The sequence below is a fragment of the Tamandua tetradactyla genome, chromosome 1, assembly GCF_023851605.1.
Source record: "Tamandua tetradactyla isolate mTamTet1 chromosome 1, mTamTet1.pri, whole genome shotgun sequence".
In the NCBI taxonomy this organism is placed as follows: domain Eukaryota; kingdom Metazoa; phylum Chordata; class Mammalia; order Pilosa; family Myrmecophagidae; genus Tamandua; species Tamandua tetradactyla.
The window spans coordinates 162793430-162937608 of record NC_135327.1 but is presented as its reverse complement, the minus strand read 5'-3'; the positions used below and the strand labels follow the sequence as shown (position 1 = coordinate 162937608).

General features: G+C 37.7%; 1 long non-coding RNA gene and 2 pseudogenes across 1 annotated transcript; 1 reads left to right on the top strand and 2 right to left on the bottom strand.

Moving 5' to 3' along the window:
• Positions 1–48822: 48822 nt before the first annotated feature.
• LOC143681579 (thiopurine S-methyltransferase-like) lies at positions 48823–49531 on the bottom strand (annotated as a pseudogene).
• Positions 49532–68148: 18617 nt separating this feature from the next.
• LOC143687132 (uncharacterized) lies at positions 68149–142892 on the bottom strand. The gene is made up of 4 exons (XR_013177438.1): positions 142793–142892; positions 127065–127098; positions 69018–69159; positions 68149–68377 (listed from the first exon to the last, which is right to left on the bottom strand). It is a non-coding gene; the product is annotated as an uncharacterized LOC143687132 (long non-coding RNA).
• Positions 70379–72018, top strand: LOC143687128 (5' exonuclease Apollo pseudogene; annotated as a pseudogene).
• Positions 142893–144179: the final 1287 nt, after the last annotated feature.

The following is a 144179-nucleotide window of genomic DNA, read 5'->3' as shown; positions in this document are numbered from 1 at the left end:
AGGCCCTCATTCTTATTCTGGGCTCCCTGTGTTTGGGTTAAATGATCTATCCAGACAGGTTGAGTTAGATTGTGTGCTAAAGAAAATTTAGATTCTGGACAAAATAAACCTTATATAATGCCCTAGGTGTTCTTTAGGATCGGCAGGAATGGTTTTGGTTGGGGTTTGGCAAACTATGATAGGTAGCTACGTCTAACTGCAGCTTGAAGTGGCCTCCAGAGTAGCCTCTCAACTCTATTTGAACTCCCTCAGCCACTGATACCTGATTTGTTACACTTCTTTTTCTCCTTTTGGTCAGAATGACATTCTTAATTCCATGGTGCCAGGGCCAGGCTCATCCCTGGAAGTCATCTCCCATGCCACTAGAGAGACTTTCACCTCTGGATGTCATGCATGTCCCATGTAGGGAGAGGGCAATGATTTCATTTGCAGAGTTGACTTTAGAGAAAAAGGGGCCATATCTGAGCAACAAAAGCAGTTCTCTGGATGTAACTGTTAGGTATACCTATAAATAGGCTAAGCTTCTCTGCTACATATATAAGAGTCATAAGAGCAAGCTTCAAGATCTAGGGCTTGGCCTATTGATTTTGGTGTCCCTAATGTTTGACACAGTATTCCTGGATTTCGCTGGAGGTAAAGTTCAATACTTCTATATATTTCTATATTCTCTAGCTTCCATGCATCTCTAGGTCTCCTATATTTTGTATTATAAGACTCTGATTTTACCTTTACCATAGCCATAAAAGTGGAATTATATAGTATTTACCCTTTTGTGTCTGGCTTATTGTACTCAGCATTATGTCCTCAAGGCTCATCCATCTTATCCTGTGCTTCAGGATGTCATTTCATCTTAGTGGTGCATAATATTCCATCGTGTGTGTGTGTGTGTACCACATTTTGTTAATCCACTAATCTGTTGATGGGCATGTGGATTGTTTCCATCTTTTGCGATTGTGAATAATACTGCTATGAATACTGGTATGCAAATGCTTGTTTCTGTCACTGCTTTCAGTTCTTCTGGGTATATACAGAGTAGTGGTATTGCCGGGTCATAAGGCAACTCGATATTTAGTTTTCTAAGGAACTGCCAGACTGGCTTCCATAGTGGCTGTACATTCCTACTAGCAGTGCATGTGTCCCAATTTCTCCACATCCTCTCCAACATTTGTAGTTTTCTGTTTGTTTAATAGCAGCTATTCTTATAGGTCTGAGGTGGTATCTCATTGTAGTCTTGATTTTCATTTCCTTTCTAGCTTATGAAAATGAACATCTCTTCATGTGCTTTATAGCCACCTGTATTTCCTCTTCAGAAAAATGCCTATTCATATCTTTAGCCCATTGTATAATTGGGTTGTTTGTTCTTTTGTTGTTGAGTTGTATGATTTCTTTATTTATACAGCTGTTCTAATTTACTAACTGTTGGAATGCAATATAACAGAAATGAAATGGCTTTTTAAAAAGGGGAATTAAATAAATCACAAGTTTACAGTTCTAAGGTCATGAAAATGTCTCAATTAAAGCAAGTCTATAGAAATGTCCAAACTAAGGCATCCAGCTAAAGATACTTTGATTCAAGAAGGCCGAAGAAGTTCAGGGTTTCTCTCTCAAGTGGGAGGGCACATGACAAACATAGCATCGTCCACTCGCTTCCTCTTGAGGCCTCCTGAAGCTCCCCCAGGGGCATTCTCCTCATCTCCAAAGGTTGCTGGCTGATGGTTCTGCTGCATGGCTCTAGTCATTCTGTCATCCTTCTCTGCTCTCTAGAACCTCCAAAGGTCACTGGCTGGTGGACTCTGTGATTCTCTCGGCCTTTTGGCTCTGCTCGGCTCTCCTGTGGCTTTCTCATCATTCTCAAAAGGCACTCTCTCCAAAAATGTCTCCTGTTTTATAGGATTCCAGTAAAAGTAACGAGACTCACGTAGGATGGGTGGAGACACATCTCCACCTAATCAAGTTTAATACCCACACTTGACTGAGTCACACCTCCATGGAGATAAGCTAATTAAAGTTTCCAACATTCATACCGAATAGGGATTAGAAGAAACTGTTGCTTCCACAGGTTCATTAGGATTAAAACATGGCTGTTCTAGGGTACATAAACCTTTTCAACTGGCACAAAAGGATACCAAATCTTTTTTCAATGTATGATTTCCAAACATTTTCTCCCAATAAGTAGATGGCCTCCTCATCTTTTTAGGTCTTCTGTTCTAGTTTGCTAGCTGCTGGAATGCAACACACCAGAGACGGATTGGCTTTTAGTAAAGGGGGATTTATTTTGTGAGTTCTTCAGAGGAAAGGCAGCTAACTTTCAACTGAGGTTCTTTCTTATGGGAAAGCACAGGATGGTCTCTGCTGGCCTTCTCTTCAAGCCTCTGGGTTCCAACAACTTTCCCCAGGGTGATTTCTTTCTGCATCTCCAAAGGCCTGGGCTGAGCTGCAAGTGCTGAGATGAGGAATGCCCAGCTGCTTGGGCTGTGCTACATTGAGCTCTCTCAGTTAAGCATCAGCCAATTAAGTCAAACGTTATTCATTGCAGCAGGCACGCCTCCTAGCTGACTCCAGATGTAATCAGCAACAGATGAGGTTCCCGTACCATTGGCTCATGTCCACAGCAACAGAACTAGGTGCCTTCACCTGGCCAAGTTGACAACTGAATCTAACTACCACACCTAATATTGTGAAATTGTAACCCATGTCAAAGCCTGAAATATGTTCTACAACTAATTGTGGTGCTATGCTTTGAAATTTATAGCTTTTTTGTATATATGTTATTTTTCACACAAAAAAGAAGGAAACAATGTCAATTGTGATGATAAAAAAATATTTAAGTCCTCTAGCCTCCTACATCCTGGGGCAGTTAGAAGGAAAGATATGAGGGGATCGTATGGTAACCCATGACAAACTCTGGGATCTGTCTTGTAACCACTTGTTGAAGAGTACTTTGAAAAGTGTTGCTTTTTATTTCTTTGCTTTGTGTGTATGTTTTGTTTTGTTTTTTGCACGGCCAGGCACCAGGAATTGAGCCCAGGCCTACAGTATGGCAGACAAGAACTCGGCCTGCTGAGCCCCATGGCCTACCCTATATATGTTATACTACACAATAAAAAAAAGTTAAAAAAAAATTCATTCCTAGATACTTAATTCCTTTAGTTGCTGTTTTGAATGGATTTTTTTCCTTACTTGGTTCCTCAGTTAGGTCGTTGCATGTGTATATAAAAACTATTGATTTTTGCACGTTAATTTTATAATCCCTCCACCTTGCTGAATTTGAGCTAATAAGCTCAAGTAACTTTGTTTTAGGTTTCTCAGGATTTTCTAAGTATAGTATCATGTCATCTGCAAATAACGAAAGCTTTTACTGTTCCCTTTCCAATTTGTATGCCTTTTATTTCTTTTTCAAACTTGATTGCTCTAGCTAGAACTCCTAGTACAATGTTGAATAATAGTGGTGACAGAAGGCATCCTTGTCTCATTCCTGATCTTAGGGGGAAAGTTTTCAGTCTCTCTCCATTGAGTACGAAGCCGGCTAAGGGTATTTCATATATACCCTTTATCATGTTGAGGAAATTACTGTGATTCCTACCTTTTGAAGTGTTTTCATCAGAAAAGGATGTTGAGTTTTGTCAAATGCTTTTTCAGCATCAATCGCGTTGATCATGTGATTTTTCCCTTTTGACTTGTTAATGTGCTGTATTACATTAATTGATTTTATCATGTTGAGTTATCCTTGCATTCGTGGTATAAACCCCACTTGGTCATGGTGTATAATTCTTTTAATGTGTTGTTGGATTTGATTTGCTAGTGTTTTGTTGACATTTTTTGCTTCTATGTTCATTAGGCGGATTGGCCTGCAGTTTTCCTTTCTTATAGCATCTTTACCTGGTTTTGATATTAAAGTGATGTTTGTTTAATAAAGTGAGTTAAGGAGTGTTCCTTTTTCCTCATTTTTTTTGGAAAAATTTGAGCAGGATTGATGTCAGTTCTTTTCGGAATATTTGGTAAAATTATCCTGTGAAGCATTTGGTCCTGGGCTTTTCTTTGTAGGAAGATTTTTATGACTGATTGAATCTCTTTACTTGTGATTGGCTGTTGACCTCTTCTATTTCTTCTTGAGTCAGTGTAGCTTGTTTGCGTGTTTCCAGGAATTTGTCCATTTTAACTAGGTTGTCTAGTTTGTTGGCATATAGTTGATCATAGTATCCTCTTGTGATTTTTCTTTTTTATTTCTTCAGGGTCTGAGTAATGACCCCCTTGTCACTATTGATTTTGTTTATTTGTATCCTCTCTTTTTTTCTTCATCAGCCTTGCTAGTGGTCTATTGATTTTATTGATTTTCTCATAGAACCAACTTTTGGTTTTATTTATTCTTTCTATTGTTCTTTTCTTCCCCCATTCATTTAACTTGGCTTTAATCTTTATTTCTCTTCTCCTATTTGCTTTGTGGTTAGTTTGCTGTTGTTTCTGTAGTTCCTCCAGGTAAGCAGTTAGGTCTTCAATTTTGGGGCTTTCATCTTTTTTAATATAGGCATTTAGGGCAATACATTTTCCTCTCAGCACAGCCTTTGACACATCCCAAAAGCTCTGATATGTTGTGCTCATTTTCATCATCTTCATATATTTGCAGAGTTCTTCAGCAATTTCTTCTTTGACCCCTTGGTTATTTAAGAGTGCATTATTTAATCTCCATATGTATGTGAAAGTTCTGGTTCTTTGGAGGTCATTGATTTCCAGCTTCATTCCAATGAGATCAGAGAAAGTGCTTGGAATAATTTCAATGTTTTTAAATTTATAAAGACCTGTTTTATGCTCCAGCATATGATCTGTCCTGGAGATCTTCTCTGAGCACTAGAGAAGAATGTATATCCTGGTGTTTGGGGGTATAATGACCTATATATGTCTGTTAGGTCTAATTCATTTATTAAATTGTTTAAGTTTTCTATTTCCCTGCTGATCCTCTGTTTGTTCTATCTTTAGAGGAGAGTGGTGTATTGAAGTCTCCTACTATTATTGTTGAAACATTAATCACTCCCTTCAGTTTTGCGAATGTTTGTCTCATGTACTTTGGAGCTCCTTGATTGGGAGCATATCGTTGTTTGTTTGTTTTTTTTTTTTTTTTGCATGGGCAGGCATTGGAATCAAACCTGAGTCTCCAGCATGGCAGGCGAGAACTCTGCCTGCTGAGCCACTGTGGCCCACCCAGGAGCATATACGTTTATGATTGCTATTTTTTCTTGGTGACTTGTCTCTTTTATTAATATATTATGTCCTTCTTTGTCTTTTTTTATTTTATTTATATTTTGGGGGGGGTACATGGTCTGGGAATCGAACCCCTGTCTCCCGCATGGAAGGCTGGCATCTAACCACTGAATTACCCATGAACCCTTCTTTGTTGTTTATGATGTCTTTACATTTAAAGTCTATTTTGCGTGATATTAGTATAGCTACTCCTGTCTTTTTTTTGGTTTTACAGCTTGCATGGAACATTTTTTTTCATCCTTTTACTTTCAGTCTATTTGTATCCTTGTTTCTTGTAAGCAGCTGTTCTAATATACTAGCCGCCAGAATGCAATATACCAGAAATGGAACAGCTTTTAAAAGGGGGAATTTAATAAGTTATAACTTTACAGATCTAAGGCTGTGAAATTGTCCAAATTAACACAAGTCTGTAGGAACGTCCAATCTGTATAATGATATAGCTTTCACAATGTGACTGTGTGATTGTGAAAACCTTGTGTCTGATACTCATTTTATCTATGGTCTGGACAGATGAGTAGAAAATATGGATTAAAAATAAATAAATAATAGGGGGAATAAATGTTAAATTGAGTAGACTGAAATACCCTAGTGATCAATGAAAGGAAATGGTAAGGGGTTTAGAAAAAAATAAGGGGAACAAAGGTTAAAATATATTTGGTAAATAGAAATACTAGTGGTCAATGAGAGGAAGGGGTAAGGGGTATGGTATGTATGGGTTTTTTTTTTTTTACTTCTTTTTCTGAAGTGATGCAAATGTTCTAAGAAATAATCATGGTGATGAATATACAACTATGTGATGATATTGTCAGCCATTGATTGTACACCAAATATGGAATGTTCATATATTAAGAATGTTTGTCTTTGTATGTTGTTTTGCCTTGTCAATAAAAATATAAAAAAAAAAATTTAAAGCCACTGGGGGAAAAAAAAAGAAAGAAAGAAATCTCCAATCTAAGGCATCCAGGGAAAGACACCTTGGTTCAAGAAGGGCAATAACATTCAGTGTTTCTCTCTAGCTGGAAGGGCACATGGCAAACGTGGTGTCTGCTAGCTTTCTCTCCAGGGTCTTGCTTCATGAAGCTCCCTGGAAGGCATTTTCCTTCTTCATCTCCAAAGGTCGCTGGCTTGTGTACTCTGTGGTTCTCTTGTCATTTTGTTATGGTTCTGTGGCTCTCTTCTCATTCTCAAAAAAGGAAACTCTCTCTGAAATTTCTCTTTTATAGGATTCCAGTAAACTAATCAAGACCATGTAGAATGGGTGGAGACACATCTCCATCTAATCAAGTTTAGTGCCCATAACTGATTGACTCATATCACTGTGGAGATCACCTAATCAAGTTTTCAGCCTATAGTATTGAACAGGGATTAGAAGAAACCATTGTTTCCACAAGATTGATCAGGATCAAAACATGACTTTTCTAGGGCACATAAATCCTTTCAAACTTGCACAGCAGCATTCAGTTGGATTATATTGCTTAATCCATTCTGCCATTTGAATCTTTTAATTGGTAAATTTGGTCTGTTAACATTCAAAGTTATTGCTGTAAAGGCATTTCTTGAATCCATCATCTTACCCTTTGGATTTTATCTGTCATATCTATATGTTTTTTTCCCTCTTTCTCTTTTTATTCTTTAACTTATCCTTACTGATACTCATCAATCCTGTGCCCTCCTCCAAACATCCCTATCTTGTATTTATTTCAGTTGGCAGATGTTCCTTTAGGATTTCTTGTAGGACTGGCCTCTTGTTGACAAATTCTCTCAGCATTTGTTGTCTGTGAAAATTTTAATCTCTGCCTCACTTTTGAAGGACAATTTGGCTGGGCACAGAATTCTTGGCTAGAAGTCTTTCTCTTTTAGGTTCTTAAATATATCATGCCACTGCCTTCTTGTCTCCATCATGCCAATTGAGTAGTCTGAACTCAGTCTTATCTGATTTCCCTTGTATGTAGAAGATTGTTTTTCTCTTGCCACTTTAAGGATTTTCTGCTTCTGTTTAATATTTGATAGATTGATTAGTATGAGTCCTGTGGTAGTCCTATTTGTAGTTTTTTGGGCTTCTTTGATTTGAGTATTTATGTCTTTTATAAGGGTTGGGAAGTTTTTCCCATTCCTCAACTAATCTTCCTAGCCCTTTACTCTTCTCTTCTCCTTCTGGGGACACTGATGATTCTTATATTTGTGCACTTTGTTTTACCCGTCATTTCCCTGAGATCCAATTCAAAATTTTCCCATCTTTTTTGTTCTTTGGTCTTTTGGGTGTTTGAAATCAGTTGTCCTGTCCTCTTGTTTGCTTATTCTTTCCTCTGCCTCTTCAAATCTACTGTTGTGTTTCTAGCATATTTTTTATTTGGTCTACAGCATCTTTAATCTCTGTGATATCTGCTATTTTTCTGTTAACTCTTTCAAATTCCTCTTTATGCTCTTCTAGTATCTTCTTGATCTCTTTTATGTCATTAGCCATCCAACTTATTTTATTTAGTAGAGTTACATGAACATCTTTAATTAGTTGTTCCAATATCTGTGTCTCCTTTGGTGTTTTAATTTGGTCATTAGGCTGGACTATGTCTACATCTTCATATGCTTAGTGATCTTATGTTGCCTTTGCAGCTTGTAAATATCTTGATAGGGTTACTTTGGAAGTTGATTTCTGTTCTAGCTTGCCAGTTACCAGAATGCAATATACCAGAAACAGAATAGCTTTTAATAAGGGGAGGTTATTAAGTTGAAATTTACCATTCTAAAGCCATGAAAATTTCCCAATTAAAGCAAGGCTATAGAGATGTTTAAGCTAAGCAACCAAGGAAAGATGCCCTGGTTCAAGAAGGCCAATTATTTCAGGGTTTCTCTCTCAACTGGAAAGGCACATGGCAAACATGGCAATGACATCTGCTAGCTTTCTCCCCAGGATTCTTGTTTCATGAAGCTCCCACAGGGGCATTTTCCTTCTTCATCTCCAAAGGTCTCTGGCTGTGTGGGCTCTTGTGGTTCTCATAGCTCTCTTCTCTCAATGCTCTGTCCCTCTAATGGCTTTCTCATTGTTCTAAAGCTTTCTCCAAAATACTTCCTCTTTTAAAGGATTCCAGCAAACTAATCAAGACCCACCTGGAATGGGTGGATCACATCTTCCTCTAATCAAAGGTTAATACCCACAACTGGGTGAGTCATATCTCCATGGAGATAATCTAATCAAGTTTCCAACCTATAGCCCTGAATAGGGATTAAAAGATCACAAAATGGATCAGGATTAAAACATGGCTTTTCTAGGGTACATAATCTTTTCAAACCAGCACAGTTTCCTTCAGTAGTTAAAAGCTTTGCATTTGCAGCATGGGTGTTCTAGTTTGCTAGCTGCCAGAATGCAATCTATCAAAAACAGAATGGCCTTTAAAATGGGAAATTTAATAAGTTGCTAGTTTACAGTTCTGAGGCCAAGAAACTGTCCCAGTTAAAACAAGTCTATAGAAATGTCCAATCAAAAGCATGTGGGGAAAGACGCCTTGGTTCAAGAAGGTCAATGAAGTTCAGGGTTTCTCTCTCAAATAAGAAGGCATATGACAAACACAGTCAGGGTTTCTCTCTTGGTTGGAAGGGCACATGGTGAACACGGGGTCATCTGCTAGCTTTCTCTCCTGGCTTCCTGTTTCATGAAGCTCCCTGGGAGGCATCTTCCTTTTTCATCTCCAAAGGTCGCTGGCTGGTGGACTTTCTGCTTCTTGTGGCTATGCCATTCTTCTCTGCTCTCTGTGAATCTCTCTTTCTATAAAATGTCTCCTCTTTTATAGGATTCCAGTAAACTAATCAAGACCCACCCAAATGGATGGAGACACGTCTCCACCTAATCCAGTTTAACAACCACTCTTGATTGAGTCACATCTCCAGGGAGATGATATAACTACAGTTTCAAACATACAGTACTGAACAGGGATTAGAAGAAACGGCTGTCTTTACAAAATGGAATTAAGATTAAAACATGGCTTTTCTAGGGGACTTACATCCTTTCAAACCAGCACAATGGGTATGAAGCAGGATGTGGGGCATGGGGTGAGCACAACAGTGTGGTGACAGGTTGCAGTGCAGGTGTAGTCACGGGTTGGGGAGAGTATGCTGATGTCTGTGAGCATGGGGTTTAGGACACAAGGTTGGTGTGGTCCTGGGGCCATGGGGGCGGGTGCAGCTCATACAGGCCTTGGATCCCAGAAGGAGGGTGTGGCATGGGGGGCACAGAAGTAGGGCACAGCATGAGGTGGGTGGGAGTGCTGTGCAGATGCCCAGGATTTGGTGTGCAGGCAGGATGTAGGTGGGCACGTGGAGCATGGAGCTCTGAGTATCAGGGTATGGGATATGGGGCACAGTGGTTCAGGTACAGGGAGGGCAGGTTGTGGGTGTGTCCTTCTGCACAGGGAGGCATCAGGAGGACTCGGATGTGAATGCGCAAGTGTGCAGGGACAGGGCACAAGTCACGGAGGTTGCAGGATGTGGTTCAGGGATGGGTGATGTCGGGTGGGTGGGGCCCTGGCATGTGCTCAGAGCTCAGGGGCAATGGGGTGGTGTTGTTCCTGCCTGGGCTAGGGGCAGGTGTGGTCATGATGCACAGGTCAGAGCTTGCCCAGAGCTGCAGGGAGTGGCAGGGGTGCACACATGCATGTGTGCTGTTCTGGGAGGGACCGGATGCTGATGTATGCATGTGCAGAGCAAGGGGGGGGGGGGGCAGGGAAATGGGATATTGACTGACTGCATGGGCTGAGGGCAAATGCGGCCCGGATATGAGGGTGAGCACTTATAGCCACACAGGTGACTGCCTGCAGGGGCCAGGAAGGGAGAGGTGTGGCTGTGCTGGTCTTGGGAGGGGCAGAACGAGACTATGTGCTTGCTTGGGAGAGGTGAATTGGTCTGTGGCAGGGGTGTGGGGCAGAGATGTGAAGGGGGTGAGGCAGGGGTGCTTGGAGCACAGTGTGGGGGCAGGTAACAGGTCAGGTGCGTGGAGTGTTGGGGGGAGCTGGGTGTCATTGGGTGGGAGCAGGATGCGTGAATGTAGTGCATTCAAGGAAGACAGCCTGGCTTACTTCTGAGTCCCCATCTCCCTGTCTGAGCACTCCTGAGGACTCTGGGCCTCCATTTAGAATGGGCACTTTAGGCTGTTTGCACTAGCTGGATGATCTCTGGTTCTCTGGATCTCAATTCTTCAGCTTTTGCAACCAGGGCTTCCCTATGTGGTGTAGAAGCCCCTCCCAGGTAATTTACAGCCTGGAATTGTTGTTCCAGTCACTTCTGTTACTTCTCTAGCTGTTCCTTGGGGCAGGGTTGAACTCGACCTATCCTATTCTGCCATCTTCCAGAGATCTACCTCTTTTATGGATTTTTATGTCTTCCTTTAAATAATATTGAGTTTTATCAAAGCACGCATATAATTTGTAGGTGAATCAGCTTGATCTTGTTGAGACTTGGGTTTAGGTTTTCCTAGGGTAATCTACAGTAGGTCTAGTAAGATGGGATCTCAATGCTTGGGATATTCAGAAAGTTCTCTTCCCTCTTTCTGATTAGGTCTCCAATATCACAGCACTGTGAAAAATCTGAAGTCTGTTTAGCTCAGAGTCCATCAGTAATTACTTTCTACCAGCTTCATGGAGTCTTAATACTTGACCAAAGGCAAAGAAACTTCATGTATATTTCTGGAACCCCTTTCTCTGCAGAACTCATTCTTCCCTAGTATCCTGTCATACCATTTCTAGCCACTTTATCAGCTCTACATTCTGGTATTTGTTTCTTCCATCCAGTGAGGTGGTTTTTCTGTTTGGATTCACTTCCCTGTGCCTTGATTTAAAAACACACACACATTTTTTGTTGTTGTTGTGAAATATAACACAAAAAAGCAATAAAGGGGCGGGCCGCGGTGGCTCAGCGGGCAAGAGTGCTTGCCTGCTATGCCAGAGGACCCCGGTTCGATTCCCGGCCCCAGCCCATGTAAGAAACAAACAAACAAACAAAATATAATAAAACAAGAAAATGTTTAAAGATGTTTCCGTTTCTTCCTCCCTTCCTTCCTTCCTTCTCTCTGTCTTTCCTTCCCTTCCTCCCTCTCTCTTTAAAAAAAAAAAAAGCAATAAATTTCAAAGCACATTGTAACAAGTAGTTATAGAACAGATTTCAGAGTTTGGTATGGGTTATAATTCCACAATTTTAGGCTTTACTTCCAGCTTTTCTAAGAGACTGGAGACTAAAAAAAATATCAACATAATGATTCAGCAATCATACTGTTTGTTAAACCCTACCTTCTTTGTATAATTCCACCATCACCTTTGATCTTTATCCCACTCTTTAGGGATATTTGGGCTATACCCATTCTAACTTTTTCATGTTGGACGGGGTTGCCAATAATATGGTTTGGTGGGATAGAACTAGTTGATGTTCTAAAGAGGCTGGTCCCTCTGTATTTCAGGACTTATCCCCATCTGGAGGGTGTAAATTTTTGGTATGTTACCGTAGTGCATGGAACCTTTGAAGAATCTTATACAATGTCCTAGGTGTTCTATACAATTGACTGGAATGGTTTTGTTGAGGTTTGGCAAGTTATGGTATGTAGCAATGTCTAACTGAAGCTTGCACTAAGAGTAGGTAGGTTTCTTCTAAAGCACTTGGTGTAAACCATGGGAACAATAGACAGAAAGAGCTGTATGTTTTTTTTTGTGTGTGTGTTTATTTGTTTGTTTTAACTCAGGAAGGGGTCTGTGACAAGGCAGGCAATTGGGTGCCTTTTTGCCTGAACAAACAGTAAACGATTTTTAAATTGTGCTTTAAATTCTAATTTTGAAGGATATTTAATTCTTCATTTTTATTATCTTCCCTGTCTTGTTTAGCTATTATTCAATGCTAGAACAGTGTCTAACACATAACAAGAGTTCAACCATTATTAATTTTTAACATGAGTACATGATTATGCATGAGTGTAAGTGTTAATGAGAAGGGATGAGGCCAAGTAGATTTGGGAAGGAAACTATTAAAGAACACTTAATGATAATATAATATTTGTATATTATTTTCTATTTTATAGGTTTTATGTATATGGTCTTATTTGATTCTCTTCAAAATATTGTGAGTTAGGAACACCAAAATTTTTCAGTGTAGTTCTACAGATGATTTGAGGCCTTCATAAGTGAAGAAATTTGCTCTAGGTCACTCAGCTAGTAAAAGGCCAAAACAGAACAAATGGTCTAGTCTTCTGACTCTAAGTCTTGGGCACTTAAACTATTCTGGTTAAGAAAATTTTACAATCAACAAGATCTGAGAGCAAATGTCCTGGGACACTGTTGTGATTTGAAGCTATATACTCCCAGAAAAACATGTCCTTTAATTTAATCCATTTCTGTGATTGTGAACCCATTGTGAGTAGGATATTTTGATGAGGTTACTTCAGTTAAGGTGTGACTCAGCCCAATCAGGATGGGTCTTAATCCTATTACTGGAGTCCTTTATAAGTGAAATGAAACCCAGAAAGAAAGAAAAAGCCACAGAAGAAAGAGATGAAATTTAACACAGCACAGAAAAGAGCATAGAGGCTGCCATGTGCCTTGCCATATGACAAGTTAAGGACCAAGGATAGCCAGCAGCTAGCCCGAGAATGCCACAGTCTTCAGAGAGAAAGCATCACCTTGATGATGTCTTGACTTGGACCTTCTTTTAGCCTCAAAATTATGAGTGAATAAATTCCCATTGTTTCCATTGTTTAAGCTAACTGATTTCATGGTATATGCTTAAGCAACCCAGGAAACTAAAACAGACATTAAAGAATAGGGCTTGCCAGAGCCAAAGCCAGAACCTGGAATAACTCAACTTTATAAATAATTATTAATCAATGATGATTGATTCTTTTCATCATCATCCCAACAACTGGTGATGAATTTACATTCTTGAAAGTCACAATTTAATTAGCTATGAGGAGGAACTTATAGATTCAAAACAATGACTCTACATTAACCCAATCAGGAAACTTTTGACATCTCCATTGCTGAAGGTAAATGATAGAATACCATAAAAATTTGGTGGGTTGGGTATTCTTTAGCTTTGAGACAATTTAGTCTTTTGATTCATATGTTCAATGTATTTAATGTGACATATAAAAAGTTAGAAAAAGTTGTCTTATGAAAAGAAAGGTGGATCAGAAGTCAGAACTTTCCTTAGATTCAAAGTAATTGGGAGGTACCAGATAGTGCTGCATGCCATTAAATAATCCATGGTGCATCTTTATACATATTTATACAATAACATACATATATACTTCCATTCAATTAAGCATATATACCTTATAGATGTTTAATGATTTAAAATACATATGAGAATTCAAATAAATTTCACATACGTAATTGGTTATTTCAGGCTTCATCCCAGAACCTATAGGAATTTGGAAATGAAAGCTTGGAAGAAAAATTTGGGAAGTGATATGAATGCTAATTGTGTGTCTACCATGAGCCAAACCTTCTACTAAATCCTGTGTCAATCATGGTGGACAAAATTGACATTGTCCAGACTTTGATGGATCTTGGTCATAATACATACATATTTATATATATAATAAGAAATAGCTAATAATTATAAGTGTGAAAAATGCTGTGAAAGAGATGTAAGAGTTTATTAAAGGAGGGAGAAGGGGTAGATATCTGGTAAAGCTTCATTCTCCAATCACTTCTTCAAGGTAGTGATTTTAATGAAAGTATTTTTATGGCTTTCTGTATCTTCCTTATCTACAAGCCAGTTTATTTCAACAGGAGACTTGAACTTTGGGGAAGAAAGTTCAATATGATTCTAAAACAAAGAGACTTTCATTCCTTTTGAGTCACAGAACCGACCTTTAGAATCTGTGGAGAGACAATCTTAAAATCTAGAATTTGTGAAGAGACAAACGTTTTTTCTTAATTTCAAAAGCCACACTGGTCATCCTGAATATTTTATGGGAGTTTCAGGTGTTAGTACCAAACATTTAAAAATGCAAATATCAAGATTTCTATAATATTCTCTGGTGTGGCCTATGCCAAAGAGAGGTAGATCTTGGAGAATGACACTTAAATTATGAAAACTTAATCAGGTGGTGATTCAAATTATTGTTGATGTCCCAGATTTTGTCTCTTTCCTGGAGCAGATGAAACTATGACTGCAAGATCATTGGTAGAATGTGTATTGTGCTACTTTGAAACTATTATGTATCCCAGAAAGGCCATGTTCTTTTAATCCTAATCCAATTGTGCTGGGACAGACCTATTGCAGGGTGGGATCTTTAGATTAGGTTATTTCCATGGACATATGACATACCCAATTGTAGGTAGGACATTTGGGTTAGACGGAGGTGTGACACTGCCCATTCTAGGTGGGTCTTAATTCAATTACCAGAGTCCACACAAGGAAACATTTTGAAAGAAAACTCAGACACAGATGTCTGAGGATGCAGAAGGAGATGAGAGTGATGTTGGAACCCAGAAACCAGGAGAGAAGAAATCTCCCACCCTGTGGTGAAACCCAAAGTTTTTCCCCATAGTAGCTAAGTGAGGACACACAGATGCTTAGAGAGGAAGCCAATGAAATCAGAAGTTGGAAGCAATGGAACTGGGAACAAAGACCAGCAGAGGCCAGCCATGTGCCTTCCCAACATGTGACAGACATCATCCTTTCTTTGGAGTCAAGGTATCTGTCTCTGGATGCCTTAGTTTGGACCTTTTTTTAAGGCCTTAGAACTGTAAACCTAAAACTTAATAATTCTCTTTATAAAGCTGATCCATTTCTGGTATATTGCTTTCTGGCAGCATTAGCAAAACAAAACATGTCCATACAAATGCTTCCTATATTGTAATATATTTCCTATATATTTTTAGCGATTTTATATCTATATAAATATATATTTAGCTATTTTATATATTTTAAAGCTAATTTGTAACTGACAAATTTTAATTTAAAAAGTTATTCCACATTTTGGAATCTTTAAAATAGAGCTAAATCAGAGATTAGAGAAAAATTCCTAGTCTTACATATTTATTGCAATAATCTAGAAAGAGTGAAAAGAAATGAATTTAACATTTAACTCAAGAAGTCAGAAAAAGAACCAAAAATATAATTCAGGGAAACAGAAGGAAATAATTTTAGAAAAGGTAATACCTAATAAATGGAATAACAGAGTAACTAATAAACAAGACCATGTTGGTTCTTTAGGAAAATGAAAAATCATTTTATTTATTATGATATTATGAAAAATATTATCACATTAAATGATATTGAAGAAATTGGATAATCACTAAGAAAAATAAATTTGGACCCATACTTTCATATCTTAACCAAGGTATATTATAAAATGATAAAAGATTTATATGAAAAATTTGTCATAGGAGAATTTGTGGAAAAAAGCTTAATACTTAATGAGGAAATCTTTATAAGTATAACAAGAAATCCAGAATCTATAAAAATGTTGATAAATTTGACATTTAAAAAAATATCATGTTTAAAATAAACTTTAAGCCAAGACAAAAGAAAAATGACAAAATGGAAAAAAATGTTTACAACTTATTAAACAGAGGACAAATATTCTTAATATGTGAAGGATGTCTTACACATTTATAATAAAATGACATCCCTCTCAATGTTTATTCACAGAAATACTTCACCAAAAAATAAATTTAAATGTTCCTTAACATGAGAAAAGGTCCAAACCAACTCATATTAAGAGAATCATAGATTAAAACCTCAATGAAACATTTTCATCTATTTGATTAGCAAATATGAATATATTGATAGCACACTCTATTGGTGAAGTTTTGTGGAAATAGTCACCCTCATCTATTACTGGTAGTGTTTTAAATTGGTATAACATCTATGGAGAACAATTTGACAATATCATTAAAATATAGTTATAATATACAACTATAAGTTGCATATTTCCTTTGAAACCACAATTTTACCCCTAGGAATTTATCCTACATGTGTGAAATACTTACCATATAATATTTTCTAGCATAATTTATAGTAGCAAAGACTAGAAACAACTATACATCCATCACTAGGGTTTCATTAAAATTATTGTACCACATTCATACAACAAAATACAATGCAACCATAGAAAAATGGGAAAGTGCTTCATGATTGTGAATGGACTTATTTCCATGATATTTTTACAAAATTAAGTAAAAAAAAAAATAAGATTTTAAAGCAGTGTGTGCAGTATTCTGTGTGAGAAAAAATGTGTTCCACTTGTATACACATGTAATAACTCTGGAAGGATATATAGGAAACTGGTCATTTTTATTGTCCAATCAGAGAACTGGCTGACTGAAAGGGTCAGAAGTAGGGGTAGTGGGGCAGGAGGAAAAATTTTACTGGATACCTTTTTGAATCTTTGAATTATGAACCAAGTGAATGTGTGATATAATCAAATACTTTTTTTCCCAATCAAATACTTTAAAAATAATTTATCAAGTATTTCAGAGATCAAAGTAGCTAGAGTAGTAAGGTCGAAATTGGAACCGAAGGTAGTAGACAGGTTTAAGTGAACTTTTTGAGTTGAAATTGACCCAACTTGAGGGCACATTAGTTTTCACTTGTTGCTTTAAGAAGTGTTTGAAGAAAAGGGTGAGCTTAGGCAAGATGAAGAAAACAAATTCAGGACAACACAGGGTTGGAAATGAAAATAAAAATCCAAAGAGCAGTTTTGGAGGCTCCTATGTTTCCAGCCAAGCTAGTTATTTCAGGTGGCATCAAGATAGCCATTGTCGTTGAGAGAGCGGCATTGGGGAGCAAAGATACAAATAAATTAATCACGTGTAAAAGCTACGTCTAGGAAAGAACTTTGGATATGGTTACAGGGACCAGGAAAAATCTGGAAGCAAACAGACAAGATGCCTATTAGCATTTGAATAATTACATTGTCAAAGAACAAGTGAACCTGGGCTACAAAAATAATAACCCTTGGTTGCCCAATCTGCATGACCAAAAAATTGACTGAGAAAGCCATGTCTCTCTAGGATGGCACATTCTAACATACTTCACAACTGGCATGAAAGGTAAGGACTGAAAAATAAAAAAATAAAACTCCAGAGGACAGTGCCAGGGGAAGCAGAAAACAGTGGAGCGGGACGTTCTTTCCAGAGGGCAGATCCAGGATCTAATAAAGGACTTTCCTCCACTGCAAGAGCATGGCGTTTCACAATAACTTCTCAGTCAATTCTGTCACTATTGTGTATTTCTCATTCTTCTTACCTTTCAATGTGGGTTTTAATTCACGGTTAACCAATTCTTGCTTTACTTTCATATTATGTGTGTGTGTGGCAGGAATGGGATAGCTGTGGTTGAATATATAACATTTCTTTTACTTCATAGATTTCTAAACTATGAGAGGTGCCATCGGATATGCTGGAGAAGATGGAACTTCACCCAGACACCTCAGCTTTGAGACAGATGTCAAAATTGGATATAACTCTGGGTTGTTTCAGTGGGGAGGTTGTTGTATGTGTTCTATGTATGGGAAGAAAGGTACAAATAGATACTTGGTGATCAGAAGAGTAGTTTGTAAAAGACATTACTAGCTGTAAAATAAAACGGATGTTCTTTTCTTCATCTTGGTCACAGAAAGATCTTCATAAATGAAGGTAAGCTGGATCTATGGGTGGTTCAGTGCTAGAATGCTCACCTCCCATGCAGGAGACCTGGGTTCAATTACCAGACCATGCAAAAAAAATGAAGGTAGACAAAGACATTTTTATACTTACAAAAAGTGAGTTCACTAACAACTGATCTGCACTAAAGAAAATACTAAGGATGTGTGCTTATCTGAAACTATTAAGTATCGCAGAAGCCCTGTTCTTCTAATCCAATCTTGTGGGGACAGGCCTATTTTTTAAGTGGGGCCTTTTAATTGGGTTCTGTGCTGGTTTGAAAGGATTATACACCCTAAAAAAAAAAAAGCCATGTTTTAATCATGGTCCATTTTGTGGAGGTAGCAGTTTCTTTTAATTCCTATTCAGCACTTTAGGTTGGAACTTGATTAGATTATCTCCATGGATGTGACACTCCCAGTTGTGGGTAATATACCTCTGATTAGAAGGTGATGTGACTCCACCCATCCATTCCAGGTGGGTCTTGTTTAGTTTACTAGAATTCTTTAAAAAAAGAAACATTTTGGAAAAAACTTGATAGTCACATGAACCATGAGAGTCCAAGCAGCCAGAGGCCTTTTGAGATGAAGAAGGAATATACCCCCAGGGGAGCTTCATGAAACAAGAAACCTGGAGAGAAAGCTAGCAGATGTCACTATGTTCACCATGTGCCTTTCCAGTTAAGAGAGAAACCCTGAACATCATTGGCCTTCTTGAACCAAGGTATCTTTCCCTGGAAGCCTTAGATTGAACATTTCTATAGCCTTTAATTTGGACATTTTCATGGCTTTAGAACTGTAAATTTGCAACTTAATAAATTTCCCCCTAAAAAGACATTCTGTTCCTGATATATCACATTCCAGCAGCTTGCAAACTACAACAGGTTGTTTCCATGAAGATGTGACTCTACCCATTCAAGGTGGGACTTAATATTTTTACTGGAGTCCTGTATGAAGACAATAAAAGGCAAAAAACACTAAGAGAGCTCAGAGTTGACACAGAGGGCAGAGAGATAACATCAAGAAACACAGATATTTGGTGATGCTAAGCTAAGAGAAACTTTGAATAACTGTATAGTGTATAGGTATGTAATATACCACCTCTTGCTGGAGAATTTTTATCAATTTAATTAATCTTTCCACAGAAACAACTTTTGACTTAAAATTTTCCCCATAAGATTTTTACTTTTATTATTATTGTTTTCTTCTAATAGTCATATTATTTTCTTTGAGGTTACTTTGCTTCTCTTTTTCTAGCTTCTTGTGATGTAGCTTATTTCTTTGATTTTCAGCCTTCTGGATTTCTAATATGTGATTTTTTTAGCACTATATATTTGTCTCTAAGTACAGCTTTCACTGTATTCAACAAGTTTTTTTTGTATCCTATTTATTATTTAGTTCAGAATACTTTTTTTTTTTTTTTTTTTTTTTTTTAAAGGAAAGACAGAGAGAAGGAAGGAAGGATAGAAGGAAGGAAGGAAGGAAGAAAGGGAAACATCTTTAAACATTTTCTTGTTTTATTGTATTCTGTTTCTCCGTTTTTTGTTACATGGGCTGGGGCCGGGAATCGAACCGAGGTCCTCCGGCATAGCAGGCAAGCACTTTGCCCGCTGAGCCACCGCGGCCCGCCCCATAGTTCAGAATACTTTTTGATAACTTTTGTACTGTTTTGTAATGTTTTCTTTGACCCATGCATTTGATTTTTATTTCTTAATTTTCAAGATATTCTTGCTATCAGCATTACCATTTTTCACTTAATTCCACACATTAATTAATTCTGTCATGGTTTCATTAGTTTGAAATTTATTAAGCTATGTCCCAGCATATTTTCACTCTTGACAAGAATATGTATTCTGTACTTTTTTTTTTTTTTTAACATGGGCAGGCACCAGGAATCGAACCTGGGTCCTCTGGCATGGCAGGCAAGCATTCTTGCCTGCTGAGCCACCGTGGCCTGCCCTCTGTATTTTTTTAATGGAGTGTTTTATGTATGTCTATCAGGTTGAGTTTTTAAATAGTATTGCTTATAAATTTCCCTATTTTTATTCATTTTTTCTTATTTCTATCCATTAATTACTGAGTAATATGTGTTAAAATCTCCTACTTTGCTTTTGATTTGTCATTTTCTTTTTGTTCTGTTGATTTCTAATTTGTTTATTTTGAGGCTATTTAATATCATCCTAGTGTATTGACACTTTTTCATTTACAAATATCTCTACTTTTTCTAGAAGCATTACTGGAATAAAGTTGGTTATTTCTTAAAATCTACTTCTGATATTACTTTATCAACTTTCTCATGTTTGGGGTTTGCCTGATAGATTTTTGTGTCTTTTTGCCTTCAATATTGCTGAGTTTTTAATTTGAAATGTGTCAAGTAAAATAGAGGTGTTCTTTTGAAATCCTAATAATCTTTTCCTTTTAAGTGAAGCATTTATATCTTTACTTGTAATATAATCACTGATCCTTCAACATTTTAAATCTTTCAATCTACTCTTTGCTTTCTATTTGTCTACCTCTTCCATGTTCCTTTTTTCTTTCCTTTCTTGCCTTTTTACAGATAAAGTTTTTTTTTTTAAAAAAATTAGAGTTTTTAAACTGTATTAGCTTGTTAGCTACACTGTTCATTTAGTATTTGGCCTAGAGATTATAGGCATGCTTTATTTTATTCTAAAATGCAAGATAAGCTTTTTATCACTTTTCAGATAACACAATGATTTCAGTACATTTAAAATTCATTTGTTCTTCTCTGTATTATGTGCTATTGCTGTATATACAGATGTTAATTCTCTACATAGTTAAAACACATGATACACTATTTTTTTTACAATCAATATTCATTTAGATTTATCCATATATGTCTCCACCCCCCCTCTTTTTGCTCTTTGTTTTTTCATGAATCTCCAAGTTTCTATCTGGAAGGGTTTTCTTCTTTCTGTAAAACCCCTTCTGGCATTTCCTTTAGTGTTTGTTTGCTGGTGGTGATTTCTTTCTGTTTCTGTTGTTTTTTCTGAAAGTGTATTTTCTATTTGGAAGGATTTTTTTTTCTTTTCTGAAGGATATTTTTGAATTTTAGGTTGACACATTTTATTTCATCTCTATGAAGCTATATTTCTCTTAAGAAGACAACTTATTGTTTCTGTTCAGATAACTTGCCTTTTCTATTTGACTGCTTTTGAGATTTCCCTTGTTTTGGTTATCAGTTAATTTTGGTATTATATTATTATATTCATAGGTGAAGGTTTGTTCATTTGCATATGTATGTGTTTGTATATATTCTGATTGTGATTCAGAGTTCTTCTGTCAGTGTGGGAAAATTCTCAGCCACTATACTTCAAATATTGCTTCTGCCCCTTTTTTCCTGCTCTCCTTCTGAGACTACAATTGCACCTATGGTATATATATATATATATATATATATACCATTTCCCATGTATTTCTATGTTCTTTTTCTTTATATTTCCATCTTATTTACCTCCCATGCTTCATTGCATTTATTTCTGAATGATAATCTGTTTTTAACCCATCTTTTTTTCATGTATTTCTTTTATTGTAAAAAAATAAGATACATACAAAAAAGCAATAAATTTCAAAGTACACAACAGTTAGTTATAGAACAGATTTCAGAGTTTGGTATGGGTTATAGTTGCACAATTTTATGTTTTTCTTCTGGCTGCTGCAAGGCACAGGACGCTAGAAGAAATATCAATATAACGATTCAGGGGTCATACTCATTTGTTAAATTCTATCATCTCTTTTCTAACTCCATCTTCCCCTTTGATCTTTTTTTAATTACTCCTTTTTATTATTATAGGTTCACATTATCATCATATAGCCATGCTTTTATCATCACAGTTGACTTTTTTTCTTTTTTGTGCAAAATAACATATATACTAAAAAGCAATAAATTTCAAAGCACATGGCAATAATTAGTTGTAGAAAAGATTTCGGAGTTTGGTATGGGTTGGAATTCCATAATCTTAGGTTTTTACTTATAGCTGCTCTAAAATATTGGAGACTAAAAGAAATATCAATATAGTGACCCCACAATCATACTCATTTGTTAAATCCTAATCTGTGGCTGTAAACTTACCAGAGACATTATATATCAGGAATTCTATTCACTCAATGTTTGAGTGCCTTAATTTTTAATTTATGCTTTAAATAAAATGAGTGAACTCCGTAGGGATGGATCACTGAAAAAAAAAACAAAAAACAAACCTATCTTCTCTGGATTACTCCACCACCACCTTTGATCTTTCTCTCACTCTTTAGGGGTATTTTGGGCTATGCCTATTCTAATTCTTTCACATTGGAGGGGCCGTTGATAATATGGGATAGGGGGATGGAACGAGTTGATGTTCTGGAGAGGCTGCCCCCCCTGCATTTCAGGACTTAATCTGGTCCAGGGACCCATGTGGAGGTTGTACTTTACCCATCTTTTGAGTTATTCATTTCAGCTTTTCTTTTTCACTTCTTGACTATTTAATTTTTCATTTCCAATTCTGTGCTGAAATTCCATTTGGCACTATGGCTGCCTTTCCACTGCACAGGACCCCTATACCACTGCACCAGAGACATGGACCTGGTTTACTGGGAGTGGTGACCCTGCAGTATGAGGAGAGACTGGGGGTTGTTGGTCTTTGATTTTCTCAGCTTGCCCCTCTGGCATGGAATCTTTGCCCTACATGTGAGCTGGAGTGGCCAAGCCCCGGTATTCTTGGTCTGCTGCACCTGGGGTAGAGCTTCTAGCCTATAGGTGGGGCCTGCATGGAGGATGGTAGACCTGGTTCTCTCATCCAGGGCATAGAGTTTCTACCACATAGCTTTAGGGTAGGGGATGAGAAACACTGGTAGCTTGTACCTCTCGTGTGAAACTGTGGCCCCAGAAATGGAATGGGGGATAGAAGGAGCCCCATCTTGGCTGTACCTGCCTGGAGTACAGCAGTCAGGATAGAGCTCCTGTAACACAGAAAGTATGGGTATTTGGTTAAGGAGTTGGTCATGGCTCAAAGGGCACAGACTCTCATGGTTATTACCAAGATTAATTAAGCATGATGGCAAATATGATAATACACCATGCCTGTGTTAATTTGAAGCTGTTATGTACCCCAGAAAAGGCCATGTTCTTTTAATCCATTCCTGTAGGTGCAGACCCATTGTGGGTCGGACCTTGTGATTATCTTACTTCAATTGAGTTGTCCCAAGGTGGGTCTCAATCTCCTTACTGGAGTTCTTTGTAAGTGAATAAAGGACACATAGAAAAAGTTCAAGAGATTTCAGAGCAGTCCCAGAGAAGCCGAGGGATAAAACTGAGAGAAGCTCATAGAGAAAACCCTGGAAAAGCTTAGAGAGGACCCACAGACGCTCAGAGAGGAAGCCACAGGAACTAGAAGCTGAAAGCAACAAAACATGGGAGCAAACGATCAGCAGAAAGCAGCCATATGCCTTCCTATTTGACTGAGGTGTCCCGGATAACTTCAGAGAAGATTTCATCCTGTTGATGCCATAATTTGGACATTTTCATGGCCTTAAATTGTAAGTTAATAAACTCTAATTGTTAAAGCCAACATATTTTTGGTATATGTGCATTTTGGCAGTTTTAGCAAACCAAAACAATGCCCTTTCCTATCTCAGGCATTTGCCCATGTCATTTATTCTCATTGGGACAATCGTTCCTCCTTGCAGGGACCCTCTATCTTCACCTTCTTATATTCTACTCTTTGAATCTCAGATTAAATATCAACTCTGAGGAAAGAAGTTTTTCTTGACTCATTTTTTTGACTGTGCCAGCATCTCCTTTATAGCTTCATAGCTTCTTATAATTTTCCTTCACAACACAGAGTATATGATGAGTTTCTGTAATGATTTGTTTAACTTCTCTCTACCCCATTCCACTATAAGCTTCTGATAACTAGGATGATGTCTATTTTAATACCTATCACTGGGCATACAATAAAAACTTTGGAATTAGCAAGAGAAAAAATTCATTCTGTGTTGGTTATATTAGCCTATATCACATGGTTACATGCTGCTGAACTGCTTTTCAGAAATATTTCCACTCCTCTCATCAGCACTGTGTGTAAAAATCTCTGCATCTTATCATGTATCATCCTCATAAATGTAGGGACTAATATGATTGATGAAAAAATGCTTTTATTTGATTATTAGTGTGCTTGAATTGTTTTTTTTTTGCATTTTTAATCATTTATGTATTTTTATTGTTTGTGTATTGCTTAATCTTTTCTTAAGTTTTCTTTTTAATAAAACTTCCAGCTTTTTGCTGCTGCTGGCCACTTGCTGATCTTTCCTAAGTTTTGAGGACTGCCTCTGCCTCTGCCTCTGCCTCTGACCTCCTTCTACAGTCAACTGTGATCTGCAATCTTCCCCAACAGTTCTCTTAATCAGTCTTGTTTAGGATTGATTCTCTCCTGGGTTAGTGAGGAATCAAATTGGTTGCAACACATTCTTCTCTGTCAAGATCTCTTTTGTGTTCATGCTCCTCTCCATATGCCTGTCCCCAATTGGTTTCCTGCAACTTTCAATTCCTGTCAGTCCCCTACTTTCTAGATATTTGCATGGCTTTGTGGTATGCTCTTTGATTTCAGTTAGTGTCTGGATTCTGCTCATGTCTTCCCTGAGCTCCAGCCTCTTGTGAGTTCTTTTTTTTCTCCAGTCTTCTTACTTTGTGTCCCTTGATTAGCTTCTGCAGACAAAATACTTGACAATAGCATTAGGAGGTATCTGGTGGCATTTGGCCTTAGTACCAGAGCAGAGAAAGCAATGATATACCATTGTGGAGTGACTCAATGAATTAGACAAATGTGTCATAAAATTGAAAATCTTGGGAAAGTATATTTAAGGGTAATATTTGTATAGCATTAGTCTTGCTGCCTAGCTAATAAAATCAATACCCTCAATTCGATCAAAATGGTCTTGTACAAGCCAGTAGGCAGAAATTCCTAGCATGAATATGGAGGAGAGTTTTTGGCTCTTCCTTATCCCCTCATTTATTTCCCTACAATTGTCAGTATGAATTAGTTGCCATAGTTGAGATCAGTGATCTGAAACTGCCCAATTTATCTTTTGAGAGTGTGTAAATAGTTCTGTATTAATGGATTAAACTCCCCAATCAAAAGACAGAGAAAAATTAGGTATGACATATAACAATCAAAAAGCAAAATGATACTGCCCTTACAGTAATAGCACTAAATGTTAATGGATTAAAATCCCCAATCAAAAGACATAGAATGGATTAAAAACAGGACCCACCTATATGCTGTCCTCAGGGGACACATTTTAGACTGAAGGATAAACGTAGGTTGAAAGTGAAAGGTTGGGAAAAGATATTTCATGCAAACAACAATCAGAAAAGAGCAGGAGTAGCTATACTAATATCCAACAAATTAGGTTTCAAATGTAAAACAATTAAAAGAGACAAAGAAGGACACTATGTATTAATAAAAGGAACAACTCAACAAGAAGACATAACAATCATAAATATTTATACACCAAGCCAGAGTGTTCCAAAATACATGAGGCAAACACTGAAAACACTGACAAGAGAAATAGACACATTTACCATAATAGTTGGAGACTTCAATTCCCAACTTTCATCAATGGAAAGAACATCTAGACAGAGGATCAATAAAGAAGCAGAGAATTTGAATAATACAATAAATGAACTAGACTTAATAGACATTTATAGAACATTATACCCCACAACAGCAGGATACACCTTTTTCTCAAGTGCTCATGGATCATTCTCAAGGATAGATCATATGATGGGTCACAAAGCAAGTCTCAATAAATTTAAAAAGATTGAAATCATACAAAACACTTTCTCAGACTGTAAAGGAATGTAGTTGGAAATCGATAACAGGCAAAGGGCCAGAAGAGTCACAAATGTATGGAGGCTCAACAGCACACTCCTAAACAATCAGTGGGTCAAGGAAGAATTTACAAGAGAAATCAGTAAATATCTCGAGGCAAATGAAAATGAAAACACAGCATATCAAAACCTATGGGACGCTTCAAAGGCAGTGCTAAGAGGGAAATTTATTGCCCTAAATGCCTATATCAAAAAAAAGAGCAAAAATTGAGGAATTAACTGTTCACTTGGAAGAACTAGAGAAAGAACAGCAAATTAACCCCAGAGCAAGCAAAAGGAAAGAAATAATGAAGATTAGAGTGGAAATAAATGAAACTGAGAACATGAAAACAATTGAGAAAATCAACAAAACCAGAAGGTTGGTTCTATGAGAAAATCGATAACATTGATGGACCCTTAGCGAGGATGACAAAAAAAAAAAAAAAAAAGAAGAAGAAGAAGGGGAAGGATGTAAAAACTAAAATCAGAAATGGAAGAGAAGACATAACCACTGACCCCTCAGAAATATAGGAATTAATGAGAGGTTACTATGAACAACTTTATGTCAATAAACTAGACAATGTAGGTGAAATGGTCAACTTCCTACAAAGGCATGAATAACCAACATTGACTTGAGAAGAAATAGATGGCCTCAACAAACCAATCACAAGTAAAGAAATTGAATTAGTCATTAGGAAGCTCCCAAGAACGAAAACTCCAAGACCAGATGACTTTACATATGAATTCTACCAAACATTCAAGAATTAGTACCAATCCTACTCATACTCTTCAAAAAAATTGAAGAGAGAAGGCTACTTAACTCATTCTATGAAGCCAACATCACCCTACAAAGCAAGACAAAGAAAGACACTACAAGCAAAGAAAATTACAAAACAATCTCTCTAATGAATATAGATACAAAAACCCTCAACAAAATTCTTGCAAATTTAATCCTGTAGCACATGAAAAAAATTATACATCATGACCAAGTAGTACTTATCCCAGGTATGCAAGAATGATCCAACATAAGAAAATCAATTAATGTAATACACCATATCAACAAGTCAAAGCAGAAAAACCACACGATCATCTCATTTGATGCAGAAAAGGCATTTGACAAAATTCAACATCCTTTCTTGTTGAAAACACTTCAAAGGAGAGGAATAGAACGGAACGTCCTCAAAATGATAAAGGGAATATATGAAAAATCTGCAGCTAACATCATCCTCAATGGGGAAAAACTGAAAACTTGCCCTCTAAGATCATGAACAAGACAAGGAGGGCCAAAAAAATAGAAATACAACACATCAAAATTGGAAAGGAAGAAGTAAAACTCTCACTGTTTGCAGATGATATGATACTATATGTCTAACCCCCTGAAAAATACTCAGCAAAACTACTAGAATTAATAAATGACTACAGCAAAGTGGTGGGTTACAAGATCAACACTCAAAAATCTGTAGTGTTTCTATGCACAAGTAATGAACAATCTGAGGGGGAAATCAAGAAAAATATTCCATTCACAATTGCAACCAAAAGAATAAAATATTTAGGAATAAATTTAACAAAAGACCTATACAAAGAAAACTACAAGAAATTGCTAAAGGAAATCACAGAAGAACTAACTAAATGGAAGGGCATAGCATGTTCATGGATTGGAAGACTTGATAAAGTTAAGATGTCAGTTCTACCTAAATTGATTTATAGATTCAATGCAATACCAATTAAAATCCCAAAAACTTACTTCTCAGAAATAGAAAAATGAATAACCAAATTTATCTGGAAGGGCAGGGTGCCCCGAATAGCTAAAAATATCTTTATTTAGAAAGAAAAATGAAGTCAGAGGACTCACACTACCTGACGTTAAGGCATATTACAAAACTACAGTGGTCAAAACAGCATGGTACTGGTGTAAAGATACATTTGCTGACCAATGGAGTGAATAGAGTGTTCAAATACATTCTCTCTCATCTATGGACAATTGATCTTTGATAAGGCAGTCAAGCCAACTCACCTGGGACAGAACGGTCTCTTCAATAAATGGTGCCTAGAAAACTGGATGTCCACATGCAAAAGAATGAAAGAAGATCCATATCTCACACCCTATGCAAAAATTAACTTAAAATGGATCAAAGACATAAACATTAGATCTAAGACCATATAGCTTTTAGAAGAAAATGTAGGGAAATATCTTATAAATCTTATAATAGGAGCCAGTTTCCTAGATCTTACACCCAAAGCACGAGCATTGAAGAAAGAAAGAAAGAAATGGAAACTTCTAAAAATTAAACACTTTTGTGTAGCAAAGAATTTTGTCAAGAAAGTAAAAAGATAGCCTTCAGAATGGGAGACAATATTTGGAAACGATATATCAGATTTATGTATATCAGAATATATAAAGAGATTGTTCAACTCAACAACAAAAAGACCAACAACCCAATTACAAAATGGGCAAAAGACATGAACAGACACTTCTCAGAAGAGGAAATGCAAATGTCCAAGAGGCACATGAAAAGATGCTCAACTTCCCTGAGCATTAGGGAAATGCAAATGAAAACCACAATGAGACATCATCCCACACCCACCAGAATGGCCATTTCAATAAAACAGAAAATAACAAGTGCTGGAGAAGATGTGGAGAAGAGGCACACTTATCCACTCTTGTTGGGAATGTAAAATGGTACAACCACTGTGGAAAGCAGTTTGGTTGTTCCTCAGGAAGCTAAGTAGAGAATTGTCACATGATCCTGCAATACCATTGCTAGATATCTACTCAGAGGACATGAGGGCAAGGACACAAATGGACATTTGCATGCCATTGTTTACAATTGCCAAGAGATGGAAACAGCCCAAATGTCCATCAACAGAGGAATGGCTAAACAAGGTGTGGTATATACATATGATGGAATATTATGCAGTCGTAAGACAGAATAAAGTTATGAAATATATAACAACATGAGTGGACCTTGAGGACATTATCCTCAGTGAGAATGGCCAGAAACAAAAGAACAAATACTGTATGTTATCATTGATATGAACTAACATTAATGAATGAACTAGGAGAATTTCAGTTAAGAACAGAGGTCATCAGGAGATAGAAATAGGGTAGATATTGGGTAATTGGAGCTGAAGTGATATAGATTGTGCAACAGGACTGATTGTAAAAATTCAAAAATGGATAGCACAATACTACCCAACTATAATACAATAATGTTAGTACACTGAATGAAGCTGAATGTGAGAATGATAGAGGGAGAAGGGCTGGGGGCACAATGAATCAGAAGGAAATATAGACAATAAAGACTAGGGTACATAATACTTTCAGACCAGCACAAGCACTCTTTTAGCTTCCATGACACAATTCTCTTTACCCTATTTTCTCCATTTTGGACTTTACCCTTTCAATCTTCTTGGCACCCTTCAAACCTCAGCCTCCTTTAATTCCATTCTCAACACTCTCTATGGTTGGTACTATATACCCCCAAGACTTTAACTTTCTTTATATACTCATAAATTGATATAGCTCTCTTCTATCTCCCACTGTTCGGTGACATATTGGGCACATGCACTTAAACAGACACCTACATCTTTGATTGTTCAAAACTATATAGCAGCTTATTCCCTCTTCCTCTGTACCTACACATATAATGCACCTATAGTATCTTCATCTTGATGAATGACACCATCATCCACCCTTTTACCCAAGGCAGAAGTCAGAATTCATAATTTCTCAATCTTTTCCCTTTGTACATCCAATTTTCACCAATTCCATTGGTTGTCATTTTTAATTATGGTTTCCTGTTGATATTTTTACTGGCATGGTTTTAATAGACACTTTCCTACAACATATAAGAAATAGGATTAAACTAGAGGATTCCTCTGAGATGTCTTCAAGAACAAAATAAGGGATTTAAGAAGAGGCAATTAGGCATTTTAATGGGATAAAATGGGAAAAACATGGGTTTATTCTAGGCCAGATATATGTAACTTTTAAGTTGTTTACAACTGTCGATACAGAATAGACTAGATTCATTTAGTGTATTGCCTACCCGGTTCTAGTATCAACCATTTAATCCTAGCTTCTTCTATTGACAATGGTATTAAAAAGCAAGATTTGCATACTAAGAGAGCTTTTTGCTAATGGAAGTCATTCCTTCTAGGTTCCCTCAGCTGACAGAGCAATGATATATATGTATGAATAAAAAATGGATATATATATCCATTTTGCCTAGATCAAACTAAATATGAGTTCATACCGATGTCTCTAATTCTAATCAAATGCCACATTGATCATTCTGGACCTTCTCTTTTTCTTATGTGTAAACTCTCACTCCAACAGTGAGAAGCCTGATTCCCATCATCCATCATTTATTTACTTATTTACTTATGTATATTAGTTTAAGAATTGTTAACCATAATTTCCCAATCGGTATAATTTTTGTGTACAGTTCTCTTTATTGTTAGTCTTATGGATTCCACTCATTTCCAAAGTTACTTAGGTCAGTACCTTTTCTTCACCTCGTTCAGTGTAATACAGTTAGATTCTTCTGTCACAGTCTGCATTACTTCTTGCAATCCTAAGACTTCTTAATTGATTTTTAAAATTTTGTACACATTAGGTTTACTTTTTGTGCTATAAAGTTCTGTGTGTTGACAAATGCGTAGTATTTGTATCCGTCATTACAATATCATATATACATCATCATAATACAGAATTATTTCACCAACATAAAAAACTCCTTGTGCTTCATCTGTTCAATGCCTCTCTCTCCTTGAACTCCTGGCAAACCTGATATGTTTCTAATCCATGATCACAAACTCTCTCTCCATTTATTTAGATATTCTTTGATTTCATTCATCAATGTTTTGAAGTTTTCCACACACAGATCCTCTAATATCTTGTTATATTTATAACTAAACATTTCATTTTTGGGGTGCTGTTTTAGTTTCCCAGGCTGCTCAAGGCAAATATCAGGAAATGGGTCAGGTTAAACAATAGGAATTTATTTGATCATAGTTTTGAGGCCAGGGAAATATCCAAATCAAGGCATAGCCAAGGTAATGCTTTCTTTCTGAAGACCAAGAAGCAATGCTTTCTTCTGAAGCAAATGTTGGCTCCTTCAAGGCACATGGCATCATCTACTGGTCTCTTTCTTTTCTTCCAAGTTTCCTTGAGTTCAGCTTCTTCCTTTTGTTGGATTTCTCTCTCTGCCTTAATTTCATTCTCTTATAAAGAATTTCAGCGGTAGGATTAAGACCCATCCTCATTTATGTGAATCACACTTAACTGAAGTAACCTTATCAAAAAGTCATACTTAAGATGGGTTCACACCCACAGGAATGGACTATATTTAAGAACATGTTTTTCTGGGGTACATACAACTTCAAATCACCACGCGTACTGTTTTAAATGATATATATATATTTTAATTACAAACTACATTGCTCATTGCTGGTATATAGGAGAGCAATAGACTTTTATATATTGAACTCGTATCCTGCAACTTTGCTTTTCTTACTTATTCCGGGAATTTTTTTGAGATTCATTAGGCTTTTCTATGTAGACAATCATGTCATCTGTGAATAAAGACATTCTTCCTTTCTGATATGAATATCTTCTATTTCTTTTTCTTGTCTTATTATACTAGCTAGGACTTCCAGTGTACTGTTGAATAAGAGAAGTTAGAGAAGACATCCTTGTCTTGTTCTGCATCTTAGGAGGAAAGCATCCAGTCTCTCTCCAGTAAGTATAATGTTAGCTGCAAATTTTTTCATTTTCCCGACTTATCAATTGAGGGACTTCTTTTTAGTTCTTGGTTGCTGTGAGTTTTTATCATGTGTGGATATTGGATATTGTCAAATGTTTTTCTGCATCAATTGATATGATCATGAATTTTCTTTTTTAGCCTCTTGATATGATGGATATATTGAATGATTTTTGAATTTTGAACCAGTCTTGCGTACTTTAATAATTCTTGTTTTACAATGTTGAATCAAAGTACACAAGGAAAATATTTATATTGTAAATTGATACACATATCAATAAACACATCTCCTACCTTAAGGGATCTTATAGTCAATTAGCAGTGAATAGATAATACACAGTTTATTATAATCCAAGGCAGAGCATAGCAAGTGTTCGAGAGCACTTTAGAAGATGGAAAACTCCTACAGGTTTTTAACAGAGGAAAAGGCCAGACTTAGTTTGGAGGAATTAGGAGACAATAATAGGTAAAGTGTGGCTAATATAGAACCAGAATTTGAGATTGAGAAGAAACCTATTATGAGTGAGTTAGCACAAAGTCTACCACTCACTAAATAAAGAGTTGGGTTTAGATCTCGGTTACTTCATCCAATAGGCTTTCCCCTGCCTCACACAGCCACTCACTTAAATACGTAACATAAATCTGTTTTCCTTGACTTTTAAGTAGCTTATTTAGAAAATGAGCATGCCTTTTCCTTTGAATTTCCTCATTCCTTTAATAAAAAGAAAATTGGAGGCACTAGGAGGGTATGAAATTGCCTAATTCTGCAATTGAATAACGCCATCCTTTCTTATGCTTCAGATTCACAAAGCCAAACAAAGAAAACCTAATCCCCATCTGCTACAATCTGTAGCTGCCCTGCTCCTCCCCGAGGGAGGTGATCCCTGGCTGATGCAGCCATTACTGCACGTTCTCTGCATGGACTTGCCTGTAAGATGTGTTAGCTCTCCTTTCTAGCCTTGAGCCAATTTTCCCCCCTCAGTAAAGGTACAGAGAAACTTAAGTTGAAGTTCACCTATGTTTGTTCTTTGCCATTTCAACACGTAAAATTCACTCTACCCTAATGATTTTTTTCTTTTCTTTTTTTGCATGGGCAGGCACTGGGAATCGAACCCGAGCCTCTGGCATGGCAGGCAAGCACTCTGCCTGCTGAGCCACTGTGGTCTGCCCTGCCCTAATGATATTTTAAATAAGGAATTTGCAATGCCTTCTTCCAAGAAAGGTACATTTTTATGATTGTTCAAAATAAAAACTTTACGTGTCCTAGCTGTTTTATATTATTGCTGATTATTGTGTTCTTTATGTCATAGCCACGTTCAATAGATGATTGATATTTCCACTCAACTCATATAGAGGATTAATTTTTCCTGAAATAATTCATTATAATGATAATGACGATGATAATGATGTTAGGGGCTAATATTTATACTTACGCTTACAATGTGCCAGGTTTAACTTTATAGAGCTTATTTTATTTAATTTTCTCAACCAACTATGATTTGTTAATACCCCCATTTTAGAGAGGCGATAACATTTTAGAGAGGTGAGCACTTAGATAAGTAAGTGACTTGCCCAAGATTTCACACAGTTAGTGAATAGCACAGCTGCAGTCCTTCAGCTTTAATTGTGGTGCTCTAATGCTTTGCTGCCTTGTACCTGTTATTCTAAGCCCTTGAACAGTGTCCCCCCCCCCCCCACATACATACTCACTCACCCCCGTGGCCTCTGTGGCTTCCAATTATCCTGACATTCAAATTCCTCCATGATCTGCCTCCTTCTTAATAACTACTTCCCATATGAACATTTCAATCCATCCAAATTTGCTTATCCCTTTACACGAAGTCTCACCTCCACTCAAGCAGCAAACTTCAGCTGCTCTGCCCACCCCCACTTCCTCACTGCCTGTCTACATTCTAGCTGGGTCAACTCAAAAGAAAAATTCCCAAGGATGCAAAGAAAAAGGCAGTGGGTGGCTGAGCCCAAGGTGAAATAAAACAATGTTTTCTTTTATTGATTTACCAATGTTTGTCTTTTAATTTCTGAAGAGCTTCTATTGCATTCAAAAATGTTAATAGGAGCTGAAGGTCTCTTATTCATACAGTTCCAATCTATTCTGCAAATAAAAAGCAGTGAAAATGATTCATACATGAATTATTCCCCCAAACCTTTGCTTATTGAAATGGATCAGAGATAATTACTAGGTTGGAGAATTTGCATCCACACAATTTTCTAGTCTCACAAACATAATTTTCTTTAAAATGAATAGAAAATATTTGCTCTTTTAAGAGCTGTTGTGAAGGTGGAAATGTATTTTTCTGTATCTGCAGAAATGGGGCTGCACCATCCATGGCTGCTGTTTTCATAGCTGTAGATTTCTCCACTACTGTGGAACTCTGCTAGTGTGTTTTAAACTCCTATCTGCATTGACCTCAGTAAGGAGATTGGTGTGTTCTGTTGCTTGTTGCATTCACCCAGAAGAAGTGTGCATAATCTTAATGTTTTGGTGTTTGTAATTTCTCTCCTCCAGATAACATCACGTTGACATACAAGTTGGAAGAATAAGGATAACCTGTCATATTTCATCAGTTCATTAAACCACTCAGTTTTTAGGATTTAGCTGAGTCTGAGGAAATTTTCATCTGAGTTGCTTGAGAAAGGGGTGGGGAGGAGAGCTTTTTGTCTGTGATCCTTTAAAACCATCTGGAATACACATGAGATTCAGTTTCTGCCATTGTCTCTCCAAAGCATCAGGCTGTTGTTCCAGGTGTGTGAGTGCCTGGATGGCTTAGGTTTAATGCATGAGTTTCATTATGCCCAACAGCTTGGTTCTTTATTCTCTGAGGGGTGTATTTTCAATACCACAGAAGACTTCTTAATGCCCAACCGAATGAATCTTTACAAACAGTTCAACTGGTACAAGGCCTCAGGTGGGCTGGAAGGACCCACAAGAGCAAGGCTTATGTGTGCACAGGGGTGTTCACATGCGGCATTATATGAAAGCCATTTTCAATTTTTCTGTCCAGGTTTTTGTGAAAAACAAGCACCACTCCCCCTAAGACTAAACAAGAGATTCCAGGATTCCTTGAAATGGCTTTGGAAAAAGAAAAAGTCATGTATAAGATACAGAGAAAAGTAAATGAGGATATTGTAGGATAAAATAGAGGAAATTTTAAAAATGGACATTTCTTAAGGAATAGATAAGGAAAAAATAAAAGGAGATATCTGTAGATGAATTTCCAGAAATGGATGAGCTTCTTGTGTTTCTCTGAGCTAACGCATTACCTTTAAAATAGCCACAAACACACACACACAAAGCCAGTAATCAGAATGAGTGAACACAGCTGCGTATGACAATAGGGGTGAATTCTAGGAGTAAACTTTAAAATGAAAAAGTCCCCAAAGATGACATCTTGCATGATACCTTTAATCAATCATTTTTCTTTTGTGAAGAATAACATACTAAAGTGGACAAAAATATCATTTTATAACCTTACAAACAATGAAAACAAAAATATATACTATTAATGAATACATGTAAGTGTAATAAAACTATATCAAAAGGAAAACAAGGCAATGCTGAATGCAAGTTTCATGGTGGGAGACAGAGTGATGGGCTGGGCAAGAATCACACAGGTAGATGTGAGTTATTGTTGTTCTAGTTTTCTGTTGGGTAGTGGTTTTACAGTTGTTTATTATCATAAAACCAACATACTGACAAACCAACAAATGAGTGACAAATAAATACGAGAGCGTTTTATGAACAAATGATGAAGTCCTGCTGTGAATTTAGGTTTATGATCAATGCAGATTTGTGCACCTGAAGTCAAATTTCTGAACTCTGGCAAAGAAAAGGGGCAAGAAATACTGCCTTTTGATTAACACACTCCAAGTATGGATGGCTATTCCTGTGCTTTATGTGTCTCCCCGCAGCCCCATTATTTGCCCTCCTTGACTTTAAGTATGGATGGATATAATAAGTGGATCTCTAGAGAATGTTCAATTCCACCAGCAAACATTAGCCTTTTGGGAGCTACCCTCCATTTGATGCAGAAAAATAGTGAGGAAGTAATTTTTTGCACATATTCCAGGTTAAGGCGCCCTCTGCTTTCAGGAAGTGGCGTGGCAATCTCACATAGAACTTGACAAAATCTAAACTACAGCTCAGAGTATATGTCTCCACTTTCAGAAAGAAGTGAACTAAAAATCAAGTATAAAAATGGATAACTTGCATTTCCAGGCAACACTAACATTCCTCCCTGCCATGCACAAACTTTCTAAACTGTAGACCTTTTAATCCTGACTTATTATGATTATTTCTATTAAATTGCTCAGATTGGGTTTCCTGGGAAGCTAATGGAAACGGAGATTTATGATCAGGTAGATTATTGGAATGTGCTCTTGGGAACAATGTCAATGTGGACATAAGGGAAGCAGGATTGGGCAGAGGGAGAAGTTGAACTGTGATGCAGTTGCAACAGAGGTCTAAATTCCTTTCACAGTGCACTATGGAGCTGGAATACATTTTCAGAGTTATCTTGAATAGAGACAAGGGGAGTGAATCTTTGAACACCCCGTTCCAAGGGGCAGCCCAAATCTAAGGCTGCTTTTTTGGTATAGTTTCTCCATTATCACTTTTTTTTTCACATTTCCTACCTGAGTGAGGATGTAGCACAAGAGCAGCCAATTTTTGACTTACATTCACATACTGAGCCATCTGTGAACTAGGTTTGACCTTTTCACCCCTCTCCTCTGGGCATAGGGTACCACCCACTGTGGGTGTGAGCTGAGGGAGAGACACCACTGCAGTATTTATGGATGCCATAGCAGATTGGGTCATTTGCTCATGCGGCTTATTTGTGCCCTCTGAACATGCTCATGACTGATCTCAGATGTTCCACTTGCATCTTACTATGACTAATTCTCTGCTGCAGATGTCATGACCTTACTCCAGGACTCTAGGTACCTAATATTATAATTCTCTTAGTGAAACTTACTGTAAAATCCACATAATGTCTTTTCTCATCACAGATTCTTCCAGTGCAGCATAGAATCTTGGATTATTTGGCCCAAGTGGCAAGGTTGCTTATACTACAGTGACCTACTGCAGAGCCCTTTTCTTTCCTATCTTCATTAAAAGCTTTCAGCCTTCTATACTACTCAATAAATGGGTTGGAACAGAATTCACAAGTGTGAAATATGCTTGTCTCCAAGTTTTGGTTATTAGGAGTAATGCTAATATTAATATTCATTTACAAGATTTTTGGGCACATATGTTTTCCATTCTCCTGGGTAAACACTTAGGAGTAGAATTTCTGAGACATGGAGTAAATGCACATTTAACTTTATAGGAAATTTGCAAACAGTTCTCCAAAGAGGTTGTACACCTTTTAACTCCCACTAGCAATACATAAAAATGTCAGTTACTCCACATCATTACCAATATTTGATATTGTCAAACTTTTTTTACTTTAATCTCTCTCAGCTGGGTGTACCTCACTAGGGGTTTTAGTTTGCATTTCCATGATGATTAATGATTTTGAGAACTTTTCATGTGATTATTGGGTATGCCTATATCTTTTGCTAAATGTCTTTTTAAATCTTTTGCACATTAAAAGAATGGGGTTGCTTTTCTTTTTATTGTTGGCTTATGCTACTTCTTTATATACTGTGGCCATGCATTCTTAGTTTAAGATATAGTATATAAGTTGATTATTATTTTTAAAGATTCTTTGATAAGCAGAAATTTTTCTTTAATAAGACCCAAATTATCAATCTTTTACTTTGTTTAATGCTTTTTATGATCTAAGAAACCTTTATTTATCTCAAAACCATGTAAATATGCGTCTATATTTTCCTCTATAAGCTTTATGCACCTAACTTTTACATATAGGTCTATCATTCATCTTAAATTAATTTTTGCTTATGGTTGTAAAGAGATGGAGATCCATTTATTTCATATGCTTATCCAGTTCTAGAATCATTTGTTAAAAATACTTTGTTTACTCCATTGAATTGATTTGGAAACATAGTTTAAAAACTGACATATATGTGTTCATCTATTTCTGGACTCTCTATTCTGTTCCATGGATTTGTTTGTCTATGTTTAGGCCAAAATAATATTGTCTTAATTATTGTAGGGGTAAAATCATTATCAAGCAGTATAAGTTTCCTCCTTCACTCTTCTTTTTTTATTTTAGTGGGGGGTGATGGTGCATGGTCTGGGAATTGAACTCCACTCTAGGTCTTTTGCATTTTCTTATAAATTTTAGAATCAGCTCATAGATTTTCATAAATTGTCTGCTGGGATTTAATTGGGATTGCATCAAATCTATAGATCAATTATGAGGGACTGGAAATCCTTAAAATGTCCAGTCTTTTAATCCATGGGCAGGTTTTATCTTTTGTATTAGCCAGAGTTCTCTAGAGAAGTAGAACAAATGGGAGAGATCTGTAAATATAAGATTTATTAAAGTGTCACATAACTGTGGGGACACAAGAGTCTAAAATCTGTAGGGCAGGCCATGAGCTGGCAGCTCCAATGAAGGTCCTCAACGAATTACCCAGGAAAATCTGGCTGGTTGAAGTGGAGAGAGCGATTCTCTCTTCTGAATTCTCCTTAAAAGCCTTTAAGTGATTGGATTAAGTATCGCTCATTGCAGGAAATACTCCCCTTAGCTGACTGCAGATGTAATCAGTCATGTATCCACCAATGTGCTCATGATTTGAGCCCATGAACTGTCCTCACAGCAACAGATAGGCCAGTACTTGCTTGACCAGACAACTGGGCACCATCGTCTGGCCAAGTTGACACATGAACTTAACCATCACAGTCCACTTCTTGTCAATTTGGCAGCTAGATACATCACCTTAAACCATACTTAATCTCTAAATAGAAAACAATAGCAGACACATTTTTTTTTTTTTTGCCTAACAATACTCAACTCTTCTGAGTACAACCAGAAATGCACTAAATCTCTCCAGAATAGAGTGCAAGTGTTTTGGTAATATTCACTCTTAAACTTGATATCATATAACTTAAACACTATAACATGAACAATACAATTTATGTCATATGGTAAAGGGGATAAGTTAGAGAGGGAAACAAAGATATCTGCTTTATGTACAAATACAAACATACTCATCACAATGCAAGGAAGAAATACATGCCATTACAGTCTTCATTTCTATAACTGGTAATATGGTGGTAGTTCATATTTATCACTACCTTCTTCCACTACCAATTCCATGTTTCCTTTATGCTCAGCAAAGCACCTTAGCTGGCCATGCTTACTTTTCTGATGGGGTGACTCAATCCTTCATTCCTAAAGTTTCTGGGCCATTGGTAGTCCTGCCTAGATTGGTTTGTTGCAGTTTGCAATTCATTTCAATCACAGGGCATGATAGTACTAAAAAACACCCTAGGGATCTCCTGCATTCTAGGCAAGCTCTTCTTAATCTTCGTTATGTAGTTATAGTCCTATTTTCCCTTGATAGTTAGGGTCATTCACCCCAGTCAGTAAGGTAATCTCTTTCTTTGCCTGTTTATCCAGAGACCTGAGTAGCCCAAAGTGGCCATGTGGCAGTCTTAGCTTCCAGTTCAATGGAAGCATTGTTGTGTGTCCTGGTGGAAGCACTCCTTCTTCTGGAACTAAGACCTGTGGACCAGCAGAGCTTAAGGTTTCAGGAACAGGAAGTAAAATTATTCCGAGCAGATCACTATGGGTAATAGTGAATGGTGCCACTCCCATGTCCACCACTTTTTTCCCAGACCCATGAATCCTGGTGTGCCAGTTTGAAGCTTTTATGTACTCAAGAAAAGTCATATCTTTTAATCCTCATTAAATATCGCTGGGTAGAATCTTTTTTATTGTTTCCATGGAGATGTAATCCACTCAATTATAAGTGGTGACTTTTGATTAAATGGTTTCCATGGAGATATGTTTCCACCTATTCAAAGTGGGGTTCCTTATTCCAACCCTTTAAGAGGGAACCATTTTGAAAAAGTTTTAGATCCCACAGAGCTCACAAAGCCAGAGAACTTTGGAGATGAAGGAGGAAAATGCCCACAGAGGAGCTTCATGAAACAAGAAGGCAGGAGAGAAAGCTAGCAGATGATGCCATGTGCCTTTCTAGCTGAGAGAGAAACCCTGAACATCACAGGCATAGTTGAACCAAGGAATCTTTCCATGGATGCCATAGTTTGGACACGTTTATAGCCCTACCTTAATTTGGTAAGGTAATCTCTTTCTTTGCCTGTTTATCCAGAGACTCGAGTAGCTGTTTTCACAGTCTTAGAACTGTAAACTTGAATCTTAATAAATTCCCCTTTTTAAAAGCCATTGTATTTCTGGTGTATTGCATTCTAGCAGCTTTTACAACCAAAACTTGGCTATACAAGAAACAGTACCATAGAGGGGGTACTGATTCAGAGCACAAACAGCCTCTTGGAGAACAGCTGTGCAAGGTATCCTAGTTTCTGCCATAATTGGGTCTTCAAAATGCCATTCCACCATTCTGTCAGTTCAGCTGCCCCTGGTGATGGGGAACATGGTAAGACCAGAGAATTCCACGAGCATGTGCACATTCCCACACTTCATTTGCTGTGAAGTGGGTTCCTTGATCAGAAGCATTGATGTGTTACATACCATGATGGTTGATAAAATATTGGTAAATCCACAGATGGTAGTTTTGGCTGAAGCATTACCTGCAAGGAAGGAAAACCTATATCCAGAGTATGTATCTATTCCAGTTAGAACAAATTGCTGCCCCTTCCATGATGGTAGTGGTCCAGTGCAATCAACCTGCTACCATGTATCAGGCTGATCACCTTGGGGAATGGTGGCATATTGGGAACTGAGTCCCTGCTACTGGCAGATTTGGCACTCAGCAGTGGCTGTAGCCAGGTCAGCCTTGGTCAGTGGAAGTCCATGATGCTAAGCCCATGCAAAATCTCTATCCCTACTACCATGACAACTTTGTTCATGAATCTGTTGGGCAATGACAGGAGTTGCTTGGGAAAGAGGCTAACTGGTATCCATAGAAGGGTTATCTTATCCACTTGATTATTAAAATCATTCTCTGCTGAAGTCTCTTTCTGGTGTACATTCACAAGGGAAACAAATATCTCCATGTTTTTTGCCCACTCAGAAAGGTCTATTCACATACTACTTCCCTAGTCCTCTTTGCACCAATCTTCCAATCATGCTCTTTCCAAGTCCCTAACCATGCAGCCAAGCCATTAGCAACAGCTCATGAGTTATTACCCAAATGCACCTCCTGCCAATTCTCCTTCCAAGCAAAATAAACAACCAGATACATTGCTCAAATCCTGGCCACTGGGAGGATTTCCCCTCAATGCTGTCCTTCAGAGATATCCTGTAAGGAATTGCAGTGCTGCAGCTGTCCATTTTCAGGGAATACCCTGTATATCATGCAGAACCACCTGTAAATCAGGACCGAGTTTTCTGTTCCTCAGTCAATTCACTGTAAGTAACTCCCCAAGAAGCCAAAGCTCTGGGTTTGGAAAGATAAGGTAAGGTAATGTGGCAGAAGTGCAGACCATGGGCACTTGGGCCACTTCCTCATGTAACTTACTTGTGGCTTCAGGACCTTCTTGGGTCCCATCTTGTATATACCAATTCCATTTTATGATGGAGTCCTGCTGGGCAGACCCAACTTAATGGCTTTGTGGGTCAGAAAAACACTCATCTTATGATAGACAACTCATGTCTTATGGTAACATGGTGATTCATGGTTAAGCATTCAATCTCTACTAAAGCCCAGTAGCAGGCCAGAAGCTGTTTCTCAAAAGGAAAGTAGTTAACTGCAGAGGATGGCAAGGCCTTACTTCAAAGTCCCAAGGGCCTGCATTGGGATTCTCCCATAGGGGCCTACCAAAGACTCCAGACAGCATCTTTATTTGTCACTGACACTTGACCACCATTGGATCTGCTGGATCATATGTTCCAAGTAGTGGGGCAGCTTATAAAGCAGGCTGGACCTTTTGCAAAGCCTCCTTTTTCAGGTCCTACTCAAAATTAGGAGCTTTTCTGGTCACTCAGTAAATGGGCCAGTGTAGCACACTCAAATGGGGAATATGTTGTCTTCAAAATCCAAAGAGACCAACTATGTGTTGTGCCTCTCTTTTGGTCATAGGAGGATCCAGATGCAAAACCTTATCCTTCACCTTAGAAGGGATATCTTGACAGGCCCCACACCACTGGACACATAGAAATTTCACTGAGATGGAAGGCCCCTGTATTTTTGTTGGATTTATCTCCCATCCTCTGACATGCAAATGCCTTACCAATAAGTCTAGAGTAGTTGCTACTTCTTGCTCACTAGGTCCAATCAATATGATATCATTAATACATTGGACCAGTGTGATGTCTTATGGGAGGGAGAAACAATCAAATTCTCTGCAGGCAAGAGCATGACATAGGACTGAGAAGTTGATATATCCCTGAGGTAGGACAGTGAAAGTATATTGCTGGCAGTGTAACAGCATCCTTCCCCAAAATGACCTGGTTTTCCCCTCATTCAAAAGGCTCTGGGTCTGTAAACTGTCTCAAGCCTGAGAGTTCATTAAGGGACAATAACTCTTTGTTTTTGTAAATCAAATAAGGCTTTCATTCACTTGGCCTAGAACTCTCTGCTTATACAGCTCAAACAATAATTTAGCAAACCGCCCATCTACTGTACTTCTAGGTACCCCATGATCTACTAGTCAATGGCATATGTCTCTACAAGTCAGATTATTTTGACTGCTGGTTTGAGTCTGCTGTCCATTATGATAGCCATATCTTGTCTTTGGTGATTAAGTAAAACTACATGCTTCTGCCAACTTGGGATCTGATCATCCTCATTGTGTTTAAGGATTCCAGCTCCATGGCAGCAATTCCCACAGTAATATCTGACCTACAGTGAAGGGTGACTACAGAGGCCTTCAGGGTTGACGGAGTTATTCTCACAAATTTATTCCTCATAGTTCTGGTAAAAATTGTGTTCTCTGGACATACCTGGGATGTGTGGACAGGTCTTCCATGATAGATCCATTCTACATTCCAATCTCTCTAAGCCTCTAGATCCCTTCATCTCCATTATACCAGGACAAAAGTTCTTGTATTTCAACCTCAGGTAATATCAGCCACCTTTTAATTCATGTGTCAGCCAACCACCCAATCTGTTAACACCCTTTCTAATCCCTTGAGCTACAATATTGAGTCTGGATTCTCTGCTTAGCGGGCCCATATCAATAAATTCAGCCTGATCCATCCATTTTTATATTCCTTCTACCATTATTCTACATCCTTACTATCCATTCCCACACATATTCCCCTGATTTCTGTCTATAGAACTTGGAAAACTCATGCAGTTCGTTTGGGGTGTTCTAGTTTGCTAGCTGCCAGAATGCAACACATCAGAGATGGATTGGCTTTTAATAAAAGGGGATTTATTTTGTTAGTTCTCCAAAGGAAAGGCAGATAACTTTCAACTCAGGTTGTTTCTTATATGGGAAGGCACAGGGTGATCTCTGCTGGCCTTCTCTCCAGGTCTCTGGATTCCAACAACTTTCCCTGGGGTGATTTCTTTCTGCATCTCCAAAGGCCTGGGCTGAGCTGCGAGGGCTGAGATGAGGTATGCTGAGCTGCTTGGGCTGTGCTACACTGAGTCTCTCATTTAAGCACCAACCAATTAAATCAAACATCATTCATTGCAGCAGGCATACCTCCTAGGTGACTGCAGATGTAATCAGCAACAGATGAGGTACAGCAACAGAACTAGGTGCCTTCACCTGGCCAAGTTGACAACTAAATCTAACTACCACATGTCCACCCTTTGTTAACTTGGCAACTACGCGCATTACCTTAAACAATATTAAGGTACAAAAAATTCTCTTCTGCAGCATACCCGTGAATCTTAAAACAAGTTGTCTGGTGCCAGCATGCAAAGGAGGGACAGTCACAGGATCCATAGGGAGAAATTGGAAGGAAGATCTGCAGGGCAAACACTATTGGATTTCAAAGTCTGAAAATCATTTATCCTTCAGCTTTAGAAAGTGGCAGCCCCACCCTTTCCAAGGGCCTATACAATGGCCCGCCTCTTTCCAAATCAACCTCAGGGAACATTGAGGAGACCACCTTTTTCTCAGCTCCACTCTCTCCAGGCATCGGGGCCACCCTTGGCTGTCTGCCATTTCTGGGGCACATGCTCAAACCTCCATGTGGTGGCAGCCAGGCTCTCCACAGTCCCAAAGGAGCGTGCTATACCTTTTCCAAGGCCTGAGGCTGCAAAACTCTTCCACTGCAATGAAATGGGAGACTCATCCTCTGCCCTCAGGGCAAACTCACCCTCTCCATGTATATGGGTGGGTCCACTCTCCTGGCTGAGGTTTCTTGACTTTAGACCCAAGCTTCCATGGATCTCATTCTGCAAACTCCAATTTTTCCTTTGTGTCCCATTTTGTCCAGATTGGCAGTGGTTCCGTTTACACCAACAGTCTCTTCAAGTACTCCAGGACTTCTCCATCATTCTCTTCACAGTTCCTCCAAAATCTCCCCCTTAGCCATCCAAAAAGCAGTTCTAACATGTTTAGTATTGTTAAACCATCCCAGCAGCACCCCACTCTCCAGCACCAAAATCTGTTCTAGTTTGCTAGCTGCCAGAATACAATATACCAGAAATGGAATGGCTTTTAAAAAGGGGAATTTAATAAGTTGCTAGTTTACAGTTCTAAGGTCAAGAAAATGTCCCAATTAAAACATGTCTGTAGAAATGTCCAATTTAAGGCATCCAGGAAAGATACCTTGGTTCAAGAAAGCTGATGAAGTTCAGGGTTTCTGTCTCAAGTGGAAGGGCACATGTCGAACACAGTCAGAGTTTCTCTCTCATCTGGAAAGGCACATGGTGAACACGGTCAGGGTTGTTCTCTCATCTGGAAGGCACATGGCGAACACTGTCATCTGCTAGCTTCTTCTCCTGGCTTCCTGTTTCATGAAGCTCCCTGGGAGGCATTTTCTTTCTTCATCTCCAAAGGTCTCTGGCTGGTGGACTCTACTTCTCATGGCTATGTCATTCTGCTCTGCTCTCTCTGAATCTCTTTCATTCTCCAAAATGTTTCCTCTTTTATAGACTCCAGAAACATATCAGGACCCACCTAAATAGATGGAGACATGTCATCACCTAATCCAGTTTAACAACCACTCTTGATTAAATCACATCTCCAGGGAGATGGTCTGACTACTGTTTCAAACATACAGTATTGAATTGGGATTATTCTGCCTTTATGGAATGGGATTTAGATTAAAACATGGCTTTCTAGGGGACATACATCCTTTCAAATCAGCACATTCCACCCTCTGGACCCTAAAAAAGACATGTTTTCCTCATATACAAAATACATTCATTCCATAACAATATAGAGAACCTTAAACCATTTCAGTAGCAATATACATGAAATACAAAGTTAGAAATGTACAAACTTCTATCAAAGTTATTTACAGGCATGGTCTGTTCTAAGGCAAAATTATCCTCTGGCTTTGGACCTTTGAAAACTCCTAACAAGTTATTTGCTGCCAACACACAAAGGAGAACCAGTTAGTGTACTTTCTCATAGGTGACACTTTGCACTTCACCTTTCAGGGCCTGTTGGGACTTTAGTCTGATTATAGGTCTTGAATAAAAGAGAGGTCGTGGTAGTGGGTCATGAAAGAATTAGAAGTGTCTTTCTAGCCAGTTTTTTCAGGGCCTTCCTTTGCAGTTTCATCTGGTAAAACAGGATAAATCTCTCCAGATAGTGGAGAGAAAGTTGTTTCCCCAGAGGAGGTGGTTACACATCTAGCAGACACTGAAGGGTTAAGCTCTTCAGGTGGAGGTTCAATGGCAGACTCCCATGGCAGACTGGAGGTGGGAGAGCTGTTTTCCCAAGGCTGGGTGGACACTGGGGTAGCTCCTTTAGGTATCATCGGATAGCTGTCTCCTCAGGGCAGGCTGCAGATTGGGTGGCTACTTCCTCAGGGAAGGCTGGAGGTGGGGTGGCTGTTTCCTCAGGACAGGCCTTTACAGGTTTATCTAGAAAAGACTCAGCAGAATCTAGGGTTTCAATGTCCCTAATGCCATCATTATCAATCCGTATGTCCCCATTCCAACTTTCAAGATCCCACTCCTTTCCAATCAGTGCTCTTCCTTTAACATGTTACAAGGTTGAGATTTCAGTTTATGCTATATATCTGCTACTTGAACAATGAGACTCTGGGCCTGGTGTCTGTTGATCCTTGTTCCCAGTTCCATTGCATCCAGCTTCTGATGTCAGTTGTTTCTTCTCTAATCATTTGTGAGCCTTCACTTAGGTCCTCTGAGATACAACTCTGAATTCTGGCTTGGATAGTATTTCAAGGGAAAGTATATGGTGACATCTGCTGTGTCTAGGTGTCTGCCAGGTGTCTGCCAGTGTCTAGGTGTCTGCTCTCTCTGTCTCAGCATCTCCAAGTGTTTGCATCTCTGTCAGCTCTGAACTCTCTCCAAAATGCTCCCCCTTTTAAAGGACTCCAGTAAACTAATCAAGACCCACCTTAAAGGGGTAGAGTCACATTTCCATCTAATCAAAAGGACACACCCACAGTTGGGGCTGTCACATCTTCATGGAAACAATCTAGACAAGAGATCCACCCCACATTATTGAATCAGGATTAAGAAAACATGGCTTTTCTGGAGTACCTAACAGCTTCAAATTGGCACAGGCCACTATACCAGGTACCTCAAATTGGATGACATAAGATAACAGAAATTGATTCTCTCATAGTTCTGAAGGTTAGAAGTGCTTTTTCCACTATGTGACACTGTTTTATGGGCTCATAATGGAGTAACTGAACATTATGTCAAGTATTGTGGTATAGCTTGAACTGTTGGCAAACAGGAGTGGCAAACAAATTAGTCTAACAAGTCCTTATTGATTACCTACTGTTCAGAGAAGATCACCAGTCCCCAGGGTATCTCAGATAAATATGCACTGGATTTCCTGCCTCCAAGAAGCTAACAAAAGGGAACAGGAGTAGGGGCGGGGATACAGTACAAGCAAATAAAGCAGATGCTTTGAGAATACAATCTGAACAGTGCAGATGCAGAACTACAACCAGGGATGCTCTTAGGGTAGTGTATTTTGCCAGAATCTAAATGACATTCTTCACAGGCTTGCTGAGTGAAAGAGAATTCCTCATTCACCTTCTTTTCAGCCTTGCCTGTACACGTGGATTATCATAGTGTCAACAGTATAATATAATAAGGATGGCAATATCTTGTGTTTTGCTAGCTGGCTGAGACCCAAGGACTGTGGGCTGTAGAGTACAGAAGGGCAGAGAGATGGAATGTTCATGCTGTCCTGTAAGTAGCCTTTCATTTGAGAGTCCTTTACAGAACAACATCTATTACCTGTGGATAGGTTCAATGTACATTTTCGAATAATACAAATACAACCACTGGCCACATTTAATTGTTATCAGTTACATCTGTCAGAGGGAGAAATTATACCAGGTACTGTGACTTACCTAATTGGGCAGCAGAAATAAGGCTGTCATTATATTTAAGAAAATAAATACTTGCTTTAGATGTCAACTTTTATACTGCATGAAGAATAATAGCTAGAAATCAAACATTATTTTGCCTTATGTGCTATTTCATGATGTTAGAAGCAACAAATAGGCAATTCAAAAGGTGTTTAAAAGTAGTTTCAGCAAAAAGCAGAAACATTCAGAAAGTCTAAGATATACCTACATTGAAGTAAACCATGTTGTTTATTTGAGCAGATAATTTCATTAAGGAACTATTCAGCCAAACCAGCTATTTGTTCTTCTGTCAACATAAAAATTAAAAATAGAATTAAGGATGTATGGATATATGACTTTGATTCCTTCAAAAGGACTCAAATCACAGTCTTTTTTACAGATTTTTATTGCTTTGAATTTACCCCTCAGTTCCAAAATACATATATTTACAACAGTTCCAGGTTTTATTGCAATTTGAACATTTCTCATTGAGTCATGTTTCCAACTTAAAAAGAGTTATGAAAAGCAGAACAGTGGCCATAGTATACGTTACTTAAAGCATTTGCTGGCAAGTGGATAGTTTTAATATCTGGGGTATTAGATTAATTCTATGCTTCATTCTGTACTTATTTTTTCAAATAATGTAGAATGAACCTTCATGGGCCATCCTATACACACACATTCCCCCCCCACATCATGCATTTATTAATTGTGGGTCACTTTTAGTTCCTTACTGTTCCTTATTATTAATTTTTTATTATTTTATTATTAACAAGGAAAATAGATGAAAAATACATCCAAATAGAAGTGAGAAGGCACCCAATATGGTACAACACAAAAAAGTAAATAAATACAGAAGTAGGCTTTAAAGAAAGTTGAGGACAAAAAAGGTATAAAATTTACAAAGGCTAAATAACAAAATGGTGGAAGAAAGTCCTGTATTATCAGTAGTGGCTTTAAATGTAAATGGATTAAATTCTCCAGTAAAAAGGAAGAGACTGGCAGAATGGATAAATAAGCATAACCCAACAATATGCTGTCTACAAGAGACTAACCATAATGTTAAAAATACAAGTAAATTGATTGTGAAATGATGGGAAAAATATGCCATGCATATAGAAAATTGAAAGAGAGCTAAGATGACTATCCTAATCTTAGATAAAATAGACTTAAAGTAAAAACAGTTATAAAGGGCAAAGATGGTCAATATATACTGATAAAGGAGATAATCTAACAGAACATATGACAAAAATAAATACATAAGGACCTAAGAGCAGAGCCCTCAGATATACGAAGCAAGTGCTGACAGATTTGAAGGGAGAGATTGATGTTTCTACATTAAGTAGTAGGATATTTTAAAACACCATTCTCAATAATAGATAGACATCTAGGCAGAAGATCAATAAAGAATTTAAAGAAAAACACATAATAAAACGTATTCTCCCCTAAACAGTAGTCACTTTTAACATTTTATTATGTGTTTTTCTCTAAAAAGTTATATACATTTTTTTTTGTATGTTGTATGGTGGGAATCACATTTCATTGTTTTTCCATGTGAGTATCTCATTATTGTAGCAACATTAGTTGAATTTTTGTTTGTTTGTTTGCTTGTTTGTTTTGGGAAGTACATGGGCCAGGAATCATTTATATGCATTTTTGAACAAAGATCTGTGATGTGATTGATAAATGATTTTTTTTTAACCATTCATTATATTTTCATGCCTGAGCATGATTTCAATGGCTACAAAAAACATGTTGATGTGCTAGATTTTATCTGCAAATAGTTACGTTTTCAAATATTTCCCAACATTTATATTTTTCAAAAGTATCAATCTTCTCAAAACAATGAATATTGCATTTTGTGCCTAACAACCTTTTAATTAATTTCAGTGTCTGGAATATAAAATGGTAGACCTCCATGTTTAGTTGGATCATAAGAAACAAAAGACATGAGGTACAGGAACCCTTTTCTTGTTTAGGGACAATATTATATCAGCGTAGCACTCTCAATCACTTGGATTAACAGCAACTAAGTCTCCCCTATCCAAAATTCTGTCAAATTTGACAATATTTACTCTGTAAATAGGAAAAAATACTATTACCTGAAGAACTCTTAAATACTTTGGCTCCAGGAATTTCAGTAATTTGTTCTGTTGAGTAAGAAAGATACTGTTCTGTAAAAAATTCTTGAATCCCAAGTTCTCTGATCTCCACACCAACTATGTTGTGTCTCCTGTCTGAAAAAGATTTCACCTCAACTGCTTTTCCACAAAAAGGAAAAAAATATCCTGAGTCCACTCTTGCCATTAAGAAAAGTATCCAAATGCTTCTTTAATATGTGATGTCCTTGTTCTTGATGAAATGAAATGCTGTGGCTCAGCCACTTTTCTTGCCATTCTTCCAGAGTTAGTACACAGTTTTTCCATATTTCATTATCAGGGTACTCATTAATTTCAAGTAAAGTTCTTGTATCATTCATAGTTTTGTGACACCTTTTCCTCTCAAGCAGATATCTCCAAGCCTTTTCAGCCACCTGCTCCCTGCCACTCAACAACATAAAATGGGTTAGAGATGAAATCAGAAGCAAAATTAGGAAATATCTTGAGGCAAATAAAAATGACCATACAATATACCAAGACCTGTGGATGCAGCAAAGGCAGTGTTGAGAAGAAAATTTATAACTCTAAATGCTTACATTAAAAAATAGAAAGACTTCAAATCAAAGACCTAACCTCAAAACTAGAAACTAGAAAAAGAAGAGCAAACTAACCCAAAGTGAGCAAATATTATAAGGGAGATAAATGAAATAGAAAACAAAACAAAAAATAAAATAAAGACAATCAACAGAAGAAATGAAAGGGAGACATTACTACCAAGCCTGCTGACATAGAAAGGACTATAATAGAATACTATGACTAATTGTATGCCAATAAATTAGATACCCTAGCTTGAATAGAAACATTTGTAAAAATATATAAACTACGTACGTTGGCTCAAGAAGAAATAGAAGCTTTCAATACATTTATTACTAGTAAAGAGATCAAATCAGTAATTAAAAAAAAATACCCAACAAAGAAAAGGCCATGACCCAATGGTTTCCCATTGGAATTCTGCCAAACATTATGGAAAGACTAAACTTTTATTCAGCTCAAATGCTTCTAAAAAATTGAAGGGGGGGAGTAATCACTCCCTAACTCATTCTGAGGCCAACATCATCTTCATACCAAAGCTACATGAAGATACCTCAAGAAAAAAAAAAACTGTATTCCAATATTTCCATGAATACAGACGCATATATCCTCAACAAAATACTAGCAAACTGTATCCAAAACATTTAAAGAATTATGCACCATGATAAAGTGAGATTTATGCCTGGAATGCAGGGTTTTTTAAACAGAAGAAAATAAAATAATCTATTACACCAAATTAACAAAATGAAGTGAAAAAAAGCCACATGATCACCTCAATTGATGCATAAACAGCATTTGACAAAATACAATACCCTTTCTTGATAAAAACACTTAGAACATTAGTTTTCTAAGAAAAGAAGAAAACCTTCTCAACATGAGAAAGGGCATATATGAAAATCCCAGAGATAACATTCTACATAATGGTGAAAGACAGGAAGCTTTCCCTCTGAGATCAGGAGTAAGACCAGGATGCCCACTGTAACCACTGTTATTCAATGTTGTACTGGAAGTTCTAAACAGAACAAGTAGGTAAAAAAATAGAAAAGAAATAAAAGGCATCTGTATTAGTTAGGGTTGTCTAGAGAAACAGAATCAACAGGGAACACTTGCAAATATAAAATTTATGAAAGTGTCTCACATGAGCGTAGGAATGCAGAGTCCAAAATCCACAGGGCAGGCTGCGAAGTCGATGACTCCAATGGAGAGGCTCACCAGCCAAAGCAGGAATGGAATCTGTCTCCTCTGAGTCCTCCTTAAAAGGCTTCCCATGATTGGATTTAGTACCACTAATTGCAGAAGACACTCCCCTTTGGCTGATTACAAATGGAATCAGCTGTGGATGTAGCTGACGTGATCATGACCTAATCCTATGAAATGTCCTCATTGCAACAGACAGGCCAGTGCTTGCCCAATCAGATGAACAGGTACCACAACTTCGCCAAGTTGACACCTGTCCCTAACCGTGACAGTTCACCCCTTGTCAACTTGGCATATATATATATATATATATGTATCACCTTAGACCATACTTAATTTCCAAATGAAAACAAGCACACATTTTTTCTTTTACCTGACAATACTCAACTGTCCTGCATATAACTGGAAACACATTAAATCTCTCCAGAATAGTGTGCAAATCCTTGGGCAACATTCATTCTTAAACTTGATATCTTACAACTTAAATAGTATAACACAAACAAAACAGCATTACAGTCCTCGTTTCTGTAACTGATCACGTGGTCGAAGTTCATATTTATCACTACCTTCTTCCACTACCCATTCCATGTTCCCTTTCCCCTCAGCAAGCACTTCAGCTGGCCGTGGTTCTTTGCCTGGTGGGGTGACCCAAACCTTCATTCCTGAAGTCTCAGAGCCATTAGTGGTCCTGCCTGGATTGTGTTGTTGCAGTTTTCCATTGATTTTAATCACAGGGCATGGTAGTACTAATAGATGCCCCAGGGGATCTCCTATATTCCAAGAAAACTCTTCTTTACCTCCATTATGTAGTTGCAGTCCTACTTCCTTCTGATAGTCAGGGTCAACTACCCCAGACAATAATGTAATTTCCTTCTTGGTGTGCTGATCCAGAGGCATAAGTAGCCCAAAGTGGCCAGGTGGCAATCTTAACTTCCAGTTCAGTGGTATCACTGTTGTTTCTCCTGGAGAAAGCACACCCCGTTTTGGAACTAAAACCTGTAGACCAGCAGAACTCAGGGTAGCAGGGACAGGAAGCAAAAATTTTCCTAGTGGATCACTAGGAGTAATAGTGAGTGGCACCACACCCATTTCCACCCCTTGGTTCCTGGACCCATGGATCCTGGCTATGGGAGAAACAGCACCATACAGCGGACGCTGATTCAGAGCATACACAGCTTCCTGGAGAACATTACCCCAGCCTTTCAAGTTTTTGCCACCCAATTGGCACCGTAATTGAGTTTTCAAAAGGCCATTCCACCATTCTACCAATCCAGCTGCTTCTGGATGATGGGGAACATGGTAAGACCAGAGAATTCCATGAGCATGTGCCCATTCCCGCACTTCATTTGCTGTGAAGTGTGTTCCTTGATCCGAAGCAATGCTATGTGGAATACCATGACGATGGATAAGGCATTCCGTAAGCCCACGGATAGTAGTTTTGGCAGAAGCATTGCGTGCAGGGAAAGCAAACCCATATCCAGAGTATATGTCTATTCCAGTTAGAACAAATCGCTGCCCCTTCCATGAAGGGAGTGGTCCAATGTAATCAACCTGCCACCATGTAGCTGGCTGGTCACCTCGAGGAATGGTGCCATATGGGGGGCTGAGTGTGGGTCTCTGCTGCTGGCAGATTGGGCACTCAGCAGTGGCTGTAGCCAGGTCAGCCTTGGTGAGTGGAAGTCCATGTTGCTGAGCCCATGCATAACCTCCATCCCTACCACCATGACCACTTTGTTCATGAGCCCACTGGGCAATAACAGGAGTTGCTGGGGAAAGAGGTTGACTGGTATCCATAGAACGGGTCATCTTATCCACTTGATTATTAAAATCTTCCTCTGCTGAAGTCACCCTCTGGTGTGCATTCACATGGGACACAAATATCTTCATATTTTTAGCCCACTCAGAAAGATCTATCCACATACTTCTTCCCCAGACCTCTTTGTCAACAATTTTCCAATTATGGTCTTTCCAAGTCCCTGACCATCCAGCCAAACCATTAGCAACAGCCCATGAGTCAGTATACAAACGCACCTCTGGCCAGTTTTCCTTCCAAGCAAAATGAACAACCAGGTGCACTGCTCGAAGTTCTGCCCACTGGGAGGATTTCCCCTCACCACTGTCCTTCAAGGACACCCCAGAAAGGGGTTGTAATGCTGCAGCTGTCCACTTTCGGGTGGTACCTGCATATCGTGCTGAACCATCTGTAAACCAGGCCCGAGTTTTCTCTTCCTCAGTTAATTCACTGTAAGGAACTCCCCAAGAGGCCATAGCTCTGGTCTGGGAAAGAGAAGGTAATGTGGCAGCAGGAGCGGAAACCATGGGCATTTGTGCCACTTCTTCATGTAACTTACTTGTGCCTTCAGGATCTGCTCTGGCTCTATCTCGTATATGCCATTTCCACTTTACAATAGAGTGCTGCTGTGCACGCCCAACTTTATGGCATTCTCCAAGACCCATCTATTTTCTGCACAGGCCAAATAGGAGAGTTGAACGGGGATGTGGTGGGAATCACCACCCCTGCATCTTTCAAGTCCTTAAGAGTGGCAGTAATCTCTGCAATCCCTCCAGGAATACGGTATTGCTTTTGATTTACTATTTTGCTTGGTAGGGGCAGTTCTAGTGGCTTCCACTTGGCCTTTCCCACCATAATAGCCCTCACTGCGCGAGTTAGAGAACCAACGTGGGGATCCTGCCAGTTGCTCAGTATGTCTATGCCAATTATACATTCCGGAACTGGGGAAATAACTACAGGGTGGGTCCGGGGGCCCACTGGACCCACTGTGAGACGGACCTGAGCTAAAACTCCATTGATCACCTGGCCTCCATAAGCCCCCACTCTGACTGGTGGTCCAGAGTGACGTTTTGGGTCCCCTGGAATTAACGTCACTTCTGAACCAGTGTCTAATAATCCCCGAAATATCTGATCATTTCCTTTTCCCCAATGCACAGTAACCCTGGTAAAAGGCCGTCGGTCTCCTTGGGGAAGACTTAGAGGAAGGTTAACAGTATAAATTTGTGGCAGTGTAACAGGTTTCTCCCCCATAGGGACCTGGCCTCCCCTTCATTCAAGGGGCTCAGGGTCTGTAAACTGTTTCAAGTCTGGAAATTGGTTAAGGGGCTGTGACTCTGTGTTTTTGTAATTCAGTTTAGACTTCTGTTCCCTTGACCTAGAACTCTTTTGTTTATACAGCTCCAACAAGAATTTAGTAGACTGCCCTTCTATTGTATTTCTAGGCACCCCATGATTTACTAGCCAATGCCACAAATCTCTGCGTGTCATATAATTTTGATGCCTCCTTTGAGTTTGTTGTCTATTATAATACCCACGTCTACCTTGTCTTTGGTGATTAAGTGCTGCCACCTGGCTTCTGCCAACTTGGGATCCTGTCATCCCCATTGTGTTTAAGGATTCCAGCTCAGTGACAGCAGTTCATACAGTAATATCTGACCTACAGAGAAGTGCAACCACAGAGCTCTTGAGGGATGATGGTGCTAGTCTCACAAATTTATTTCTCACTGTTCTGGTAAAAGGTGCATCCTCTGGACATTCCTGGGGTGTAAGAGCAGGCTTTGCATGATAAATCCACTCTGACATCCCAATCTCTCTAAGCCTCTGGATCCCCTCATCTACATTATACCAGGGCAGTTCTGGCATTTCAACCTCAGGTAATGTTGGCCACCTTTTGATCCATGTTTCAACCAACCACCCAAACAAGCTGTTAACACCTTTTCTAACGGCTCTAGCTGTAACATTGAATGCAGAATCTCTGCTTAGTGGGCCCATATCAATAAATTCAGCCTGATCCAGCCTTATATTCCTCCCACCATTATCCCAAACTCTTAAAATCCATTGCCACACATATTCCCCTGATTTCTGTCTATATAAATTGGAAAACTCACACAGTTCTTTTGGAGTATAACGTACCTCCTCATGTGTGATACTTTGTACCTCACCTTTAGGGGCCTGTTGGGACTTTAGTCTAGTTATAGGTCTAGAAGAAATGAGGGGTGGTGGGGGTGGGTCATGAAAAGAATTAGAAATATCTTCCAAGCCATTTGCTTCAGGGCTTTCATTTGCAGTTTCATCTGGTGAAACAGGATTAATAACTCTAGGGCTAATCCCTTCAGGAGGAAGTTGGGTGGCCAATTCCTCAAGGCAGGCTGGAGGTGGGGCGGCTATATTCTCAGGGCAGATTACTACAGGGTTATCTAAAGAAGGCTCATCATGGTCTAGGGTTTCAACCTCACCCCCAACATCATTATCAATCCATATGTCACCATCCCATTTTTCAGGGTCCCACTCCTTTCCAATCAATGCCCTCACTTTAACGGCAGACACCATGCAAGACTGAGATTTCAGTTTACGTTGTAAAGTTGCTACTCTAACAATAAGATTCTGAGTCTGATTTTCAGAGATCTCAAGTCTACGGCTACAGGAAATAAAATTTTCCTTCAGGATACTCATAGAAACCTCTACATCTTTCAGATGGCACTTAAGCTTCTTGTTTGAAGCCTTAAGCCCATCCCTTTCACCCTTTAATGTAGACAGTGTATCTAACAACAACCAACCAACATCTCTATAACTCTTATTTCTACAAAACTCTGTAAAGGTGTCAAAAACATTATCCCCCAGAGTCTGGCTTCGTACAAGCGAAGCATTAGGAGAATCAAATGATGATATTTTGACTATCTCCTTTGCCAACTCAGTCCATGGATTGGGAGTGTCATTCTGATTACGGGAATCAGAGTCCCTAGTGTCTCTGAGCCCAGTCAGAGTAGAAAACCATTCATAAAAACCCATTTTTAAGATTCTGTTCCTTAAGAACCACTCCTGGTACCAAGATGTATTAGTTAGGGTTCTCTAGAGAAACAGAATCAACAGGGAACACTTGCAAATATAAAATTTATGAAAGTGTCTCACATGACCGTAGGAACGCAGAGTCCAAAATTCACAGGGCAGGCTGCAAAGCCGATGACTCCAATGGATGGCCTGGATGAACTCCACAGGAGAGGCTCACCAGCCAAAGCAGGAATGGGACCTGTCTCCTCTGAGTCCTCCTTAAAAGGCTTCCCATGATTGGATTTAGCATCACTAATTGCAGAAGACACTCCCCTTTGGCTGATTACAAATGGAATCAGCTGTGGATGTAGCTGACATGATCATGACCTAATCCTATGAAATCTCCTCATTGCAACAGACAGGCCAGCGCTTGCCCAATCAGATGAACAGGTACCACAACTTGGCCAAGTTGACACCTGTCCCTAACCGTGACAGCATCCAATTGGAAAGGGAGAATTAAAATTTTACCTATATTCATGTCACATGATCCTATATACAGAAAATCCTGAAAAATATACAACAAAGCTCATAGAGCTAATCCATAAATTCAGCATAGTGGCAGGATACAAGAGCAGCACCCCCAAAATCAGTAGTGCTTCTATACACAAGCAGTGAACATTTAAAAGAAGAAATTCGTTAAAAAATTTCAATCACAATAAACTGACAGAACCAAATATCTAAGAATAAATCTAAACAAGTTTCCAAAGGACTTATACACAGAAAACTACAAAGCATTGCCAAAAGAAATTAAAGAAGATCTAAATTAATGGAAGGATATTCCAGGTAATGGATTGGATGATCAAATATCATTAAGAAATCAATACCACATACAGCAATTTACAGATTCAATGCAACCCAAGCAGAATTCCAAAAAAACTTCTTTGCAGAAATGAAAAAGCCAGTTCTCAAATTTATATGGAAGGCTAAGGGGACCCAAATAACTAAAGCCATCTTGAAAAAGAAGAATAAATTTGGGGGCACACTTCCAAATCTTAAAAATTATTCTAAGTCACAGTAATCAAAACAGCATAGTAGTGGCATAAGGACAGACATATAGATCAATGGAATAGAATTGAGAGCTCAGAAATCAACCCTCACAATTATGGCCAACTGATTTTTGGCAAGGTGGAAAACATACCATTCCATTTGAAAAAAATAGTCTCTTCAACAAGTGGTTTTGGGAAAACTGAATTTCCACTTGCCAAAAATAAATAAATAATAAAAATAAATGCAAAAATCAACTCAGGAGTGGATCAAACGGCCCATGTCTGACTCCTGGTTTGGGAACCAGGAAAAAAATGGATTAAAGAGTTTACTATAAGAGTTAACAAACTCCTAGAAGAAAATGGAAGGCAGCATCTTCAGGATCTTGTGTTAGGCAATGGCGTCTTGGATTTTATTCTCAAAGCACAAGCAACAAAAGAAAAAATAGACAAATGGGACCGCATCAAAATTAAAAACTTTTGTTCCTCAAAGGACTTTATTATGAAAGTAATAGGACAGCCTACACAATGGGAGAAAATATTTGGAAACCACCTATTCAATAAATGTTAAAGATCCAGAATATATAAGGAAATTCTTCAACTCAACTGCAAAGAGACAAACAACCCAGTTTAAAAGCAGACAAAAGCAGGGGCATATATCTTCCTGGCAATGTGGAACATGACCCTGGGGATGAGCCTGGACCTTGCATGATGGAATTGAGAAAACTTTCTTGACCAAAAGGGGGAAGAGAAATGGAACAAAATAAAGTTTCAATAGCTGAGATATTTCAAATAGAGTTGAGAGGTCATTCTGAAGGTTATTCTTATGCATTATATGCATATCCCTTTTTAGAGTCAATAGAATGACTCACAAGTATCAGAAATTGTTAAACTCATGGCTAGGGTTTATTACAGTCAAAAGGCATAGCTTAGAATCAGCGAGGGCAAAGAGTACATTGTACTAAGTCTGGTAGAAACAAGGTACAAGCTCCCATGTGTCCTCTCCCACTGGAGGCCCATGGGGTTGTGTTTAATTTTCTCAGCAGCGATGTGTGACATGTGCAAAGATTTGCCGATTAGGGAAAACTAACCATACCTTGGTTTTTATTAAGGTTCAGGGTTTTTGTTGGGGTCAGTCGCATAGTATGGAGCACCTTTGTGACTGACCTCAGGTATTCAGACCCCAGCCCTCTAGAGATAAGAAGCATTCACAATAAATCACATCATTAAGATAAACTTACCTGGTCAAACTGTAGCCCAAGGCCTCAGGTATACAAAAACACTCTTATTGGTCAAAATATTCTAATGTACAGGATTTGGACAAATCAGGCTTTCTAAGTTAACTCTTTCCCACATGCTCCTCATGCTCGCTCTTTGTATAGTCACTGCTAATTTTCTGTCTCCCTCTACCAAAACCACAGTTCCTGTAAGACAGTCCTCTTTATATGGCTACTTTCTCTGTAGTGCAGTGACCACCCCTGCTCTGGACACTTCAAGACTAGGAATGGTTACTGCTTCCCACTGTTATTAGGCCTAGGGAACTGCACAATCCCTTCTTAGTTTCCCTAAATTCTACCCATGGCTTTGTGAACAACCTCTTTGTTGAACTCTCCTAGAATTATTCCATTCAAATGTGCAGATATTTCCTGCCAGGTGCCTGACTGATATAGGTTGATATATACTCAGCCCAAGCTTCTTATACACATGCTATATTTGTAGCCCTGGGTTTTTAACAATAACAATGAGACAGAATCCTTTAGTCTCTCAAAGATTCTCCATACGATATCTCTAAGGCAAAAAACTGGATTAATTCATTAGAAAAATTTCCAACAGTGGTGTTTGAAACAAACTCTTACTTCTTTAGTGCTTTCATGCAATACACTGTTCACTGATTATTACATTTTCCTCACCCTTACTGATCTCCTATGTTCTCAGAAAATAAATGAACATGCGTTATTGTCTCTTCTTTTCTCTGGAAATGGCCATTATAGTTGCTCATTAAAATGTCTCCTGAGTAGCTTTCATGGCCTCCTAGGAAGCTGCATGTTGAATCAAAGGGCAGCAGCTGAACACTTGAGAAACCACCCAAGTCCCCATTATATCAGCTTCACCCTCTTCCCAATAACCCAAAAGTGGAGGTGCAGCCAAGTAAACATGTGATTGGGGGCGCCACCCAGATTACTTTCATGCCTCTGTGTTAAGGACTATGGCTATGATTGTGTTCAAGGTGAGGAAGAAGAGAAAGAGAAAGACCAGCCTCATGTAAAATTCCAGGCTGCAATCAGTTTTCATTACTCCCCCCACAGTCCCTTTCTATGCTGTTTTTGTCCTATCAAATCACATAACCACCATCTTAGGCTCCCTGCATCCTTTATAATCTCCTCTACTCCTCCATCCTTTTAATCAAAACTTATCTTCATCACCCCCAAAGAACCTCTTTTGTTGGTCAGATCTGGCCTCTCTTGCTACACCAACTCTGCGGGTGAACTTACTGCCCGCCCCCCACCCCCTACACAGGACATGACTCCCAGAGGTGTAAATCTCTCTGGCAACTCCTGGGATGAGCCAGGACCCAGTATCATGGGATTGAGAAAGTCTTCTTGACTAAAAAGGAGAAGAGAGAAATGAGACAAAATTAAATTTCATTGGTTAAGAGGTTTCAGAGTCGAGAGGTTATCCTGGAGGTTATTCTTATGCATTATATAGATATACTTTTAAATCCATGGTGCATTGGAGGGGCTAGAGGGAAGTACCTGCAATTGTTGAACTGTGTTCCAGTACTCTTGATTCTTGAAGGCAATTGTATAAATATATAGCTTTTGTAATGTGACCATGTGATTGTGAAAACCTTGTATCTGATGCTTCTCATACCTAGGGTTTGGACAGATGAGTGAAAAAATAAGGGAAAAAATAATGTGGGATAAGGAGTAAAAAATTGGGGTACATGGAAATACTAGTGGTCAATGAGAGGGAGGAGTGAGGGCTATGGGATATATAGTTTTTTTCTTTTTATTTCTTTTTCTGGAATGATGCAAATGTTCTAAAATGATCATGGTGATGAATATACAACTATGTGATGATATCGTGAGCCATCGATTGTGTATTATACAATGGATAGATTGTATGTGTGTGAAGATTTCCCAATGAAAAATATTTTTAAAAAGCAACAAAAAAACTCGTTTTCATAAGAACAGGATTTTCCATTTCTTCCAGTCGTCATTCATTAGTTTGCCCGGTTACATCCATACACTCTTATTTGTGTTCACTGCATCTGATTCACCAGGGTTGAACTTGGAATTCATCATGCCTGAAGCCTGCCAACCCTCTGGACTTTTTAATCACATAAGTCCACAGATTTTCTTTTTTGATAAGCCAATTTACATCAGGAATTCTTCCAATCAAAAATATTTCACTCATTCTCACCCAGGTATAAATAAATGATGCTATTGTGGGGTCCCTTCCGTTGCTGTTAATTTAGCAGGAGCTGGAACCTTCAGCCAAGAGGGCAAGTTAGGAGGAGGCCTCCCAACAAAACAAGTCCTATTTAGAAGTGAAACAATCAACAGTAAGAGTGGAAAAGTGGTTTTCACTCTCTTATATAATTATTTGTTCAGACATCCATTCTGGAGCTAAGAATATTTATACCTCGTTTGTACTGACATCAGTAATATGGCTCAGATTCCACAAACAAAGCCAGCTTTAGTCATCTTTTTAAGTTATCTGAGCTCTCAGATTTCATGGCTACTTAAAATGGAGACTCCATACCAGTAACAGCATGTATTTGTGAACCAGAGAAGCTCAGGACATCATAAACAGCAAAAGGAGAGAATGCATACAATTTGGTTTTTGATCATGATACTGATGAAAATAAGCCCTAAAATTATATGGGAATTGATGTATTAAATTTAGAATATACTATATTTATGAATTTAGCATATACTAAGTTTGTTTTGAAATTCTCTTTCAATTGTTTCCCATATTAACCTATTCTGAATTGGTATTCCAGAGATAGTAGTATCTTTTATTAAAAGCTTATATAGAAGCATAAATATTATTCATGGTATATGTATAGTAAGGTGATAAATTTCTTCCCCAGAAGTGCATACAAATTAAATTAACATTAGGAGTGAAGTTCTTCTTTTTCAAAAGAATCCCACATAATCTACTGCTTTCCCTCTGCTGAGAGTGCTAATTTATTTTTTCTTAACTAGAAAATCATGAGAAGATCCCTCTTAAAATGGGGTTTTCTATTTATTATTTTCTTTCAGTGATTCTAAGATACTTTACCAACAACTATGCATCAATGGTTACAGTATTTTCAAGCTATTTAATGTAATGTCAGTCAGTATGTTTCAAAGTAGAAAGGGAATCTTTTGGAGTGTTTTAGGCAGTTTGCCCTCCTGTATATGTAAAGGATCAAAAGATACAGAAGCAAGTATTTATCACAACATTAGAAGTCCAGTGATTGAATGGAATTACTTGGTCAGTAAGAGATATAGACAGAATAATGTTCATTTTCCAAGCATTTTATTTAGAAGGCAATTCTGGTGAACATGTTCAAATAAATTATTTAGTACTACTGGTGGTGGGTTTTTTTAAATTTTATTTTGTTTTAACATTTGTTCCCCCTATTATTTATTTTTAATCCATATTTTTATTCATCTATCCATACCATAGATAAAAGGAGCATCAGACACAAGGTTTTCCCAATCACATAGTCACATTGTGAAAGCTATATCATTATTCAATCATCTTCAAGAAACATGGCTACTGGAACACAGCTCTACAATTTCAGATACTTTCCTTTAGCATCTCTAAAACACCTTAAACTAAAAAGTGGATATCTATGTAATGCGTAAGAATAACCTCCAGAATAACCTCTCGACTATGTTTGAAATCTCTCAGCCACTGACACTTTATTTTGTCTCATTTCTCCCCATCCCCCTTTCAGTCAAGAAGGTTTTCTCAATCCCTTGATGCTGAGTTCCAGCTCATTCTAAGATTTCTGTCCCACGTTGCCAGGGAGGTCCACACCCCTGAGAGTCATGTCCCACGTAGAGAGGGGGAAGGCAGTGAATTTGCTTGCCGTGTTGGTTGAGAGACAGATAGGCCACATCTGAGCAACAAAAGAGGTTCTCTGGGGGTGACTCTTAGGCATAATTTTAAGTAGGCTTAGCCTATCCTTTGCAGGATAAGTTTCATATGAACAAACCCCAACATTGAGGGTTCAGCCTATTGCTTTGGTTGTCCCCACTGCTTGCAAGAATATCAGGAATTCTCCAAATGGGGAAGTTGAATTTTCCCCCTTTCTTACCATTCCCCCAAGGGGAGTTTGGTGGGATTCAATAACTTTCCCCTCCAGCATAGGAAAACAACAACAACACTCCTGCTTGCCAGAGATTTTTGGTGTAATAGCTAGTAAGTAAGGACACCTGGATTAGGTGACTTATTTGGGTCACCATGCCCCACAAATTGTGATTGGTCAATTGGTCATCATTATTCTCATCCTTTCCAAATAGGCACAAGGCAAGACTCCAATTTGCAAACTACTTCTATTCTAAAATTAATTTGTAGCTTATATACTATCAGGACAGAATAACATGTCTATACTACTAGTTATGTGATCTTGAACAAGTAACTTCAATCTCTGAGTTTAATTCTACGTATAGAAAGTAGACCAAATTTCTAATTTACAGGATTATTGAAATTAATAAAATAGTGAATGCAAACTATTTAGTATACTACCTAGTGAACAATGGATCTTAGATGGAACACATATTTTAAATTAATAATTAGGTTTCTAGGAAAGCCCACAAAGACCAAGCTGAACCATTAAAGAAATTGAAAAAAAAAGAAAAAGTAATGTGTTAATATCAAACTCTGGAATCAAAGACATACAGTAATTTTATTTATCAAAGTATAAATACATATATTAAAGTCCACAAGTATTAAGCGTATGCCTCAATAAACTTTTTTTTGGTATGCTGTATGTGCTGTATGGAGGGATCACACTCCATTCTTTTTCCATGTGAGTAACCCATTATTGCAGCACCATTTGTTGAATTTTGTTTCTTCATTTGTTGTTGTTGTTCTTTGTTTGTTTGTTTGTTTTGAGAGATGCATGGGTCGGGAATTGAACCCGAGTCTCCTGCATGGCAGGCAAGAATTCTACCCCTGAACTACCCTTGCAGCCCCATCAATAAACTTTTATAATGTAAACACACTCATAACCAATTCAAGAAATAGAACATTATCTGCATTCTAGAAGTCCCCTTTCCTTGCTTCCCCTGGTCACTACACCCGGTCACTACACCTTTCTCAAAGGTAATCAATATTCTGACTTCTGACACTATAGATTATTTTTTCCCACTCTTGAACCGTACATAAGTGGAATATACAGTATGTATTCTTGTGTCTGACTTCTTTTCCTTCAATATTATGTCTTAAGCACAATCCATGTTGTGTGCCACAGTTCATTTTCATTCTTGTGTAGTGTACCATTTTACAAATCCGTCAAAATTTATTTTTCCATTCTAATGTTTATTTTTCTAATCTAATGATGAATTAGGCAATGCTACCCTGAAGATTCTTATACATAGGGTAGATTAAGATTATCTAACTGTGAAGATTCCCTGTGCGTGCATTTTAGTACACACCTGTATGCATTTCTGTTGAGTGCATACTCAGAAACAGAATTTCTAAATCAAAGGGTATGCATATGTTTAGCTTCAGCAGATATTGCCAAACTGTTTTCCAACTTTGTGTATAGGGACCCCACATGTATGCTCTGTCTTTTAATTGGTGTATTTAGGCCAGTCACATTTAAAGTGATTATTGATACAGTTGCATTAATATTTACCACATTTATAACTCTTCTGTTTGTGCCCTTGTTCTTTCTTTTATATCTTCTGCCCTTTCACTGCCTTCTCTGGTCTTAATTGAACATTTTGTGTGATTCTATTCTCTCTTCTCTCTTAGCATATCAATTATACTTCTTTTTTTAAAGACTTTTGATTGTTGCCCTGGAGTTTGCAATATATAGAGAGAGCTAATCTAAATCCACTGTCCAATGATAGTATACTGCTTCCTGGGTACTACAAGTACCTTATAACAGAGTCTTTCCAATTCTTCTCTCCCATCCCTTATAACACTGCAGCCATTCATTTCACATAGCCATAAGCTAAAAGCACCCAATATAATATTTATGGCAGATTGAATTGTGTAACCCAGTTTGGACATGTTCTTTGTCTTGGTCCACATTCTGGCTGGTGTGAGTCTATTGTAAATAAGATCTCTTCATGATGGTATGTCAGTTAAGGTGTGAGCCAGTAAATCAGGTTGGTCTTCAACTTGGATTACTGGAGTTCTTTATAGGCAGACTGAAAGTCTGATGGAGAGAGAAACCACAGGGAGCAACTGAAAGTCAGAAGTCAATGGAACATGGAAGAGAAAGCAGAAGGCATTGCCACACGCATTGCTGTGTGAAGGACAAGTGGAGGATCCCCAAAGATTGCCCACCAGCCAGAAGATACTGAGCTGAGGAAGAAGCAAACCTTCTAGCCTCTGAAACAGTGAGCTCATAAATTCCTTTTGCTAACCCAATCCATTGCATGGTATTTGTTTTAGCAGTTAGGAAAGTAAAGCAGTACAGCTATTATTTTGAACAAACTGTTATCTGCTAAATCAATTAAGAATAGGAAAAATAAAATATTTTATTTTACCTTCATTTATTCATGCTCTCGAACACTATTCCTTTCATTATATAGATCCAAGATTTGACCTATATAATTTTCCTTTTCTCCAAACAACTTCTTTTAACATTTCTTGTAAGCTGGTCTACTGGAAACAAGCTTCCTCAACTTTTGTTTGTCTGTGAAAGTCATTATCTTTCCTTTAAATCAAAGGATAACTTCACTAGATACAGAATGTTAGAATGATAGTTATTTTTCTTTCAACACTTTAAATACTTTGCTCCACTCTCTTCCAGCATATATGGTTTCTGAAGCAAAGTCCAATGTAATTCTCATTCTTACTTCTCTATAGGGGATAAATTTTAAAACTGAAAAGGAAATCTGAAACCATAATTCTAAAATAGCTTGCATGTCAAATATTTTTTCATAAGCACTGAATCTATTAAACACAGAACTAAAACCTAAAATTATGGGACATACAATTGCAGAAAATGAAGGATTTATAATCTGACACTTAAAAAATAACAACATAGCAAGCAAACCATTGGAGTGGAGATGGAATAAATATAAATTCTATAATTTTAGCAGCTTTCTTGGTAAAGGAAAAATATACCTATTTTGATAAATATAGAAAACAAACTACCAGGAGAGGTTGAAATATGAATATAATAACATTGGCAAGATGGAGGATAGGGAAAGAGCTAAGAAATTATGTGAATTGCTGATTTTATTTTCTTCTGCAAGGAATAGTACTGTCTATAAAGTTGCTAAATTAAGAAATAGAAGATTAAGGATAACATTAAAAGTTTATAAAGGTAAGGAGAAGTTGTAAAGCAGGCAAAAATTGTTCAAATTATAAGAAGGAAAACATGCACACATCAAAATAAAACCATTCCATGTAGCAAAAGGAAGACTATGAAGAAAGCATTAACAACTTAGCATAAAATAAGAGAAAGAATTAAGACCCAATATATCTGTTATATCAGTGATTATAAATGGCATGAATTTGCCTACTAAAAGAAGCACATTCATATTAAGTAATTTTTAAATTATATGTTACACATAAGAGACACAACCAAAACAATGTGATTTAGAAAAGGTTCAAAAATGAAAATATACAAAGATGGATACACACAGCTAACTGAAACAAAGCAGGAGTTGAATTATAATCTCTTTTGTATAAATAAAAATCACAGCTCACATTATTGAATGCTATATGCCAGGAGTGCGCTTTCCGTAAATAATGCATTTGATCCTAAAAATAATCATTACTAGCCCCATTTTACAGATGAAGAAACTGAAGCACAGAGAGGTTAAATAACTTATTCAAAGACACATAACTGGTAATTGGAAGAGACAAGATTCATACCCAGGTTTTCTAGCTGTGCAGCCTGATTGCCCAGCAGCCCCTATTCTGTCTTTATAGTCAAAAAGAAAAGTTTAAAACATGTACTTTAATATGCATAGAACATTTTTCTGAAAGGATATATTAGCAATTACCAAAATAGTAGTTAATTTTAAGGAGAGGGACTGAAGGTGGGAAAGCCTTTAACTTTTAATTTCTACTTCTTCTTTGTCAAGTTATTTGTTTTCTTTTGTGTAGTTAAGATTTTTATTTATGTAATATTAGATGCCTGCAAACAAGTATATGTAACATCCATGAATGTTTTGAAGCATAACATTAGAGTGAATCCATTTGATTTGCCCAGCCTAAAAACATAAACATTCCCAACATCATTACATCAAAGTTCTATTTTAACTTTCTAACTATGTGAATGTAGTACTTGAATTTTTTAGTTAAAAATTTCATTTGGAGGCATTTGGATGGACAACAATACCATTTTTTTTTGTCTTTTTATACATTTCCAAACATTTCTGAAAGAACCAAAAAGTAAAGTGGGTGGGTGGGGGGGATGGATAGGAGTGCTACATTCTCAAAGTGTCATTGCTGTGGGTCCCGAAACTCAGAGTGACAGCACTGGAGACACAGCAACACCCTTGATTAAACCCATACGTACCTCATTTAAGACAATGTGAGGCATTATTGAAAAATCCATTGTAAGTTTATATAACAGGTTATTATACAATATTTCAAAGGGTAAGTGAATCCCAAGGGGAAAAAGTGATTACTTTTTACTTTACTTGCATACGCAAGTACTTCATTTAAAAATAATACGTGTATAAACAATTGCCCATATCTAGAGACTCTTATCATTATTAAGGATAACATGAGAATTTGTTTCCGTAGGCACCATCAGCTTTTGTCACTTTACTCTTTGTGTTTTCCAACATCACTTTCGTTAAAAAAAAAAAAAAAAGCACAATAAAGCACCTGAAAACCTTGAAACCCAACAATCTTTTCTACATGATGCCGGAATGAACAAGTATTCAATGCTTCATAATAAGGTAAAGGACCTTTAATGATAATTTCAGCACATTGACAATATTGTCAAAAGCTTTATTCTAAATCTGAATACACTGGTGGAATAGGCTGTGTTGTCAGTACTTTCAGGTGTTCTTTCAAAAATCGTTTTCAATAATCTGGTACCATATGCAATCTCTAGAACTTAATGGAAATGTTTCAATTCTTGAGAGAACTACTTGTATGAATAATGTTTTCCACCAGCAAATTGAGTTCTAAAAAACAGCTTTAATAAATTCAAGTTCTAGAAATGCATTTTATGTAATGCATTCTTTTCAAGTGAGAGTTAACATTTTTCATTTCTAACTGTTGACGCGACAATTCAGGAAATTGGATGTGAAGATGCTGTTTGAAACACTGCAAAAATTCTTTGATCCTTCAGTGTAATCTTAATGCTGCTGACACAGATATGATTTTGGCAGAAGAATCTTAAAAGTATGAGAACACACGCCTTGTTGCTAGAACAATCCGTACAGTGTTATTTTAGAATATATTTTAAATACATTTAGGAACTCCTTGAAATAACTTATCATCGTAGTTCCAAATAAAGTAGTTGTTATCATTTACATTATTATCATTACTACATAAATACAATTTATTAAGGGTCTGTGATGAACCAAGGCGATGCTAGGTGACTTATATATATTTTCCAGAATTTGCACAATAATCCTACAATTCTCTGATGAGAAAATGAAAGGTCAATAAAATTAAGTAACCTGCCCAAAGTCCCATTGCTGGTAAATGACAACACTGGCCTTTGAACCCAGGTCTCTCTCTTTTTTTTTCTTAATTTTTTTTTTTTAATTAGAGAAGTTGTAAGTTTCTGAGTTTCTTTTTAATGATTTATGCATTGTCCATGAGTGTAAAGCCTACTTTTTCATCTGGATTAAATCAGCCTAAATTGTAAATAGCAATTTAAACAGAAAATTATAATTTCATCTCATTAGTTGACATTTTTCAAAAAATGGGAGCAGCTAATCAACTGGCAACAAACTGGCATTTTTATTCCTTATTGCCATGCTCTCTGCCTTCCCTCTTCTCATACAGTATTTTAATCATTATCCACACACCTTCATGACTAAACCAAATGTTATGAGGTGCATCAGGAATGATCCAGAAATCAGAATAGAGGCATAGATTTAATGCACAGTGGAAACTAAATGGAAAGGTGATAGAGAAAAGTTCCTATGGCCTAAGCCAGCTTTATACCTATGCTCAGAAAATGACCAATGACCCAGTGATGTTGAAAGTATAGGAGTTTTTTTACCTTGTGTCACAGATTGGAAGCTGACTCCCGGATGGTGATTAGCCTGCAAGATATTTCTTAGGATCAACACCTGTGGAAGGGAAGCGACAGCAGCAAGAGTCAGGCAAAGTGAGGAGGTAGGTTGCAAAGCAGGAAGCTCTGAAGCTGGGATGACCCTTCAGAGTTGCCCCAGGTGGGAGCAAATAGGCTGGGAATTTATATGCCTGGGCTGGTCAATCACTGCATGCAGGTTGCCCTGGAAAGAAGCAAGATATTGGTCAAGGCAGTTTTCATAGCTGAGGCAATCCCAAACACACTGAGATGTTAAGGAGGATTTTATTTTCCCCAAATCTGTAGAGAAACTCTAGAGTAGTACTGTCATAGAAAACTTGCAATGCAAATCACAAATAAAAGCCACATAGATAATACAAGTTTTCGAATAGATGTATTTTTAAAAAGTGAAATTAATTTTATTTGTCCCCAATACCTAAAATATTATTATTTCAACAGGTAATCAATATACAAATTAACAAAATATTTTCCATTATTTTTTATGCTAAATCTTTTAAATCTGTTGTGTGTTTTACACCTATAGCCCATCTGAATTCAGATTAGCCATATTTTAAGTGCCCAATAGCTACCTGTGGTTAGGAGCCACCATATCGGATAACACATCTCTAGAGGGTGTGTTATTGTCTAATTCAGTTTATATTTATACACTAGTTATATAACTTTCAACTGGGATTGGTGGGGATTTTTACAAACTTTTCCCATGGCTATATACTTCCTGTTCTCTTTACCTTTTATCCTAATCCGTATGCTCTCTCTCAGGATTCTACCTATAGAGGGTATTTCTATAGAGATCTATAGAGGTCTATATGCATATCTTGACTTACCTGGGGTCAAAGAGCCTTGCTCGTGAAAGAACTTGTGAAAGAACTTGAATTCGACACTGGAATTCAGACAAAGGCTGATATGTATGATGTGTCTGAAGGTAGTTTAGTGGAAACCAGGTTGCATTTTTGGGCAGGGGAACTCCTGAGAGAGAATAAAACTAGTAAGAGCTCGGAACCAGTATCTGGAAGGGGCAGTGTGGGACTGTGATTGGATCTACCCCAACCCAAAAAAGTTTCCGCTGCCCCTCCCCAAATGCTGAGAAGAAAGAAAATTTAGGATATCAAAATGTAAAGTTCTTTGTCACTATTGCTGAGGGGAGCCCTCCTGCAAGACCCCTGAAGAGGAATGTGAAAAGCAGATAGTCACGGGCAAAATTGGCAGAGAAATTCTTGATGATTGCCCCCGAGAGTGTCAATGCCCGGAGCCATTTGAGGCTGGGAATAGTCACAAGGCAGCCCCAGGGCATCCTCAGGGATGGAGGTGCGGGGACTCCAGGGCAACAAAGGGGAGAGGTGTATCTCCTTTAGAAAACAAGCACAGAGAGCCAAGAAAATTGAAGGCCAGAGGTCTGCCATTTTGACAGGTGGGGATTCTTAATCCAGAGGCCCTAAGGGACGAACTGCAGAACAGAATTTACTGAGAACCCCAAAACCTACATACAGCTCAGTGATTCACTCCAAAGTCTAATCCACACACACATGCATACAAAAGATAGAAGCCATGAAGGGTCTTTTTCAGACACCTGCCAGGATTCTTTTTAGCTAAAAGTCCATTTTAGCAATTTGTCCTAACTCATGAAGAGGTTTGTCTTTCAGAAGATAGAAGGAAAACTGCTTCTGATGAATGGTCCCTGCAGTCATACCCAAGACTTTCATCAGCTCTTTCAGCATTTGTTTTAACACTGATGTCATGTTCATCAAATCTTTTAATAAAACTGAGCTTGGAGGGATAATTATTTCTGTTTGACAAAACTAATATTTAAAACAGACTGAACCATAGGCTAAACCTAAATGATGATATTTATCACACAAAAATGTAATGTCATGCCCTTGGTTGAAAACAGGTTTCCTATGGACTTTGAACACCATGGCTTAGCCCTGCTTCCATATGTGGCTGGGAGTGGTGCTATACCCAGTGTCTTCCTCAATTTCAGATCCCACTAAGCCTCCCGCGAACATGTTCACTTCTTTTTCTGTGCCCCATCTAGTAACTTATTCCTCTTCTGGGCTAGATTTCCCTTAGGATTCCTGGGCGTGTTCTTATCCCATCACATCTTTTTGGGGGGATTATAGCTGTGGAAGCCTCACTGAGAAGCCCAATCTTGTGAGGATCCCACTGGTGACTGTCCAACCCTGCAACCATGAATGGGATCCTGATCCCCCATATGCCCATTGCTGTGGACTTTCAGAGCCTGCTCTGGGCTGGTTGCACACTACTCTTCTTGTCTCACATACACCTAGACCACATGGTGAGCCTGGCCGGCACCTGGGCCCAGCCCCTCTACTGCTTCCCAATCACTGCCTACTTCTTGCATTGTAACCTAAAGGTATCGAAGATGTGGACCTGAGCCCTGGAGGTTGGTGAGAGCCACCTACGGCCTCTAGATGAAATTGAAAGAGACCATGACCATTAACCCTCATCAATGCCAATCACTGCTCTAGCTCACTCATGTTTCTCTTTGAAGGACATTTTGGAACCATCCTCTACCATATACACTGTCCATGCTGAAGGAGCCAGCTCTGCAATTGGGAAAGCAGATCCGTAACATACCTAGTCAACACCGTTTGCAACCCAGCCTTGGTTCCTCTTTCCCAAGAAGAAGCTGCCTACCAGATTACTGATCTCATTTGAAATCATCCACAGCATAATATAAAAATTAGACTCTACAATCTGGGAAAGGAGTCACTGCCAGAGCAGTTGGCCCTGGAATTTCAGACCAAGGGTAGGATTGAGTCCTTGGTGCTTGCAGTTGGTGCAGCTGCTGGATCTGGCAGATGTGCTCACAGTACAGGAGGTCTGGCCACATTCATGCCATGGACCATATGGAGATCTGCCATTCCACCATGCTGTGTGGGAACCAGACCCAACCTACCATTGCTACCCTTCCCACAAGCCAGAAAATCCACAGATTCTACCCTGATATCCACATTATCCCTTAATCTGATCATTCCTCCTACTTGGAGCTTCATGCCTTTTTGGCAGGGCTTTGCCAGATGATGCCTATTGTCAGTGGTCAGCATTGTAGGGATGTCCTCCTACTTTCAGGACATCCTGAGCCCTAGTTTCTTCTATACCCCTGATTCTAAACTCTATGCAACAATACATGAGTTCCTCCTCTAGAAAACAGAACTTTCTCTGGCTACTAGAAAAGAAGCTAAAGAGGCCAAGAACCCAAGGTGTTGTGTGTGAATCCCTTCAGGAAAATGCTCATCAATTTAAGTTAACAGAGACTCAAAAAATGCCAAGAAAGAGAAACATTCTCCTTGGGCTGGGGACCTTGAAAAGCAGCCTTCCTTCCACACTTTGCAGACCAAGAAGCAGTTGTTCCCAAACTTTTGCAGCAATGAAGGGGATGGGCCAGTCCCTTTCTCTGAGTCCCATGAGATAGTAACTTTGTTAACTGCCCCCTTGGGGTTTTCATTGCAATTAAGGTCTGAGAGGAGGAGTTTATCTCTCCAAAAACTGGGAAGGAAATTGGTTTAGGACCCCCTTGGTATCCAGTGGAGACAATGATGGTCCAGCAACTACAGGGAACAAAAGTGCCTGAGTGGACCAAGATTCTCCCCTATCTCACGGAGACAAGGTTGTCCCTCTTTTGGCTACCAAGTTCAAGGGTGTGGCACTAAACTACCTCCTCACTCCAGTAAACTGTTTCCAGGCAGAGTTCTCTTCCAAAAACTTTGACCACCAAGTGAAAAAAAAAACAACATAGAACCCTTGCTGAAGTACAGAGGAGAGTGTAAAATGAAAACCTTGTATGATCCAACATTGCAGTTTTGAAGAAAGTGGGTGATGGCAAGTGGGGAGAGATTGTTTTGGGTCTTATTTTCTTATCTTCACAAAATCTCTATAAATTCACCCCAGAGTAGCACCTTCCAAAGTATGTTCATAGAGTCCTTAGTTTTGTGGTTGAATATGTCTGAGGAACATTTTTCAGTATAACCCCTTCATAGTATACACGAGTACATTAAAGCTTTTGAGACGTCCTGCAGTAACTTAATCTGTTTAAATTTATTTAATCCTGTATTACTCAAGCTTTTTGAAACATGTAACCCTCTTATGTGGGCATGGGACAGAGAAAGAGTCTGAATAAAAAAGGATAAGATTTTCACCCATTGCTATTTTATGCGTCATGTCCTATTCCCATATCGCCTTTTCTCTCTTCCCAGATGAAAGTCCCGAGGTAGTTCTCTTTTTAAATGATGAACTGCAGCACCGGAGGGTCAGTATGATTTGGGAAAGTGGTAGCCCAGACAGCATGTTCTAATCCTGAATGTCACTGACTTGCGGTGACCCCATCCAAGTGGTTCTTGTCTCTGCCTCCGGGAAGGAACAGGAAGCAATGAGGAGGCCTTGAATCAGTGGTAAAAAATTCTACCTCTGCTTCCCTCTTGAAGGATTATAGTTAGTGTCACTGGGGATTCCTTCTGGAACAGAGCCAGTTGGGAGTTTGGACACCCTCACTAAGTACTACCTGAAACCCAGCTGAACATTAAAGCTTAGGATATAATGGAACTTCTAGCTGCTTGGGGGCCCAGACTCTTGGGCTAAAATAGTTACTAAAGATCAATGGGCTGCCAGATAGTCCTCTGATTGTTCACACGGCTGGTGTGTTTGCTGACTCCCCATCATTTGGGTTGAATAGGAAGCCAGTACACACAGCCTGTTTGTTTCAGTATCCAGGGAAGAGATTAAGGAACCAGCTGGCTGGAAGGGGTGGGGTTGTGCAGTTCTGCCCTGTCCTGCACAAAATCTGACAAAATGCCAAACCAGTAAACAGGACAGCAGATACCATGGTCGAGAGGGCATGGCTTGGGCAGTGAAAGCTACTTCAGAATGGAGCCTCAAATCTTAGAACCAAGAAGTCTCTGTTTCTCGTCCAGGAACAACAAAACGTTTTCCACTTTTGGAAGGAGATGTGAAGCATATAGAGAGCCAAATAAGGCCTTGCTCTTGAACAAGCTGTGAACAGGTCTGTTTTGTCAGAGGACACCACAGGCCTAAGGCACAGCAGGCACAGCATGTAGTGCAGCAGGAAAACATGGCCATGGTCCTTGAATTAAGGGTACCCTTGACAAATGGTTTAGATTGTGGAGCCTCACTTCCTCAACAGCGAGGGACTAAGATATCTATCTTTCATAGTTGTTGCTTTTGGAGATTAAATAATCACTAAAACTTCCTAGCTTGGTGCCTAGCATATGACATATATTTCAAATGATGGTTCTTTTTAGAAAAAAATTACTCTGTATATAAAATAAAAATTTTGGAAATAATATAGAAAATAAGGAAGAAAGAATCAACTAAGTGCATCCCCTTATCCTTTAGTGTTGACCCCCTTCTACACATGAAAAAGTCAGACTGGGCCTTGCCCAAAGATCCCTATAGATTGGAAGAAGGATCAGTGGAGGAGGAGGAGGTATAACAGAGAAGACAGGATTTAACAAAAGTATGACTGCTGAATCACTAGATTGATGTTTCCCCTAATCTCCAGTGTTTTGAAGCAACTAGAAGGAAAAATCTGAAATAGTGGAATGGTAAGCCATAACAAACTCAAATTTGTTCTGTAACTACTTACTGACATGTAATTTGGAAATTATTACTTTTTCTCTCTTTTCTTTGGATATATGTTATATTTCACAATAAAAAACATTTAAAAATATATAAGGGGGAAGGAAATTATAATTCCTCCATGTAGATCAGTTGATGTCTTCTTCTTTTCTTTTTCTGTGCATGTAAATATATTAAATATATGTATTTTTCAAAATTGGAATAATACTGAATATAATTCTACATCCTGCATTTTATTTCCTTAATATCTTAAGCATTTCCCTGTATCATTAAATATTTTTCAAAAATGTCATTTTTAATAGCTGTATAATATTCTATGATATGGGTGCAATTTAATTAAACCATTCTTATGCTGTTAAAGTTTTCTAAGCAATAAATTTCTAAGTACATTTTAACAAGTAGTTCTAGAGCCGATTTTAAAGTTTGGTACGGGTTACTATTCCACAGTTACTGTTCTCCAAGACACTGGAGGCCAAAAGAAATACCAGTATAATGATAAGGCAATCTATATCCACGTGTTAAATCCTATATTTGTTTTACTTCCTTTTTTTCTTTTTTTGTGAAAAATAACATATATACAAAAATCAATAAATTTCAAAGCACAGGGGCGGGCCACGGTGGCTCAGCAGGCAAGAATGCTTGCCTGCCATGCCAGAGGACCCGGGTTCGTTTCCCGGTGCCTACCCATGTAAAAAAAAAAAAAAAGAAAAAAAAATTCAAAGCACAGCACAACAAAAGTTCCTTTTAAAAGAAAAGGAAAAGGAAAAAATGGCCAACCTGCTTTCTTAGAATCCAAAAGCAGTTTACCAAATTCTTAGGAGAAAAAAAGCATGGTGGGATAGGAAAAGATAAACCTTCTCCAGATGAAGAAGCTTATACTCAGAATCAAAATCTGTTTATTTTTAATGTCTTATGGATTCACAGATTTGACCAATTTCTCATAAGTCCATATTCCTTACTAGAGATACAATGAAGGTCCTTTGCCGTGCAGTTTCCACTGACTTTCTAACTTGAACCTCGGTCCCACTCCTCCTGACCACCGGTTGTGTTGAGTTAATCTCCCAGCATAACATGTTCTGGACTTCCGTGCTTTGTCACCTCCTCCCCTCCCTCTTTCTAATACTGATGAACATCTTTTCAGCTGTACACCAAGCTTTCCAATCTCATAAACCTTTCTTAACCCCACATAAAGGCCAAATAAAATTCATCCTTATTTTCATAGTGAATTTTATAAAACATTTAGAAAATCATGATGTATTTTTTCCTGTCTTTGCTGTGCCCCAGATAAGTTGAACTCCTTTAATGTAAAGTCGATGGTGTTTAATCTTTCTACTATCAGAATATAGCATAGCGTTTTGCTTTATAGGGGTTCAAACATAAATAGCAAATCAATATATGAAAACAAAATATAGTAGAAAATATTTATAAGTACATTGTATAATTTGCAACTGCGAACAGGAAAAAAAAATTAAGTATTAAAGGAACGGCTTTAGACTTCTTTAATACCAATGTGATATCTTAAAAATTTTTCTTAATAAAAAAGTTGGTTGCCAAAAAAAAAATTCTTTTAAAGTTTTCTATGAACAATAGCTAACAGTGATATTTTAATACTGTTTCATTAACAGTAACAAACGTGCCACACCAATACTATGGATCAATGACAGGAGGAATAAGGGGTATAGCAGGATTTGGGTTTTCTTTTTTATTTCTTTTCTGAAGTGATGAAAATGTTCTACAATTGATCATGGGGATGTATGCAAAACTATGTGATGATACTGTGTGCCAATGATTGTATATTTCAGATGGTTTGTATGGTGTGTGAATATATCTCAATAAAATGGCTAAAAAAAGATAAAGTTCAAACATAGGATGAGAAACACATGGCTCAGATTGACTCATGGATTTTCACTGACCAAAAGCTCACTATGAGTCATCTGCATAAAGAGCTTCTAGATTTCATTAATGAAGTCCAAATGAAAAGAGGTTGAGGCCTTGCTCAACTCTGTGCTGGTCAAACCACACCTAGTGTATCAAGTTCAACTCAGGTACCACAGTTCCCAGGGCTTCTACTCAACTAGAGACTACTCAGAAGAAAATTTCCAAGAAATGACCTTAAATAATTTCACTGAAAAAACTGGGGAGAATTCAGCAGAAAAATAAGACAGATTTAATGCACTATTGTGTAGAAAAGGGTTTTGACTTATTCTGAAGGGTCCTGAGGGGTAGAGCCAGTCACAGTGCATAGAGGTAATCCAGACACCAATCACTCTTGAAATCAAAGAAGAACTTAGTGAGCACTGGACCTACACAAAGACACAAAAGACAGGTCCTAGTGTTGCAAAGAGCTCTCTCAGGTTGTTAGTGTTAACAAGGTCTCTCAACCTCTTACCAGGGATGGTAGAGAAAAGATTCTTGAATTGGATAGAGAATATGCCTTCCATGAATCTCAATTCTGTGATTCACCCATTCCTATCCTAATACCTGATACCTCCAACACATACTTTTCACCCACTTTGCCAGCCCCCCTTCACTTCATTTTGCATTTTTCTCTCTTCCTGGCCAATTAATAGGGTCAAAGAAACTTGAACTCAGAAGGGACCTGGGAGCTCTATGTTGCAATTTGTCACCCTTTCCAGAAATCTGTGTGATGGCCTCAAGAGATAGGAGCACATCCCACCCTTGCTAGGTCCCCTCTGTCACATACCCATTGCCTTCCTCCTAGTATATATTCACTGCATTAGGCCTGTCATCCCACATCTCTACCTTGCTACTGTATAGCAGGGTAGTGTAGTGGCTAAGAGCTTGGATTTTAGAACCAGACTTTCCGGCTTCTAATCCTGACTCTGCCACTAACTAGCTGTGTGACTGTGGACGTGTTATTTAATCTCTTTCTGTGTTTATTTTGTTGGATGGAAATGGCATTACAATGGTACATAAGTTTTAGTGCTATTACAAAGATTAAATGTGCTGCTAGTGCAAAACACTTAAATGGTGCCTTGCAAATAAGTGCTCAATAAATGTTAGCAATTATTACCTAAACTCTTATGTTTACCCTTCTTTCTTTCTATAGTCTAGGTCTCTAATCTTTTCCATATCTTGCCTATTCTTTACTTCTCTCTCTTCCCTCCAGCAATATACCCACCCACAACCCTTACCAAGGTGCTGCTGAGAGTGGATATGAGTATGGGAGGGAAATTTACAATATGGTTAAAACTGTATATAGGATCAGGTCATCTACAAATAGGGAAAGTTTTAATTTTTCCTTTCCAATTTCAATGGCTTTTTTTTTTCTTGCCTAATTGGTCTGCAAAAACTTCCAGTCCATTGTTGAATAATAGTGATGTCAGTGGGTATCCTTTTCTGGTTCCTAATTTCAGAGGAAAAGCTTCCAGTCTTGCATCATTAAGTAGAATGTCAGCTCTGAGCTTTTCATATGTGCCCTTCATGATGTTGAATGAGTTTCCTTCTTATGCTGGGTTGACGCTTTTATGTATACCAGAAAAAGGCCATGTTCTTTTAATCCATTCTTGTGGGTGCAGACCCATTACGGGTGGGACTTTTTGATTCAACTGAGATGTGGCCCAGTCCATTCATTAATCATTCATTCATTAATCCCTTTACTGGGATCCTTTATGATGATAAGAGAGAAGAAAAACATTCAGCGCCATTGAGAGAGGTGAGAGAGGAAAGCCCTGGAGAAGCTAAGAGAAGACCCACAGGTGCTCAGAGAGAAAAACCACTAGAATCAGAATGTGAAAGCAATGGAGCCTGGGAAGGAAGGACCAGCAGATGCTGGACATGTGACTTCTCATGTGACAAAGAATCCCAGATGCCAGCAGACTTTCCTCAGAGAAGGTATCTTCCCCTTAATGCCTTAGTTTGGACATTTTCATGGCTTTAAAACTTACATTTGTAAGCTAATAAAACCTATTTGTAAAAGCCCACCCACTTCGTGTGGACCATGGTGGCTTAGCAGGCAGAGTTCTTGCCTGTCATGCCAGCGACCCACTTTCAATTCCCAATGCCTGCCCATGCAAAAAAACAAAAACAAACCCCAACCCACTTCTGATATTCTTGGCAGCTTGAGCAAATTAAAACCTGTCTATTTTTAGTGTTCCAAGTGTTTTGATCAAGAAGGAATGCTGGATACTAGTGGTCAATGAGAGGGAGAGGTAAAGGGTAAGGGATGTGTGGGTATTTCTTTTTCTGCATGATGCAAATGTTCTAAAAATGATCATAGTGGTGAATATACATAACTATGTGGTGATATTGTGAGCCATTGATTGTATATTTTGGATGGACTGTATGGTGTATGAAGATATCTTAATAAAAATAACTAAGAAAGAAAAAATAAAAAAATTTGGCTAAGGTGTATGGGCAAATCAGTGGTAGAATTCTTTTCTGCCATGTAAGGAATCCAGGTTGATTTTGGGCCCATGCACCACCCTCCCAAAAAATTTCAACAAATGGTGCTGTGATAATGAGGTATTCACATGGAAAACAATGAATGTTACCCTCACCACACAGCATACAAAAGAAAAAAAAAAGAAAGAAAAATGCTAGATTTTGTCAAGTGCCTTTTCTGCATCAATTGAGGTAATTATGTTTATTTTCCTTCACTCTGTTAATGTGATGTATTACATTGATTTTCTTGTGTTGAACCAACCTTGCATGCCATGGATACATCTCATTTGATCATGATGTTTAATTCTTTAATATGCTGTTGGGTGTAGTGTTACAATATTTTGTTGAGGATTTTTACATCTGTATTCTGAAGAGATATAGATCTGTAGTTTTTTCCTTGTGTTAACTTTTTATAGCTTTGGTATGAGAGTAACGTTGGCCTAGTCAAATGAGATTGGGAGTGTATGAGCAGCACTGGAGTTGTTTTGGAATATTTGGTTGAATTCCCTTGTGAAGCCATCTGGTCCTGGGTGTTTCTTTCTTGGGAAATTTTTGATGACTGATTCAATCTCTTTATTAGTAATTGGCTTGGTGAGATCATCTATTTCTTCTTGAGCCAGTGTAAATAGTTTGTGTTTCTAAGAATTTATCTAAAAATTTCAGCTAGGTCATCTCACTTATTGACATACAGTTGTTCACAGTATCCTACTATGGCTCTTTCATTTCAGCAGGGTATGTCTCCCTTTTCATTTCTGATTTTATTATTTATATCTTCTCTCTTATTTTCTTTGGCAGTTTAGCTAAAGATTAGTCAGTTTTATTGCTTTTCCAAAAAACAACTTTTGGTTTTACTTGTCCTTATTGCTTTTTATTTGTATTTCACTTATCTCAATTCTAATGTTTGTTATTTCCTTCCTTCTTCTCACTTTGGGCTTATTTTGCTCTTTTTTTCCCTAGTTCTTCCAGTTTTGAGATTAGGTCTCTGATCTGAAGTCTTTCTTCTTTTTAAATGTTAACATTTAGAGTTATAAATTTCCTTCTCAAACTGCTGCCTTAGCTGTATCTCATAAATTTTGATATGCTGTATTTTATTTTTATTGCCTCAAGATCATTCCTAATTTTGCTCTGATTTCATCTTTAATCCATTAGATGTTTAAGACTATGATATTTAATTTCCACATATTTGTGAATTTTCCAATTCATCCTCCATTTTGATTTCTAGTTTTATTCCTTTGTGGTTGGAGAATATACATTGTATGATTTCAATTTTTTTAATTTATTGAGGTTTGTTTTGTGACTCAACATATGGTCTATCCTGAAGAATGATCCATGTGCATGTGAAAAAAAAAATGTGTATTCTATTTTCATTGGGTGCAGTGTTCTCCATATGTCTGTTAGGTCTAGTTGGTTTAGTGTATCATCCAAGTCCTGTACTTCCTTATTGATCTTTTTGAGAGTGGTGTTTTAAAGTCTCTACTATTTAATGTAGGACCATCAATTTCTCCTTTCAAATCTGCTAGTATTTACTTCATATATTTTGGGGTTCTGTTACTAGGTGTATATATATTTACAATTGTCACATGATCCTGTTGAATTGCCCCTTTACCAGTACATAATGACTATCTTTATCCTTTATAACTGTTTTTGACTTAGAGCTATTTTATCCAATATTAGTATAGCCATATCAGCTCTCTTTTGGTTACTACTTGCATAATATGTATTTTTCCATCCTTTCTCCATCAACCTACTTGTATCTTTGAATTTAAGGTGAGTCTCATGCAGACAGCATATAATTGGGTCACGCTTTTCTATCCATTCTAGTTTTCCTTTACTCCTCTGTTCTCTCACCATTTTTTGTACTTGTTAACATATATCTTTGTACATTGTATGTCCAAAAACATAGTTATTATTTTTATCATTTGCATTTCAGCACCTATAAGAAGTAAGAAGTGGAGTTACATATCAAACAATACAATATAATAATACCAGTATTTATAATTACCCAATGATAACCTTTACTACAGGTATTTATTTCTTTATGCTGCTCTCAATCATTGTCTAGTGTCCTTTCCCATCATTCTGAAGAACATTGCTTGTGGGGCAGGTTTAGTGGTAATGAATTCCCTCAGCTTTTGTTTAATCTGAAAATGTCTTAATCTCTCTCTCATTTTGAAGAGGAGTCTTGCTGGATATAAAATTCTTGGTTGGCAGTTGTTTTCTCTCAGCACTTAAAGTATTTCAATCCTCTACCTTCTTGCCTCCATGGTTTCTGAGGAGAATTCAGCATTCAATCTTATTGGCATTCTCTTATATGTAATACATTGCTTTTCTCTTGCAGCTTTCAGAGCTCGCTTCTCCTTTGCATTCAATAGAGTAATCAGTACATGACAGGGTGCATTTTTCTTCATGTTTATCCTCTTTAGTGTTCTCTGAGCTTCTTGGTTGTGCATATTTATGTCTCTTTCTAAGTTTGGGTAGTTCTTCGTCATTATTTCTTTGAATATTTCTTCTGCCTCTTTCTCTTTCTTCTCCTTAATAGGAATATCGGGACTCCTGTATTGGTGCGCTTGACAGTGTCCCAAAGTTGTCTTAGGAAATTTTCACTTTTAATAATTCTTTTTTCTTTCTGTTCCTCAACCTGACTTATTTCAAGTATCTTACCTTCACGTTTACTGATTCTTTCTTCTGACAGTTCCAATCTGCTCTTGACACCCTCCTGGGCATTTTTTTTCCCTTCATTTTAGTTATTGAGGTCTTCAATTCCAGTAGTTCTGTTTGTTTCCTTTTAACAATATCTACCTCATTACTTAGACCCTCATAGTACTCATTCCTTGTCTTTCTGATATCCTTCAGTTCTTTCTCTGTACTTTCCTTCATCTCTTTGAGCTTTTTAAAGATCATTTTTTTAAAGTTTTTTTGGTATGTCCACATTATCATCTTCTTCATTGGTGTTTTCTGTATTTTTATCTTCTTCCTTTGGATGGACCATCTTTTCCTGTTTCTTTGTTTGTCTTGTACTATTTTGTTTCAAACTGCACATTTTTTCATGTTCTTTTAATGCTTAAATACACACACATAGATAAACATGCTTTTTCTCCCAAAACTGAGAGCAGACGAAACATACCATTTTGCAGCCCGCTTTATTTCTAGTTGAACATTTATTATATATCCGTTCTAATTTTTCATATTTGAAATATATTTGCCACTGAGCAAGATCTGATGCTAAAAGGAGGATTTGCATTTAATACAAACACACATATATTTGTATTAGAATTTTAGTAAATTTATATTCAGTTTAGAAATCAATACCATTTAAGAGGACCAACAAGTTCCAGGGAATTTCCTAGATGTTTGCATGTATAACTTCATCTAATTTATATGTCTACTATTCCCAGTTTTGCAAATAATAACCCTATGACCAAAATGCAGAAAAGTTAACTAATTTTTCCTATGAAAGTAATGTTTAGTTAACAGCAACTCAAATTTACAAGGCATATTTTGGTTTTCAATGTGTTTTTTTCACTTATTTCATCTTTTTAAATGGATTTCCTAAAAAATGAATTGGATTAGAAAAAGTAAGATAGCGCAATTTTTATTGGCTCCTGACCACCACCTGTGAGGTAGATATTAGTTTTATCTTCTTTAATTTTCAGATGATAACCCTGAGGTTACAGGATAAATACCTTGTTCAAGATCCAGCAGTGGTGGGAGAGAAGTAGCACAGACCTGATTTTATCCTTCCTCCTCCTGCTAGACCATGGTGCCAGTAGAGGAACAGAAACTCTACTGTCTGGAATACATTGGAAATAACCATTTGTCACATTTAATATTTTAAAATGGTAACTGTGGGATTTATTCCCTGACATATCTGTTTCTTATCTTTTTAACCAGCTGGTGACAACATGGTGGTTTTCTTAACTTTAGCCCTTCTGTCAGGAATGTCTGCTCAAAGTGAATGCACTGTGTAGGGCTTTCCCCTGTCTTTTGAGGCCTCTGTCTTGCCCTGGGCTTTTGCTTGTTCATTGTCTTGGCATTTGGTTTTCCCCTCTGTTTCTTAAGAGACAGCTCTCCATCTCCTGGGTATATGAAGCTCAAAGGCCTTTGTCCCAGGCTGTCTGCCTCTACAGTTGTTACATTCCTTTTGTGATCTCTAACTGCATTTGCCTGGAAGGCAATTTCCAGAGAATGGTCACTCTATAAAGGACTTTCCCGAGTCAGTATTTCCCAGCCAAAACAGGGCTGTGGACCCATAAAGAGGGCTCAGTTCAGTTTCAAAGTGCCCTGGGAAAGGGATCCCGAAGGCGCAAAAAGCTTCACCAATGGTTTTCCTGGCCTACTCAACAAATGCAGCCCTTGAGCTAACTGTTCCCTGCAGTCCTGAGGAAGTACTATATCTTTAAATTTCCACCACCTCTGCCCTGTCCAGGGAGGGTGGTAACAATGACTGCCACTGCCTTTGCCCAGTGTGGGATGAAACAATTGCTGCCTTTGGAGCTAGGACTTCAGCAATCTGAATTCACTAATCAAAAGCCATGATTAGTGATCAGTGTACCCATCCCTGTTCTTGGAGAAGAGCATTTTTATGTCCCTTTCTGTCTCTGGTGAGCTAGCAGGTAGCAGTGAGAGTGGGATTGGGTGTCGATCTATGAAGACAGCAATTTACTGTTCTTAACCGTAGTTTATCAGCCTCTTCCCCCACTCTTCCCCAGGTGCTGCACAATGTTCTTCTGGTCTCTGGAGTTTTCAAAGTAGTTGTTTTTTTTCAACAATCAGGAATATCAGATATTTCCTGATAGTTTAATAGCTGTTTTGCTGGAATAACTGGGTCCTAGAGCTCCCTATTCTGCCATCTTCCCTGCACTGCTTCATTTTTTTAAAGGTATGAAAAACATTGCCTTCATTTTTATTCACAGATACATCCTTACAGTGGATCACTTGAAATAGAAGGGAAAGCAAAAATAAGCATAAAGAGGAAAAGCAATGGGGTATTGGATTGTTAGATAAGCACACACAAACAGGAGGCTGGGGAACTTAATGCGGAAAAGAGTGGAGCATGGGAAAAAGGAAGAATGAGGTGAAGGAGAGGTAAAACAGAGAAGGAAGTGGGTTGAGGAGCAGAGGGTAGTAATTGTGGGCATGGTCATTCTCTCCTGTGCCTGGAGCCTGTGGCCACTTACTGCTCTTCAGCTGTTCCAATCTGTAAACCCTATAAGTTTGGCTGTGGGAGAGTATAGTGAATATGATTTGTCTGTTGGGTAGGAATAGCCCCAACTTTATTACTGGGAAATATCTCTTCAAACTAGGTGGTTACCACATTCATTGACCCCTCATCTCAGGCCACAGAGTTGGATCTGAGCCCCAGTGAAGCCAGCCATTTTGTCCAGGATTTCTCCAGGAATGAGCATGTGACTCAAGTCAAGTTAGTTATTTTCCTTTATCAGGATATCTCAAACATGAGCTGGGGGAAAAGTCCCTTTGTCTCTAGATGTGACACTGCAAAACTGTTCATTTGAGTTGTAGTGGACACATCCTTCTCCATATTGGAGATTATGGAGGAGAGAAAATACTCACCTCACAGAGAGAAATAGAAGTGAGAGGTAGTGTGAGGGAGCCTCCTGTGACATTTGAATTTAGGAGTCTCTAACATCAGCTCTATCCTCACCCTTGTTGATTATATGGGCCCACAAATCTCCTTGTTGCATTATTTCTTGAATAGATTGGAGTAAGAGAACTTTCACACAAATCAGAAGTTTCCTGACTAATACAAATAGATAATCAGAGTAGCCCATATCCAGAGATGTTGCTGGGTGAAATAGAGCCAAGGACCACATTTGCATCCTTAATAAGACCATACCACTCAGTAGGTTTGGGCAGTGCAGCCTGAAATTGACAGTGTTTTCTTTGGAGTTTTAACAACTTTCACAAATTTGGTAAATCCCAAATGCAAAGATGCTGGGATAAGTAAAAGTAAAACACTGCAAATTCTTGCAAATTCTTCCCTTAATTGGAAAAGAGGTGCTCCCTCACACTCTGCTCTTGTTGCAGGCCATACATCTTATGGAAAAGCATCCTTTCTGAAGCATCACAGCATTCATCATTTTCGTTAGAATTCCCTGGGGTTTTAACTGAAGTTTTTAAAATTCAACCTTACAATGAACAAAAATATACTGCTTGGCAACTTCTAAATTTAAATTTTTCTTTTTTTGCACAATGAATTGATTGAATTTCATGAGGAATTTTAAACCTCCTGAATTTTGTTTACATTCACCTTGACCCAAAGATGACTACCTTCATTTAATTTTAGTGTTCAGTATGTGGTTCTGATGACAGTGGTTCCAGAAAGTTTGATGTCTTGATGATAATGAGACGGGTCAGTGATATTTAACAATTGTGGCTTGTCCTTTATCTAGTTTTCTGTTTCAGTCATACTGTGTGGTTTCATTGGTCATTCCAATATCTGGCACATTTTTGCTTTTTTTCTCCAGAACAGAAAATTGCCAATATTAGAAAATACTTTAAGTAGCAGTGGGCTCTGGGATCCCAGCTGCCAATTGAGTAAATAATACTTTTTTAATAAAAAAATTTGTGCTATTTCAAGGTCACATTATAATGACTCACTTTTGTCTTTAATGTGACCAGCCATCAGAGATGGAGTTAGCAGTAAGATTTGGATAAGAAAGAGCCACAGTTCTGATTTTCATCTGTTCTCCTTGGCAACAATTCCTGAGAACAGTGTGAAGGAAATTCCAAGACTAAATAGTCAATAGCATGCTTTTCAGCATGCTGAGAAATAGTAAGTGAAGAAAATTAAAGCCTGAATGATTTCCCATGAGACATTTCATAAATGATTTTCTAGTACAAAAATGAGGTTAAAAATAGCTCTCATAACATTTTTTACTTTTACTAGGTTTAGAACCATGACAAAAAATACAAAATTATGAGGGTATGGACACTTATATGATACATTTAAATACGAATGAATATAACTTTAATTATAGCTAACATGTTTTGAATACTATTTGCTCGGGACTGGGCTCAGTGCTTTACAAGACTTAGCTCATTGAAATCTCACTAGAGCCAAATGTGGGAGCTGTTATGGACTCCATTTTACAGTTAAGAAACTGAGGCTTATAGAAATTAAGGAACTCACCAGATCTACACAGTATAAGAGCCAGGGCTCCAGTGCAGTTCTGCTGACTCCAGAGCGTGGGCTTTTCTTGACAGTGCCATTCAATGGAAGTATTATTTTTATTCCTTTTTCTCTATAGATATCTATTATAGTGGCTTGAAGTTATGTACATCAGAAAAACATGTTTTTAAACTTAATCCATTCCTGTGGATGTGAACCCATTGTAAGTAGGATCTTTTGAGAAGTTACTTCAGTTAAGCTGTGGTCCACCTCAATCAGGATGGGACTTAATCCTATTGCTGGAGTCCTTCATTAGCAGGATGAAATTCAGACAGCTAGAAAGCTACAGGAAGCAAGGTGCTGACAGTCAGTGGAACCTAGGAGAGAAGGAAAAGGCCAAGAGAGGCCACCATTTGCATTGCCATGTGACAGGTGAGACAAGGACCATGGATCAGCAGCAGCCAGTTCCAGAATGCCAGTCTTTGGGAAGAAAGCATGGCCTTGAAGATACCTTGATTTGGTCTTCTCCTAGCCTCAACATCATGAGCCAAAAATTTTCCACTTTTAAGGCAACTTATTGCATGGTATTTGTCTGAGCATCCAAGGAAACAAAAACACTCACATACTTATATCCCTTTCCACAAATAAACAGAAGGTTTTAAAAAAATTGTTCAGTACATACACATTTATTTTTATTTTTTAACTTCTATTTTGAAACATTTATATACCCAGAGTAAGTTGCAGAAAGAAAAACTACACTTATTTGCAATGGCAACAGTTGGATAGCTCTTTTTTTTCCCTTAGGCCTAATTTTAAGTAGGCTCAGCCTGTCCTTTGCGGGGATAAGTTTCATGTGAACAAGCCCCAAGATTGAGGGCTTAGCCTATTGCTTTGGTTGTCCACACTGCTTGTGAGAATATCAAGAATTCTTCACATGTAGAAGTTTAATTTTCCTTCTTTCTCACCATTCTGCCAAGGGACTTTGCAACCACTTTTTTACTCACTGTTCAAATCACTCTGGGATTTATCGGGGCATCACTCTGGACAAACCTACAAACTCTCATGCTCTACTCAAGGTTCCCTGTACTTATGGTGTTCAATTAACTGTCCACAGAAGTTATATTAGGAAATGCACTAGTCAAATGATAAATTTTGTACCAAATAAATACTTTTTTTCTTTAGTCTTAATACATAAGTTAAAGTTTTAAAATATGAATTACCATCTATTTTCAACACCCTGCAATACTGACATTCCTTTGCTCTTCCTCATGCAAAACCATTTTTTAATTTGTACATTTAGTCACTATCATTGCACATGCTAGGCGTTCCTAGATTATACCATCTCAGTCTTTATTGTCTACCTTTCTTTCTGATTTCATTTGTGCCCCCAGCCCTCCTCCCTCTATCATCCTCACGTTCAGCTTCATTCAGTATACTAACATTATTGTATTACAGTTAGGTAGTATTGTGCTATCCATTTATGAATTTTTACAATCAGTCCTGTTGCACAATCTGTATCCCTTCAGCTCCAATTACCCAATATCTACCCTATTTCTATTTCCTGATGGTCTCTGTTATCAACTGAAATTTTCCAAGTTCATTCACTAATGTTAGTTCATATCAGTGAGACCATACAGTATTTATCCTTTTGTTTCTGGCTAATCTCACTCACCATAATGTCCTCAAGGTCCATCCATGTTGTTACATACTTCATAACTTTATTCTGTCTTACAGCTGCATAATATTCCATAGTATGTATATATACCACAGCTTATTCAGCCACTCATCTGTTGATGGACATTTAGGCCATTTCCATCTCTTGGCAATTGTAAATAATGCTGCTATGAACATTGGTATGCAAATGTCCATTTGTGTCCTTCTCCTCATGTCTTCTGAGTAGATACCTAGCAATCGTATTGCCAGGTCATATGGCAATTCTATACTTAGCTTCCTGAGGAACCACCAAACTGCCTTCCACAGCAGTTGTACCATTTGACATACCCACTAACAGTGGATAAGTGTGCATCTTTGTCCACATCCTCTCTAGCACTTGTTGTTTTCTGTTTTATTGATAATGCCCATTCTGGTGGGTATGAGATGATATCTCATTGTGGTTTTGATTTTCATTTCTCTAATAGTGAGGAAAGTTGAGCATCTTTTCAGGTACCTTTTGGATATTTGTATTTTCTCTTCTGAGAAGTGTCTGTTCATGTCTTTTGCCCATTTTGCAATTGGGTTTTTTGTCTTTTTGTTGTTGAGTTAAACAATCTGTTTATATATTCTGGATACTAGATCTTTATCTGAAATATCATTTCCAAATATTATCTCCCATTGTGTAGGCTATCTTTTTACTTTCTTGACAAAGTTCTTTGGTGCACAAAAGTGTTCATTTTTGAGGAGTTCCCATTTCTTTCTTTCTTTCTTCAATGCTCATGCTTTGGGTGTAAGATCTAAGAAACAGCCTCCTATTATAAGATTTATAAGATATTTCCCTACATTTTCTTCTAAAAGTTTTATGGTCTTAAATCTAATGTTTAGGTCTTTGATCCATTTGAGTTCATTTTTGTATAGAGTGTGAGATATGGATCCTCTTTCATTCTTTTGCATGTGGATATCCAGTTCTCTAAGCACCATTTATTGAAGAGACTGTTCTGTCCCAGGTAAGTTGGCTTGACTGCCTTATCAAAGATCAATTGTCCGTAGATGAGAGGGTCTATATCTGAACACTCTATTCGATTCCATTGGTCAGTATATCTATCTTTATGCCAGTACCATGCTGTTTTGACTACTGTAGCTTTGTAATACACCTTAAAGTCAAGTAGTGTGAAACCTTCGACTTCATTTTTCTTTCTCAAGATATTTTCAGCTATTTGGGGCAACTTGCCCTTCCAGATAAATTTGGTTATTCATTTTTCTATTTCTGAAAAGCAAGTTGTTGGGTTTTTAATTGGTATTGCATTGAATCTACAAATCAATTTAGGTAGAATTGACATTTTAACTATATCTAGTCTTCCAATCCATGAACATGGTATGCCCTTCCATTTAGTTAGGTCTTCTGTTCTAGTTTGCTAGCTGCCAGAATGCAACACACCAGAGACAAATTGGCTTTTAATAAAAGGGGATTTATTTTATTAGTTCTTCAGAGGAAAGGCAGCTAACTTTCATCTGAGGTTCTTTCTTACATGGGAAGGCTCAGGGTAATCTCTGCTGGCCTTCTCTCCAGGCCTCTGGGTTCCAACAACTTCCCCTGGGATGATTTCTTTCTGCATCTCCAAAGGCCTGAGCTGAGCTGCGAGTGCTGAGATGAGGTATGCCAAGCTGCTTGGGCTGTCTACGTTGTGCTCTCTCATTTAAGCACCAGCCAATTAAGTCAAATGTCATTCATTGCAGCAGGCACACCTCCTAGCCAACTGCAGATATAAATCAGCAACAGATGAGGTTCACGTACCATGGCTCATGTCCACAGTAGCAGAGCTAGGTGGCTTCACCTGGCCAAGTTGACAACTGAATCTAACTACCACGTCTTCTGTGATTTCTTTTAGCAATTTCTTGTAGTTTTCTTTGTATAGGTCTTTTGTATCCTTGGTTAAATTCCTAAATATTTTATTCTTTTGGTTGCAATTGTAAATCTAATTTTTCCTTGATTTTCCACTGAGATTGCTCATTACTAGTGTATAGAAACACAGTGGACTTTTGAGTGTTGATCTTGTAACCTGCCACTTTGCTTTACTCATTTATTAGCTCTAGTAGTTTTGCTGTGGATTTTTGGGGGCTTTCAACATATAGTATCATATCATCTGCAAACAGTGAGAGTTTTACTTCTTTCTTTCCAATTTTGATGCCTTGTATTTCTTTCTCTTGTCTAATTACTCTGGCTAGAATTTCCAACACAATGTTGAATAATAATGGTGATAGTGGACATCTTTTTGTTCCTGATCTTAAGGGGAAAGCTTTCAGTTTTTTTCCCATTGAGGATGATGTTAATTGTGGGTTTTTCATATATTCCCGTTATCATGCTGAGGAAGTGCCATTCTATTCCTATCCTTTGAAGTATTTTTAATAAAAAGGATGTTGAATTTTGTCAAATGCCTTGTCTCCATCATCAAGATGATCAGGTGATTTTTCTGCTTTGATTTGTTGATATGGTGTATTATAGTAATTGATTTTCTTATGTTGAACCATCCTTGCATACCTGGGATGAATCCTACTTGGTCAGTGGTGTATAATTCTTTTAATGTGATGCTGTATTTAATTTGCAAGAATTTTATTGAGGATTTTTGCAACTATATTCATTAGATAGATTGGTCTGTAATTTTATTTTCTTATAATATCTTTCTTGCTTTGGTATGAGGGTGATGTTGGCTTCATAGAATGAGTTAGTTAGCCTTCCCTTCTCTTCAGTTTTTTTTTGAAGAGGTCAAACAGGATTGGTACTAATTCTTTCATGAATGTTTGGTAGAATTCACATGTGAAGCCATATGGTCCTGGACTTTTCTTTTTTCTCAATTGTTTTCATGCTCTCAATTTCATTTATTTGTGCTCTAATCTTCATTATTTCTTTCCTTTCCTTTTGCTTGCTTTGGATAGCTTTTTGTATAATTATAGTACGCTATCAAAACCAGAAAACTGACATTGATGCATTCTGCAGAACTTATTCAGATTTGAGCAATTTTGCAAGCACTCATGTGTATGTGTGTGTGTATGCAGAGTTCTATCCAATTTTTTCATGTGTAGCTTTGTGTAGCAACCATCACAATCAAGACAGTCTCATCTCCCCAAATTCCCTAGTGTGACAATACAATGGTTTTAATTTTGTTATTTTTTATTATTGAAGTAATACATGTTTATTGTAGGAAAAATCAAGCAATTAGAAAAGTTCTGAATAGAGGTCACTGTGTTGTACAATCTTATGTTTTATCTTTAAGTTTTACTCTAGTAACAAAAATATGACCTAGAATTTCCCCCTTTCAACCACACTCATATATAATTCAGGAGTGATAATTACACTTATAATGTTGTGCTACCATCATACCACCCATTTCCAAAACTTTATAATCAACCTAAATAGAAATTCTGTACAAATTAATCATTAACTCCCCATCCCCTACCCCAAACCAGACCCTGATAACCTATATTCTAGATTCTAACTCCATGAGTTTGCTTATTCTAATTACTTCAGATCAGTGAGATCATACAATATTTGTACTATTGTGTCTGGATTATTTTGTGCATGTAATATCTTCTGGATTCATCTATGCTGTCACATGAATCAGAGCTTCATTCCTTTTTAATGTTGAACAATATTCTACAGTATATGTTGCCATATTTTGTTTATCCATTCATTGGAGATGGACACTTTGGTTGCTTCCATCTTTTGGCAATTGTGAATAATTCCACTATCAACACTAGTAGGCAAATACATTTTTGAGTTCCTGTTTTCAATTCTTTTAGGTATATACCTAGTAGAGGGATTTCCAGGTTATATAATAATTCTATATTTAGCTTTCCCAAGGAACTACCAAACTGACTTCAACAGGGTCTGCCCCATTTTACATTGCTACCAGCAATGAATGAGTGTTCCTATTTCTTCACCTCCTCTCCTACACTTGCAATTTTCTGTTTTGTGTTTATTTTTGTTTTTTTAATAGTTGCCATTCTAATGGTTGTGAAATGATACCTCATTGTGTTTTTTTTTTAATTTCCCTAATGGCTGAACATGAGCAGTTTTCATGGTCTTTTTAACCATTTTTATATCTTCTTAGAGAAATGTCTATTCAAATCTTTTGTCCATTTTTAAAATGAGTTTTCTTAGCAAACTCACAGCCCTCCCCCCTCTCTATGTGGGACATGACTCCCAGGGGTGTGGATCTTCCTGGCAATGTGGGACAGAAATCCTAGAATGAGCTGGGACTCAGCATCAAGGGATCGAGAAAACCTTCTTGACCAAAGAAGGAAGAGCAAAACAAGACAAAATAAAGTGCCAATGGCTGAGAGATTTCAAACAGAGTTGAGAGGTTGTCCTGGAGGTTATTCTTACACGTTAAATAGATATTACCTTTTTAAGGTGTAATGGAGAGGCTGGAGGAACTGCCTGAAAACGTAGAGCTGTGTTCCAGTAGCCATGTCTCTTGAAGATGATTGTATAATGACATAGCTTTCACTAAATGTGACTGTGTGATTGTAAAAATTCACAATGTGACTGCGTGATTGTGTCTGATGCTTCTTTTATCTACCTTATTGACAGATGAGCAAAACATATGGATTAAAAATAAGTAAATAATAGTGGGAACAAATGTTAAAATAAATTTAGTAGATTGAAATGCTAGTTATCAATGAAAAGGAGGGGTAAGGGGTATGGCATGTATGAATTTTTTTGTTTTCTTTTTATTTCTTTTTCTGAATTGATGCAAATGTTCTAAGAAATGATCATGAATATACAACTACGTGATGATATTGTGAGTTATTGATTATATATCAAGAATGGAATGAGCATATGGTAAGAATATTTGTGCTTGTATGTTGCTATGTTTAATAAATTTAAAAAATGAGTTGCCTTTTTTACTGTTTTGTTGTAGATTTTCTTTATATATTCTGGAGATTAAAACTTTATATGATACATGGTTTCCAAATATTTTATCCCATTGAGTAGGTTGCCTTTTCAATTTTATGATAAAGTCCTTTGATGCACAAAAGTTTTTGATTTTGATGAAGCCCCATTTATCTATTTTTTCCTTTTGTTCTTTGTGCTTTTGGTTAAAGTCTAAGAAACCACTGCTTAACACATTGCTTCCCTATACTTTCTTGTAGGAATTTTATACTACAGGTTCTTCTATTTAGCTCTGATCCATTTTGAATTAATTTCTGCATATGGTGTTGAGTGTGGGTCTTCCATAATTCTTTTACATATGGATATTCAGTTCTTCTAGAACCATTTATTGAAGAGACTTTTCTTTCTCAATTGAATGGACTTTGCAGCTTTGTCAAATATTAATTGACCATCTCTCTCTCTCTGAGCTGAACTCTGCAAGTAAAATCATTACCCTCCCTCTTATGTGGGACATGAGGTTCAGGGGTATAAGTGTCCCTGGAAATGTGGGGCATGCATACCAGGAATGAGCCTGGCCCTGGCAGTGCAGGATTTACAATGTATGCCTGACCAAAAAGGGGAAAAGAAATGTAATAAAATAAGGTCTCAGTGGCTAAGAGATTTCAAATGGCTCAAGAGGGTGTTCTTGAGGTTACTCTTATGCAAGTTTCAACTAGATATTGCTAACCAACAGTATTCCTGTAAACCCTAAAGAATACCCAGGACTTTATCTGAGACTCTATAAAAGTTTCACTCATTAAGTTTATTTTTCAGAAACCTAAAACCTCCATTTGATTCCTAGACTAGATAAGCCCTGAAACCCCAGTTATCAGTCTCTTCAAGAGCATCAATCTGTTGCATCCTCCTACCCCATATTGCCAACACCCCTTTTCAATATGAAGAAGTTATAAAGGTCATTGCCCAGATATCCTTAAATATTTGGAGAAGGATCAAAGGAGGAGGAATTGTAATAGAGAAGATAGGATTTAACAAACGAGTATGATTACTGAATCATTAAATTGATATTTCATTTTAGTTCCAGTGTCTTAGAGCAGATAGAGGTAAATACCTGAAATTGTGGAACTGTAACTCATACCATATTTTGAAATTTGTTCTATAAATATTTATTAAAATATACTTTGAAATTTATTGCTTTTTTTATATATGCTATATTTTACAGTAAAAAAATGTTTAAAAAATCAATTGGCCATAGATATTAGTCCATTTCTGGACTATCAGTTCAATTCCATTGATATATATATCTTTGCACCAGTACAATCCTGTTTTAACCACTGCAGCTTTGTAATAAGCTTTAAAGTCAGGACATGTGAGTCTTCCAACTATGCTCTTCTTTTTCAAGATGTTTTTGCCTTTTGGGAGCCCCTTACCCTTCCAAATATATTTCATAATTGGCTTTTCCATTTCTGCTAAGTAAGCTTTTGGCCTTTTGGATGAGATTGCATTGAATATGTAAACAATTTGGGGTAGATTTAATATCTTGACAATATTTAGTTTTACAATCAGCATGGAATGCCCTTTCATTTATTTACCTCTTTGATTTCTTTTAGTAGGTTTTGTGTCTTCTGTGTCTGAGTCCTTTACATCTTGTGTTAAATTTATTCCTAACTATTTGATTCTTTCAGCTGCTATTGGAAATGGAATTTTTTCTTGATTTCCTCCTCAGGTTGCTCATGTGTATAGAAACACTGCTGATTTTTTTTCCATGTGGATCTGATACCCTGTCACTTTGCTGAATTCATTTGTTAGCTCTAGTAGCTTTATTGCAGTTTTTTTCAGGACATTTTGTATATAGAATCATGTCACATGCAAGTAGTTAGTTTTATCACTTTCATTCCACGTGGATGCCTTTTTTTCCATGCCTAATTGCTCTGCCTAGAACTTTCAGTACAATATTGAATAATAATGGTGAGAGTGAGCACCCTTGTCTTCTTTCTGATCTTAGAGAGAAAGTTTTCACTCTTTCACCATTGAGTATGGCATTGGCTTTCCGTTTTTCACATATGCCCTTTAACATCTTGATGACGTTTCCTTCTATTCTTATTTTTCTAAGTGTTTTTACCAAGAAAAGATGCTGGCTTTTGACAAATACTTTTTCTGCGTCAACTGAGATGATCATGTGGTTTTTTTCCTTCTCATTTTGTTAATGTGGTGTATTACATTAATGGATTTTCTTATGTTGAACCATGCTTCTATCTGGGATAAAAGCCACAAGATGGTAGTGTATAATTCTTTTAATGTGCTAATACATTCAATTTGCAAGTGTTTTTGAGGATTTTTGCATCTACATTCATAAGAAAAAGGTCTGTAATTTTCTTTTCTTGTAGTATCATTTTCTGGCTTTGCTATTAAGGTAATATTGGCCTCACAGAATGTGTTAGGAATTGTTACCTGCTCTTCAATTTTGGGGGAAGAGTTTCAGCAGAATTGGTATTTATTCTTGGAATGTTTGGTAGCCATCTGGCCCTGGAAGATGGGAGGTTTTTTCCTTAGTTGGGAGGTCTTTGATGACTGATTAAATCTCTTTACTTGTAAATTGTCTGTTGAGATCCTCTATTTCTTCAAGAGTTGGTGTAGATTGCATGACCAAAATAGACTTGTCCTACTCATCTAAGTTGTCTAATTTGTTGGCATAGAGTTGTTCTTAATATCTTATCATCCCTTTATTTCTGTGGAGTCGGTAGTAATGTCCCCTCTCCCACTTCTGATTTTGTTTACATCTCTCTTTTTTTCTCTGTCAGTCTACATAAATATTTGTCAATTTTATTAATCCTCTAAAAGAACCAACTTTTTGGTTTTGTCAATACACTCTATTTTTTATTCCCAATTTCATCTATTTCTGTTCTAATCCTTTTCATTTCTTCTGCTTGTTTTGGGTTAAGTTTGCCATTCATTTTCTAGCTCCTTTAAGTAGGTGTGCCATTCATTCTAGCGCCTTCTTCTTTTTCAGTGTAATCATTTAGAGCTAAAACTATCCCTCTCAGCACTGCCTTTGCTGAATCCCATATGTTTTGATATACTGTGTTCTCATTTTTATTCATCTCAGATATTTACTGATTTTCATCACAATTTTTTTCTATGACCCACTGATTGTTTAAGAGTGTCATTTAACTTCCATATATTGTGGATTTTGCAGTTCTATGTCAGTTATTTATTTCCAACCTTATCCATTATGATCGGAGAAGATGCTTTGTATGATTTCAAGCTTTTTAACTTATGGAGACTTGTTTTATGACCCAATATGTGGCTTATCCTGAAAATGATCCATGTTTACTTGAGAAGAATGTATTCCTTTCTGTTTTTTGGGTGCAATGTTCTGTATATTTCAGTTAGGTCTAATTTATTTATATATTGTTCAACAACTCAGTTTCCTTATTGATCTTCCATCTAGTTGTTCTTTTTATTGATGAGAGTGATGTGTTGAAGTCTCCAACTATACTGTAGAAGTGTCTATTCTTCCCTTCAGTTTTTTAGTGTTTGCCATGACACTAAGATTAGATGCACAATTTTTTATTGCTATTTTTTCTTCATGGATGATCCTTTTAGTAATATACAGTGTTCTTCTTCGTTTCTTATAACAGTTTTTATATATTTTTTCTGATATTAGTATAGCTACCCCAGCTCTTTACGGGTCATTATTTGCATTTAACATCTTCCATCCTTTCACACTCAACTTATTTGTCTTTTGGGATAAGGTGAGTCTCTTGAAACAACGTATATTTGGATCATGCCTTTTCATCCATTCTGCTAACTTGTGTCTTTTGATTAGGGAGTTTAGTCCATTAACATTAGTGTTAATACTGTAAAAGCAGTATTTACTTCAGTCCCTTTGTCATTTGGTTTTTATATATGATATCTTTTTGTCTCTCTTTTCCTTCATTGCAACTCCTTTTATGTATAGTTGATCTTTTGTTATTATCGGTCTGACCCCTTTCTCATTTTTGTTTCTGTATATTTTTAAAATATTTTCTTTGTGGTTATCCTGGGAGTTATATTAAACAATGTACAGATATTATCTAATAATTTGAAAAGATACAAACTGTCTTCAATAGAGTTCACATTCTGGGCTCCTTTATCCCTCTGTTTCCTCTCTTTATGCTGCTTTTGTCCACTTTACCTCTTTATATTTTGCAGGTCCATTATGAGGAAATATTCCTTTTCCTTGTTGAATTATAGTGTCACTCTTTAGGAATTAAAAAGTAGAGTTGCATATTGAGCATGCAGCACTGTTGGGCCTTGCATTTACTTTTTTAGTTACTATTACTGAAGATCTTCATTTCTTCACACTACTCCAAGCCACTCTCTCCTGTCTCCCAAGCTCCTTGTTTTTTTCAACCCTGAATCTCTGAGGACTTGGGTCCCTGAGTGTGGAACGTGTGGAGTTCTAACTTGCTGCTGTGAGTGGCTCTATAGTATGCATTTATGTCAGAAGGTACCTGGGTCATGCTGCTTCTCAAGCTGTGGCTGAGGGTGAGGGTGAAAATTTAGACTGGTGAGTTCGGGATGGAAATCTTCTACCTGATCTCAGAAATTATTATTATTATTATTTTGTTCAGCTTTTGTGGATTCTTTCTCCAGTCTCTATCATGCTCCAGTGTTCCATGCAAATGAGAGTCCTCTTTTTATTAGTTGATTCTGGGGGAGATTTTCCAGGGGATGTCTTCAGTAACCACATTGATGATGTGACTCCTGATAAAGGTAGGAACTTTTTACATGGTGTATATTGCTATTGCCTTTCATTTATGTTGCAAATGTTTTCTTTCAAGTTGCCACTTTTCTTTTAAGTAGGAGTTGACAAACTTCTTCTAGGGACAGATAAAAATATTTGGGGCTTTGTGGGCCCTACAGTCTTGTCTGTAAGTGTTCAATTCTGATACGGTAGTATAAAAGACAATATACATAGTCTTTTACATAGTCAATATGCAAGAAAATGGATGTGGCTATATTTCAATAAAACTTTACTTATAATGGGCAATAGGCTGGATTTAGCCTGCAGGACATAAATCATTTAGATTTGAAATGACTTTCATTAAATGAAAGTTCTACATTTAATCTAGTCAAAAATATCAGTACTTTCTTTTTAATGACTCTGACTCTCATGACTTTCTTAGCAAAACTTTCTCCACTCCTGAATTGTAAAAATGTCTTTTAAATATTTTCTATAAATACCTTATTTCTTTTGCACATAGTGTAAAGTGAGTCTAATTTAATTTTTTCCCCAAATGTTCAGCCAGTTGTGTCGATACCATTTAATAAATGTTGAATTCTTCCCCACTGATTAGAATAACACTTTTATCATATACATTAGTCAGTGTTTGTACTCTACTTTGTTATATTTTTATTTTATTCTATTACTACACCGATACTGTGTAATTTAGATGTAATTTTTAAAAGCATAAATGTCACATTTTTAAGAAGAAAACAATAGTTATGCAAGCCTACAGTACATGAATGCTTTCTCCTTTCCCTAAGTCCAGTGGAGGGCCCCAATTCAAATGTTTTTAGAGCTCAGGTAGGTGTTATAAATGTCTGATGAGGCCAACAGTAAGTAAATAGACATTGTTTTATTCCATATATAGGAAACTGCATATCCCCCCTCCCCTAAAAATATTGTTTCAATTTTTTTAACTCATGTTTCTGTCCAAAAATATCTGCAGTCCACCTGTGGTTTAGTGGCAAAAATTTTGTATTTGACGTTAAAAGCCTCCCCTAGCTTCACCATGTATTAACTATGAGACTTTGTAAAATTACTTAACCTCTCTGAACTTTGCTTTCCTCATTCTAAACAAGAAATAATGATATTTCTGCCACAGCGCTGGGTTAATCATTACATGAGATAATATAGATAAAATACTATATATAGTGTCTAATGTATGATTTTTGCTTAATAAATGTTAGAGAAATTTAAACAATGACTTTTAAGATGGAGAAACATTATATCCTTTGATCTTAAGGCCCCTTTTAACTCTTAAACCTAAACCTTGGTAGTCAGAAAATTTATGAATAAAAATCCATTGAGTTTCCATTGTAAAGCATTTGTTTAGGCACTACTGGGAAAATAAACATCATGATCAGATTGTAGTCTCTGGTTCTGAAGAGTTTACAGAGTTGTGAAGACTCAAATGTTGTAGAATTAATGACTCCCCCCCACCCCCCATCCAGCATGGTCCCTTCTCTAGCTATCATGGTTGCAAATGTGGGTGGGCATGGGGCCCAAGTCAGCTAAATAAATTCTTAAACTTTTGTTGAAGACATTGGAAAAGAAAATATTTTCATGGAATTTCTACGTTAGAAAAATTTAACCCTGAAGCTATTTATGGATCATGGATCATTTCATCAAAGAAAATGCCTGTGGACATCATCAACATGGCAACATAAACAGCTACTGAAAACTGTTCCCAGAGACTCAGCAAAAAAAAAAGAAAGAAGGAAAATTCCCACATATGCAGAACTCTAGAGGAAGACGTAAACTGGAGAAGGATCCCACAAATGCTGAACAGTGCCATCTGCTGGATAATCCAATAAGTATAGGGGAACTGCAGGGCTTTTCAGTGCCTCTCTAGACCCTATCCCAGGCCTATGTTTTGGCTGAGAAATATGGACAACCTGTCAAACAATTCCCTAATACAAACCCAAGCAACAACTAAACCCTATAGAAGAGAGAGAAATTGACCTTCAGAATAGACCTATCAAGATAATCAGATGCCCAGATATCAGCAAAAAATCACAAGGCATACTAAACTCAAGAAGAAATGACCCATGTCTGTTGATGTTTTATTTTGTTTCTTAATTTTTTTAATTAATAAATAAATTTTAAAAAATAAAAGAAGAAATGACCCAGTCAAAGGAACAGATAAAAAAGAGACACAGAACCTGAAACAACTAATCAAAGATATGCAAACAAATCTCTTGAATCAATTCAAAGAAATGAAGGTAAATGTGCAAAACAAGATAAAGGATATTAAGAAGACACTAGAGAAACATAAAGAGGAATTTGAAAGAATACAGAGAAAAATAACAGCTATAATGGAAATATAAGACACTGTAGGTGAAATAAAAAATAAACTGAAAATGCATAATAGCAGATTTGAAGAGGCAGAAGAAAAAATCAGCAAGCTAGAAGACAAATCAACCAAATTTGAACAGACAAAAAAAAAATAGAGAAAAAGATGGAAAACAACTGAGCAGGGTCTCGGGTGGTTTACAACCCAAATCACACAAATATACACATGATGGGTGTCCCAGAAGGAGAAGAAAAGGGAAAAGGGACAGGAAAAATATTAGAAGAAATAATGGCAGAAAATTTTTCAACCCTTGTAAAAGACATAAATCCAAAAAGACCAATATACTCCAAACAGAATAAATCTGAATGAACCTACTCCAAGGCACATAGTAATCAGACTGTCAAATGCCAAAGAGAAGGAAAAAAATTCTGAAAGCAGAAAGAAAAAAAATGATTCACCACATACAAGGGAAGCCAAATAATAAATAAGACTATGTGCTGATGTCCCATCAGACACCATGAGGACAAGGAGGCAGTGGCACAGTATATTTAAGATATTGAAAGACAAAAAATTGCCAGTCAAGAATTCTCTATCCAGCAAAACTGCCCCTCAAAAATAAAGGAGAGTTAAAAACATTCACAGATAAATAGAGTCTGAAAGAGTTTGTTAATAGAGACCAGCCCTATGAGATCTACTAAAAGGTGTCCTGTCAGATGAAAAGTAAAGACAAGAGAGAGAGGCCTGGAGGAGAGCAGGGGATTGAAGAATATTAGGAAGGGTAACTTAAAGGTTAAAAAGAGAAAAAAAAAAATGGATCTGACAAAACCAAAGGATAAAATGGCTGAGTCAAGAACTACATTTACAGTAATAATTAAATGTCAAAGGATTAAAACTCCTCAATCAAAAGATACAGATTGGCAGAATGGATTTAAAAATATGCTCCCTCTATATACTGATTACAAGAGACTCATCTTGAACCCAAAGATGCAAACAAGGTGAAAGTGAAAGCATAGAAAAAGATATTCCACACAATTAGTAAAAGAAAATTAAGGTAGCTATACTGTCAGACAAAATAGACTTTAAATGCAAAAATATTATGAGCTAAAAAGGACATTCTATAGTAATAAAAGGGGCAATTAACCATGAAGAAATAACAATCATAAATACCTAAGTTCCTAATCAAGATGCCTTGAAGTACATGTGGCAAATATGGCAAAATTGAAGGGAGTAGCAGACAACTGTACATAATAGTGGGAAACATCAACACACCCTCTCCAATAGCTAAAGCAACTAAACAGAAGACCAATAAAGAAACAGAGAACCTAACTAATACGATAAATGAACTAGACATATAGAACACTGCATCCAAAAACAGCAGGATACACATTATTCTCCGAGTGCTCATGGAACATTCTCATGGAGAGACCACATGCCAGGACACAACACAGGTCTTAATAAATGTATGGAGCTGGAAATCAATAACAAAAGGAGAGCCAGAAAATACAAAAATATATGGAGGTTAAACAACAACTTCTTAAACAATCAGTAGGTCAAGGAAAAAATTGCAACAGAGAACAGTAAATATCTCAAGCTGAATGTAAACAAGAATACAATGTATCAAAACATGGGACGCAGCAAGGCAGTGTTGAGAGGGATATGCAGAGCTCCTAAATATTCTTTAGGAGGAAAGAGCTAAAATCAATCAATGATGTAACTGAACAAGTGGAGAAAGAATAAGAAAATAAACCCAAAGCAAGCAGAAGGAAAGAAATAGCAAAGATTAGAGCAGAAATTAACGAAATGGAGAATAAAAAACAATACAGAGAACCAATAAAACCAAAATTTGATTCCTTGAGAAAATCAATAAAATTGACAAACCCTTAGCTAGACTGACAAAGACAAAAAGAGAGAAGCTGCAAATAAATAAAATCAGAAACAAAAACGGGGGCATTACCATAGACCCAGAAGGAAAATAAAATCATAGGGCAGGCCACAGTGGCTCAGCAGGCAGAGGTTCTCGCCGGCCACGCTGGAGACCTGGGTTCGTTTCCTGGTGTCTGCCCACGCCAAAAATAAATAAATAAAGTCATAAAATGATACAACGAACAACTGCATGCCAACAAGTTAAACAACTTAAATGAAATGGACAACTTCCCAAAAACACATGAACAACCTGCACTGACTCCAGAGGAAACAGAAGACCTCAACAAACCAATCACAAGTAAAGAGATCAAATCAATCATCAAAAATTTACAAAGAAAAGCTAATGATTGGATGGTTTCACAGAGGAGTTTTACCCAGTATTCTAAGAAAAATTAATACTTTTACTGCTCAAACTCTTCTAAAAAATTGAAGAAGAGGGAATGCTACCTAACTCATTCTGTGAAGGTAACATCACCCTTATGCCAAAGCCAGATAAAGATACTATAAGAAAAGAAAACTTCAGACCAATCTCTCTAATGAATATAGAAGCCAAAATCCTCAACAAAATATTTGCAAATAGAATCCAACAGCATTTTAAAAGAAATTTGTACCTTTAGAATATAGTTCATGTGTACATTTACCTATTCTAAAAATAGAATATTGGTTTTTTTTAACCCTAATCCAATCTTGTGGGGGCAGACTGACCATAGAGCGGGATCTTTTGATTAGATTGTTTCCATGGAGATGGACACACCTAACTGTGGGTGGGACCTTTTGATTAGATGCAGATCTGACTCTGCCCATTCAAGGTGGGTCTTAATTAGCTTACTGGAGTCTCTAAGAGAGCCTATGGAGAGAGAAAGCTTAGACACAGACATTTGGAGGTGATTGGATGACTGACATGGAGACCAGAGAGATGGACACAGACACAGATGTTTGGAGATGCCAAGCTATGAGATGAAACCCAGGGTTTTGACCTAAAGAAGCTAAGAGAGGGCCCACAGACTTAGAGAGAAAGCCCCTGGAATCAGAAACTGAAAGCAATGAGCCAGGAGCAAGGACCTCAGATGCCAGCCATGTACCTTCCCATGTGACAGACATTGGCCTTTCTTTGGAGTCAAGTTATCTTTCTCTGGATGCCTTAGTTTAGACATTTTTAATGCCTTAGAATAGTAAACTCGTAACTTAACAAATCCTTTTTAAATAGGTGACCCATTTCTGGTATATATTCTGGCAACCATAGCAAACTAAAATACCAGGACATAGAATGAGGCTAAAGAATGGAGAGAGATTGCTTAATATGTGCAGAGTGTTTAACTAGGGTAAACTTAACATTTGGAAATGGACAGAGATGAGGGCAGCATGTTATCATGAGACAAACTAACAGTGCTGATGACTGGTGTGTGAGTGTTGTGGAAAGGGGAAATTTAAAGTCATGTATGTCACCAGAAGGAAAGTTAGAGATTAAAGCATGGGAATGTATAACAGTGAATTTTGTGGTGGACAATGTCCATGATTAACTGTACAAATATAAAAAAAGTTATTTAATGAATTAGAGCAGATATATAACAGTATTATAAATAAGAGGGATAATGGGGAAAATATACCTATTGCAAACTATTGACTATAGTTTACAGTAATATTTTAATACTTTTCCATCAACAGTAACAAATGTACCACACCGATACTATGGGTCAATAATATGGGGGGATAAAGAGTACGGAAGGGCTAGGGTTTTATTTTATCTTTTTCTTTTCTGGATAAATGAAAATGTTCTAAATTTGATTGTAGGGCTGAATGCACAACTATGTGATGATACTGTGAACCAGTGATCATATAGTGTGGATGCTGTGTGAATATATCTCAATAAAAATGCATGAGAAAATGGTTTTAATGGGAAATTTTGTGTTGTATAAATGTTACCAGAATTTTGAAAAACATCCACTGAAATGTACAACACAAAGAGTGAACCCTAACGTGAACTATGGACTAAGTAATATATAGTTAGAATAATGTTGGTTCATCAGTTATAACAACGGAACCACACTAATACAAAATGTTAATAGCAGAGAAAACTGTAAGGGAACGCTGTACCTTCTGCATAGTTTTTCTGTAAATCTGCAACTATCCTAATAAAAAATAAATAATAAATTTTTTAAAGTGAGGTATCTCTATATGCACTGATGAGGAAAAACTGTCCAAAGATAAATGGTTAAGTGAATATGGCAGTTTGTACAAGAATATTATATTATGACCCCATTTTTGTTAAAAATGTATCCACAGTAAACTATCAACTGTAGTTTTTACTAGCAAGAGTAATTTCACTCCTTGGGAATTTCATTATTTATAGTACTCATTTTTGAAATGCTGAAATTTACTGCAATAAACAAGGATAATTTTTGTTATAGGGAAATGTTTTGATTTGTTAAAGCTGCCAGAATGCAATAATACCAGAAATGGGTTGGATTGCATAAAGGAAATTTATTAAGTTGCAAGTTTACAGTTCTAAGGCCATCAAAATGTCCAAACTAAGGCATCCAGAGAAAGACACCTTGACTCAAGAAAGTCTGATGGGTCTGGAACTCCTCTGTCTGTTGGGAAGGCATGGTGGTGATGTGTGCTAGCTTTCTCTCCCAGCTTCTCATTTCACAATGGTTTCCCCAGGGGCATTTTCTTTCTGCATCTCCAAATACCTGTCTCTTGTCTGTGTCAGCTCTGAAGCTTTTTCCAGAATGGTTTCCTCTTAAAGGATTCCAGTAAGCAATCCCACCTTAAATGGGTGGAGACACATCTCCATGGAAACCACCTAATCAAAACGTCCCACCCACAAATGGATGGGTCACATCTCCATGGAAATAACTTAGTCAAAAAGATCTCACCCAACAATGTTGAATGAGGATTAAAGAACATGGCTTTTCTGGGTACACAATAGTTTCCAATCCAGTCAGGAAGTATAGATTCACCTGAAAAATCAGAAACTTTGCAACCAATGAAGAAGAAAAAGCCATTGGAGGATTTTGAGCTGCAGAGTGATAAAGTTAACAGGATCTCTATGGCTGCTGAGGGTGAGGGTCAGGGGAGATGATGACAGCAGGGAGGTCAGTAGGTGCCACACTAGGTTGCAACAAGACGGGTAGACCAACAGAAGCTGTTGAAATAATTGAGGCGACATGTGGTAGTGTCTTAGACCAAGACTGTAGCAGAGGAAGCAAGTGACCAGATACTGTACCTGTTCTGAAGGTAGAGTGATGGGCTCCACCCGTGGTTTGACTCTGTGTGAGAAAAGGAGAATAGTCAAGGATAATTTCAAGTTGTTGTTTTTTTTTCTGCCTAACAACTAGAGGGAAGGAGGTGTCCACAAGACTCTTTTCTCTTGCTTTCCATGCACTACACTCTGCTGGTTTTTCCTCTTCCTCCTGGACATGCTTTTTCTGGGTAGTCTGTGCTAGGTGCTACTCCTTCATGAAGTTATCTCCAGGCTTCCTTTCTGTTTCCACCCCCTTCTTCTTTTAAACTGTTTTCATGACTTTAGATACCATCTATATGCAGATAATTCTTTTTTTAATGTGTTAACATTTTTATTTTTTATTTTTATTTTTTAATTATTTTTAACTTTTTTTTATTGTATAGTATAACATATATACAAAGCAAGGAAATAAAAAAACAATAGTTTTCAAAGCACTCTTCAACAAGTAGTTACAGGACAGATCCCAGAGTTTGTCATGGGCTACCATACAATCTTCTCATAGTTTTCCTTTTAGCTGCTCCAGAATATAGGAGGCTAGAAAGCTTAAATATTTTTTTTATCATCACAGTCAACTTTTTTCCTTTTTTTGTGAAAAATAACATATATACAAAAAAGCTATAAATTTCAAAGCACAGCACCACAATTAGTTGTAGAACATATTTCAGAGTCTGACATGGGTTACAATTTTACAATTTTAGGTTTTTACTTCTAGCTGCTCTAAGATCCTGGAGACTAAAAGAGATATAAATGTAATGATTCAGCATTCATACTCATTTGTTAAATCCTATCTTCACTGTATAACTCCACCATCACCTTTGATCTTTCAACCCCCCTTCTTTAGGGGGCTGGAAATTTTTCATAAATTCTAAATTTTTCATATTGGAAGGGGCTGTCACTAATATGGGGTAGGGAGATGGAACTATCATGCAGCTAATTCTTTAATTTAACTCAGCTCACACCACTCCTCTGTACTCTGAGAATCCTAAATCCAGCTGCCCTTGCAAAAGTTTCACTTGAATGTCTTATAGGCATCTCAAACGAACAGGTGTAAAACTGAACTCTAGAGTTTTCTCTCCAAAACTGGACTATTTTCAGACTTCCCCTTCTCAGTAATTGGTGCTCTCCTGCCAGTTATTAGGGAAGTTACAGGCAACTTTAAGCCCTCCCCTGCCCCCTTCTTCTTCCCTGGGGAAGCCATGAACTCAGGAATGTGTGCTAAGCAACCATCCTCTGCCCTCCTCTACACCTGCCTCCTTTTTTATTATTTGCCATTCCACAGCCTGAGGATAGGAATGCTCAGTGGGAGAAACAGCCCACCCTTCTCTTCTCCCCTTCCCCACAGGTGGATGCAAACCATATTCAAACAGTATAGATGTGTCTCACTTCTCTGGTACAAAGCGAGGCGGGCAGAGCTGCTATCTATCCACCTGAACCAGAGCAGTTTCCAGGCACTCTGGGACTCTTAGTGTGTAAGTGACAAGGAGGTTACCTGCCCTTTCTGGACTCTATTCTGTGCAAATAATAAAGGGATCCTTTGCCGCAAGTTTCTGTGTTCCCACGATGCCCTGCTGTAGCAATTTGCCCCACATTAATTACTCATATCAAAAATCTGGGAACTGTCCCTGATTCCTCCCTTATCCAAACTATCATAAATTCTGGTAGCATATTCTGCTTCCAAATATGCTTAATATTTTTCTCCTTTGTCCATTTTCTCTGCATCATTTAGTTTAGACCATGATTAGTCTTTCTGCTTCTGTTCTATCTCCACTTCTAATGACCTCCGTCTTCTACACACAGTGTCAGCAACCTTTAGAGAACCACCTCACTCTGCTTCAGTGGAAGAAGACCCAGATTCCTTAACAATGGACTATACAAGCCCTTGCATGATCTGGCTCCTTCTCCCATCTCATCTCAAGTCCTTCCTCCTTTCCCCCACTGCCTTCAACCACTCTGGTCTCCTTTTAATTCCTCCAAAACGCTTTGGGGCTTTTGCCTATGAGGCTCCCCCTGCTTGAAATGTTCAGCTCACACTTCTTTCTGTGGCTCACTGCTCAACTCTTAAGCCTCTAGTTAAATCCTTCTTCCTCAGAAAGGCCTTCTTTAACTGTCTAAGTAGATCTTTCCTAACCTGTCCTTTATTTTTCTTTAAACTGTAACACCCTGTGTATTACCATCACTTTTCTTAATTTGTAATTGTATGTTTTGGCTGTTTACATGCAAGCTCCTTGAGGAGAGGGGCCACAGTTGTGTTGTTTGTCTCTGTGTAGATAGTTCATAGCTCAGAGTGGCCCTTAGAAAGCAGTGAGTAAGTACTTGAATAAAATACTTCAACGAATGATGAAAGGACAAATAAATGAATTTCAAGAGAGAAGGAATGCACAGAGATGCAAATAAGGAATAGGTCTTACAGCCACCTTCTTCCCACGCTCGGGTGGTGCAGCGCCCCGTGTAGGTCTCATGTTTACATTCTCAAGGTAAGTTATGAGAGTCACTGCCAGCTGATGAGATCTGTTCACTAAATAAGGTTTCGTAGCTCATTGTTTAGCCAGAATGATGTTTTGCATTACCAGGAGAGGGAGGTTTAGGCAGCAATCCGAGATAGATCAGATCTGATTGCCATTAAAAGGCAATGAGTATTGAATACTGTGCTGCTACAAAAAAGGAATGAAGTTGTGAGGCATCCATCATTGCGAGTGAATCTGTGGGACACTTGGTGAGGCAACATAAGCCAGAAACAAAAAGGCAATTACGGTATGGTCTCATTTAGAAAATGCTGATAAGATAACAGGGGCCTAGATTGTAAGTGCTTGTAGCAGTCACATTTAGTCTGGAGTGGTAATTCTATCTGGATTTTGAGAGGCTCTTTTACATATGCATTACCTGGTATTTAAGAATAAGAAAAAACCGATTTGGTTGGGATTAAGGTAATGCAGAACACAGGGGTAAGGAAGACATTGTCTATATTTTAGAACCTCGCCTACTCTTTGAGACGGAAGGAAGAAGGGTTTATTTTGTCCAGAAAATAAATTTTCTGTAGCACAGACTCTAACTCAACCTGTCAGGATAGCTCATTTAAACAACAGAAACAAAGGGAACCCAGAATAAGAATGAGTTCCTTTACTCTTCTGTAGCTTAATGTAATACCTGGATACATCCTAAAATATATTGAATAGATAATCAAAAAGTATTGGCAAGGTGTCTTGAGGAATGGGAGAGAAAATATGGAACTATTAAACTTTACCACCTGGGAAACTCCTGATACTCTGTCTAACATTAGGGACATCCAAATCAGTAGGCCAAGCTCCTGATCTTGAGGCTTGCTCTTATGAAGCTTGTATGTGTGGCAGAGAAGCTTTGCCTACATATAGGCGTGCCTAAGAGTTACTTCTGGACCGCTTTTGTTGCTCAGATGTGGCCTCACTGTCTAAGCCCAATTCTGCAAGTGAAATCATTGCCCTCCATGACATCCAGGGGTGAAAGTCTCCCTGGAGGCTTCAGAGATGACTCCCAGGGATGAGTCTGGCCCCAGTGCCATGGGATCAACAGTGCCATACTCACCAAAAGGGGAAAAATAGGTATAACAAATAAAGTATCAATGGCTGAGACAGTTCAAATAGAGTCAAGAGGCTACTCTGAAGGTCACTCCTATGAAAGACACAAACATTGCCATCCATCATAACTTGCTGGGCCCCAACCAGGACCATTCCAGCCAATCCTAAAGAACACCTAGGGCAATATATAAGATTCCACAAGGGTTTCATGCACTAGAGTAACTTTCCAGCAACCTACGACCTCCAGATGGATCCCTGGACCAGATAAATCCTGAAATCTGGAGAGGCCATCCTCTCTAGAACATTCGCTAGATCCTTTTCCCAACCCCATATTACTGACAGACCCTTCCAACATGAAATAGTTTAAATGGACAAGCCCAGATACTCCTAAGGAGAGGGGTAGAATGATCAAAGGTGATGGTAGAGTTATACAGATAAGGTAGGTTTTAACAAATGATATGATCACTGAATCATTACATTGATATTTCTTTTAGTCTCCAATATCTTGGAGCAGCTAGAGGTGAAAATCTAAAATTGTGGAATTGTAACCCATACCAAACTGTGAAATCTGTTCTACAACTAATTGTGGTATAGAACACAAATTTATTGCTTTTTAGTATATGTTATTTTTCACAAAAAAGAAAGAAAAGAGGTTGATTGTGGTGGTAAAAAAAAAATTTAAGCCTTCTAGCCTCCAATGTTCTGGAGTAGATAGAAGGAAAAATCTGGTAGGATCGTATAGTAGCCTATGACAAACTGTGGGATCTGTCCTGTAAGTATTTGTTGAAGAGTGCCTTGAAAACTACTGCTTTCTTCTTTCTTTTCTTTGTATATATGTTATACTACACAATAAAAAAGTTTTTAAATAAATACAATGAGTGCTGCAGAATGTGTTCTTAGCTCCACAAACTCTCCTAAACAAACTACATAGAAAAGGGATAAAGAAAATACTCCATAGCATTGTTCAACTATTCAAAATGGTTTATTGAATTGACAGACATTCTTCTATATGCTGGTGAACTATTAAGTGAGATACTTGAATTAAATACATTAATATTCACAAAAGAGTCAATAAATAGAGATATGTTGAAAACATGTGAAACCCTTAGAATAATACCTTGCACAAAAAAGTACAATAAGTACTAATATTTTTATTGCAAATATAAGGGCAATTCCAGCCAGTCATCTGAGGAATATATTCTACTGGTCTCAATGGGCATGGGTAGGTGTGGCATTAAATCAGTTCCATTCATCCTTGTACTGAAAGGCTATTGAGACCTTTATTTTTTGAGCATAAAGCAATCCAAATTTATTGGTTCATGGTTTACTGAGTAGGAAAAGCCCAAAATGTATACATCAACAAGGTGATACTTTCTCTCTGAGGACCATAGCATTCTGGGGATGGCTGCTGGTGATGTTTGGGTCCTTGGAATTTTGTCACATGGCAGTGCACATGGCAATCTCTTCTTTATCTTCATGATTTTATTGACCATCTAGTTTCTCCCCCACAGGATTTCTCTTCATAAAACCTCCAGTAATAAGATTAAGACAAAACCTAATTCAGTAGGGCCCAAACATTAACTAAAATTACACCTTCCAAAGTCCTGTGGTTCACACCCATGAGAATCGTTTAAGATTAAGAACATGTTTTTTTTCTGGGGTACATAATTCGACCGACCACAAAGGTGCACAACCCTGGATTTTTACACTCATCTCAAACAAATCCTGAAACCAAGAGCTGCTAAGTGACATGGCCAAACTGGGTGGGTCCCTGGTCAAATGAGAGTGTGTGGTGGGGGATCTGTATGGGGTCGATCTTGGGTTACTACCGACAGGGATCAAGGGACTAGGGGGGTATATTTTCAACTTGAGACTTGGAAGTGCTAGAAAGAACTTGTATTTATAAAATTCAAGATAAATAGCTAGGCCACTGGATCTGAATTCTGTTTCATTATGACAATTTTCAGTTCATTAATAGAACCCAACTTTCCATGGGCCTCAGTAAGTTGAAAGTATAGATAAGGTTATGTTAATAGCAATAACCCAGATTCCACCAGTAGATGTTATAACCTGCATAATGGGCAAATTCAATACTCCTTCAGCGTCCTAAAATTGCATCTGGGCAACCCCCAGGAGTTTCTCATTTGATCATGAATGCCTTTACATTTTCTGTCTCTGCATCTTTGTTAGTTTCTGCAACTTACGAATCTATTTCAAGGCAGTGTCTCATCCCTGCCCCATGTTGGTAAATTTCATGGGAAAACCCATTCCTTATCCAGAGCATTCTCTCCTGAACTGCCAAAGCCTCATGCTACCAAGGTTCTCGGTCCTTTTAACATCATCATCTTGGGGACTCTTCCCCTCTCTTTGGTGCGTTGTCACTCAGAACCCTCTCATTTTCTGTTTGTTAACTTGCCTCCTCTTGAAAATAGTGTTTATAGTCTTTCCTTTCAGCCTCCTTCAAGTTTTGGGTCCGACATTCCATGGAATTAGAACCCCCAGGACTGGGGGTCAGGAATCCATATTTTTATCAAGCACCCACACAATGAGAACCCCTTTCATATGATATATGTGCTAATTTCAGAATCCATTGCTTGTATACTTTTGGGTATGAATTTGATGGACAAATAAATTCTTCCCCTTTGGCCTGAGATAGAGAATTTTCATCTTTCTTTCACACCTGGGTAGAGAGGTCCTCCTTTTCCTTTTTCCACATTCTTGAGAGGCCCCATTGCAAGGCACAACCAGCCAAGGTATAACAGCATGACTGGCTTGAACGTGAAAATTGCTGTGTTACTATTTAGAAGGAGAAGGAAAGACAAAGTATGAGCCAGAACAACTGCATCTTGAGGGTTTATTGCCTTCAAGGGAAGGGCCATGATGGAAATTAAAGTAGAACACAGCAAGATTGAGAAAACCCACCAAGGCATGGAAGAAAGCAGATTGTCAAAGAGAATAGGTGATTTCTGTAAGCTGTAGATATTCTCTGATCTGAATTCATGTGGCTGGGGCATACTTACATTTCTGTTTTGAGAACTTCATAGAGTGCATTGTGACATGTATTTAAAGTTTTCCTTTTGATCAGTCTAATTTCGACTAACACCATTGGTGGTGTTACATAAAATTTATTTTCAGTCAACACTTTAAAATTGTAATGTTCATTTAAATGCATATTTTGTATAAATGAACTGAAGAAAGTTTGCAACTGAAGAAAGTTGCAAACATATGGTGCAAGAATGTTGGTTTCTAGTATTAACTTAGGGATTAGGATGCATTTTTACCTGATTGAAGAACTTAGTTCTTGACTAACTCCTGTAACTTAAATATTTACTTTACTGCTGTGTACCAGTCTCAATGTCATTTGACTTTAAAAGGTAAAATTTGGTGCCATCCAGTGGCCTTGTTATGAATTGCAACATAAGCACAATAATGCGAGGAAAAGGATTTCAAATTAAAACTGCAACTAGTTCTTTATTATACCCTGCAAATTCACAGGAATTTTATAATTCCTTAAATTATAAAAGGAAAATAATACGAGTTTGTAGTTACATTAACTGAAACATTAGATAATATGCAATAGAAAAACAATCATTTGAAATTAAGAGAACGGAAACTGATGTCCTGGAGTTGATTCATTTATGACCTGGGAATGTGTTGCCTAAATGCTGGCCAGGAGCTGGAGAATTTAGACTTTTTCTTTCGCTTGGACAGGCACTGGGAATTGAACCCCGGTCTCTGGCATGGCAGGCAAGAATTCTACCTGCTGAGCCACTGTCATACCACCCGAATTTGACTTTTAAGGTCTAATACTAAATACATACTATACTTGGCTTTCACCTGCATTAGACAAAAACCATTTTTAAAATACATATGTCATCCCTGGACCAGATAAGTCCTGAAATGCAGAGGGGCCAGCCCTTCTAGAACATCAACTAGTTCCAACCCTCTATCCCATATTATAGACAGCCGTTTCCAACATGAAAAAGTTAGAATAGACATAGCCCAAATACCCCTAAAGAGTGGGGAAAAGATCAAAGTTCAAGGTAGAGTTATACAAAGAAGTTCGGGTTTAACAAATGAATATGAGTACTGAATCATTATACTGATATATATTTTTTTACCTCCAGCACCTTAGAGCAGCTAGAAATAAAAACCTAAAATTGTGAAACTGTAACCCATACCAAACTCTGAAATCTACTCTAAAACTAATTGTTGTGATGTACTGTGAAGTTTATTGTTTATATATATATATATTATTTAAAGAGAAGGAGGAATATAATAAGAAGATAGGATTTGTTAAATCCTACCCAAATGAGTATGTCTGCTGAATCATTATATTGACATTTCTGTCGGTATCCAATGTCATGAAGCACCTAGAAAAAAAAAATCATGGAACTGTAATCCACACCAAACTTTATATCTGTTCTATAACTACTTGTTAAAATGTACTTGGAAATTTATTGCTTTTTTGTATATGTATACGATCTTTCATAATTTTAAAAAACGTTAAAAGATACATTATGTTAAATAACGTTTTATATATTTATGTGTTTGGATTTTTGAAGAAACATTTTGTTCAACTTAAAGAGCTTTGCAACAGTATGAACTTTTGGAGGTCATTCACAGGGAAAAATAGGTTGTACAGCTAGCTCTTTAGGAACCAAAATTAAGAATAAACATCTCCATTGGATAGGAGACTCTCTCCCTGCTACAGATACATATTGTTTAAATATGAAGAAGTTTTTGATCATCTAAGTAGATGAAAAACCGTATGTATTAAAAACGTTTCTTTGAATACGAGATTTTCTTTCAGCAAACTCTGGTCAGTACTTCTATTAGTTAGGGTAGGGATTCGGCTGCTGAAAGAGACCCAGTAACAGTGGTTTAAACAACATAGAGGTTTATTTCTCTCTCTTGCCAAAATCTGCATAGGCAATTTAAGGTATGTGTTGTGGCTCCACAATCACTGGGGACCCAAACTCCTTATACCTGGCAAAATACTCATGACTATCACAGTCCTCATTTCTGTACCTGGTCACATGGCCATAGCTGGCAATTGTAACTACCTTCTTCCACTAGTCCTTCTATATTCCCTTTGCCCTGAGAGAGAACCTCAACTGGTCATGGTACTTTGTCTGGTGGGGTGACCCAAACTTTTATTCCTCAGGTGTCTGAGCCAATAGCAGTCCTCCTTGCATGGGGTTGTTGCAGTTTTCCATTGACTTTACTCACAGGATATGATAACAGTAAGAGGCATCCTAGATGATCTCCTGCATTACATACACACGCCTCAGTTCTTATGTAGTACCAACCCCAATTCCTCTTTATACTCAGTATCAGTTACCTCCTCTTCCAATAGTGCAGTAATTTCCTCCTTTGCCTGTTGATTCGCGGTTATGAGGAGCTCAAAGTGGCTGGGTGGCAGCCTCAAGCCCAGTTCAGGGGATTCATCGTTGTGTCCTCTAGTAGAAGCATTACTCCCTTTGGAACTAAGACCTTGAGACCTGTAAACCCTAAAATCACCGACACAGGAAGCAAAATATTTGCTGCTGTATCACTAGGAGGAATAATGACAGGATCCACTCTTGCGTTCACCTCTTAATTCCTGGACCTATGACCCCTCTCCATGACAGCAAGAGCACCGTACATGGGATGCAGGTTTAGGGGATTACTGAATCTTAGAGGACAATGCCCCAGTCTGCAGAAGATAATTCCAGTACTCTAATTAGCCATCTGCTTCAAGATAAAGGGGAACATGGTAAGGCCAGCGAATTCCATAGGCCCAGGCCCATCGCTACATCAAGTTGTATGAAATGGGTTTCTTGGTCTAAAGTGATGCTGTGTGGTTTCAAGCAATGCTTTGTAAATACTACAAGTTATGGATAGTCGTTCTAGCAGAGACACTGCAGGCAATGGAGGAAAATCCATATCTTGAGTAAATGTCTATTTCAGTGAGAACAAAGGGGAACAATAGTGGTCTTGCAGCTCACACATTATATGACTTCATTAGCAGCTGGACCTGCAACTGTTCTCTATGTTCCCCTGAATCTTCCTCCCAGGAGCTTTTGGCTCCTGGACACATGTATGTATGCAGCTCTGAATATCCTCGGTTTCTGCAGGACACGCACACCATCATGATAAAAGGGAACAAGTAATGTCATGAGTTTCAACCTGTCCTAATGCGCATGTTTGTGGGTTCCTGATTGATCTTGTTATCCCCCCATTAGTATCCACCATCTGCTCCCAACTGCCAGCTCTGTGGGCTTCAAACTTCAACATCAGATAAAACAGCAAAGGCCTTATAGACACTGGTTAACCAGCTCCCACAATTGTGTAAAATCAAATCCCGACACAAATCCCTTAATAGATAGATAGATAGACAGATAGAAAGACATAGATACAGATAAATATTTCTTAATTGTTCTGCTTCTCTGATTAAACTCTAAATGATACAGTATTTGGTACTGAGAGTGATTCCAGAGAAAAAGAACCTTAAGAATAAGTTCTCTGAATTGGTTTTGGGTTTTCTAGAATTGTTTCTCTGATCTGATTAAATTTAAAAGCATCAATGACAATATTTCCAGTGGTAAAGGGGTCACTGGTAGTTCATGTCATATAGTGGCAAAAGAGTTACTCAAATTATCACCTTTGGACACCTAATCAGGTGCTATGCAAGGTCAGGCTCTAGGTGTTTGAGTATTTGCTGCTAATGGAAAATTTTAGTGAAAACAAGCCCTATGGTGTTGTCTGGTTGCTCCTAACTTCACCGGAGAACTTGGGAAAAGAAAATTATAAGCTCAGGGCTTTAAATTAGCTCAAACGTCACACAAGGAACCTGAAATCTTCTATGATTCCCCTGAGGTAAACCATTATTTCTTGTAGCCATGAGGCTGAGGTTTCTGAAAGCCAAACACAGAACTTAATGCTGTGGGTGGATGAGTTATAATGTCAATTGAATTCCCAACATCATAGGGTCCCACTGTTAAATAAGGGCATTGGTTGGGAAGGAATGTGTAGGAGTTTGAATGTTGCACCCCGATTTATATATGTTCTTAATTTTCATCCACATTCCACTCCCTGTTGTAAATAGGACCTCTTGAAGATGTTGTTTTTAGTTAAGATGTAGCCCAACTGAATGAGAGGGGGTCTTAAGCTAGGTTACTGGAGGCCTAATGAAGAAAATGCCATAAGAAGGAGCCAGAAGCCAGAAGTCAGTGGGGACCTGGAAGGAAAAGGAAAGGACATTCTTGTGTGACAGGAAACAAAGATATAAACCAAGGAACATCAAGGATTGCTGGAAGGCAGCATCAAAATACCACAGCCTCCCAGGAGAAAACATAGCCTTGCTGACACCTTGGCTTTAGACTTGTAGCTTCTGAAGCCGTGAAACAATAAATGTTTGTTCTTTCAATCAAAGCCAGTTTGTGATATTTGCAATATCAGCTCTGGCAAATTAAGACAGTAGGGATCCTAAAAATTGGGATCAGGACATAGGGACAGATTCGGATAAAGCTGGGGACCTTGAGACTCTAAATTCCACTGAGACTTCTTTGCCAGTGGAAGCAGCCCTTCCACCCGTGCCTCAGGAGGTTAGCCTCCCATTGCATGACAAGCCTGTATTATCTTCCCTGAGGTAGTTACTTTATAAGTTATTTCATGATTACAAGATTACAGGATCGTCCTCAGGTCCTACCCTCACCATCTCCCTTTGTTTCTAGACCTATATCCAGACTCAAGTCCTAAATGGCCCAAAGAGTGAGGTACAAAGTGTAACCTGGTAGAAGGAACAATGTATCGCCCCGCTCTCAGATTGCGTGATTTTGCCAATTTGTTTTGACAGAAATCTGAGGAATATGTGTGTAATCAAGGTGGAGGGAAAATAAAGTTGCATCAGGCTGATGCAATTCACTAAGCAGAGATTCTGAATTCATTATGTTAGCTTGAAGGACTGGAAGAGGCTCTAAAAGCTGGTTGGTTGACTGAAATATGAATCCAAAGGTGGAGCTACACTAGTAATGTTGAAATGTCAGTAATTCCTCTGTATCCTTTGGAAGGCATTCAAAAGCTTAAAGATATTGTAATGTTATATTTTTAAAAAATTTATTTATTAAAAAAAAATTAACAAACCAAATAAAACACCAACATATATAATCAGTAATTCACAATATCATCACTTAGTTGCATATTCATAATTTCTTAGAACATTTGCATCAATTCAGAAAAAGAAATAAAAAAACAATAGAAAAAGAAATAAGATGAAAACAGAAAAAAAAAGATTATACCTACCAAACCCCTTACCCCTCACTTTCATTGATCACTAGTATTTCAAACTAAATTTATTTTAGCATTTGTTCTCCCTATTATTTATCTTTATGGAATGTTAGATGTTTTTATCATGTAAGACCTGCTCCTCCACCCCATGAGGATCCAGAGGGACCACTTTTTCCCACGTGAGAAATGCATTTGTGAGGGGTGCCCCAGCATCCTTGACAAGTTCTGTGGTGACTCTTCTCTACTGGTCAGAAAGTATAGTGAGAACTGTGACCATTGAACTAGGGTCCCTATATGGAAAGGATAATAGGATCCCAGGGTGGCAGGAGCCAAGTGGTAGCTTTTAATTGCCAAAGACAAGGTAGCATAGTTACTGTAATGAGCAATGGAGCTAAAGCAGTGATCAGAATAGTCTGACTTGCAGGACATTTGGCTTGACTAGATGATCATAGTGTCCCTGGAACTTAGATGGACAAATGTCTTATTTGAGCTCTATAAATGGAAAAACTTTAGGGATAGTGAAAAAGAGTCCAACTTGGAATGCCAAAATAGAGAGTTGTGGCCCCTCAAATCAATTCCAAGACTTGAACCAATTCACAGACCCAGAACCTGTTGAAAAAGAGGAGGCTGTGTCTCCTGAAGGACCCTATTCTTTGTTAAAATTTTGTATCCTTAGCATTCCCCAAAGATTCCTGTGTGAATATACCAGGATGACTATGTATAAGGGAAATAATCAGGTTTTTCAGGAACAGTGGACAACAGCTCTGACCTGACACTAATTTCTGGAGACAAAAAAAATCAGTGTGACCAACCAGTTGATGTATTGGTTTATGGAGGGCAGATGACCAATGGAATTTTGGCTCAGTTACCTTTCCCAGTGGGTCTCTGAAACTTTCTATAGTTATGTTTCCAATTCTGGAATGTATAATTGTATAAGACATGCTCAATAACTACCAGAATACTTACATCGGCTCCCTGACCTATGGAGGAAGGACTATTACGGTAGGAAAGGTCAAGTGAAAGCCAACACACATGCCCACTCCAGTCCCTTCTTACCACCTCCGCTATTGCCATTTGGTACAAATCTGTCATCTGGATTATTGTGGTATTGGTCATTCTGCTTCTACCCTTGACCATTGTGGGGGTTTGAAGCCACGTGTATTCCAGAAAAACATGTTCTTAAATTTAATCCAGGCCTGAGGGTGTAAACCAGTTGTAAATAGGAACTTTTGATGAGATTACTTTAGTTAAGAAGGTGTAACCCACCTCGATCAGGATGGGTCTTAATCCTGTTACTGAAGTCCTTTGTAGTAGAATGAACGTCAGACAGAGGGAGAAAGCTACAAGAAGTGGGAAGCTGAAACAGAACAGAACTTGGAAGGGAAGGAAGAGACCAGGAGATGAAACTATGAGCCTTGTTGTGTGACAGAGGAACCAAGGACCGAAGCAGCCAGCTCCAGAACACCACAGCCTTTGGGGAGAAAACATCGCTTTGATACTGCCTTGATTTGGACTTTCTTTTAGCCTGAAAGCAGTGAGCAAGTACATTCCCATTGTTTAAGACAAACCATATCAAGATATTTCCTTGTGTAACCTAGGAAACTGAAACAACCGTCTACACGTGGTCAGTGCGATCTTTTTAAAAGATAAATTAAGTCATACCACTCATTTGCTCTAACTATTCCAATGGCTTTCATTGAACGCAACATCTTCATCTCTCGTTACATATTTGTTATTTTATTATCTATCTCCCCACTAGTTAGAATGTAAGCTCCATGAATGTAGGGACTTTGATTTGTTCACTGCTGAAAATTCAGCACCTAGAATGAAATTTGGCACATAGTAGACACTTACTGAGTGAAGAAATAAATGCCTTTGCAGGAGAAGCATACAATAACAATTATCTGTTACTTTCTGTGGATAAGTTTAATTCTGGGGCAAAGTGTTAGGAAATCCACTGAGGCTTGCACATTCAAGTTACATCCTCTATTCTAACTTTTATTAGTAATAAAGTACAAGGTTTGATCTTGATCTGTCAGATTCCTTCATTTGCTGGAGTAGGAAAGAGAGGGAGGCCATGTGTTGGCCCCTTAAAGTCACAATTAATATGTTCTAGAAAAATGGAATAAATATGAGTATTTCATTTTAAAATTATACACAGATAAATCAGTGTAGAAACATTTAGTTTAGACATTTAGAGAGATATCCTCTTAGGGCTTTTGCTGAGTTACTGAAGCTCTGGATTTTCAGGGCTCTCCTTGCAAGGGCCCATCTTCTACCTGGCAGCACAGTCAAGGCTTTATGAGACACAGCTGCTGGAAAATGGGAGCCTTAAACTCTCAAAACAGCCAGCGCTCAAGTCTCTTGTGGCTGATAGCTTTCATCTTTCTTGAATTTAATTCATTACAAAGTATTTTCTTGTTTCACACAATGGGAGGGAGGTTAACCCCAAAATATTTTTTGCATAAAAGAAAGGTAATTGGTACAAAAAGATATAACAACAGAGAGATTTCAGAGTCGAGAGGTTATCCTGGAGATTATTCTTAGCACATTATATAGATATCTCTTTTTAGTTTATGGTGTATTGGAATGGCTGGAGGGAAGTAACTGAAACTGCTGAGCTGTGTTCCAGTAGCCTTGATTCTTGAAGATGATTGTATGTATGATATAGCTTTTACAATGTGACTGTATGATTGTGGAAACCTTGTGTCTGATGCTCCTTTTGTCCAGGGTATGGACAAATGAGTAAAAAAATATATATATAATAAATAAACAAATAAATAATGGGATAAGGGGTAAAATAAATGGGGTAGATTGAAATATTGGTGGTCAATGAAAGAGAGGGGTAAGGAGTATGGTGTATATGAGTTTTTTCATTGTTCTTTTTTATTTCTTTTTCTGGAGTGATGCAAATGATGATGAATGATAAATATAGAACTATGTGATGATATTGTGATCTACTGATTGTATGTCATGTATGGAATGTATGTGTGTGAAGATTTGTCAATAAAAATGTTTTTTTTTTTTGAGTTTAGAGAATAGCTCCAAGCCAAGCAGAGAGGCTCCCTTGAAGCTTTCTTTTATTTATTTATTTATAATTTTTTATTAATTAAAGAAAAAAAATTAACACAACATTTAGAAATCATTTCATTCTACATACGCAATCATTAATTCTTAACATCATCACATAGATGCATGATCATCATTTCTTAGTACATTTGCATCGATTTAGGAAAAGAACTAGCAAAACAACAGAAAAAGATATAGAATGTTAATATAGAGAAAAAAATAAAAATAATAATAATAGTAAAAAAAAGAAAAGGAAAAAAAAAGACACAAACAAACAAACAAACAGACAAAAAAAAAACCCTATAGCTCAGATGTAGCTTCATTCAGTGTTTTAACATGATTACTTTACAATTAGGTATTATTGTGCTGTCCATTTTTGAGTTTTTGTATCTAGTCCTGTTGTACAGTCTGTATCCCTTCAGCTCCAATTACCCATTATCTTACCCTGTTTCTAACTCCTGATGGTCTCTGTTACCAATGACATATTCCAAGTTTATTCTCGAATGTCGGTTCATATCAGTGGGACCATACAGTATTTGTCCTTTAGTTTTTGGCTAGACTCACTCAGCATAATATTCTCTAGGTCCATCCATGTTATTACATGCTTCATAAGTTTATTCTGTCTTAAAGCTGCATAATATTCCATCGTATGTATATACCACAGTTTGTTTAGCCACTCTTCTGTTGATGGAGATTTCGGCTGTTTCCATCTCTTTGCAATTGTAAACAACGCTGCTATAAACATTGGTGTGCAAATGTCCGTTTGTGTCTTTGCCCTTAAGTCTTTTGAGTAGATACCTAGCAATGGTATTGCTGGGTCATATGGCAATTCTATATTCAGTTTTTTTAGGAACCGTCAGACTGCCTTCCACAGTGGTTGCACCATTTGACATTCCCACCAACAGTGGATAAGTGTGCCTCTTTCTCCACATCCTCTCCAGCACTTGTCATTTTCTGTTTTGTTGATAATGGCCATTCTGGTGGGTGTGAGATGATATCTCATTGTGGTTTTGAATTGCATTTCTCTAATGGCCAGGGACATTGAGCATCACTTCATGTGCCTTTTGGCCATTTGTATTTCCTCTTCTGAGAGGTGTCTGTTCAAGTCTTTTTTCCATTTTGTAATTGGGTTGGCTGTCTTTTTGTTGTTGAGTTGGACAATTTCTTTATAAATTCTGGATACTAGACCTTTATCTGATATGTCGTTTCCAAATATTGTCTCCCATTGTATAGGCTGTCTTTTTACTTTCTTGATGAAGTTCTTTGATGCACAAAAGTGTTTAATTTTGAGGAGCTCCCATTTCTTTCTTTCTTCAGTGCTCTTGCTTTAGGTTTAAGGTCCATAAAACCACCTCCAATTGTAAGTTTCATAAGGTATCTCCCTACATTTTCCTCTAAATGTTTTATGGTCTTAGACCTAATGTTTAGATCTTTGATCCATTTTGAGTTAACTTTTGTATAGGGTGTGAGATACGGGTCTTCTTTCATTCTTTTGCATATGGATATCCAGTTCTCTAGGCACCATTTATTGAAGAGACTGTTCTGTCCCAGGTGAGTTGGCTTGACTGCCTTATCAAAGATCAAATGTCCATAGATGGGAGGGTCTGTATCTGAGCACTCTATTAGATTCCATTGGTCGATATATCTATCTTTATGCCAATACCATGCTGTTTTGACCACTGTGGCTTCATAATATGCCTTAAAGTCCGGCAGCGTGAGACCTCCAGCTTCGTTTTTTTTCCTCAAGATACTTTTAGCAATTCGGGGCACCCTGTCCTTCCAGATATATTTGCTTATTGGTTTTTCTATTTCTGAAAAATAAGTTGTTGGGATTTTGATAGGTACTGCATTGAATCTGTAAATCAATTTAGGTAGGATTGACATCTTAACTATATTTAGTCTTCCAATCCATGAACACGGTATGCCCTTCCATCTATTTAGGTCTTCTGTGATTTCTTTTAACAGTTTCTTGTAGTTTTCTTTGTATAGGTTTTTTGTCTCTTTAGTTAAATTTATTCCTAGGTATTTTATTCTTTTAGTTGCAATTGTAAATGGAATTCGTTTCTTGATTTCCCCCTCAGCTTGTTCATTGCTCGTGTATAGAAATGCTACAGATTTTTGAATGTTGATCTTGTAACCTGCTACTTTGCTGTACTCATTTATTAGCTCTAGTAGTTTTGTTGTGGATTTTTCCGGGTTTTCGATGTATAGTATCATATCATCTGCAAACAGTGATAATTTTACTTCTTCCTTTCCAATTTTGATGCCTTGTATTTCTTTTTCTTGTCTAATTGCTCTGGCTAGAACCTCCAACACGATGTTGAAGAATAGTGGTGATAATGGACATCCTTGTCTTGTTCCTGATCTTAGGGGGAAAGTTTTCAATTTTTCCCCATTGAGGATGATATTAGCTGTGGGTTTTTCATATATTCCCTCTATCATTTTAAGGAAGTTCCCTTGTATTCCTATCCTTTGAAGTGTTTTCAACAGGAAAGGATGTTGAATCTTGTCAAATGCCTTCTCTGCATCAATTGAGATGATCATGTGATTTTTCTGCTTTGATTTGTTGATATGGTGTATTACATTAATTGATTTTCTTATGTTGAACCATCCTTGCATACCTGGGATGAATCCTACTTGGTCATCATGTATAATTCTTTTAATGTGTTGTTGGATTCGATTTGCTAGAATTTTGTTGAGGATTTTTGCATCTATATTCATTAGAGAGATTGGTCTGTAGTTTTCTTTTTTTGTAATATCTTTGCCTGGTTTTGGTATGAGGGTGATGTTGGCTTCATAGAATGAATTAGGTAGCTTTCCCTCCACTTCGATTTTTTTGAAGAGTTTGAGGAGAGTTGGTACTAATTCTTTCTGGAATGTTTGATAGAATTCACATGTGAAGCCGTCTGGTCCTGGACTTTTCTTTTTAGGAAGGTTTTGAATGACTGATTCAATTTCTTTACTTGTGATTGGTTTGTTGAGGTCATCTATTTCTTCTTGAGTCAAAGTTGGTTGTTCATGTCTTTCCAGGAACCCGTCCATTTCATCTAAATTGTTGTATTTATTAGCGTAAAGTTGTTCATAGTATCTTGTTATTACCTCCTTTATTTCTGTGAGGTCAGTGGTTATGTCTCCTCTTCCATTTCTGATCTTATTTATTTGCATCCTCTCTCTTCTTCTTTTTGTCAATCTTGCTAAGGGCCCATCAATCTTATTGATTTTCTCATAGAACCAACTTCTGGTCTTATTGATTTTCTCTATTGTTTTCATGTTCTCAATTTCATTTATTTCTGCTCTAATCTTTGCTATTTCTTTCCTTTTGCTTGCTTTGGGGTTAGTTTGCTGTTCTTTCTCCAGTTCTTCCAAGTGGACAGTTAATTCCTGCATTTTTGCCTTTTCTTCTTTTCTGATATAGGCATTTAGGGCAATAAATTTCCCTCTTAGCACTGCCTTTGCTGTGTCCCATAGGTTTTGATATGTTGTGTCTTCGTTTTCATTCGCCTCGAGGTATTTACTAATTTCTCTTGCAATTTCTTCTTTGACCCACTCGTTGTTTAAGAGTGTGTTGTTGAGCCTCCATGTATTTGTGAATTTTCTGGCACTCCGCCTATTATTGATTTCCAACTTCATTCCTTTATGATCCGAGAAAGTGTTGTGTGTGATTTCAATCTTTTTAAATTTGTTAAGACTTACTTTGTGACCCAGCATATGGTCTATCTTTGAGAATGATCCATGAGCACTTGAGAAAAAGGTGTATCCTGCTGTTGTGGGATGTAATGTCCTATAAATGTCTGTTAAGTCTAGCTCATTTATAGTAATATTCAGATTCTCTATTTCTTTATTGATCCTCTGTCTAGATGTTCTGTCCATTGATGAGAGTGGTGAATTGAAGTCTCCAACTATTATGGTATATGTGTCCATTTCCCTTTTCAGTGTTTGCAGTGTATTCCTCACGTATTTTGGGGCATTCTGGTTCAGTGCGTAAATATTTATGATTGTTATGTCTTCTTGTTGAATTGTTTCTTTTATTAGTATATAGTGTCCTTCTTCGTCTCTTTTAACTGTTTTACATTTGAAGTCTAATTTGTTGGATATTAGTATAGCCACTCCTGCTCTTTTCTGGTTGTTATTTGCATGAAATATCTTTTCCCAACCTTTCACTTTCAACCTATGTTTATCTTTGCGTCTAAGATGTGTTTCCTGTAGACAGCATATGTGTGTGAAGATTTGTCAATAAAAATTTTTTTTCAAAAAGATGTAGCAATAGAAGTCCTTTGAACTCAGGCTCTAAAGCATTTACTGTATCTGAAATATTTTGTACTTTTTTCGGTTATGTAAATATTTTCTGCTTTCAGAGCTCTATGCAATTATTAGCAGAGACATAATGGATGGAAATTTTCGTTTTTCATTTTATGCTGTATGGGGGGGTCACATTTCATTCTTTTTCCATGTGAGTATTCCGTTATTGCAGCACCATTTGTTGAATTTTTTGTTTGTTTGTTTGTTTGTTTGTTTGGGAAATGCAAGGGAAACGAACCTAGGTCTCCTGCATGGCAGGCGAGAATTCTTCTACTGAACTACCCGCACACCCCTGGATGGAAGTTTTTACATAAAATTGTATTTATAAATCAATTGTATCAGGATATAATAAATTGCCACCACAGTAATTTATTCCCTGTGTGGTTCAAAAGCAACTCCATATTTTTTTTCTTTTTTTTTTTTCGGCATGGGCAGGTTCCAGGAATCAAACTCGGGTCTCTGGCTCTGCAGGCAAGAATTCTGCCACTGAGCCACTGAGCCACTGTCGCATTGCCCTATATACATGTTTTTAGAGAGAATAACAATTAGATCAAATTTACCTATCATTACATGGTCAATATTTTTTCTTTCATATCTTACCCATTACCCATACCCATCCACATTGGATTATTTTGAAGCATATCCAAACATTATATAATTTTATTTGTAAATGCCTTAGTGTATATCTTAAAAAGACTTTTGAAAGAAAAAGGGTTATCACACCTACAAAACTTAATAATTAGAATCATCAAGTATTCAGATTTCTATGATTTTTTAAAATATTTTTTTCCTTTTGTTTGCTTGGATTGTGATTTGAATAAGACCCAAACTTTGTGAATAATTGATATTCTCTTAAGCCTCTTTTTTATCTATAAATTCTCCCTTTCATCTATTTTTTTCCTGCTTTTTATTATTATTATTTTTTCTTTCTTTTTTGGTTTTTAAACCATTTGCTTTCAAACTTTAAAGTTAATTGTACAATATAGAAAACTGAAAAGATCAAGAAGAAAGAACACAATAGTCTCCCAGAATCCCAAGCAGTTTACAGTTTGACATATTCTTCTAGGTCCTTTAGGTGCATATATACAACTGGCAATTCCAAATTTTAATCTCTAAAAACAAGTTATGTGACCAAAAATTTTATCTAAATTCCTTTCCAAAAGACTCAGTCAATGATGTTGCTAAGAAAATGGAATTGAAAAACTGTTCACCTTGTAGCCATTATTGCATATTCAATGCAGAGACTTCTGGTTTGGTTCCCATTGAGGGATTTTTCTTTGAAAATGTGAAAATCAAGGTGACAGTTTATTGTCAGACTTTTGTTGCTATGGAAGTATTCATTAACTGGGATCACCTAATGCAAAGGAAACAAATAGAATTATTGGAGACATAAATGGAATATGAACTCATGACCCCCTACACTGCAGCTAGAACAAATCATTTTCCTTACCTGCTTTAAAAGATTGTCTGAAACTGATCTTTAAGAATATGGGATGTTAATTAGAGAAAAGGCTGTGTGAGCTAAACCAGGACTAAACTATCTGTTAATTGTCACATAACACTGCAGTCTAGGGAGTGGGAGGCAGAGAAAAGTTTGGTTGTTTTATTTGACAATGTCTATAGAAAAAGATTCTAGCCCTTGTTTCTTTAGGAATGTCAGGTGAATGTTCCAAGTCCTAGTTTTGGTTCTTTCCTAAGTTCCTTAAGTGGATCTAGGAAACAAGCAAGGCATACCTCAAAGATCACATGAAACCCTGGTTGTTTTCCTTGGCAACAGTCTCCAAAACGGTCACTGGCATCCTATTCACAAATTCCAATTCACTATATCCTTGATATCAAATTGTAAATCCAATTTGAATCCAAGTCTTAGGTATTACCTTCTGATTTTGTCAAGCTGTTTTGGACAGGCTTTGGGCTCCCTCGATTGAGAATATTTTTTAACCCATCTTTTAGTTGGTGCAACTTTAGAAATGTATAGGGTGGCAAAAAAGTGAGAAGCGAGGTATATTAATTTGTTTAGCTGCCAGAAAGCAATGTATCAGAAATGGAATGGCTTTTTAAAAGGGGGATTTATTACGTTACAAGTTTACAGTTCTAAAGCCATTAAAATGTCCAAATTAAGGCACCAACAAGAGGGTACCTTCACTCAAATGCTGATGCCGTCCAGAACCCCTCTGCCATCTGGAAATGCACGTGGCTGGCATCTACTGGTCCTAGTTCCCGGTTCCGTTGCTTCCAGTTTCTGATGCCAGTGGTTTCCTCTTTAAGCAACTGTGGGCCTTCACTTAGCTTCTCCGGGACAAAACTCTGGGCTTCATCTCTTGGTTTAGCATCTGCCTGGGCCAGAGATTTCTTCTCTTCAGGTTTTGACTATTTCTTGCTTAGCACCCAGGCTATTTCTGTTTTGTTCTCCAAACACCTAAATTGGCTCTGCTCTCAGTTCTCTCCAGAATGCTCCCGTTTTTAAAGAACTCTAGTAAACTAATCAAGACCCACCTGGAATGGGCGTAGTCAGCAACATCTCCATCTAATCAAAAGGTCATACCTACAATTGGGTATATCACATTTCCATGGAGAGAATCTAACTAAAGTTTCCACCCTAAAATATGAACCAGGATTAAAAGAACTGGCTGCCCCACAACATTGGCTCAGGATTAAAACATGATTTTTCTGAGGTACATAATAGATTCAAACTGGCACACAAGGACTAGGGAACTTGAAAAGAAGTTGCATTTACATGGCAAATATTTGTTTTTATTTAGCTTGTTTGTTGTAAAGCAGTTAAAGTACAAAGTGTTTTTTTTGCATGAGCAGGCACGGGGAATCAAACCTAGGTCTCCAGCAAGGCAGGTGAGAACTCTGCCTGCTGAATCACCATGGCCCATCAGATACAAAGTTTTAAAATGTACTTTAAGCCATAGTGAAAATAAAATTGAGAAAATACCCTTGTCAAATAATCTTGCTTAAAATTTGTGATGGCTTAGAGAAGGACTTTTAATGGATTTTATGTAGGAGATGGGGAATAAAGCCCTGGCATAGCCCCAAACTTCCCATTTCCAACATCATAGCTTTCAGTAACTTATTCTCTAGCTCAATGCTTTTGACTACTTATCATGGGAAAGGGAGATAACATTGGAAACTCCCAGCTGCACCCAGAAGTGGCCAGATATATTGCCTATACCATAAAACTTATTATGATAAATCAGTCAGAAATTTTATAGCTGTGACAAAAACAAAACAAAACAAAGCAAATTGGTTTAAGTTAAGAGAATTTGTCTACTAGAAGAGAAATATGCAGGGATAGTGCTAGCTTCACATCTACTTGGCTGTAGGGGCTGGACATTATCTGTCTCCGTCCCTGGCATTGCTCCGTCACACAGGGTTAATGTCATTTTCATACAGGGTCTCACCTTTCAGAGGCAAGACGGCTGCAGCAGTTCCAATGTCACACTTTCATCTTTTAGACATAAAAGCATCTTTTCCTGATATCTTATGTGCAATTCCATGAATTTACCGTGAATGGACAAACTAGGGTCACATACCCATCCCTGAAACAATGGTTTGTGGCTACAGAGATGAAATTGTATTAATTGGGTTTATGCTAAGCCTGAACCAATCACTGAGGGAAAAGGAATTTGGTATTCTGATGGATTTCGTGAGTCACATGCACAGTGCTTGAAGTGTGAGCCCCATCTTGTGCTCCTGGATGGAGGCTGGAAGATAGTGGGCTCCCCAAATACAACCGAAGAAATGTTACCTGGTGATACTGGTAATGTTCTTCCGGAAGTTACCTGGAAAATGAAGAATGGTTGTTAGAAGGCAAAACTACAAATGGCCATCTCACATGACTGTTGAAACTTAGACATTGAATATTTTCCTACTCTATATTTTTACCTTGGCCTTAATTAACAAGTCATGCTTTTCATAATTTTTATCCCTCTCCCTAAATAACTACCATGACTGAAATAGGATATGAATGGAATTTTATGCAGGATCCTGCATTGTTAATTCAACAAATTTGTTTTAGGTGCTCTTATATAGGGGGGTAATATAGATAATGCTTGAACAAAAAACAATAAGACCTAAAAATATCTATTTTTTGTACACAGTAGGCACTTATTTTTCAGCGACAGTAGTTTGGAGAGGATGTTGTGAACTGACTCACACCCAGGCAGAGAATCAGGGACCCAGAATCCTTTCATCTTTTGCATCACCATTTCTGAAGTCTGTAGTCATGTGTATCTAGCTGGTAGAAGGAGAAGGAGACAATGGAAAGGCATGTGTCATTGGCCATGCAGTAAGGCTCTCTACTCCTGCTCACATTTCATTGGTGAAAACTAGTCAATGGCTACACATAGACACCAGAAGGGTTGGGGAATATAGTTCCTAGCCATCTCTGCCATAGGTACTGTGCAAGGCACAATGGGTGGAAATAGGATGAAGGTAGAGTTGTTTTGGTTTGCAAAAGCTGCAGGGATGCAATATACCAGAAATGGGTTGGCTCATACAATGGGGATTCATTAGCCTACAAATTACTATTCTAAGGCAATGAAAATGTCTAAATTAAGGCATCAACAGGAAAATACCTTCTCTGAAGAGAGGTTGCTGGCATCTGGGACATCTGTGTCACATGGAAAGTTACTTGTCTGGCGTCTGCTGGTCTTCTCCCCCGGGTTTTGTTGCTTTCATCTTCTGGTTCCAGGGGCTTCCTCTCTGAGCTTCTGTGGGTCCTCTCTTAGCTTCTCCAGGGCTTTTCTCTATGAATTTCTCTTCATTTCACTTTGTTGTTCCTTTTTCTGTTTTATCCTTTTATAAAGGACTCCAGTAAGGAGATTGAAAGAGGTGGGTCACATCTCAAATTAAAATAACCCATTCAAAAGGTCCCACATACAATAGGTTTGTACCAACCAGAATGGATTAAAAGAGCATGGCCTTTTCAGGGGTATAACAGCTTCAAACCACCACAGTATTCTTTGTTCCTCCTGAAAGGGAAGTTAATTTCTATAGACACAAAAATAGTACATAGCAGATAATGGAATTTCTCTTTTTTTTATTTTTTATTTTTTTTGCATGGGCAGGCACCAGGAATCAAACCTGGGTCTCCAGCATGGCAGGTGAAAACTCTGCCTGCTGAGCCACCATGGCCTGCCCAAGAATTTCAATGATTATGGGAACTCAGAGGAGGGAGATATAATTCATTCTGAAAAACTGAGTATAGTACTATTATTTCAGATTTTAACCTACTGGATGTTGGGTATCAAGTGAGTTGAACTTCCTTGGTGTGGTGCCATTCCCAAACTATGCACATACTGAAGCATAGTAAATGCTGTTGAAGGCAATATAGCTCCTCTTGCTAAAGGCAGATTCTGCTTCCTATGAAACTCCCCAGGTCCAGGGTACAATGGTCTGCTCACAGCAAATATGTAGGAACAGTTGACAGGTGCCCCTGGAGCTTCTCTGCCTCCACAATCAGAACATTTTAATATTTCCTTGTTGACCTTTCCCTTTCTCTTCCTTCTGGAGCCATTTGTGTCCTCATCATAGGACTTGCACCTGTTTATTCCCAAGCTTATCATTCCTACTTTGGCTTCACTTTGCTTCTGCTCACAGCAGGTATTTAGTGATACACACAGTGCCACACCCAGATCTGTCACTGTCTTGATTAAACCTTAGCAGCAAGAAAATATTACCTAAATATGAGCTGAATGAAATTCTTAAACTATTGTCTTAGGATCTGTCCCACCGTAGTGGAACAGGTCAGATTTGTTCAGTATCATAGTCTGTTAACCGTTTCACTATCTCTACCATGATCATATTTTTAAAAAAGAGAATAGATTTTTACTTATAGGAGTGTTGTTGATTTTTTTGGGGTGGTGGTGGAGGTGGTGGTGCATGGTCCAGGAATCAAACCGGGGCCTCCCCCCTGGTGGAGTGTTATTGATTTTTAAGTGGGGGCTCAGGTGCAATCAAATTTGAATACTTTTGTGCTCTTCTCTAAAAATGCTATTTACCCAAAGCAAATTTATTCTTAGAAAAATCTTACAGCTCTGAAATAAGGGCAAATTTCTATAACCTAACATCAGCTCTGCTGATTTGAAGGATGTATGTCCCCTAGAAAAGCCATGTTTTAATTAAAATCCCATTTCATAAAGACAGAATAGTCCCTACTCAATACTGTATGTTTGAAACTGTAATCAGATCATCTCTCTGGAGATGTGATTTAATTGAGAATGGTTGACGACATGTCTCCACCCATTTGGGTGGGTCTTAATAAGTTTCTGAAGTTTTATACAAGAGGAAACATTTTGGAGAACGAAGGAGATTTGGAGAGAGCAGAGAATATTGCAGCACCACGAAGCAGAGAGTCTATGAGCCAGCAACCTTCAGAGATAAAAAAGGAAAATGCCTCCCAGGGAGCTTCATGAAACTGGAAGCCAAGAGAAGAAGCTAGCAGATGATGCCGTGCCTGCCATGTGCCCTTCCAGATGAGACAGAAACCCTGACCGTGTTCACCATGTGCCTTTCCAGATGAGAGAGAAACTGTGACTGTGTTTGCCATGTGCCTTCTCACTTGAGAGAGAAACCCTGAACATCATTGGCCTTGTTGAACCAAGGTATCTTTCCCTTTGATTGGACATTTCCATAGACTTGTTGTAATTGGGACATTTTCTTGGCCTTAGAACTGTAAACTAGCATCTTATTAAATTTCCCTTTTTAAAAGCCATTCCGTTTCTGGTATATTGCATTCTGGCACCTAGCAAACTAGAACATCAGCTGATTGTACTGTTATGTTAACATCACACACATTGAGGTATATTAAGCTTTAAGCTCAAACTATCTTATAATCTCTAGCAGAGAAGAGAAACTTCAGGAAATGCATATTAGAATAATACACTGGCTCTTGTAACTGTAGAAATCTCAAGGTTGCAAAATCCTTTCATGTCAAGTCCAAACACCTCATTCAGTGCTTGATTACTTGATTTCAGAGTTCTTTTTCATCACCATCCTCTTTCTGCAATTCCAGTTCTGTAGCTTTTCTTTCCAAGAAGTTTTCAGTAGTGGCCTGGATATTGGAAATTCCTTCTTGTTTGAGAAAGAAAGAAGAAGTTGGAATTAGGGAGATGTGAGCATGCTTTTAGTGGGAAGCTCTGGGTAGTAGATGATATGGAGAAAATGTTGAGGGACACCAAAAAAAAAAAAAAAAATTAAACAAAGATGGGTGGAATTCACTAACTTAGCGAATTCTGAAGCTTGTACAATTTGAGGGGCCCTTTTAAGAAAAAGAAGGCTATAAATGCAAAATTAAGTATAAAGGTGGATATTTCTTTAGAACAAGAAAGGAAATCAAAATAGGTTACAAGTTTTATAAAGGTGATGTGCCGGTTTGAATCTGTTGTGGACCCCAGACAAGCCATGTCTTTTAATCCTCATTCAATATTGCTGGCTGGGAACTTTTTATTGTTTCCATGGAGATGTGACCCACCCAATTGTGGGTGATAATCAAATGTATCCATTTTGATTAGATGGTTTCCATGGAAATGTGTCTCCTCCCATTCAAGGTAGGGTTGCTCACTCGAACTCTTTAACAGGAACCATTTTGGAAAAAGCTTTAGATTCCATGAAGCCAGAGACCTTTGGAGTTGAAGAAGAAAAATGCCCCTGGGGGGGTTTCATGAAACAAGAGGCCTGGAGAAAAAGCTAGCAGATGCTGCCATGTTTACCATGTGCCTTTCCAGCTGAGAGAGAAATGCTGAACATTGCCGGCCTTCTTGAACCACGGTATCATTCCCTGGATGCCTTAGATTGGACATTTCTATAGGCTTACTTTAATTTGAACATTTTCATGACCTTAGAATATGTAAGCTTGCAACTTAATAAATTCCCCTTTTTAAAAGGCATTCTGTTTCTGGTATGTTCTAGTTTGTTAGCTGCCAGAATGCAACCCACCAGAGATGGATTGGCTTTTAATAAAAGGGGATTTATTTCATTAGTTCTTCAGAGGAAAGGCAGCTAACTTTCAACTGAGGTTCTTTCTTATGTGGGAAGGCACAGGATGGTCTCTGCTGGCCTTCTCTCCAGGCCTCTGGGTTCCAACAACTTTCCCTGGGGTGATTTCTTTCTGCATCTCCAAAGGCCTGGGCTGAGCTACGAGTACTGAGATGAGGTATGCTGAGCTGCTTGGGCTGTGCTACATTGAGCTCTCTCATTTAAGCACCAGCCAATTAAATCAAACATCATTCATTGCAGCAGACATGCCTCCTAGTCAACGGCAGATGTAATGAGCTACAGATGAGGTTCATACATCATCAGCTCATGTCCATAGCAATAGAGCTAGACACCTTCACCTGGCCAAGTTGACACCTGAACCTAACTACCAGCTGGTATATTGCATTCCAGCTGCTTGCAAACTAGAAAAGGTGGTAAACACCACAAATATCACAGTCAAGAAAAAAATTATTATTGTTAATTAACATACATTTTTTGCCCATATATTTTTATTATATACTTTTTGCTTCTTTTTTTGACAAAGATTTTGTAATGTCATTAGCATAAAGAGAATGGTAAGATAATTTTGTAGTTCCTCTAGCAAGGCTAACTGAATTTTATTTTGTATTATTGATTGTTGGTATGCATAAAGCATAGAATGTCAACTTTACAGTTCTGTGCTCTGTGTCATAGGAACTGTGATAAATTTTATTTACATAATTCACATTAAAGGAGTAAGTTTTAAGGAGCATTTATGGTTGTATACAATGTATTATTGATTATGTTCTTGAAAGAAGAGAGCTTCCATTTCTACAAGGTATTGATGAGAATCATCTTTGTTTAGATTTAAACATTTGACAATTAGGAAATCTTTCCACAGATTAGCTCTGGCTCCATTCATTTCAACCTTTTAAAATTGCTGCTACTTGTGTATATCTGGACCCAGATACTGTAGGATATGTTCATATAGTGATATGACCTCTGGTGCTGTACTTGGTGTCAGATTCCAGCAGTGTTTGCCCAGTAGTGGTAGGAATATTTCTCATAGATGATCCTACACTGAGAGCTAGAAATAACCTAAACATTCCTGGAAAAACTCATAGATCAGACCTACCTGGAATGGATGGAGTCACATCTCCATCTAATCAAAAAGTTAATACCTACAATTGGGTGTGTCACATCTCCATGGAAATTTACTCAAACTAAATGTATCTCCAACTCATCTTCCCCTTAGCTGGTCCCAAAAATGCCTGTAGCTACTGCAATGCTGCTCCAGAAATGTGGCAGAGGGCAGGTCAGATTAGATGAGTTAGGTGTTTCAAGTAATTGTAACTAAAATACCTTACTTTTCCAAACTAAAAAAAAAATGAGCATATTGTTAGTGTCTTCTCCAAAGGTATCTGGCTTGGAATTTAAAGCTTTTTTCAAAATGGTTCCTCTTAAAGAGTTCCAGTGAGCAACCCTACCTTGAATGGGTGGAGACACATCTCCATGGAAACCATCTAATCAAATAGGGCAGGGGTCAACCTCACAGCAAAACAACAGAAAAAGTAGGATATATATATAAATGGAGAGAGAGAGAGAGAGATTTATTGCAAGTATTTGGTTCATGCAATGGCTGACTAGGAAGTCCAAAATATGGAGGGCTGGTATGCTGGTGTGAAAGGATTATGTACTCTAGAAAAGTCCTGTTTTAATCCTGATCCAATCTTGTAGGAGCAACACAATTCTTTTACTCTCTATTCAACAATGCAGGTTGGAATCTTTTGATTAGATTATCTCCATGGAGATGTGACACACCCAATTGTAGGTATTAACTTTTTGATTAGATGGAGCTGTGACTCCATCCATTCCAGGTAGGTCTTGATTAGTTTACCGAAATCCTTTAAAGGAGGAAATGTTTTGGTAAGAGCGACAAGAGCCAGGAGAAGCAGAGCGCCCACGCAGCCAGAGACCTTTGGAGATGAAGAAGGAATATGCTCCTGGGGGGGGCTTCATGAAACAAGAAGTCTGGAGAGAAAGCCAGCAGACATTGCCATGCTCACTGTATGCTTTTCCAGTTGAGAGAAAAACCCTGAACATAATTGGCCTTCTTGAGCCAAGGTATCTTTCCTGGATGCCTTAGATTGGACATTTCTATATTCTTGCTTTAATATGGACATTTTCACAGCTTTAGAACTGTAAACTAGCAACTCATTAAATTCCCCTTTTTAAAAAGCCATTCCATTTCTGGTATATCACATTCTGGCAGCTAGCAAACTAGAACAGTTGACCATTAGGAAGGGCAGGCTGGAAGTTTCAGTCAGAGGATGGTGCTACTGTTGATAGGCTGAATGTCTGATTTTTCATGGAAGTCTCAGCTTTGCTCTTAAGGCCTTTCAACTGTTTGGATAAAGCCCACCCAGATGATCCAGATAATCTCCCTTGCTTAAAGTCTACTTATCATGAAGTTTAATCTCAGCTACTAAACACCTCCACTGCAACACCTAGATTAGAATTTGATTGAATACCTGGGAACTGTAGTTTAGCTATGTTGACATGTAAAATTGACCGTCATGGGGTTCCTTCTTGGCTTTGAAAGTGGCCCATGTAAGAGAAGGATCCTAAAACTAAAGCATCACTAGCTTTAGACAAATCTGTATCTGTCCAAATGCAGATGCTTTAGACAAATCTGCTCTGTCTCCTTCTCTATGAAGAACACAGCAGAGAGAAGACTGCTTCACAGCTGTGGCTCAGGTAAGTCTCACAGCTCCATTTATCTATCCTGGGCTATTTATTTCATAAATTTCAAAGTTTTCAGGGACTTTCTAATTTGAATTTATGGAAGGGACTATACTGGACCCCATAGGAAAATCTGGTATTCGGCACCTGAGGGATAGAAAAATCATAGTCATATTAGGTAGTTATCATACAGTAGGAGTATAGAGTCATTTGCTTCTATAACAAAATACCTGATAATAATGAGACTTAGTACCTATGAGCAGCTTACTCATGAGAAATTTTGTTAACTCCAATTGCTCACAAGGTGATCTACCTGTGCATAGTTTTTGAAAGACTAAAGACTTTTAGGTATCAAGAAGGCAATAACGATTACCAGGGTTTTGAAACGAATGTTTTTTCAAAACCAATCCATCTGCATTTTCTCATTGAACTGAGAAAAAAAGATCCTTTTAAAATAAATATCAGACGCATGAAGATTGCTTTTGAAATACTAGACAATGGGGCTAAAGAAATTAATAAAGGTAGTTGTGTGTTTTTTGTTGTTGTTGCTTTGTCTTGTCTGAGTGATGTTTTATAAGAGCTATGGAAATACTTTTAAGTGGAAGTGTTCAACAATATTTGGATGTTTGGCTTTGAAATGTTGGTAAAAGTGCTTGAAGAATTAATTTTTGTGTGTTCCGCTCAAGGGTACAGGCAATGCTGTGTGGCTTCATGATGGGAAAGAGCCTCTGTTTTCCAGAGCATATCAGTGAATCTTTTGTAATAGTATCTTTTAGGATGCACCAGTTTGCTAGAGTTTCTTTAACTTTTACTTTGAGTTCCCTTAATCTTCTTTTCAATTAAAAGTACAATTACTCAATAATTAACTCCATTTCCCTTTTGTTTAAAGTGAGTTTAAGACTCAATTCACACCAGGAGCTCTCTCTACACCAGTGCTCTAGTTAAAATCTCTGGATTGATTAGCTACTGTGAAAGAAAGGGAGCATATCCCCGTTTTCTCTATGTGCCTCCTCTATTAAAGGCAAGTTGTCTGGAACCCAGAAGCCTGGCGAGAAGGTCAGCAGAGATCGCCCTCTGCCTTCCCGTGTAAGAAAGAACCTCATATAAAAGTTAGCTGCCTTTCCTCTGAAGAACTATACATTTTTAACTAAATAAATCCCCTTTTATTAAAAGTCAAAAAAAAAAAAAAAAAAGGCAAGTTGTCTGTTACCCAACCCTTCTACTTGAGAGAAATTTTGGAAGAAGCCCTTTAGCCTCTATTTTTTTTCTACCCCTATACTTAATTACTTTCCATACAAAGAGGCGTTGCAAATCACTGGTGCCTGAGTCAAAATGCTAAAAAAAGATCAGTGTCCTTGGGTGGCAGTTTCTTAACCGATTATATGTTGCTGGATTCAAATGATAATCACATCAAATGGGCAGTGTTCTCACAACATGCAGAAATCTGGGTAGGTGAGGCAGATCACCCCTTCACATTCAGATGGCTGGTTCGATTATATGTCAGCTTTGTGTGCGATGCTTTCCTTTAATTGACGCTCTCTCCCTTCCAGTTCTCTTAGGGGAATAGTAGAACTCATTTCACTTTGAACCAAACTATTTTCTAATCCATAGTTTGCCACTGAAATATGAAGAGGGTGCTCTAGGGTTAATTAAAACTAAAACATTTTGTTTTAACACCAATCATTCTCTCCAAAACCCACAAATAGCCTCAGAGAAGCAGTAAGTTAAAAAGTTTTCCTGGAGTTCCAGTTCTGGGTAAAATGGAATTGAGTGCATCCCACCTTGTGTATTCCACTGGATGCAGCTATAAGGCATGGACAGAATGCACAGAATATCTATCTGAAGATTTTGAAAACTAAATTATAGAAGGTGGATTGAGTTAGTCTAGAACAGCAGACTTTTAAAGCACCACTGAACAATTATGGGTTTGCTTTTTTTCCCTTTTTTTTTTGATTTTCCACCTCTGTTACCACTTACCTGGAATCAAGCAGATTGCAACCTGGAAGTGGACATCCACATGTACAGAGAGACCTATATTAGAAGCCTTCTATTTCAGGTTTGAGGAGCAGGAAAAGGAATTTTGGAAGGGATGGGGACCCGCAAGTATATAAAACTCTGAAGAAGAGAAAACTTCCCTTCTAATTGGAGTAGCTGTGATCCCAAGAAAGTGGGACAACCCCCCTTTTTTTTTTTCCCTCTTTTTCTATACCTGCACTGTTTGATGCTGGATACAGGCACAGATGCAGGGGATATGTGGCAGAACAGGTAAACTAAAACAGCTCTAGCTAATGGACTAAAACTGAAAAGTACTGGGGATATTACACAGAGAGAGCAGTTAGGTAGAGTCACCCCATAAAGCAGTTTATGAACTCCTGGGTTCATGCTTGAGCTGCACATGTGTGGATCTGATTCTAAACCATTTGAGAACTTGACTAAGTGATAGAACACTTTCTAAGACCCAGATTGGCTGCTGGGTTGTCAGCATGTAACTTTGAAAATAGAACTGACTTCGAAACCACAATCCACAGGTGAGTAATATGAATTTTCCATCTGAGTCCAACCAGGTCAATTGCCTGATAAAATAAAAATCTCAGCATTCTCAACAGAGTTTAAGCAAATCCAGAGTTTCATAGCTTAGAATTTAAAATGTTCAGGATACAATCCAAAGATACTTGGCATACAAATGTCTAATATAATGTCAAATTGCATGGGAGAAGAAAAGCAGCTGATACGAGTGCTAAGATGACACAGATGTTTGAATTCTCTGACAGAAACTTTAAAGCACCTATTACAAAAATGCTCTAAGAAGTAAGGGTGAATACTCTTGAAAAGAATTGGGAAATAGAAAGTCTCAGCAAAGAATAGAAGATAAAAATAAATAGAATCAACTGAAAAATTCAGAATAATAAATACGACCCCCCCATAAAAACAAAAAAACAAAACCCACAACCACAACAGCTCACTGGATAGGATTTACAGCAGCAGTGTAGATACGACAGCAGAGGAAAGAGTCTGTGACCTTGATGAGAGATCAATAGCAATTGTCCAATCTGATCAACAGTGTTAAACAGGATTGAATTATTTTAAAAAATGAAACTTTGCAACAATATCAAAATGTCTAACATTTGTGTCATCAAAGTTGCAGAAAGAGAGGAGAAAGAAAGTGTGTGATGCGGAAAAAAAATATTTTAAGAAGTAATGGCTGAAAAATCCCTTAATTCAAACAAGGCTACAGATTCAAGATGTTTAGTGAATGCAAACAGGATAAGCTCAAAGAAATTCATGCCCTGTCACACAATCAAACTGCTGAAAACTATAAACAAAATATAAATCTTGAAAGCAGCCAGAGGAAAATGACATTTTACTTACAGGAGAAAATGATTCCAATGACTGCAGCTTTCTCATTTGAAGCCATGGAAGTGAAAAAGAAGTGGCACCTTTTTCAATAGCTGAAATAAAGCAATTGTTAACCTAAAATTCCATGTCCAGTAAAAATATGCTTCAGGAGTGAAAGTGAAATAAAGACATTTTCAAATGAAGGAACACTGATAGACTTTGTTGCCAGCAGAACTGCTCTAATAACTGCTACAGTACGTTTTGCCAGAAAGAAAGGTGAAACGTCAGGAAAGGAAAAAGAGCAACAGAAATAGTAAATATTTCAATAAATGTATAGAACAGTCATATAATCTTAAATTCTTTAAAATATTCCTGATGGTTTGAAGCAGGATTCAAGGTCAACACACAAAAATCAATCATTTTGCTCTACACGATCAACGAACCATTGAGGAGGAGACTTCTGGAGAAGATGGTAGTGGGAGCTAGATCCAGGACTCAATCCTTCCTCTAAAGCAGGCAGGAACTGACTAAAACAATGGTTATGGGACTCTGGAGGCCAGAAGAACAATGTACAGTATGTGGGGAAGAGTGGGAGGAAGAGGCTGATGAACTGCTGTAGTGAACTGTGAGTAGCTCTCTCTGTGCAGTCGCTGCAGGCACCCATCCCCCACTCACACAGCAGGCCACCTTGGGATCCAGTCCCAGGTTAGCTGCTGCTGTCAGAAACGGACATAAAAATCCTCTTCCCCAAGAATGTGGGTCAGTGCCAAGCACTTATCAAGGCTTTTGATTAGTGACTCAGATTGCTGGGTCCTGGCTCTGAGCTACTGTTTCAATCCACCCTGGACAAAGGTAAGGTAGTAGCAGCCTTTGTTTCAACTCCATCCCCAACAGGGGCAGATGTGGTGGAGGTTTAAAGGAACAGTGCCTCCTTAGGGCTGCAGGAAACAGTTTGCTGAAGGGTGCCATCTTCTGGGCAGGCTTGGAAAACGCATCTTTGGGGAACCATCAAAAAGGCTCTTGATGTCTTTCTTGATCCTCTCCCCAGGGCATTTGGAGCCAGTCCAAAGTTTCTTTCTAGGCAAGATAATCGATATTTAACTTAACAAGATAATCAATATTTAAACATCAGCAAAAAATTACAAGTCATGCTAAGAAGTAAGAAGATATAACCCAGTCAGAGGAATAGATCAAAACTTCAGAGGAGAAATAAAATTTGGAACTAATGATGTTCAAATAAATGTCCTAAATTAGTTCAAGAAGATGAAGGAAAATATGGCTAAAGAGATAAAGGATATTAAGAAACTGTATAAGCATAAAGAAGAATTTGAAAGTATAAGAAGAAATATATAAATTATGGGAATGAAAGGCACAATGGAGATGATTAAAAAAAACTAGAGGAAAAAATGAATAAATGAACTAGAGGCACATGACAGCAGATTCAACCAAGCAGAAGAAGGAATCAGCAAACTAGGAAGCAGGACAATTGAAATCTTGCAATCAGAAGAACAGATAGAGAAAAGAATGGAAAAAATGGAGCAGGGGACTTCTGGGAAGATAGCACAATAGGGAATTGCAGGGCTTACTCCTCTTATAAAAACAGCTACTGGACAGTCAGAAGCTATCTGGACCAACTGTTCTCAGGCTCTGGAGACCAAGGGAGTACTGCACAGAATCCAGGGAAGAGCAAGAGAAAGAGACATAGATAGACATATTGATCTATGAAACTGAATTGAGAACTCAGAAACAGACCTGCACATTTATGGCCAATTGATTTTTTACAAGACTCCCAAGTAACATTCAATTGTAACAAAATAGTCTCCTCAACAAATGGTGCTAGGAGAACTGGATATCCACATGCAAAAAAGAAAAAAGAAAAAAAAGGAAGAGGACCCCTTTCTCATACTATATACAATAATTATCTCAAAGTGGGTCAAAGATGTAAACATAAGAACCAGAACTATAAACTCCTAGAAAAAAATGTAGGGAAACATCCTCAAGATCCTGTGGTAGGCAGAGGTTTTTATAGATTTTTATACCCAACAAAAGAAAAAAATAGGTAATTGGGACCTCTTCAAAATTAAAAACTTTTGTGCATCAAAGGACTTTGTGAAGAAAGTAAAAAGACAACCTACTCAATGAGAGAAAATATTTGGAAACTACATTTATGATAGGGTTTAATATCCCGAATATATAAAGAAATCCTGCAACTCAACAATAAAAATCAAATTACCCAACTGAAAAATGGGCAAAAGATATGAATTGAAATTTATCCAAAGGGGACATAAAAATGACTGAAACACATGTAAAGATACCGAACACCACTAACTATTATGGAAATGTAAGTCAAAACCACAATGAGATATCCTGTCACCCCTACTAGAATGGCCATTATTTACAAAGCAAAAAAGAAAACTAGAAGTTTGGAGAGGATGTGGAGAAATAGGAACACTCATTCATTGCTGATGGCAATGTAAAATGGTGCAGTCATTGTGGACGACAGTCTGGCAATTCGTCAGGAAACAAGTATAGAAGTGCCTTATGATTTGGCAATCCTGATACTAGGTATATACCCAGAAAAACTTAAAGCAGGGACTTGAACAGACATTTACACACTGAAGTTTATATTGGCATTATTCATAATTGTCAAAAATGGAAACAATCCAACTATACATCAACTGAGAAATTGATAAACAAAATTTGGTATGGGGGTGGTGGTGCAAGGGTAGTTCAGTTGTAGAATTCTCACCTACCATGAGGGAAACCCAGGTTAGATTCCCAGCCATGCACTTCCCTAAAACAAATAACCAACCCTGACCCAAGCAGTTTGGCCTTCCTGGGAGACCAGACATGATGGAATCTCTTTCCGTGTTCTTTAGGACCCTTAATTTAGATTATCCCCACAGAGATGTGACTCACCCAGTCATGGGTATTAACCTTGACTAGATGGAGATGTGACTCCACCCATTAGAGGTGGGTCTTGAATATTTTACTGGAATCCTTAAAAAAGGGAAGCATTTTGGAAAAAGCTTGAGAGCCAAGAGAGAGCCACGAGAACCACAAGAGCCCAACCAGAGACCTTTGGAAATGAAGAAGGAAAATGTCCCTGGGGAAGCTTCTTGAAACAAGAACCCTGGAGAGAAAGCTAGCAGACTACATCATGTTTACCATGAGTCTTTCTAGTTGAGAGAGAAACCCTGAACTTCATCAACCTTTCTTGAGTGAGAGTAAACGCTTGTAGGTGCCTTAATTTGAACATTTTTATAGACTTGATTTAATTGGGACATACCCATGGCCAAAGAACTGTATATTTCCAACTTAATAAATTTCCCTTTTTAAAAGCTGTTCCATTTCTGGTATATCTCATTTTGGCAGTCAGCAAACTAGAACACCTATCTTCTCTGTTATAATTCCACCTTCTCCTTTAATCTTTCTCCCAATCTTTAAGCATATTTGGGCTATGCCCATTCCAAATTTTTCTTGTTGGAAAGGGCTGTCGATAGTATGGGATAGGGGGTTGGAACTAGTTGGTGTTCTGGAGAGGCTGGCCCCTTTGGGTTTCAGGATTTTTCTGGCCTAGGAAACCATCTGGAAGTTAAAGGTTTCCAAAAAGTAATCATAGTGCATGGAACCTTTGTAGAATCTCAGATAGAACCCTAAGTGCTCTTTAGGGTTGGCAGGAATGATTTGGATTGGGGTTTGGCAAACCATGATAAATAACAAAATTTCAGCTAAGTTTTTTAATACAATTTTATTAAGATATATTCACATATGATATAATCATCCAAAGTATACAACTGATGGTTCACAGCATCATCATATAGTTGGGAATTCATCACCACAATCAATTTTTGAACATTTAAGTTACTTAAAAAATAATAATAATGGAAAAAGAACACCTCAAAGCATTCCCATACCCATTATCCCCTGCCCATTAGTTATTTATTTTCTATTCATCTATCCATACACTGGATTAAGGGAGTGCCACTCACAAGGTTTTCACAATTACATGGTCACATGTAATAGCCATATAGTTGTATACTCATCATCAAGAATCAAGGTAAAGGCAGGCCATGGTGGCTCAGCAGGCAAGAATGCTTGCCTACCATGCCAGACGACCCGGGTTCGATTCCCAGTGCCTGCCCATGTTAAAAAAAAAAAAAAAAAAAAATGAATCAAGGCAAATGGATTTAAGTTTAGTAGTTTGAGGTATTTCCTTCTAGATATTCTAATACACTAGAAACTGAAAAAGAATATGTATATAATGCATAAGAATAACCTCCAGAATGACTTCTTCTTAATTCTGTTTGAAATCTTTTAACCACTGAAACTTAATTTTATTTCATTTCCTTTCCACTTTTTGGTCAAGGAGGCTTTCTCAATCCCCTAATGCTACGGCCAGGCTCATCCCTGGAAGTTATGTCCCATGTAGTGGGCAGGGTCTTCAGTTTATTTGCAGAGTTGGCTTAGAAAGAGAGGCCACATATGAGCAAGAAAAGAGGTTCTTTGGGAGTGACTCTTGGGTTTAATTATAAGTAGGCTTAGCTTCTCCTTTGCAGAAATAAGTTTTATAATGGCAAACCCCAAATTCGAGGATTTGACTTATTAAATTTTTAGCCCCAAATGCTTGTGAGAACATCAGGAATTTCCCAGGTGAGGAAGTTTAATATTTCCATGTTTTCCCCTAGCTCCTCAAGAGAACTTTGCAAAATATTTTTTTATATTCTGCTCAAATTACTCTGGAATGTATTGGGGTATTACATTAACTTGTCAAAATAACGAGATCTCATTCCTTATTCAAGGTTCCATTTAATTATGCTGTTCGAATAAACTAACCATACAGGTTAAACTGGCTAGTGTGCTACAGAAACTATAAATTATGTACCAACTAAATATCTCTTCCTTTTGTCTCACACAAAAGTTGAAGTTTTAAAAGATAGTCAATATCCTTTTCCCTATATTTTGATTTAATTTGGTCCTAACCAGATCAGCTTCATTCATATCTCTAATTGGAGTCAGATCTCTTTTTCCATTTCTTTTAACAGTTGCTGTCTGGGATAATGCTGACTTTCAGAGCTGCAGAACTCTAACTCTATCTCAGGTGTCACACAGAAACCCAAAGTTCCAAGTAATGACCAGGTTATACACAAAGAGCTCAGCATTTCAGAATTTATAAATAACAGTTACAACTCTGAAACTGATGTGACTGCTGTAAGAGCTTGCAATCTAGAAACCTTACAATTGGTCTTATTGAACATTCTGTACTCCTTAATTGTTGACTAACCAATCTCTGCCCGCATTCTATTGTCTGATGACTTATGCTCTTAAATTCAAATCTCAGAGTTTGCACATTATACTTGGTCCGTATTAGTGAGGGCTTACAATATTTGTCTTTTTGTTTCTGGTGTATTTCACCAACATAACATATCAAGTTTCATTCACCTAGTTACCTCACAACTTCATTTCTTCTTGCAACCACTCAATATTCCATTGTGTGTTGTGCTGGTTTGAAGCTGTTAGGTACCCCAGAAAAGCCATGGTCTTCTAATCTAATTGTGCAGGGGATGGGGTGGCACACCTATTGTTACATAGGACCTCTTGCTTAGGTTGTTTCCATGGAGATGTGACCCACCTATTCAAGGTGGGTCTCAATTAGTTTACTGGAGTCCTTAAAAGAGATCACAGAGAAGAGAGAGCTAAGAGTCAATGTAGAGGGCAGATGCTTAGATACAGATGTTTTGTTGTGTATTTTTAATTAATTTTTAATTTTTTAAAAAATATCAAAAAACACCAAATGCAAACATTCATAACTTTTGATCATTCTGTTTTACATATATGATCAGTAATTCACAAAATCATCACCTAGTTGCATATTCATCATCATGATAATTTCTTGGAACATTCCAAAAAAGAAATGAAAAGAAAACAGAAAAAAATTCCTACATACCATAACCCCCACCCCTCCCCCTCATTGATCACCAGCATTTCACTGTAAATTTATTTTAACACTTGTTCCCCCTATTATTCATCTTTATTCCATATGTTTTACTTGTCTGTTGATAAGGTAGATAAAAGGAGCATCAGACACAAGGTTTTCACAATCACATAGTTACATTGTGAAAGCTATATCATTATACAATCTTCAAGAAACATGGCTACTGGAACACAGCTCTACATTTTCAGGCAGTTCCCTCCAGCATCTCCACTACATCTTGACTAACAAGGTAGCCATGCTTCTTGAAGATGATTGTATAATTATATAGCTTTCACAGTGTGACTATGTGATTGTGAAAATTTCGTGTCTGATGCATCTTTTATCTACCTTATGGACAGATGAGTAAAACATATGGATTGAAAGTAAATAAATAATGGGGGAATGTAGGAGATAGGATTAACATAAGACCTGCGGAACTACTTGGGAGTAGATGGCATTAGGGTGGTCGTGGCAGTAAGCTGCTTTATGTTATCTGATTTATGTAAGACAGTCTAGGAGGAAGAGAATGTTTGTTTACCCCAAATGGTTATTTAAGTAGGAAGGAAGAACACTGAAAGATAAGAACTTTGTTCCCTCAGAAAATGCATGCATGCCTATTGACATCCTGTGGTATATAACCAGGATCTGGTTAAGAATAAAATTGTCTGAAGTCTGTCTGAAGTAAACTCAAGCTTCAGACCCCCTGAGCCCGTCTGTGTCTTTCTTTCTCTCCTTCTTCCTTTCTTTCTTTCTCATCATTCCTTAATATCCTTCGAGCTCCGTTCAAACAGGAAGCAACAGGGGAACAAATGTTAAAATAAATTTAGTAGACTGACAAAAATAAATAAATAAATA